General features: G+C 44.4%; 1 protein-coding gene across 5 annotated transcripts; it reads left to right on the top strand.

Moving 5' to 3' along the window:
- The first annotated feature begins 49,019 nt into the window (after positions 1 to 49,019).
- On the top strand, positions 49,020 to 139,395 carry SLC45A4 (solute carrier family 45 member 4). Of its 5 annotated transcripts, none has more exons than XM_049819758.1 (9): positions 71,227 to 71,452; positions 79,738 to 79,887; positions 99,800 to 100,416; positions 125,946 to 126,134; positions 129,194 to 129,373; positions 129,483 to 130,558; positions 130,657 to 130,756; positions 131,750 to 131,961; positions 132,807 to 139,395. In XM_049819758.1, exons 3-9 carry the CDS (start codon positions 100,173 to 100,175, stop codon positions 133,167 to 133,169), a joined length of 2,364 nt encoding a protein of 787 aa, XP_049675715.1. In that variant the 5' UTR covers positions 71,227 to 71,452; positions 79,738 to 79,887; positions 99,800 to 100,172; the 3' UTR covers positions 133,170 to 139,395. The 5 variants fall into 5 exon arrangements, with proteins under 5 accessions (XP_049675700.1, XP_049675715.1, XP_049675693.1 ...); XM_049819752.1 differs by lacking the exon at positions 71,227 to 71,452 and adding an exon at positions 79,146 to 79,355; XM_049819743.1 differs by lacking the exons at positions 71,227 to 71,452; positions 79,738 to 79,887 and adding an exon at positions 49,020 to 49,132.
- The last annotated feature ends 4,784 nt before the right edge of the window (positions 139,396 to 144,179 follow it).

The raw sequence follows: 144,179 nt of genomic DNA, 5'->3' as shown, positions 1-144,179 counted from the left end.
AAGAGGTTAAGGATATGTTCCCCCTTCATACAGATCACTAAATCTTCTAAAATGCAGATAAGCATACAAAAAAGCTGTGAAAATGAACATGCTTTCCAGCAAATTCTGCTGTTCTGCTCTCTATCCCTGAAGAACAGCCAAGATGAAAAGCAGAACCAGACTATGATGCTATACTACTCTTGTTTGATTTTTCTTCCTGGCATGTTGTAAAGTCAGGGCTTGTTGTCCTAACTCCCACTATCAGTCCATCCACTCAGTCACTTAAATGCTGGTGCTTCCAAGGACAGAAAAAGAATCTGTCATCTCAGGCATCTAGGTTGAAATTCACCCCAGTAAAAAGTCACTAGGATGATTTAAGAGCCATGTTTAAAAGGTATGTGAGGCTAAGGATGCCACAAAATTCTGTCCACAATGGTGGGTAAATGTCTTAGATTACATTGTAGCAATGTGAATACAAAAAAATTATCCCAGGAAAACAGCAAAACCTGCAGCATGAACAGCAATAACTGTTGTTATTGCTCCATGTCTCCTCACTCACACGCCTATTGCCCCTCCAGCTGAAAGGCTACTATGAATTTATTAAGTCTAGTGAACAGCTTTTCCTGGCAGTCCCTGGTGTTACCATTCAGAACAGCAGGCTTTATGGTTGGTCCAAGCTAGGGCATCCTAGAACACTGACCATGGGACAGCCACCTCCATTTCACAGGAACACAACATAACCAATGCTTCAGGCTGCCTCTTGCAACTAAGTTTGCAAGAGTTTGCCTCTTATGGTACATATATGTTTCTCCTAACCTGTTTTCCTGACCAATCCAATAATAATAAAAATAGAACAGTCAACATCGCTCAATACAGGGATCTATCCAAAGATGAGTATAGTTGTCCCTTGGAGCACTGGGTGTCCCAGTTTCTGTTCCAGGCAGTGGACTCCATGGAGAGTGATTCAGCTCATGGAAGCCGAGACTTCCCAGCTGAGTGACCCTGACCTCCATGTTGCCTAGATCTCGAGGGTTATAACAGGATCCCAGACACCACCTGCACATGGAGACACTTTAATGCATGCATCTTCATCTGGCACCAAAGTCCCCCAAGGGAAGGACTCAGTTGCCAGTAGACCAATGCCTAGTGCCCTCATAGGCAAGATGGGGTATCACCGCACCTCTATCTCCTACTGCACAAGGCTGTGGTTCTCCTGCAAGTCCTGCACTGTCCCAATGGCCCTATCTTCAGGTATCCCATAGCATTCATTGCTACTTGGGCAGCTGAGTCCTGTACCTGAAATAAAATTACGTATCTGAAATCTACAACTGGGCAGTGTTCAGTCGGCTAGTGCAGGGACCTGCAGGTCTCACCCAGAACATCAGCATGATACTGTCAGCTGCAGTTTATCCATTAATTCAGGCTCTTGATTGTCCTGGGGCACAGCAATTGCCATTGCCAGGTGTGCAACCTCTTTGAGGCATTCCCAAGCAATACAGCTGACTCAGTGCCCTTCTGCTGGGACCTCTATTCCTTTGAAGAGTATTTTCCTTTCAAAAGGCTGTGATGAGGGCCACCAACACTGTGGCACTATCCCATGGGATATAAGACTGTTGTCCTGGTCATTGTTTCCCATTCTAGACATGGCCATGAACATGGTGAGCCTTCCCAGGGCCCAGTTGTAATGTGTTTTCCTTCTGCCTCATCTATTCCTTCATTCATCCGTATATCACTGACATAGGCACCTAACAGCCGATGCCACCTTCTTGGCAACTCTCTGTTAAATGATGCATCAGCACACATGGATTAGGCTCTGACTTCTCGGCCAGGCTGGCTACTTCACATTTCTGCCACTCTTTTCTACCAACCCCTCATTTGGAGAGAGTATTTTATGCCTCAAAGGTCTGCATTTCCCTGCAAACCCCAAAAACTCATGCCCACCAACCCACAACACACTCTCAGACTTTTCCATGCCATCTAAGCTGTTTGTAATGAAAATGTGTGTCACATATACAGGGCTGTTAACAGTACTGTCTTTTGCCAAACTACTTCAGAGAAACAGGAGGAAAAGTGGAGGCTTAGTGCATAGCTTATTTTAGTTTCTTTGTTCCAGCAAGCTACACCTTCACACCTCCCTTTCTTTTACTATCAACAGTATTTTTGCCATATACAGAAATGTCTTAACATCTTTCTCAGTGTAGTTGCTCATTTGAGGTCAGTATAAAATCTCTAAGATTATTTGCTTAGATTATTAAGTTCCCAAACAGGGTCTCAGTTGAAGCTCTGTCTTTCTGCTGTAAACTGAACTTGTAGTAGTCTGAATTCACTTTACTGTCAGTGTATTATTCTGTCCCATTAAAAGCCACCTTAGACTAGATAATTCTCTTTATTTGGTAATGCCTATTGCCTTATCCAGAGTTTTCAGTGGTCCTTCTTCATTTTATATCAGGTCCAAAGCAGGGTCTGGTCCCTTATCAAGGACACAGTCTCCAAAAATTGGAAAGAGGCTAAATCATTCACAAACTAGCCTATTCTTTCAGTGACTTTTTGTGCTCTCTGTTTAATCCATATTGTTTACACATCTTGCTTTTCCTCAGGTTGCAGCACTTGCTAAACTTCTGTCCTATTTAAAGTCACGCATTTCTGCTCAGGGCACAAAGTTGAAAATCAGAGCTGAAAACTCGCTATCGTCAGAAGTACTCTCCCAAATGGCACAGTTTTGGTGGGCACCTTCCACCTGCCAGTTCGCATTGCCGCTGAAGCCTCCCTCCGTTCTCTGTGTTTCTGGAGATTGGGGCGAGGTCTCTTACTCCTTGATCTGCACCATCCCTCTGCTCAGGGTATCTTCTTGGGTTGCCTTTTAGTGATCACCAACAGGGATTGCAATAGTCCTGTTCCTACCCCAGCCTGCCCTTTCTCTGATGAGAACAGCCACACACGACACAGCAGGGAAGCCTCCAAGGACAATGTGAGTAACTCCATGCATCATTAAATACATGCAGAGACTGCTAAGGTAAAGTACATACAAGTCAGCTTTTGCAGGGCAGTCTTTTATGCAGAGTATTTAGATTTAGATGCCAAATTCCCAATGATTTCAAATGAAATCAAGCATTTAACAGCCTTTGATGATCTGGATCATACCCCAGAGGCTGAAATAGTAATAGGGAGGGATGGGCATTGCATATACTACTACCACCACCAAGTCTATGGTAGACAGACAACAGTGTTCCCTAAAGAGCTTAATAGCAATAAAGAGCTCTGCAAAAAGCCCCGACCTTTCAGGGGAATTACAGCATTCATTCCTTTTTGATGTGTTGTGGTTCTCTCATGCATCCAAAATCCTATAAAGCGAATTAGAAACATCCCCTTCTACCAGGTGCCCAGAGGCTAGCAAAAAAAGATCATGAAAAATCCCACATGTATTTCTTGGGGTCTCAGCCATTCCTGTGACAAAAGATCTCTGCTAACCATCAGCTCACCTGCCTGAGTCACAACACACAGATGTCTGTAGTCTTTTGGCATGCCAGAGGATGGGTTTCCAGGAATAAAGTTTAGCCTCTTTCTCTTCCTGCTGTGTGTTTCACCTGCGTTGCATCCAGCACAGCCCAAGTTTCAAAGTACTTTTCCTATTACAGCCTAGAAACTTGTGGCAAGGCAGAGGTGCAGAACAGCCAGCCCTCAGTCATACAGCAAACACATCTGGGCCCAGCAAAGATGCGAATCTCCAATTCTGCACCAGAAAAGGAGGCCCTGACTCCACACATGGGGTTATCTGCCAGACTAGTTTCCTCCTAGGCTCTGAGCAAGCTCTGCCCTCCCTCCACAACCGTCTTGATAACTGCAAAGATGAAACAGCACAGCTATGTGCAAAGGCAATTTCTTCCTTCCTTGTCCCTCTGGATTTTGCTGTCCCTCAGATGTGTGCACAAGAGTCTCATTAGTCAGCCTAATCAGCATTGATAAGCACTCTTAGCAGGTGCAGGCTCGACTTGCAGAAAGGCTGAGGAAAGTGGAATTGCCCATGTTAGGGCTATCAGCACAGGTCACCTGCATTAGCATTGAAGAAACACTGGCCTGCCACCCTGCGTATTCTGTACGTGTCAGCTGCCTCCTGCCAGGTGTAAGGGCAGGAGTGGCTCTGGGCAAGGATTTGGGAGAAGGCAGCAGGTCTGATCCCCACAGTTGCTCTGGGGCAGGGGAAGATAAGAAAGACATTGCAGAGGAATCAGAGCCCCAGACAAAGTAGTAACAGAGGAAGGAGAGGAGAGGGAAACAATGGGTTAAACAACAAGTGGAGATCCATGGAGGGGAGGGCTGGTGAGACCAAGGATAAGGAAGCTAATACAGGGGAAAGCAGCCAAGGAACACAGGGACCTGATATCCAGCAAAGGATGACACAGGAAAACAAGTGAGGGCTTGGCTTGCCTTTCCCCTTCTGGGCATCATTAGTCCCAAAACAGGAGCTCTGGGGAGGATTCCAGTGCTTGGATCAGAGCTGGAAGACTCCCATTTTAGGAAGAAAAAGACTAAAAGCAGAGCACTTTATCCCCTTCCCATGGTGAGGCCCAGGAAAGGGACAAGAGTGATTTCCCCACAGTTGTCTGAGCTTTTGTGGTATTGGGGTAGAAGACAAGAAAGTCTCCTGCATGCTGGGAAAGAGGAAGAGGGCCTTTGGCCAACCACCCTTGGGAAGAGGGTGCAGGGGGTACAGGAGAGGATCTGGTGCAGTGCGTGTGCTCATGGGCTAATAGCAGTATCCATTGTGTATGTTGGCTACGTGATGAGCAGGATTGTCATGGGAAGTGCTGGGTGATGCTTACGCTAGATGGTGCCACCTGAAATGTCACATCACAGCACACGTCCAATGCTCTGCAGGGCATCGCAAGCAGATGCAGACTGGGAGATTGCAGCATGTCCCCAAGCACAAGAAATGATTGATTATTTCACTGCAGTATTTGAGTGCTTTGTGGTGGGTACTGTTCAGCTATTAAGACCTAACAGGGATGCAAGGGGGAATACCCACTGCAATACTCACCTACTTCCCATCTCTCTGATCCCTTCTTTCCCACATGCAATTCATTTTCTTCATGTCCCCAGTCTGCTCTACTCCTGTTCCCTTTGCTTGCAAGAACCTGTCCCTGTATGTTCCCAGGTCTCCAGCCCTTATCTGAAGAGAAGTCCCAAGTCCTACCATCCTGGAGTTTTTGCCATCACAGGGTGTGTAGCCACAAGTCAGCTGCTCTCTGAGACATGCAGCCTGATGTCTTCCTCTCCTGACTGCTGGCTGTCCATATAATCATCTACACAACAGTGTAGATACCAAGCTGAGAAGAGGACATTAGACCAGCAGAGTGCTTTACCCTGGGCAAAGAACTAGTTTTGCTTAGACCTGGCTCCATCCCTCCTGTATACCCAGCAGACACTGCAAAAAGCACCAAAACTTCCCTGGCAGGGATGTGAGATTCTCTAAGTGTTTTTATAATCTGCCAGTGCTGGCAGTATATCAAGGTCTTAGTTCATGAAACTATCCTTCAGGATGCTTGACTGTAGCGTCAGAGATCAGATTAATTTAGGTATGGGTTTGAGTTCTAACACAAGCAATTTTGCTTTCCCCTCATTGCTGTATGTGAAGCTAAAAGCCCAACTCAGAACTGACGTTCTCCTTTCCAGCTGCCCATGCAACAAGAGCGAGCCTGGCAGATGAAATAAAGCTGAGTTTACATGTAGGAGAAAGTCCTTGTTCACCTCATGGCAATCTCAGTGAAAGCTCACAGGGAGGAGCTTCTGCCATCCCAATGAGAAGGTAAGTAGCCCTCTCCCAGCTCCATTCCCCTTCTCGTATTTACCTTAATAAACCCAAGTTTTCATATTGAGAAGGGAAGACTGCTGTCCATCACCCATCAACACCACGCCACAGAAAAGCAAAGGTAAATATTTATCATAGATGTTCATTTTAAGCTCCATTAATAGCAGGAAATTAAACAACTGGTAGCCCTTGCTGGTCTACTTTCTTCATTGACTTGACAATATAAGGCCATCTTGGCAACAGCCACCAAAACAATGAAACATGCTTAGGACCACAAGGAGAGATGAAACAAAGGGATAACATGAACGAGCATGTCCCTCATCACTCTTGATGTTATGTTCTTCTGACACAGTTTGAGCTGGACAAAGAAATCTCTTTACCTGCTTCCTTCCAGCCCTATCACCCACTCAGTCCAGTTCTCTCAGGTAACACATCTGACTTGCAGCTGCTGTAAAAGGGCTGAAGGGGACATGAAGAGTTGATTTTCCTCAAACGCTCTGTTCCTGACTACAAGATGTGATTGAGGAGGTGCGGTACAGTATGTAGGCTTCTTGTAAGGTGGGAAAGGGGTCACTTCAGGAGAGCTTTCTGAAGACCTGACTTGAAGCTGCTTATTGAAAGATAAATGTGGGTAGAGGTCAGAATGGGTTGCAGTGCCATGCATCAGTAGGCAAATGTTTGGTTCTCATATGGGTCATGGAGCGAAGTATATTCGAGCACCAACTGACTCTCAGACCACCATGTAGAGATGAACAATGCTCCATGAATGCATAGATCTGCCAGAATAGGTTTTTTATTTTGCCAAAATATCAATCAAGAGCTCTGATCCAAACATATCTCCTTCTCCAATCACGTCACCTTTGCTCTTCTCAGTAGGAACAGCCAAAGAACAAGCACTAGTCTGAGCTCCAGCCCCAGAAGAGGTATTCCGGGGAGTGCCCCGAAGGCCTTGCCTCTTTCCCTTGCATGATACCCCTTGGCTTCTTTTTTGTCCCTCAGTGGACCCTAACAGGACTTTCCTGACATGACCTTAAAGCAAGAAAACAAAATTCCCTCTATGTGGTTCAAGCACCCAGGAGCAAAATAACAGCCAAGGTTTTACTCAGAGCAGCTTTACTTCCATCATCTCCTCCAAAAGAGGCCTCTAAACAGGCCTAGAAGTGCTTGTTTGTCTCTACAGATGGACAAAAGTGAAGATTGCTGCAGGTCAGTTAAACAGATTCCCCCAAGACACTTGCCCAGGGGAAGTCCATATTGGGGTAGGGCACAGCATGAAAGCCTTGGGCCAGAGCCCAGCCATCGGCTCATCCTTCCTTTGATCTCACAGGCAGCACCTCTCCAGCTAGAGAAGAACCCCTATAAATTCATTCGTGAAGCTCATTAGACAGGAACCTAGACCAAAGCCCAGTATCCAACCCCTTGACATTTTGGATAGCTCAGAGACTGCCCAAATCCTGGCTTCCCAGGGCAGGCCTCCTCTTGATTGATATTATTTAGAGTTGGAAATGCCATCCTGCCAGCATCGCTTGGAAAACACGGCGGTGCTCAAGACGCCGGTTCAGACGGACTTCTCTGCACAGCTGCCCATTTGGAGTGCAAGTGGTGGGAATCTGTTGATAGGTTCTTGACAGAAGTTATGGCTTGTTTATGTGGTAGCTTTACTTTGTGCCTCCTACCCAACCCGGAAACCCTTCCTCTTCTAACCTCTTGGCCTGCTATTATATACAGACTAGTCTACATGATAATTTTGGTAACCATGCTTCATCTTATGACAAACACTGCATAAAGCAAACAGATTTGTATTGTCATAATTAGAGCAAACTATTGGATGGTTTATCTGTACAATCCTAACAGTTCTGCCACTGCTAATGCTTTACCTGGCCTGCAGAGGTTTAGCAAGCTGCTGTAGGGTATATTAACCCATGCAATATCAAACCAGGCACAATTACCCTGCTGCCTCCCAAGGCTGGAAGGAATTGGAAGCTGGCAGGACTTCTTTCTGAGGTTACTGCATGCCTAACAGAGATGAGAAAGCCTCACCCCATCATCCCAGCATCAACCCATTTAAACTGGAGCCCTTTTTTCATAAAAGCCTGCAGTTTTCCTCTAATGTCTCTCTGAGGTTTAGAGAAGATAAAGCACTTTCTTTGTCTTTGCAGTATTGCGTTCCAAGCCACAGATATTTGTTCTGTCTTTGTCTAACACATTACTACACGCTCCAATGCCAGATTTTTTTTCTCCCAGCAAAGGTATTTGTAAACAACTCTCCATTCTTGCACTTTGCAAAAATTAAATTGCTCTGTCTTTTCCTATGAGGCACATTTCCAGGGTCAGACTTTCTGATGGTTATTTGCTGAGCTTCTTCATATGTTTCAGCTGCCTTTTTCAGGTAGAGGCATCAGAGGAAGATGGGGATGAGGGACAGAGGGGTCTTAGTCCATTAATTGATTTAATGTAAGTTAAAGCCCTTCTTTACACTAGGGCAGATGGGGGGTGGTACAAATGGACTGAAGGACACAGCTGATGCTCAAAGGCCATGGGAGCATGCTGCTTCTCTACCCACCACCCAGAGCTCCAGGTCTGCCAGCAGCAATGTGTATCCTTAACATTTTTGGCATTCTTTCAGCCCCTACACTATCTGGCCAGACCTGCTTTGCAAAGCCCAGGTACTCTGCGTTTGGCAGCCGTGTGTGTAGCTCTTCCATGCCCACGAGGACTGGAGGCGGGAGCGGTGTTCTCTGCACATTGTCTCTACAGCTGCCATGTTTAATACCAGCAGCAGCAGCAGCTGCCAGTACAGGGGATGCGGATGTGCTATTTGCAACTTAACATTCACGATCAATAGAGCAGCTGTTTGTCCTGCAAGCTCCTGGGGGGAAAGAAAAATCAATTGCTTCTGCCAAGAGTATCATGGATGGTCATTTGTCAGCAATGACGAACAACGGAGCAGGAGAGTCCAAAGGGAAAGCCACACAGAACAGAGCAGGACACCTGCATAGAGTCATAGGCATAGTCAGAGCCACATGGAACAAGTATGGGTGGCAATGCAGACGGTGCGTTTGCAGTTATAACTGTGTGATGGAAAAACAGGGCAAGGAGCCTGGCAGAGACAGCTGCAGGCAGGGAAGTCCCCTCATCTGCGGCAGGCAGCAGGAGCCTGTGGGCTGTTTAATACACCAGCAAATTCCTGCTATGTGATGCAAATCTGAGATCAAATCCCAATCCAGCACACATTAGCAGCCAGGGAGGATTTCAGTGGAGGGTTTGGGGTCTGTTCTGGGCTATTCCTGGAAGTCCTTCTCACTTGCAGCTCCAGCGGTGTGGTGCAGTTCATGACTTTGCAAGAAAAAGCACACTTGATCCCCTGCCCTGGGGTCTGAGCAAGCTAAGCACCCAGCTGAATACCCAAGGACACAAACACCCTAAGAAGCAGTGAAAATAAATGCACCATAAATCCAAAAGGGACAAGTCTGTGCAATGATGTGTTCATGTGTGTGTGCGTGTGACGAGAGAAATGCACGCTTCATCGTGGCTGGGTAGATGACTTGCAGACCTCTACCACAAGGCTACAAACTGTGAAGAGACAGGGAGATGACAGAGAGGCCACAGGTACAGCAGGGAGGTGTGGGGTGAAAGCAAGAGGGAAACTGAGGTACAATGTCTGCATGCAGTCTCAAGTGGAAGATGTCAGAAGCTTATCTACACCACATCCAAGGGTCACCTTAAGGAGTCTGTGGAGTTTCCCCTTCCCATAAGTTGTGTTTGTGGTGGCAGCATGGGCACCACCAGACTACATAAGCAGATCAAAAAACACAAGACAGCTTTTTTAAGGGTTAGCTTTTTAATACCAGCTCAAAGGGGAAGGAGATCCCTTCATTCTCTCACCAGTCCCTTCAAGGACAAAATTTCTTTCCCACATATGGCAAGGTGCAATATTCCCCCCCCCCCCCCCCCCCATCAGCAAAAATCTTTCACAGATTAAATATGTTTTAATGGCTCTCCAGGGGGGCCTCTTTGCCCAGCTAGCAGTGCATAAAATCACAGGAAACAGCCTGCCTGAGGTCTTTCCAGGAACTGGAGAAAAGATAAAGCTGCTGGGATGCAGGCGTAAATATCCTACTGGCTCTTTTTAGAGTTGGGCCTCACCCTAGGAAGTGGGTCATCCCTTTTGCCTGCAGCAGGAACAGAGGATGCTCAGCACCAGGCAGGACTGGTGTTACACCTGTTCTGGGTGTTACACCAGAACAGGCCTCCCATTTGCCCTGGGCCCCTCCATCTTTCCAGGCTTTCACAGCTCTTCCCAGCTGGAACATATGTGACATATAACATATTAATTATAATAAACATATACAGTTAATTTTTCCTGAGCCATTCATCAACCGTGATCCCTCTCTCCAAAGACCGACTCTGAGAGCAGAAGTGCAGGAGCAAGGAATTGCTCAAACAGTTGCTGTTTTCCAGATCATCCCTGCAAGCCAAAGTGAGACCATCACTTGCGCCATCAGGACATATCCCCTCTGTGCCCTAAGAGTAGCCCTGTTGGGCTGTGCCTGGTCCCAGAGCAGTCAGCACTGAATGTGAAATAGGATTTTGACCCAAGTTTCACATTTTAAAAACCCATATATTTGTGGGGGGAAGGGCACAGGGCCATGGCAGGCACACAATGAGATTAAGGACCCAATCTGGGCAGGCAGGTCATGGCCAAGTGCTCGATTTTATTTTTGAACTTTACTCCCAGCCCTCCTAGTCTGCCCAATTCCTCACAAGATTTGCTCTGCTTTTACTCTTGTGTTACAATCATTCTCCCCTCTCCTCTCATCCACCCTTATTCACAGCCAGTATCAGTGAACTAGAATCCAGCACGTCCTGTACAGAGGTGGGATCCTAAAGCTGGGCTACTCCAGCAACCCCAAGGCTGCTCTGCACTGACAAGTTCAATGTCGGCTGTACAGAGCAACAGGCTGGGAATCCCCAGCCTTGGCCTCCTTCCCACAGCAGCATCTGGCATGCCACAGGGGGACCATCACAGGAGTTGTCCCCAAGCGTTCCCCTCCCAGGCTTTCTGGAACAGCTCAGAGCAGCCCCACGCCAATTTTGCTGTTTAAGTAACTTTCCCAAGGCCACCTAGGACTTACTGCTTGGTCCAGGTGGCTGGTCTCCTGGTGTTGCAGGAATTTTTCCACTTTCCCGCATCCCTTCCCTTCCCACGGGAACAGGATGCCCGGATGATGAGAGTCTGCATGGTATTCTTTGCTCACATGAGCAGTACTGGTTATATATACTGTTTAGGGAAATTTTATAAACACATACGCAGGTTTAAGTTTGGGGTTTTTTTTATTTCACTTAAACACTTGCGGATAACAAAATGCCAAACTTCTTGAAAACCAGCAGTAAATCAGCAGATTTAAACCAGGTCAAGGAATTATAATTTTTTTCCTTGGAAACTTGGTTTTGGTTTTGTAAACTGGTACAGGGTGGGATGAGGGAGCTTTGCTGAATTTCCCCAAGAGACTTCACTGACCCACCATTGCCTCTGCACTGCACTGATGCAAAGCAGGGAGCATCTGCTTGCACCATCCTTTTCTACAGCTTTTTCAGATACTCTGCAGCAGAATGATTTCAGCAAATAGCAAAGTCCGTGGCAGTGGTTTAAGAGGTCTGACACTGCCTGCCAAGCAGTGACCAAACCAACCACTGCCCTCTGCTGAACGCAGCCCGAAATCCCCACGGAGCTCCCAAGGGTCCAGAACACTATGGCTGAAATCCTATTTTGCTGGGCGGATGGGAAAACTCAAACTCCTCCCTATCTTAGATAATGAATCTTTCCTTCAGATCAGCTGCCAAAGTCCTGTATTTTGTGGCTTCCATGTTGCATCTCTGCAACACCATTGCATCTCTGAAGTACATTTAAGTATGCATTGCTGCACAAGGCCGCTATTTTGTGCTAACCATTAAGCACGCTTTGTGTTTACATCTGGCTAGTCCACCAACCACCTTGGTTAAGGATTTGGGCAAATGTGTAAGAAAGAGAGAACGGTTTCTGATGAGAATTATCACAGGAGTACATCTAAATAGGCAAAGACATGGGGAATGTATTACATTCGAAGGGGATCGCCCACAGAAATGGATTTCTAAGGGACCTTGTGGAGTCTCCATCACAAGAAAACAAGCCCGGGTGCCCTCCTCAAAGGCACACCAACGTGCAGGCACGGGCAGGAGGTGAAGTCTCTAGCCCCTGTTTGGGTGAAGGCCAGATCGCCTTCAACTTCTGAACATTAATTGCTTTCTTGACCAAGGCAGTTTGGGCTCAGTTTCCCTCACTGGGAAAGCCCAAGGAGCCCTGAGGGTTACCTCATGCACATCTTGGTGTACTGGACTGCACAGAAATCCCTGGTGGGGTCTCCTGGCCCTGAGCTCCAGCCCACTGCTAGAAACGGACAGCATAGCTTGTGCATGGCCCAGGACAGTAAGGATTTCTTGTCCCCCTCAGAGCCTGTTGCACATCTATCCCCAAATCCCTGAGGGTCAGGCACCAGTGCCCCCAGAGTAGCCCCTGCTTCAGGCCCTCTGGCCCTGGAGCTTCACCCCCACAAGATGGCTGGGTATGCTCCCCAGTGCTGCTTTTAGCTGAAGACGAGCAAAAAACTGTCTCACAGCTCACGACATAGCATCTTTAGGGCAGCACCTCGGGAGGGAATTGATGTTTGCCCTTGTCTGGGAGGAGGGTGGTGGCAGAGAGAGATGCATGTCCTCCCCTGGGGCTCCTCAGCACCCCTGTCAGAGCCGCAAACACGGGCTGGGCTCCTCTCTCCTCATTCCCCTCAGCCTTCGCCCGAGCTGCGAGCTCAGATCTGATTTCTGCCTCCACTGCCAGGCCTCACTGGGCCGAAGGGATAACGCAGACGGCCATCCTGTACCCGGCGGCCGCGAGAGAAGCTGAGAGGAGAAGGGAGAAGGGAGAAAGAAGGGAGAAGGGAGAAGGGAGAAGGGAGAAGGGAGAAGGGAGAAGGGAGAAGGGAGAAGGGAGAAGGGAGAAGGGAGCGTCGCCGCCGCCCGCCATGGCCGCCCCGCGCACCGCGGGCCGCCGCCAGATGGCGCTCCGGGAAAAGCCGAGGTCCCGGCCGGCTCAGCGTCCCCTCAGTGACAGGACCCCCGGCCCCTCGCCGGCGGGGCTCAGATCTCGTCCCCTCAGAGGCAGGACCCCCACTCTGTCCCTCGGTGGCGGGGCTCAGACCTCGTCCCCTCAGTGGCAGGACCCTCGGCCCCTCGGCGGCGGGGCTCCGACCTCGTCCCCTCAGAGGCAGGACACCCCCCCCCAGCTCCGTACCCTCCATGACAAGGGGCCAGGGTGTTGCAGCTTTTCGGACAAAGCTCCAGCTGCCTGCGGACGGGAGCGGGGCCCGGGCAGGGGATTGACCGCCGTGGACAAGGGAAAGACTTGCTGGGACCGTGGCTGTAGTAAAGGGCCCGGACTCGGCAATGGAGGGAGCCCAAAGATTGCTCCAGGCACCCCCTGCTTCCTTCAGTCTGTGAGATGAGGAAAGGGGACATGTCCTCTCTTTTGCCCACCCCAGCACATAACGTAGCTGAGGTTTGGCCCCATCCACTCAGCTGCTCTGGGCATTGAAGTGCCCAAAGGCTACCAAACCCAGCGGCAGCCAGGCATGGGACAAGGTCGTGGCTGGAAATTGTCTTTGGATGTCGGGGCAGCTCCTCTAGCTAAGCACGTGGAAGGGATGTCAGCTTGCTACAGACCCTGCTTGTCTTTGGGTGGTGCTGGCATCTTTACAAGAAGGGTTCCCCTGTTCTTGCCTTGGCAAACTGTTGCATAAATGACCCTGGGATAGCTCTGGGATAACCTTTCCCACTACGAGTCCTTCCTCTGTACTTGCTGTAGCCCTGGTTCATTCTAAATGACCCCTTTCATCCTGTAAATACTGATGGGGGGGTCATTGTCTGTGTCTTGACTTGTTTGCCAGGCTGTATTCAGTGTCCTAGACACACCTGGCTAGAGCTGTTGTAATGGTCTTCAACTCATCCACCCCAGGGACAACTGGTCCAAGCCCAGGTCTCCAAATGAACCAGTCAGTATCTGGCCTGGGTGCGCTGCTGGATCCAGGACTTGGAAATGCTCTGGGTCAGCCATATCACAGAGAGCATCTATGGGAATGCTTCAGCTTCAGTACAAACCTGCACAGTTACACACTTCACAAGACTCTAACAGTTTCCTGTCTGAAACTGTGTTTTATTTGTCATTTTCTCAGATTGCTTCTAAATCAGAGCAGGGGGAAAGCTATGACTTATCCCTTCCATTCTCAAACACAAAGTGCTCCTGGTTAGGCAATGCCCGCATAAGGAATTTCCTTTGGGTTACTAAGTCACTACAGAAGGAAAAGGTCCTGGTGGAAATAAGTCACTACACAACAATCCTGTGAACTACCCACTTTGGAGTGCAGAGCTCCAGACCAGACCACCATGGTCACCTTACGCATCTTCCCCAGGCATTAGCTGCGTGTCTGAAACAACCCCCAAGAGCCCCTGTTCAGAGTCTTGCTCGACCACTGCCCTCCATGTGCATCCCAAGCAGTTCACAGTCAAGGAGAGACTTGAAATACAAAGGATTTAAAAGCCTCCAATGACAATGTGCCATTGCAAAAAGGCAGGAGACAGCAAGTGTGTTGCCAAGGTCATGGGTCCATGTCAAATGATGTCACCCACCCTCTGCATTACAGAGAAGGAAGGACCCAGCCCAGTTCCTCTCTGACATTAGGTCTGACTCTGGGATAAATTTGGGTGGTGTGGATGAGACAGGTACTCAAAACATTTCTTTCTTCTTCTAAAAGAACAAGTGGAGTGCTTGCCCCTGCCCCAAGCCTATTTTTACTTAGGCCAGTCCAGTGCTAACTGGGAAAGGAGAGAAAAAAGCCCCCAGAACAAATCAAACCCAAAGCCAAGTTCTGCATCAAGGAGGAACTGTTTCTTTCCTCCTGGCAGAAACCCTGAAACATGGGAATAATTCAACACAGTCAAAATGGCATGTGACAAACTTCAAACAGCAATGCTCATCTCCTTCCAATGACCTCCTGAGGATATCAACAAATCCCACACCCTCATCCAGGCACTTTTCACCTCTGCCTACACGATGGCACCTCTCCAGTGCAATGCCTTCCTCAACTTTACCTGTTGCACACTGAAACAGTTTTGGTGCCTTTCTTTGGAAAGGCTTCCTAAAATGTCTCTGAGTCTCAGCAATATTACTCTCCTTCCCAAGCCAAAGATGCCCATGTCCAATTTATTCCCATTTGATCCTCCATGAGTACTATCTTTTAACATAAATACCTCTTTTGCCCCAACATACTTAACATAAATACTTCTTTTGCCTCCAAACTTCTTTTGCTTTGCTTACAAAGAGCATCTTTCAGACCTTGGCTAAGTGATCCATATGCTTTTCCCACAGAATACATTCCCCCTTTCCCTGATCATCCAAAGGATAATCTGAACTCCCTGAGATAGTGTGCAGCACGCTGGAGATTGGCTTGTAACGCCCAATGCTTGATTCCTCCTTGGTTTTACTTAGGCACAGAAACTTTAATGGCTCAAAATGCAGCAAGGGAGCCAATATTTCTATTCTCTCCCTTCTATCCCTGATTGCACATACCTCTTTCCATGACACATAGCCTGCTGCAAGGCCATGAGGCATCCATATGCTGGGAACATTTTTTGACGTTCCTTTCCTAATCCATTTGAACCCTAACAATTTGACAGGTCAGGCAGACCTAACAGGTTTTGCTACCAGCTGGTGAAGCAGAACAGAATAGCTCATCCCCCTTTAAGTAGGACCCAAAGGACTAGGACGCCATCGCAGCCTCCAGGCCTGTGAAATGCACAATTTGGTGGGCTGCTCAGGGAGACAATCACCAGTAATCCTGGAGCCTTCCCTCTAATTCACACTCACGCGGACAGGGCACAGGGCATGTAACCTGCTTGTGACTCATCTCATTCTTGGGCAAACTGCCACAAAGGAAGAACATTCAAAATGGCCCAGGATGACTCTCCATTCCTTCGCTTCAAATATAGAAGGAGCGGCAGCTGCAGAGCCTGTTTCAAAACACAGAGCCACGGTGAAACAGTGACGCAGCATTTCTCACAAGCCCAAAACAGAGCAAGGCTCTGACATAGGCAGCCTCTTTTACAACCCAACCTAGAGAGGCAGCGAGCTCACCTGGCTGGTGATTTGATCTGTTTCTGAGTGACAAGTCAATGCAGAAAAATGTAGTGATGCATCACAGTCAGAAACGGTTGTACGCAGCAGCCAGGCAACTCCAGAAACTGCCCTCTTTCCCCTTTTCCCTTTTAGCAAAGCAGTGTTGTATCCCAAGGGTTGCTGCTATATCAGAGGCAGGGGAGTCCCCAGCCTTGCAGATGAAATGTAGACTCCATGGAGGAAGCGCAGTGAGCGGCTACATCTGGCTAAATATCCAGATGGAGAAATGAAACTACCTTGGCACTGTTGTTCACCAGGGCCCTGGGGCCCTTTGTACCCTCTACCCTAAAATATTACCCTACCCATAGAGATCTTATGGTTTTCTGAGTTTACTGACACATTCTTGCTTAGACCACATTAAACCTCTGTGTTGACACTGCGAGAATTAAAGTGACTTTATTTCTACATAGCTTCATTCACTTTGACCTGATTTAATGAGCACACTTTAAATTCACTCCTTTGGGTAGTCCAGTTTAACTTGCAAAGATGCCTCTGCAGAGATAAGCTCCCTCCCCTATAACTGCTTCATGCTACTGCTACTTCTTTGTTATACATCACAGGCTTCCCTGCCCTTCAGTTTAGTCTGGGTTTGGAAGTGAAAGCTCTGAAAACCCCAGCAGGAAAGATTAACCTGGCTAGTATTTGTAGGGTGCTATCTACATCCTAGCTGGAGATGATTTCAACATAAGCATTGACTGTATCTACTCTTCCCTGCATTTGCTAACCTAGGATCCACCTAGTCCTCCTTCCAGTCATGCCCATCTGGTGAGCTGAGCCTAGCCCTTTAAATCTGAGTTGATACCAAAGCCACAGCATGGGAGACATGCAGAGCAGGGCAAATACAGCTACACTTATCCAGGGAGAGGAGCTGCCACAAGCTGGCAGGAGTAGAATGAAGGGGGCAAGGGTGTTAGGTAGGCAGGGTGTCCCCCTGAGGCTATGGGGGTTTTGGCAAGTCTCAGGCCATGGTGGCTGACAAGAGAAGAAGAGTACTAACAGCTCAGACAGCAGTAGCGTAGGACATCCTAGCTCAGACTTCATTCAAAACTCTTAGCCCATCATTTGTACACACAGAACTGGGGTGGTAGCAGGTCCTCCTTCACTCCCAGAGGAGGCAACAGACAAGTCAACCTCATCAGCAGAGGATGACCCCAGCCAAAGACAAGGAAGAGGAAAAGGCACTAGTGGCTTTTGTGAAGAGGCCCAGCTGCATCCTAAATAATCTTGCTTGCTGACGGTACAGGAGCCAGCAAAGCTTGGCTGCGTTGCATGTAGATCACTACCGAAACAGAGAACATGATGGATGTCTTCAGGAGAACTATCAAGGATGTGAAGGGAAGCTCACAGGAAGATGAAAGGACCTACTGAATTTTTTTAAGTGTAAATTATGCCTCTGCTTGTACATATAGATCAGATTTCCCATGGATTGGAAACTTTGCATTTTCAGGAACATCCAAGCTGATCTGTATCTCCATAAAAGCCTAGTCTTCATTAAACCAAGCAAGTGCTTCATCATTTGAAGGAAGCCTTTGTGCACTCAAGTCACTAACTCCTCTGAAATCCCCCCAGCTGGGACAATTTGCTTGGAGAGTTCACCCTTCTGCTGCAGTACAGGCAGCCACTGTGTTTCAGCTGACATTCTGGTTCTGAGAGAAGGTTTGCGTCTGCCCAAGGTTATAACCCACAAGTGTTTCTTTATATTTTCTCCTTCTCATCCCACCAGGGCGGGAGGAGGAGTGAGAGAGTGGCTTCGTGGTGCTTTGTTGCCAGCTGGGCTTAAACCACGACAAACCAATAAATGAAATTAGCAGTGGCTTCATCTCAGTTAACCTCAAATTTCCTATGTCTACACAGACGCGCCTTGAAGCAATTGAACTCAAGCTTTCCTTTGGCACTGGATCAAGCATGATGAATTTGCATTTGAGTTTTAGCTCACACTGCACATAAAGTGTATCCAGACAACAGGCATATATGAGCATTTATGATCAGCTTCCCTTCCTTCTTCCTATTTCCAAAGCAAATTGCAGAGGAGTGCTTCTGACAGCCTTTTAAAGCGTAAATGGTCAAAATATATAGGTACAGTATTTATAGAGTACTAAGGTTATAGGAATAAAAATAAGAGTCTGCTACATTGCTGCAAAGCTCAGATTCAATCTACATTAAATCATGCTGTTTGCAAGCTCCTCCATGCACAGCAAAAGGCCTTATCTGTGCATAGAGATTGTATTCATATGTGACACATGGTCACTAGAAGTGACGAGCTACAATACTTGCAAATTGTCCCCTTCACCCTCACCATTCCCAGCATTTTGAGGCACAGAGGTCACTGGGGTTGTGTTCCTGGATCTAGCTTCAGCCACTGAGTCCCACTGCCTTCCCCACTGGGAGAAACAGGTAGATGGAAAAATCGGTGGTGCTCTGGAGAACCTGGGAATTTGGCTCTTTGCAACCAGCTGCAGGGCAGGATACAAAACTTATACAAACTTTGCTCCCGGGATTGTCCCATGTTGCACCATGATGTTGAGGAGAGCTTGATGACCCATGTGTAATGCTATATCAGATCTCAAACACTGAAGTTTTCAAAGACCTTGAGTTTTATGCAGATCAACACAAGCCATTTTAAGGTAATTTTTGGTGCTCAAGAGTGAGTTGGGCGCTATGGGGAGCATAGCCATTGTATTAGCAGGTGCAAACCCCACTCTAAGTTGCATAGCTTGACCCAACAGCAGGTCCCTAGAGACAGCTAAGACTAGCCAAAGAACAGAATAACTTTTGCTCTATGCTGCAAAGAATGGAGGTCTGCTGAAGGCCACTAGATCACTGAAGTTTGCTCTGTAGAGCTTGCCTTCATTAAGCAAAAAGAGGTCTCCTCTAAGTGCCTGCTTCCACTACTGAAGACCATGAATTAAATCTTTGCCATTGTGGTCACTGTAGCTGTGAAGGAGCATCCTTTCTCAGGGTAAATTGAGAATGGAGTGAGAACCCATCCAGCAGGTCATCCATTCTTGTACTTATTTATTACTGGACTATGATGAGGCCTTTTACATTCCACAGGCCATGAACCATCCTGTTATCACGAGCCATAAAGCAGCGTGATCCAGTGACACAAACACTGGCCTGACAGTGCTTCTGTCATTGGATGCACTGGGGAGGGCAGATCATGCAAAGAAATGAATTAATGGTTAATGTTTGGGGGCGGGAAGGTGATGTAAATAGCAATGTCAACAACTCTTTATTCTTGCAAAATACAGCTATGGGTGTATCATGGCCACATCACTTCCACAGTGCTCTAAAACTGGCAGCAAAACTTTGCTGAGATGTGCACATGTAAGAAAATACTCACAGAGCCTTAAAGCAGCCAGACACGTGCCCTGTGCCTTCCCGTATCTCTAGGATGTCGTTCTACACAACACACTGTGCTCCACCCCGCAAAGCTCTGCAGAAGGACAGCCTTGCTATCACCAGTGATGTGTTACAAATCTTCAAAGAGTGACAAGGCTCCTTGGGATCTGGCTAGAGGAACTCAGACACAGGCCAAAAGTGGAAGGTTGTTTACATGGAGAACAAGTTCTGCTGAGAGATACTAGCCTTCATTCTCCTCTTTTGGGGATAACACCCACTGTGCAAATTTGAGTAGTCCATAAAAGTAATACAAACTGAACGATGGCTGGAGGAGGTGGCAGAAATCTGGCTCAGAGAAGAGCACAGGCTGAGCTGTAGCAGATGTCTGCTTAGACACCAGCCAGACAAAATCCTCTTTTGTCTCTCCCCTTACAAAACAGCAGTCAGATCCACCTCAAGATCTTGTGAAATACTGTGGGGTCTTGGCAAAAGACAGTGAGATGCCTGGGACTTGCTTACCTGGTCCATGCATCTGGTAGTTGAACTGCATTTCTCAGGTCAAAAGGAGAGGCAAGGGGTTTTTTCAAGTGCACAAGGCCTGAAATCCCCAGTTCACTTCATCATTTCTGTTTCTTTAGCACTTTGGAAAAAATCCTCCTCTGTGCTGATTCTCATTTCCATCTGAAAGTCTTCACTCCTGGGTCCAGGTGCTGTGATGTGAGTCAGATACTGTCAAAGAATAACAGTCTGTCCCGTTAAAATGACAATGGGTCCTTTGCTTTTAAAACAAGAGTCCTTGGTATTGATACATTTGACAATAACAATATTACTGCCTGCTGGTCCCATCCCCCTTCAATCTGTCCTCTTTCCCACTGTCCTTCTGGACACAGACACTTGCAGATTATACAGCTGTTTTCCCATCTTCTGATAAATCCTCCTGCAGACACTTAGTTACCCACATATATCATTGTAAGGTATGTTTTCTGCCTCTTTTTTTCCTTATAAACCATTACGTTCTGGAACAATTTCTACATCCATCACTGCTGCTAAATTTCAGACCATCTTCCTCAGCTGTCTCTAGAGACTGGAGACTGCCACCAGCCCAGGCCTGTTCCCTTAGCCTGCTGTATGGCCCCACAGCCAGTAGCAGTCCCTGTTGTTTCAAAGATGATTTCACAGCAGAGACAAAGCAGGAGGATGGAAGAAAAGGACACACTCATAGAAACTGTCAGAGAGTCCTTTCTCTAACACCTTCCCAGACCACAGTCCTTATAACCAGCGTAACAGTCAAGAAGAGGCATCTGGAAGACATCTGTATCTCCAAGCCCTTCAGAAGCCCTCTGCAACATCTCTGCCTGGCCGAGCTCTCCCATCACACCTTGAGCCACGAGGGATTGCGTTGGTGTACTGGTTCTCTATCAAACATAGAGCACATGTTCCTGAGCGCCAGATCTTTTCCCCTTGGCCTGTTTATAAGAAAGGATGTCAGTGTCAGGCAGTTCTCGCTCACTTGGCTGGGCTGCTCAGCACAGGGAAGACACCAGTATTGTGCCATTAGTCCTATAGGCTGCTTGTTTTTCCCCTGCAAAACCAACATAATCATATCAGCTTTAATAATACCTGTAGGGTTTAAACCCCTGGTGCTATACCTCATGGAAACTTTGGGCCAGACTCTGAGTTGGTATAAATGGGTATAGCACAACCAAAGTTATTTAAACTGCTGTAAATCAGGAAGGATCTGGATCCTTTGCCTCTGGTGCATCCTTGCATGTGTTGTGACTTTATAAGCAATAGCTAAGAATAACATTTAGTCTCCCAGCCTAAGTGCTGTGCAGAATATCAACGTATTTCACCAGGAGTGCAATAACATGACTTTCTCTGTCCTTCACAATCATAAAAATGTCTTCACCTCCCACATCCAGGGAAACAGTGAAGTCACTTATCCCCTAAATTATACTGAAGTCAACAGAAGCGGCAAAGTCCTTGTTTTACCTGATGTTCCACTTGAGAAGGAGCAACGCTAGAGCCTCTGTCATGGCAACTGCTCGTCCCCAGCAGACGAGCTGTCTCCAGGCCTCTCCGATTACATCTTTGTCGTTATAATTCACATCCTGCCCTTATTAGCGATAAGGTCAATGGGAGCAAATACAATGGGAACTGCTGAAAACTCTGTTGTTGCACATGCTCCCGACGACACTCACTGTGCTACAGAAACCAAAAATAACTTCCTGGTCTCCCAGAGTGGCATGGAAAATATTTCCCTGTATTTTCTAGGTTATGGATAACTTCCCTTCTTTAGGTTCGTGGTGGCTATTTGTCCAGGAGACCTGAACACAAATATCCCTTGGAGGCATGTGCCGTTTTCCCCTGTGCTCTGCAGAAGTGCTCTCACCCTGGAGATCTCCATGCCCTCCTTACAATGGCAGAAAATCACTCTCTCACTTCTCAGACTCCTACTTAGGCCTACACAGCTTTAATTCAATATTTCTCCCTTTCTTTCTTTTTTTCCAACTTCTTCAGCCTTATCTTCTTACTATAGAGCTCCTGATATTGTGTTAGAGAGTGAGCTCTCAGTGCATGCCCACAGGAGAGAGCAGTAATATTGCTTGTGTCCTCTGTTGTTCCTCTAAATGAAACATACACGCCCCCCAAAAGTCCCAGAGGCTCTTTCCTACCTGTTTTTAGGGCAAGAGAAGAAAGTGCTCCAGGACCTCCATTTCTTCCCTAAGAGCTATCACATCTGCAACTGCTAGACAGCATGACAGCAATGGACCAGGGAAATTACTTCTGCTCAAGCAATCTAGATTTTTTTGCTTCTTCCTACCACATTTCCCATTTCTTCCCATGCTGTCTGTCACTGCCTTCACCTGGCTTTGCCTCTGAGTGGCAAATGCAGAGACAGTCTTTCTGCACTGGCAGAAAAAGCGTAAAAGCTCATTAATTATCTTTGATGATCTGCAAACACTATTTGCTTTTGACATACAGTTGTAAACTCCAGAACTGCAGTGAGTGTCAGAGGAGATAGGAATGGGATATGAGAATCCAGTCGGGTTGAGAGTAAGCAAGAAGAGTATCCAGGTCAAATCCTGAAGATAAGCCACCCTATCTCATAAAAGCCATTAGCACAAATTGTCTTTCTAGTAAGAATCCCAGTCCCTTTCCCCTCACGTACTTGAAAATGCAACTCGCACACACAAGGGGTGAACCTAGAACCACTATTGCAGTGACACCTGGAGACCACAGAAACCAGCAAGGCCCTGTTGTGCTGTCATATGGAGACACATGGTAAGTCCCTGACCCCAAGTAGGATAAACAGGCAGGACAGAGAGGGAAGAGCAGGGACAGGCAAAGTGTTCCCTATTGGGCAGGGGAAGAAGGGATTCCAAGCCCCTGCACTGTAAATTTATTATTGCACTGGCTACAGAGAGGGATTCCTTTGCTGGTACTGATCAGTCTGGCTGACCCTAGACTCCCAAAAAAGCATATGAACTTCGGTGGTTTTAAGTATGCTAGTATGCTAAAGGCTTTGACTTTCCCTGATCCAGCTGCAAAAACCACCAGCTCTCTTGCCAGTTACAACTGTGGTAATGATTCATTGTCAGAGCAAACATCTGTGTCTCATCTAACATGTGGTGCAGCACAAAAAGGGACCAAGTTATTCTGTAAAGAAACCAACAAGAACCTGCTGGTCAGGCCAAGAAGAGGAAGGCTTCGAGCTGGTTTGCACTGCTCTGCAGTCTCTAGAGTCCTATTTAAATGTACAAGGATATGCAAGACCTGGAACAGGGATCACATACCCTTTTCAAACCTCGTATGCTGCATCCAGTTAAAGACACTGAGCACCACAACTTGTGAGCAGCCAGCCGTTTGGGAAGCAAGCCTGAATTCGGTAGGAAGGATTGAATCCTGCAGGGCAGGAGTATGATCTCTGAAAGGTAACGTTCCCAACAGTCACTGTGCCATGCCTGCAAGGAGTCCAGAAAGCTTTGCACACCTAATTCTGCCAGCAAGAATGTCTTCTACTTTTAACCTACCAGTAGAAATAGCAGCGACACTTGTTGGATGTGTGCAGAGTGGTGTGTTTGCTCTCTCAGTTGGAGAAAGCAGGATGAGCAGGCAGAGCTACCATAGCCCACTGAGATCCTGCTCCATGTCGTTAGAGCTAAGTGGTGCTGTGGGTCACACTGGGAAGGGCTGTCCTCAAAAAGCCACTGGTGGTAGTGGGGATTCCATCCACCCTCAGACACGATTTGAACAACTGCACTGTGGGGAGCCATTCAGAAGGAACCTGTACGCAATCCAGCGCTCTCATGCTGACCATGAACCCCCAGCCTCCAACATGGCTCCAGTCATGCCAGCTTTGGGGGTGAGCCTGGAAGCTGGACTCAGTTACGGCCCAGCTGACTGCAAAATGCCATGCTGGGGGACACTTGAGCCACTCTGGAGTCTGGGAGCCTGGACATCAGGCTAAACATGGTTATTTAGCCTTTGGGTACCTCTGGTCAGGGTCCTGGCTTTGCAGCAGGCAAGGAGGCGAGCTGGCTTCAGGTTACCAATGTCACCAGAGTCAATGACTGGCATCTGTTGGGAAAACTAAGCCCAGAAGTATCCTGCTGCATTGTCACCAGCATGTTACCTATGAGGTCATGTCTAGCCCAACTTCCTGCTCAAAGCAAGGTCCGCTATGGGAGTCAGACCAGGTTCTTCGGGGCTTTACTCAGCCTAGTCTTGAAAACCTCAAAGGACAGAGACCGCACAACCTTGCCCTGTCCTGTCCATCCAGGCAAAGAGCTGATCTGGGGGTCCCACTGAGCAAACCCCCACCTCCTTCCCCCCATCAGCCCAGGTAATGAAGCCATGGGTACACCTACTCTGTTGAACATGGAGCCTACACATCCACTTGATCTGAGCCTGTAACACCTCCAGGACCAAGGAAGGCTGACATATGCCTGTGGATGTGGGGAAAAGCCCTAGAGACAAACCATGTACAACGTTAAAAGTCCATTGTTGAACTTGCTAAAATAGTCCAGAGTTGTACTTGCTGCCTCTGCTCATTGCCAGCCTGTCCCCCTGCCTTTCCAAGAGCTCTAATACCCTGCTTGGTTCCCTGCTTTTACTAGCAGAAGATCTACTTGTTCTTTGAGTCAGCCACAGCCACAACACTGCAGATGAAATAAGAATTGCCATCCCAAAGGATGTCATCTCTTGGTGGCTTGGCCTCACTATCCAGGCCTTGAGGGAAGGATAATGCAGGAGCAGAAACTCCTGCTTCAAAAGGTGCCTCTGGCACACTGGCAGCAGAAGGATCTTGGTGGCAGTGAATTGCCTCAGCCTTCAAAGGCACCTGGGAAGCCATCTCAGATACTGCTGCTGGGAAAAGACAGCCTGGACTAAAGGGGAAACCACTTTCTGGTTGCAGTGTTGGAGTCTGTGTGGGGCTGGACACTTCTGCTTTCACACACCAGTGTCACGTGGTGGCTTGTGTCAATCACTTGCAGGTCAACATGGATACACACAGGCAAAACAGCCAAGGTTCTCCCTCGGGCAGTCTGATGGACACTGAGGGAGAAAGGAACATATTTCCAGTGACCCACGTGATGTTTGCTTCTCTAGCACTAGCAAGGCCCAGTTTATGCGGGGTGCTCCAAGTGAGAAAAGCAGAAAGCTCCCCAGACTGCTGGAGGTTGGGTTGGGTTTGGTATTGAGACTCATAAGAACCTAAGGACTTCCAAAAACCCAGCAGAGCATTTCAGCCTCAACTCCCAGCTGCTGCTGCTGAAAACCTCGCTTTGGAGTCTTCAGCCTGGGATGTCCAAACACCTGGCCACATGTATTAAAAGTGTATTCTTAAAGTGGGAAAATGACTCAAATATCTCAGATATCATTGCAAAATCCCTTGTTCAGTTTCAGATCCATTGAGGAGGGGAACAGTTCAGAAGAGTTATTCTTTCATCTAAAGTAAATTTGGGTGTTCGAATGCTCCCCTGACATTAAAACCAAGGTCAAAGAGCTTGAACAAAAATCAGAGACACGGAGAAATCTCCTTCCCTCCCTCCCAGCCAGCCACACAACCACTGCCCAAAGTCTCAGGCAGTCTTCTTGGACCTTGCACTGCTGTCTCTCCCAACACACACCCTCTTCCCTGCATCACTACAGACTTACACTCTTTGCGTCCTTAAGTCCAGCCCCACCTGTTGTCTGGACCAGACCCATATCAAGGCACATGGTCTATGGCCACTTCTCGCTCCCATGTGTTGCCCACCAATACTGAAATGCAGCTGACTTCACACCAAACTCCTGTGGTCTTGTCCTCCATCCCAAGCTAGATCTCCTCCAAGCCTATGGCCTCCTACCTTCTCCTTCCTGCTCACCTCATATGAAGACCCCAAGCCTTAGCCTCTTCTCTCCACCTCCTTTACCCTGGTCTCCCTGTTTCCCTGTCTTTCTCAAGAGGACCCTTCACTACATCCATTCCAAAAACAGCCTCCTTTTTCCCTTCACCAGCCTCCTTTTTCCCTTCCATGCCTTCTACATCCTCCATGACCCAAACCATGGGTGTTTTAGAGCCAGCCCTGCCCAGTGTAGGGAGCCATTTGGTTTACTCCTCCTCTCTTATGGGATCAGATGTGACAGCAATGAACACAGCAGAAAAGCTGTCACTACAGGCAATATACAGAGACTGGACTTCAGATCTAATGACTGGGAACCATTTCAAGTGTTAATCATTCTTCTTTGTTGTTCTTTATCCAAGTTGAAGCTAAATCTTAATCTCCTTAATCCCGCTATTTCCATGTGAAAGGTCTTTGGGCAATGTGGGAGATAAACTCATTTATTTCTCTTAGAAGTTATGTCAAGGAGCACTACGGGAAGATCCGCATAGGCAGAAATTTTTAGCTACAGTCCCCCAGGGTGCAAGAGCCGTGTTCTTTTTTCAAACCTGATTAATTCTGCATCAGTTGGGCACATTACAGACACCATTTTCCTGAAGTCTACAGTGTATTCCCTGGGCCACAGCTGCTGCTTCTGCCACTACTTGCTATTTGTGGAGTGATTGCATCTGACAAATAGCAATGGGAGAGATTTCAGGAATGACTCAGAGGCAAATGCAATTTCACATCTAATTTTATATCCAAGGACAGCTTTTCACTAGTTACAGAAATATGAACGAATGAGGCTTATTCCCGCCACAGCACCCTCTTGGGATCTTGTTGAATGTCATATCTTAAGCCATGGGCAGTCCATCGCCCTTCAGCTTTTCTCCGCTTCAGGCACAAAGGGCAATGACTACCAAGTCTTCAGCATATTTCTTGGGTTTCTCCCAGGTGGGTGACAGTGTGCTGGGTTTGGATGTACCCTTTTTTCCCCTGGAGGAGCTGCCAGTAATGCGTCTCTCCATCCTGTCCTACCTTTGCGAGTCAACAGGCTTTTGTCTCCCACCCTGGGTGTCCTGAGACAGTGCACGTAGATGTGCTGGCACCTTGCTGATTTGTTTATCTAGGGGCCATTTACAACTGCCATTTTTGCAACCCTTCTGCTGTTTGTTCCTTCTGGTGCTTCTACACCAATCTTCATCGAATCTTCATTCTTGCCAGTCTCAACGTTTCCATTATAACTCCCCAACACATGCAAAATCCCTTCTCCCACTGACAGCATAACATCTTCACAATGGGGAAAGATGTTGCCACACAGGAACCTGCACGCATAAACCGCAGCTGAACCAGCCTAGTCTGAACCTTGTCCCTTGTTCTTTCAGGCCCACAAAGAGCAAACCTGGGACCAATATACACTTCTGTGCCTCACACCAACCAACTAAAATATAGGAAAACACAGGGGAATGGCACTGCCTTGGAGCAGTGCTAGTCAGCTATCCGGACAGGCAAAGGTTTGCTGAGTGCTTGATGGTAGCTTAGAAAGACATGTCCATCTATACTCAGCAGCAAAGTACATCCGAGACATTTCAAACACAGTCCCAAGCTCCTGTGGGTAATATTGCAGGATCAGCAAATTCAGGCTATTGCTCTTCAAATCCATTCACTAGAAACAGCTGTAAAGTTTTAGCTACTATGGTGTAATCAGCCAAGAAACATACCCTGAGCCACAGTTGTCTGTTCACACCGACCTGTCCCTAGGGGATCATTTCTCTTTGCTGGTAGTGCATTGGTGTGAATTTATCTCAGGGAGGACTAAGACAACAGTAAGCCTCCCTTCCTCCCCTCCAGCACCATTCAGCAGAGCACAAGCTCTCTCTGCCCCATCCTGGGGAAGTCTGTAACATGCTGTCGCCTCCTGTCAGCCCTGCGGCCACATGCAGCCCTGGCATGGTACTCTCTCTCGCACTCCTAAAAAGCCCAACTAGCCCGTATTCCCTCTGGAAACAAGTTTCTGTGTTGCATCACCAGAGACAGATGTTGGCCTCCTGTGTGTCACCTCCGAGGATACAGCATGTCCACCACTTTTGTAGCACGTGGCACCGCTGGTGCGAACTGCCAAGGTCAGCATGTGCAGCAGGAGCAGGGTAAGAGCATCCTTAGGCTGTAGTGATGAATTAGCCACAGCGAGCACCCAGCCTGGCAATAACTAGTGCTCAAGCTCTATCAGGGTAATCAGAATTGAGACTGTTCACCTTCACATCTAGTCCTTCCCACAGCACTACCCAAAGCCCATTCAGAAAATAAAGCAGTAAGCGGCAGATGTCAGTAGAGTAGCTTGCAAGCTGCAACATTGCCGAGCATCTGATAGAATCCCAGAGCTGGCATAATTCCCAAACAATTGAAAATGGATCTTGAGGGCTCAGTTTCCAAAGCACCCAGGATATTAATTACTGGCGAGAGAACATCAAGCAGGGTGGTACATGGCCACAGTAGTGACTCCCCTGCACCTGCAGGACCCACCTGCTAATGGAGACCCAGAGAGCCCTTGTCCTCCACTGTGGGTAAAGCTGCCCCCGTTATCACATCCCTGCTAGCTCTCCACATAGAATCACAGAATTGTTTAGGTTGGAAAAGACCCTTAAGATCATTGACTCCAACCGTTAACCTAACACCGCCGAGTCCACCACTAATCCATGTCCCTAAGCACCACATCTACACATCTTTTAAATACCTCCTGGGATGGTCACTCAACCACTTCCCTGGGCAGCCTGTTCTAGTGCTTGACAACCCTTTCGGTGAAGAAATTTTTCTTAATATCCAATCTAAACCTCCCCTGCTGCAACTTGAGGCCATTTCCTCTTATCCTATTGGTTGTTACTCAGAAGAAGAGACTGACACCCACCCCACTACAACCTCCTTTCAGGTAGTTGTACAGAGCAATAAGGTCTCCGCTCAGACGCCTTTTCTCCAGACTAAACAACCACAGTTCCCTCAGCTGCTCCTCATAAGACTTCTTCTCTAGACCCTTCACCAGCTTCGTTGCACTTCTTTGGACATGCTCCAGCACCTCAATGCATTTTTTGTGGTGAGGGGCCCGAAACTGAACACAGCATTGGAGGTACAGCCTCACCAGTGCTGAGTATAGGGCGATGATCACCGCCCTGCTCCTGCTGGCCACGCTATTTCTGATACAGGCCAGGATGCTGTTGGCCTTCTTGGCCACCTGGGCACACTGCTGGCTCATATTCAGCCAACTGACAACCAGCACCCCCAGGTCCTTTTTTCCACCAGGCAGCTTTCCAGCCACTCTTCCCCAAGTCTGTAGTGTTGCATGGGGTTGTTGTGACCCAAGTGCAGGGCCCCACATCTGTCTCTGCTTCTGCAAATTAAGGAACATCATCCACACTGCATACCATGGGAACACAGAGACCTGGGCCAGACTGAGCCTGCCATCTCAGAAAACCATGTGGACAGGAGCTGCTGTTGCTCCCAGGTTTTAGTTTTCAGAATCTGGCTATGTTCAACATCAAAACAATATTCCAAATGTTTTTGGGGTTGGGGTTTTTTCCACAGAAGAAAATTACATGACAGGTGATATAGAGGAGGAGGGAAAGGGAATTTCTTTTTTTTCTAATTGGTGTTCAGTTTTGATGTGTTAACTTTGTGCTGTTGTTATTTCACAAGGTGGAAACAGTATTCTCAAAACACAGATTCAAAAAATATCTTTCAGAAGTACTAAACCTCAGCTTTTCTCTTATCATTAGAAAGTGGGGGAAATCCCCCCAACTCCAGGAACCCCCTACTTCGCAGTGGAGGCGCATTTGCTTCCCAGGAGAATATCATCCTACCTGTACATCTATTGCTGCATGATCAGGGTGATCTGTGGCTACAGGCAGTGATGCACACAAAGCTGTCATCCAAACACAGGGTTGGAAATTCAGGTGGGAAACCTTCAGAGTGAACAGGTCAAGTGCCACCCTTGAAGTTCTGAGCAGTGTCCTTCTGACGAACTGCCAGAAGCCAACCCCTGACCACCTCCTGTATATCACCAACTCCTCTGCACTCCAAATATTCCCTATACTCCTGCTATAATTCCCAACCCTGGATATTACACATTTGCACATCTCTTCCACTTCTAGAATTTGCCCATTCTGTGGGTGTTTTCTCCTCTCAGGAATAGCCTCGAGCACCTTCACAGACAGGTGTGCAGCAGGTCACTTCTACCTCTTTTTCTAGGGTCTGACCCAGGCTCAGCCTTTTCTTTGTGGTCTTTTGAAAGTAACATGTCTCACAATCTTGAATCACTGCCCTCCAATTTCAGGAGGACTAATAGGAGAGATGATAATTAATATGATGGAGGAGTAACAGTAAATACCAGTAGATATTAATGTCTGTTTTTACTGCCAGTTATTAATATTAATAATAGTAATTATTCCTCTGGCAATTAGAATAGTAATAATGTTATTGCTGTTATTATATGCTGTTGTAACCCTGAAGCACCTCAGAGTCATGGGTGAGGACACCCCTGTTCTAGGCTTTCTACAAGCTGAGCCAACCATGATGGCCTGAGCCTCAAAGCACAAGCCAAGAGGCAGCTTGGGGAGATGCTGAAATGGAGGTGAAGGAGGTGGGGACATGAGACATCAGTGTCAGCACCCTGGCATGAGTGAACGGGTGCTAGCGTGCCAGTCCAGGAGTCAGGAGATCCAGAGGTGTTCCCCATCTTCACCACAATCTTCCCGCATGACCTCCGAGCAGGCATTTGGAAAGCCATTGGGGACAGGAGGCAGCTGCAGGTTACAACGATTAATTGTGTATGTCTCCCTGGGGGTTAGGTGCCTGATCTCACACTACGACCACCAAGGAGCACGGTCAGTGGACACTAATAAACAATTTAACTGACTGAGTGTACAGCTAACACGCTTGCCTAAACATAAGCACCAGATGTTCTTTGAGATGCTCGGACATACCTCTGACTGAAACCCACTGAATCTCTCGATGACACAGTTCCCCATCAGTTCTACGGAGATGTTACAGCTCACTCCTCTATAACTGCGTGTTTTGACATGCCATGCTCCATGATAAGAGGAGTCTAGAGCTCTGCGCTTGATTGACAGACATCAATTATATCACTAACAACATAAGAGTTTTGTTTTGCAGTAAAGCCACAATGCTCAGCACCTGATTTAACTCACAGTGCTGGGCTCCTATATGAATCTCCTGTCTGGATGCAAGATCTCAAGATGAGCCAAACACTACATACATATTTTGCACATATTTGAACACTTCAACCCATTCTGGAAGCCTACAACATCTGTGGATGAGAAGACAGTCCAGCTCTATGTGCTGACCACATCTCTAAGAGTAATTCACCACCAACCAGTCAGGAACTTTGCAGAAACCAGTGTTGGTCCTGCAGGCCGCCCTCTGCTCTCCAGCAGTGACACAGGAGAAAAGGGACTCCTTGTCCTCCCCCCAGTTATGAAGCGGGTTTCACTAGAGACCTCCCAGTGTCCACTCCAACCTGAACTACGCTGCAGTTGTAGGCTCCTGCAACAAGGCATGGATGCCCTCATGTGAACATTCTGCCCACCAGCGTGGCCTCATGTCAGGAAGGCCAATTTAAGGGCCAGGTTTTTGTTGATTCCAGAATAACAGCATTGGTGCCATTTGTCCTTTGCTCACATCTCCTCTGTACCAGGAGGCCTGGGGGGGCTCTGCCCTGACAGCGAAGCCCAGGTTGGCCTGGGCAGACCTGGCCATGGAAAGCGTGCCAAGGCAGGGTAGCTGGGGCACAGCACCACCTCTGTCCAACTCTGGGCAACAGCGCAGCAGGGCCAGAGAGTTGTCTTTGGCCCCTCTCCAGCAGGTGACTGACCTTCCCGCTTCTGAACAGGGATTTTGCCAACAAAACACATGATCAGAATTTATTTGCAAGCCGGGCAGATAACAGCAGTTAACCCGCTGCTATTATAGTCACCTTTCCTTAGGTACTTCGCGAGGATGATGACTTTGAGCCCGGACTATGGCTACACAACCAGTCTGGCTCTCCACTCCAGGATGCTTTGACTTTTTCTGCATCCAGGTTCTCTGTTGACCTCATATCTCATAAGACAACCTCCTTCTGCCCAGCTAGTCTGCCCATACCACGGCCAGACCCAACTTTCCACAGGACCATGAGTGGTGTGTGAGAGGTAAGAGCTACAAGAAACAAAGCTCCTCCCTGTTAACATTAGTGATGCTTGTTAGACGGAGTTCATGATCTCCTCTTGGCCCAGGGCCATGAGAAGGACTCTTTGTTACTCAGCGCCCTGTTTAATCATTTACGCCAGCACAAAGTCAAGGTGGGATAGACACCGTGTTCCCATGACCTCAGTGCGTGGGGAGATGTCACACTGCCGGGACTCCCAGCCTGCCCATCCTGCTTCTGCAACCCCACACCAGGCTGACCTGGGGACTCACCCTTGCCACGGCAGAGTCCTTCTGGAAGGCTGGGTTATCTGGAGGGGGTTTCAAACCCCTGTTAAGTCCACATCTAGCCACAGATCTCCCAGGTAATGTCATTCCTGTGCTTCACACTATGTGCCTACTTGACCCACACCCAGTTCCTTGCCTTCCCCACCCAAAGAGAAATTAACTCCTTCCCACCCACGGCGAGACTCCCTGTCACACCCAGGGAGCTCCGGCCATTACCCAGTGACCTGCTAACAAATTCAATCTCCGTTCCACAATGCTGACACTCTCTCTGAGCCCTGAAAGGTGCCAGTGGCCATCCTGGTCCCTCCCCTGGGGTCAGGAGCACATCTCTGCCCACCCCATCCCCAGTGCCGAGCATTGAGGATATTCACATTTCTGGTGGGTGAGCCCCTGGCCCTGTGCTCTCAGGAGAGCTTTGCAGGAGGAGAGATAGCACCTGGTATTAATAAACAGTTAGCATGGTGCGCAGAGCTAACACCTCATGTGGCAGAGAGCTGATACAACATTAACCCATCAGTATTCTGTGCAGAAGCAAGAACCAGCAGCAGGGCTTGATCTAGGGATCTATTTGCAACGTGTACCGTTGACGCAGTTCAAGGAGTTCTGTGCCTGTCATTCACTGAATCAGTCTGCTCACAGCCCCAGAGCCCCAAGCACTGTAAACACTGTGGGAACAAGAGCATCGGTAAGACATAAACAGGAAGACTAAGAGAAATTTGTGTGTCACAGATGGGAGGGCCTTGTTTCCAAAGTAACTGGGCGGATCTTCAAACCACTTAGAGCAGGATTGGGAAGGACATGAAGAGGTGACCTCATCCTTCCCTCTGCCCCAAGGCAAGATCAAGCGTGCCTGAACCAGTCCTGAGAGCTCTCAGTTTAACCTGCCCTTGGAACTTCTAGGTCCACAACATTTGCCGCCAGCTCTGCCAAGTCCCTGCCTCAGTTTCCCTACCTGTACAAGGAGGAACGACCAGAACAAGTGGATCCATTACTGGGTTATTGGAGAGGAAGGAAAGGGGGGGAGGGGAGCCTTTGGCTGACGGTTGATGATTTGCAAACATCCGATGAAAAGCAAGAAATAAGCATGGAGTATTGTGTACATATGGGTGTTTACACCTGCTGATGTGAGTTTGATACAGCTACAAAGTGCTCTCAGTCTTACGCAAGATGTTCCAGGCGTGCACGCATGTGCATGTTAGGTTCTTCTTGTGCTCCTCCAAGCATAAGATGGACATTTGCCTTGCAGAGGAGTTCTTAGCGCAGGGACCGTGACCAGATTTCCAAGGGTTACCAGGTATCTCCTTTTAACTGTAGTTTGTAGCAAGTTTGCTTTTTTATTCCATTGGGCATGAAAAAGTATGGAAATCACAGGGCTGGACTTCCTAAAAAAGGCCAACATTTGGTAGATTGGGCCAGCATCCTACTTCAGCAAAGAGAGCAGCAAGAAGATTATTATTGTATACTGCATATATCTGATGCTCATGTAAGCACACGATTGCAAGTACACTTAAAAGGGTGTTTTAAAAAGGGCAGCATTTTTATGGCATTAACCGTGATACCCTCAAACTTTGAACTTTATTTCTTTGGATGACATCCTGAGCCTCCAAAGCTGGTTAATGTGGGTCCAGGTCTCTGGTCAAGACCAAATCAACCTTTTGCCTGAATCAATAACTCCCAATCCTGTGCAAAGTCATACTACCAGTTTGGGCTTGAATATTCATATGGCATCAAGGCAGGCTTCAGACAGGCTCTGTGTGCAGCAGACATTTCAGAGAGCCTCACAGATGTCTACCAGCCCTTCCTGATCACTGCATAGAGACATTGCGGGATCTGCCCAGGATCTACAGGTTCTCAGTGTGATTCTCCAGTGCCTTGTATTAAACATTATGGCTTATCCCCGTGCAAGCAAGCATTTACCTTGCTTCCCACACGTACCATTTCCTACCCAGCCATGTGAGAGACAGGGAAATGGACACTGATCTCTCCAGTAGGACCTGTCAGCTTGAACCAATGCCTCAAAGACTATGTTAGGTGTACCTAAAATCAAGAAAAGAGCCTCTCTGGAGACAGGAGTTGGTGAAGGCTACAAGACAGGCTGTGGTTCATAGAGTCCTTTGGGTGCTGGGGCTCATTCAGAGGCACAAGCTTATTTCAGCTGGCTGAAATCACTATCCAAAGGGCTGCACCTCCACTGGAAGACGTGGGGAGCCACAAACAAAGTGAGGCTGAAAACCAGGCTTTTAAGCCCAGATGCCCTCCTGCACTGTAACAAGCATTCAAACATACATCCCAGAAACCTCCAGTGACTCCAATTTGCCAAAGGAGCAGGGGAAAAAAAAAAGCAAAGACAAGTAGGATTTTTTTTCTCAAATTTCGACAATAGTTTTGGCACCTGCCAGAAGACCAGAGCAAACTTAGCTGAAGTTGGTTCTGTGTCTGATAACTTATTAAGTTAGTAATGTAGCTCTTATGTGACTGCTCCAGTCACTACTTAGAACACTAAACCTGTGTCATTAAATCATCTCACAGCCCTCCAAGGAACAGTTAAGACTCAGAATGGCCTCTTGGCATTGCTGTGCAATTTAGCTCCATTTAATTCCTGTTACCTGAGAAAGATGATGAAAATGTATCTAGGAGACCAGTGACTAGCCATACAGCTTCTATATTTGACAGAGGTACAAGCCCAACTTTCCATTGATAGTAATTGCTGAAAACTAGGACCTCGTGATTTATCCAAGGTTCTTAAGAGCTTGATATCTGCTGTTCTTCCGGCATGGAAATGCAAAGTTTAAACATAAAACCTGCCTTGAAAAGTTCTGTGCAATCCAATCAGCCAGTAAATTTCTTACAGATGATAGCACACTGATCCTGGCATAATCCAATGTTTCATAAATGTCTTAAAAGATTAAGGCATCATTTTCTGCCCAAATGACAGAGGAGATTCACATATCTGCAGAGTAAACACTGGCAACAGTCTTGCGTAAGAGCCAGCGATATTGCTAAAATTCTCCTCTGTGCTTCCTTACAAGGGCAATTACATAATCAGAAGCTTTCATCTATCAAAAGCAATCCTTTTCATTAAACAAGATGCTCTGGTGTAAGCACACAAGGGCACATCAAATGGGAAGGAAGGGAAGGTAGCTGGATTGCATCGCCTGACTAACCTGGAAAGAGGATTTTAACAGTTTAATGACTTATCCCTGACTGTGATTTTCTTTTGTTAATTTTTATCTCCAGTTCCAAGGATATGTTTGAAGGAGTGCACCAAGACTCTTTGACTCATGAATCATGGTCCCAAACATGCAAGGCACTGTGTTTACAGAGTCACACATGCCCCATCCTTCTTTATAAAAGACAAGGATTGTGCTTGCAGAGGAGAAGGGGTCAGAGCAAGACTCTGGCTGAAAGATCTGCAGGTGCAAAACTGCCAAAGAAACCTCACCTGATGCTTGCCAAAACTTTGAAGAACTACGACACCGTCCTGCTCAGCCAAGCTCCCTGAAGAACTATAGTAGTTCTGCTGCTCACTCTGCCAGAGGGTCCCTTAGTTCCTAGTTTATCCTAAACCGCAATGAGATCTGCAAATTAGGGCAATTACTGCCTGTATCTTAAGGTCACTGCAGACAGAAGCAGGTGTCTGCACGTGAGCTTGTCATGTAGATTCTGTAACGTCCATGGGGAGACATCACCTAGGATGAAATGTCCTAGTCATGCCCATTTCTCTCATGTGACTTCTCTTCAGTCACTATGAAGGGTGGATCTGCCACAATCTGCAACAGCCCAGCTACTTCTCTGCATCAGTTCTGTGAACAGATACAGCTACGGGCACCGTTGGCACCACCTCCTGATCAGCAGCTGTCTCGGGAAAAATGCCATCAAGAGCCATATACATGTCCCGAAGGACCATGTCCAGTTATAAATCCATCAAATATGCTAACTAACCTGTTACAAAAGATCTCTGCTGTGTTACTAACAAGAACCCCTGGGAGACCATGGGCTGTGACACAGTTTGGTGGCTCACAGGAAAGCCATGGGATCTCTTGCCCTCACTGGGGCTTCTCCTTGACACGGTGGCTCAGATTAGGACACATATATTGTCCTCAAGGGAGATAAGGCCAAATTACGCAGGGGCCCTGAGGACACCCATCTGGGTTTGGGATGGGCCTCACATGTCTGTTCTTCTTACTGCTTTTCATGGTGCATTTGCAAGGGGAAAATAGGGACGGAAAGGACCGGATTAACACACACGATGTCCTCTAAGGCAGCTGAGTGAGGGATGTAATTCACTGAAGTGCCTTCCCTCAGCAGGAGAGACCTTCCTGACTGCTGCTAATGAAATAGCAGGAAACAGTATTTTCCTGCTCAGACCTGGCAAGCAAACAGCACAGAGGGGGGATTTTTGGCAGAGTTCCTCTAAGAGAGCAGAAGGCAACGTGATAATTGGCTAAAGGCAATGGGAAGCAAAGAGAAGGAGGCCACGACAGCAAGGTCGCTAGGAAGGAGGTCAAAGTCTGCGAGACAGCTTGGGGCAGAGTTGTGAGGTGGAAAGGGAAGGGAAGGGAAGGGAAAACAAGAAGAGATGGAGCAAGGAAGAAATGGCACAGGGAAGGAAGGGCAGGAGGTGGGTATTCCCAGAGAGTTTCCACCAGGTGCAGAACTGGAAGAGTTCTGACATACAACACAGCTGTGACCTGCTAATGTGTCTGGGCCTCCTAAAGGGACATCTCCCCTATGGAGCAAAAATGTGAAACCAGGTGGATTTTGTTCAAATCTTTATTTCTGAAAAGACCCCACCTTATATTCAGGCTGATCCACTTGTGATCTAAAAGTCCCATGTTATCCTTCACTGCCATTTCTCTGGCTTCAATTCAGTCCCCTTAGGTTTCAAGGCTAAAACAACGCAATGTCCCCTACCACGACCCATCCAACTTCAATACTTTCCTCCAGCAAATAAATTCCTGCCTCTGAAGCTGCAGCTGGTCCTCATGAGTGGCAAAAGGAGTTGATAGAACCAGCACAGAGACACGTACCAAGGCTGGAGGATACTGCTGTGGTCCTCCGTCCTATCACCAAAAAGACCCGGGCCACAAAGCCATCCTCCTGCAATGGCACAGTTTCGGTGCTATATCAGCTCATCCAATCCAGTACTTAGAGTGGGGAACTACAAGCCCGAGAAGATACAGGAGAGGACCTACCAAACTTGAGGACATAGCAAACGCTTGCAAATCATCCACTGCAATGGACAAGCTGTCCTTGGAGAAGTGGAACAATGAAACCAGTTTTTTTAGAGATCAGAGGGGGGTTTAGAGAGATTTTGGAGATTTTTAGGTACTTCTGCTCTGGGATAATATGTAGTGTACTCATAGCATTGTATTTCCATTAGTGGAGGCACTGAAAGAGACTTTTCCTCTATCTAGCAGCCAGTATTTGCAAAAGTGGTAGGAATGTTGATATCTATGATCTTTGGCGCTACACCAGACTTGGCTGAAATGGGTAAAGGATTCAAAGGTATGGAAGAGTGAAGGGGGAAAAAACACATCAAGAGAAAGCAAAGCAGTATTAGATTTTTATCTCTAGTATATCAGAAATCAACATCCTTAGCTGTTGACTGTGATATGCATTACCTATTGCAGGATCTGGCCTTGAAAAGCTCTGAAAAGATGGCTCAGTCATTTCAGAGGTTCAAGATGATTTTGCCACTTCCAGTTAGTATTTTCAGGAAAAGTTGGCCACACACTGAGAGGAGAAGAGTAAACACAAGGCGATTGTCTGACTAATTTTTCACATACATCCACGTGGGCGGTTATGCAGTGAATAGACTCATTGAAAGTGTGTTTCAAAGCCAGGCACGAGATTGGTTGCAGAAAACAAAGTTTTTGTTGGAAAGCATTAGCACTGGAACTAAATACCTGTTGTGCTCTGCCCATGGGAAGGCTGCAGCTTATCTCCCCAGCAGCGAGAAAGCAACCCAACTCCGCCAGCAAAACAGCAGCGGCTTTAATCAATAGTGCTCAAAGAAGAGAAAGTGCAGGAACAAGATGTTAATACTGTCCTCAGAGGACAGACCTGCTCTAGGAAGCCACTTTCAAATACTCTAGGATGAGGCAAAAAAATGCTTTTGAGATCAATTAGTCTTTGCAAATGATCCCCTGCAATCGAGTTTCCATGGGTCCAGGGAAGGTAACACACAGGTTGTGGTGGGAACTGGGGGCACCTCTCCATCCTCAGCAGGGTAAACGTGATGCTGGGACAGCAGAAATATCACAGCCTGCACCAGGCAGAAGAAAAAATACAAGGAAAACTGCTGATGTTGCAGCCAAGGGGATTGAAAAGCTGAACTGACTTAAAGCAGGTCACTTCCACAGAACTTGCAAACTGCCTTCAAATTATCCAGTCAAATGAGTGTTAGATAAGCAGAGTCTTTTTGGGCCTTCGGGGGAATTCAGACAAAAGGGTTATTCAGCACCTGGGTGATGACTAAAATTTTCTGAGGCAGGTGAGGGATAAATCACTGCTGCAAACCGAAGACCCAGCTGGGGCTGTGGGGTAGGCTGGGAGCGTGTCTGAGGAAACCTGGGTGGCTGAGCTGGGGCAGGAGCAGGGCCTGTCCTACCCAGCTACCACATCCCCAAACTCCTTGAAGACGCTGATTTCAAGAAGCGGGTTTTTTGCTTAGGTTTGTTTTTCAGCCAGGTTTCCTAAGTGGCTAGGAAATCCCCTTATGCAATCACTGTGCATGTCTGTAACTCTCACCCTGCCCAACAATTTTTACCCCACTAACCCAAGGCTTTCGGAAGCCCAAAGAAAGGTTTTTCCTACACATGCTGTGAAAATAGATGGTCAAGGAGAGCGAGGTGTTTGGAATCAAAGGGTTGGAGCAAAGCATCATGGGGTCGTAGTCCCTCTGTCCCCTCCACAACACCAGGGGAGAAGACCAGTCTCTGTAGAAAAGCTGGAGGATGCCCACCCTCAAATACATATCAGATTGTGGAGACGGACAGGTGATGGAGAGCATTCCCATCTGGTGGGGACCATCTCTACCCACCTGCAGCCGGCACTGGACCTGCTCTGAGACCCTGGTGAACACACCGAGGCTGTGCACAGAGGAGGAACCTGGAGAGTACCACATCTGCGGTCTGGTACAGGACTACCATAGGAGATAGCTTGGCTGAAGACAAAGAGGGCTGGGAGACAGGAGTCTGGCTTCTGCCAGTGCATCACTGCAGAGCTGGGCAAGCTGCCCATTCTCTTATGACTCCAGTTCTGGCAAAAACTAGGATACAGATCTGTCTCCATGTTGTCCTCTGAAATCCTCTGAAGGAGGCAGTTAGCCATCACTATCCTTGTAACCCTTGAAAAGGGAAAGTGCACGGTTTCTCCTGCAGCCAGCAGTTAGCAGTGCCACGTAAATCAGCTGCTGATGATTCAAAGTATGTGAGTAAGGTTAATGAAGGACATTGAAGTCATCACTTCCCCCTTCTCTTTCCTTTCCTCTCCATGTCAAAACAAAGATCTTCTCCTTCCTGTGCTGAGAACCACAGAATAATTTAGGTCAGAAAGGACCTCTGGGCATCTCCAGTCCAATATTCTGCTCTAAGAAGGGTTATCTTCACAGTTTGATCCAGATGTTACCGTGGTGACTTCTGAGTATCTCCAGGTGCGGAGATAGCACAGCGTCCTTGTGCACCTGTCCCAGCACTTACCCATTATCAGAGCGAAAAACATTTCCTTTGCTGTTCAGGGCACCATAACAGAAATGTTCAGACTGATGTGAGTGGGGATGTTTTGTGTGGACATACTAGAAGGAACAAATGACAGGGGAAGGGTTACACAAACCATGCATGCTGAAGGCACTTAGAACAAGTCAGCAAGATCCCAGCACATCTCCACGCACCATCTCAGGACACCCGGGATAGGAGACAAAGGCCAGTGAGTAAATCCTGGTGACTCACAGACATCGGACAGGATGGAGACATTCAACAGGTGGCATCCCTTGTCCTCCATGGCTTTGCAGGCAACCCTGGACAGACAACTTGGACACAAAGGTTTTGGTGCCAAACTGGTGGGTACACGCTTATTGGTGCTTGTGGGCACGAAGGTCTGAACGTAATGAGTGACAAAGTTTGGGTTTTGGTTTAAAACATAGTCAACTCCTCCCCTGTAAGGTCTCACATCATGCATTACTACATTGTCCCCAGCGTCATATCCCACAGTCGCAACTTGTGTTTGTTGCCTCATCCTTTCACAGCGCACCTCGGAGAGGAGACTGTCTGTCTTCTCTATAACCTCATCTTAAGTAGCAGAAGACAGTAGTTACATTCCCCTGAGGATCTTCTTTCCCAGGCCAGTCAAAGCCAGCCTCCCTCAGCCTTTTCTCATGTCTTGTGCTCTCTGCTCGACCTGGTCCAATTTGTTGGTCCTTCCCTTGTACTGGGGGACCAAAAATTGAACACAGTGCTCCAATCAGAGGGGAATCATCACTTTCCTCAACTTGCTGACTATGCAAGAAACCTGCAAGGCACATACAGGAGGACACCAACTCCCACTAAATTCAGTGGCCGGTGAATCAAAGTCATCTCAGAAGAGCCTGATAGTCCTGCTCTCCCTCCCTGCACCACGTCTTCAGAAATCTCATCTGAGAATGACCCGACAGATACCTCTTGTTACTTGCCAAGTATCTGCATGAGGAGCAAGAACAAGCTCTTGCACATTTGGCGGCAAATCTTTAAGTTTTTGCTGATGTGAACTAACATTCCCCGCTCCACTTTGTGTGTCTGCTCCACTCTGCCTGATAAATTGGCTTCCCACAACTTCATGTCTGCTGAGCAAAAACTGATTAGGAGCAAACCTAAGAGAAATGAACAATAGAAGGTTCCTGCCAGTTTGGAGATGAAAGGGTGCTTTTAAATCATTAAGAAAATATGTTTGGGGTTTTTTTTCTTGTTCCAAAGCAGGAGCCCAGATCAGCTTTTAATTATTTCCTCACCCCTACAGCCTTCATTGGCAAGTTATTCTTCTGGCTGATTGACCTCATTGTGGTCCAGAAGTGAGAGTAGGAGGCTGCAAGACAGGATGTCTGGGTTCCCTTCTGAAGTCTGTCCCTGACCTCCTGTGGGAAACACAGCTCAGCCCTGCTCCTGATGGGCCACATTTGCAGATGTCAAGGCCAAGTCTGCCTGAGCAGTGGTTTTATGCAGCCTGCATCACTGCAGCTGTGGTTTCCACTGCGCTTACCGTTACGGCACTGTAATGCTTCTTTGTCTTATGGAAGTGTCAGGAAGATTAGTTGATGTTTGCTCAGCACTGGACAGATGTGAGGAGAGGGGAAAGATCTCCCTGCCAGCTCTTCCTTCTCACTGAGCAAATGCAATTCTCTCTCATGATGTTTTAAAGCCCTGCCAGGACCCCTGTGCTTGCCTTCACCTCCTCCCCTCTGGTGGCCCTTGCAGACCAAGGTCCCAGAGCACAGCCTCTCCCCCCAGCACAGCAGGAACCTTCTCAAGGGAAAAATCTTTCTCACACCTTGCTTTTGTGTCCCTGAGCTCCACTCTGGACGAGCTGAGAAACATCCTTGTCCCCGAAGCTGGGGGAATTAAAAGTGGTGACATATCACCACAGAGGTGACACACCACCACAGTGCTACCGCAACAGGGTGCAGTTCAGCCCGGCTGCTGCTCGCTCTGTGCACAGTCTGCAGTGCAGCAGCCTTTTTCTGTGGGTGGCCAGCCAAGAGCTACTCTAGTTCAAAAGCAGAAAGCCAAGCCAGGACCTGCCTCTGGCAGGGACATCCCATTTGTTTCAGCTATGGTCCCACCAGGTTTTTCGTTCTCCGTTCCGAGGACTGCCTGCATCCACTGAGCATCTCCTTATGCCTCAAAGTCCAGTCCAAGCTGCGAGGCAGTCTGCAGCTGGGCTGCTGTGTCCCTCGGGTCCCTTCTGCTGTCTGGGCACAGATCAGGGTATAACACATGCACAGCTTGGAGGAAGCACCAGACAGACCAAGTGTGGCCAAGCTGGTCGCTCCTGCAGCTCCATAAGGCTGGGTATGTCAGGAGCTCTGCTTTTGTGGCCATGTCCTATGCTAGGCAGACCATCACTTCTTCCCACCATGTCCTAATCTTCTCCCCAGCTAACATTCCTTCATGCTTCTCTTTGCTCTGACCCTTTCTCTAGCCACGGCCTAAAGAAAGCACATGCTGCTCTGCTCCACGCTGCCTCTCAAGAGCACTGTGGCCATTTTTCCAAGTCAACACTGCCACGGGGGCAAACACCACGGTTTTCATGAGCCCCATGGGCAATAGCCACCGTGAATGCAGAAAAGCAGCAGCCAAGCAGCATCACGGGTCTGCACAGCTGAACTACTATTTGAGGAATGAAGAAAGAAATCCCATTTTATGTGACTCTGCATTTGCTCTGCTCCACTCCCAAGAGGGGAGCGTAGGCGTTGCGATGGATTCATCCCCAGGAACAAGAGGCAGGTTAGCTCTGCTCTCTCACACAGCCTGGTGCCTGCAAAAATCCACATTACTACCAGCTGATCCTGAGTGCTGAGCCTGTCTCTGAGGTTTTTCTGGGTCACAGATCAACGTAGCTGTGTGGCAGAGGTGCCCCAAGAGCAGAGGGGGGACAGGGATACAAAACCAGCATCGTTGCTTTAGGAGAGCAACACACATCTGGCTGCAGCTGGGAAAAGGGGATGAATAAATGCACTTCGCTTCCAGCTAAAGGCTGACTTCAGTGAACAGCATTTGACTTGATGCCAACCCCAGAACCAGCAGATGTTGAGGGAAAAAAAAAGCAACCTAACAAAAAAAGCCCAAAGTGAAGCATTCCCATAGTCGCAGGGGGAAGTTTCATGAGGCCTCGACCCACAGGATTTTTTTAAACCTTGTCCTTTAACATAACCAAAAAGAGGACAGCCAAGAGATAGGAATCTCAGCAGTTGAGGAGACTTTCATCCGGCCAAGCTTTCAAACAGTCCTGAAACCTTTCCCATGAGGTATCTTCTGGGATGACCCAGCTGTGAGCAGCCTCTCTCTACCCTGGAGCTTCTGCTGAGGCAAGTCTCCTGCTGTTGCCAAACTTCCCAGCTTCAACAGAGGACAGCATGAGGCATCAAGGAGAATTTATGCAGAATGCATCCACCTCCCATGAACAGAGAGCTGCCCTCCAGCATCACGGCCCAAGCCCATCCACGAGGCACAGCAGTACACCCTGGTCGCACCACTGAGTCAAGCAGTAAATCGGGTTCCTGCTTTTAAGAGGAAAAGAGTTTCTGCAACGCACCGTGGTGCCTGGCCACAGCTTGCTAGTTAGCATGGGAGCGGTTGCCATGGCACTGCAAAGTAGGAAAATTTCTGGGCTGATTAGGATTAAGCATTGGCTTCCCAAAGACCAGGCTCCCCTCACCAAGCATCTCTCTGGCGTTTCTGCCGGGCCCTGCTCTGCTTTGCCTATGTGTATCCAAGTGACAAGGGAGCAGCTTGGGAAGGGGTCCAGGAAACACAGGGATGGGTTAAGCACAGGACCCCTGCAAGATATTCTTGCAGGAAAACAGGTGTGCTGCAGACTGAGAAATAGCACATCTACAGGTGTCCCTCCTTTCAAGCATCTCTTTTGCTCAGCAGTTTGTGGCCAGCTCAAAGTCAAGGCATAAGGATGGCTCCCTCATCTCTGTATCAAATTCTCCCCACAATTATTTGTATGGGATTTGTATTTGTATTTCTCAAGTGACTCTGGCTAAGAGGGACCGGAGGCCAGCTGCTGTTTCACAGAGTCATGAAGTTTAAGGTACATGGGGTATACAGTGCTAAGCAATCTGCCCTCTTGCAAAACCCAGCGCTAACGACCTCTGCCAAGCCCACAATTTCCCTTTGAGCAATAACTTTGCTGTGTTGATTTGGAGGTTTCCAGCAATGGAGAACCTGCTGTCCACCAGCTACACCAGGTGGCTGGTCACAGTGGTTCACCACTTCCACCAGTTAAAAACAGGAGGGCATGTTGAGAGTGAGTCTGAACATATGGGGCCTCTGCTCCAGATCATCGGACGTGGTTCAGTTTTCTCAGTTTGGCTGCGGTGTTGTTCACCCCTTGGGCACCTCTTTGCATCGACCTCGTCCAGGTCAGCTCTGTCGCTATTGCACTTCGCCATTGCTTTGGGCGCAGCTGTGTCTGGTCATCCCCAGTGGCTAAGAAGAGCTGTGCTCTGTTCCTTGCTCTGATCCCCTTGATTTCCCTCAAGGCCACATGTTACACAAGATCCTCTCAGATGTTCAAACAACAGAAGAGCCACCCCGGGGCTGGGAAAGGCCAAACCAGCATCCTGCCTCTGCCAGGCAGGTTTCTCTAAAAGAAATCAGAGTGGGGGTGCAGAACGGACACACAGGTCCTGTGGATGCTGATATGTGGGTGTATTTTTATTAGAACTCAGCATAGCGTGCTGTCAGAGTCTCCATTGACCCCCAGAACACACATTTTCAGTGATCCTGGTAGTGCCAGCAGCCTGCACCCTCAGTTCCAGCCATCCTGACTTCTTGCTGGCCCATGGGTAGAGGCAGGTAATCTGTCCCCAGAGCATCTCAACCTTCCAGCAACAGACTGCTTTCAGCCTGGAGACAGACATTTTCATTGCATTCAGGTCCACCGTGCAGCTTGTTCTCTCCAGGAGTGTCAGATCCCTGGGGACACTATGGGCATCTGCAACTCCCCATGTTGGAGGTGCGTGGCAGGGGGGAAAGCCTGGGTCTGTCTTGTTCTCGAGTCCAAACCCCAGGCAAGCGGGTTGTTGAATCCCTGTGATAACCCTGTCACAAGCGCTGATAAACCCAAATCCCATTAAGAGCCTTTTGCATGACCTCAGTGACCTACCAGCCGGAGACCTTACCCCCAGTTTCTGTCTCGCACTTCTCCTTGGCCATGTCATCTCTAGTCTGGTTATCTCACCAATGCTGTTTTCTGATTTATGTCGAACCTCCTCCCCAGTATTCAGTGCCGTCAGAGAAGGCACTTTGCCTTTCAGCTGCCGATTTTGTGGATGTCTTTGATATGCCAGCTCCTGCCAGGTGGGACACCGCGGGATCCCTGAGCAATGGAAGAGCCGCAGGGATGATCCACATAATGCCTGAGCTGCAGCCGGATCTCAAGAGGAGCAAGAGAGGGAAAGCTAGCGTGTGAGATCTGACAGGCTCATAACAAACCCAGCTGGCTGGCACACACACCAAGCCCAAAACACCCCAGGCCAGCCCCCTCCCACCTTGCTGATACCATCACACCCCTCCGCATTTAATTAAAAAAGGATTAAAGCAGGTTGTAAGGACGTGGGCGACAGCTGAGGTCAGGGGGTGCCTTGCAAACCTACGCCAAGCCCCACAGCTGGTGCTGGGACAGTGGGCTGTCTGCTGGTGATGCCAGCTTCTCCAAGACTAAGGCAGGTCTAATCTGAGACCCAGGCAACTTATCCGGGCTGATTGCCTCTTGTAGTGTTGCTCTGTAAGGAGAGCTCCAGGGCAAGGATGGGATGATGGTATAGGAGCCTGCAGGGAAGCGTTTATGCTGCTGGTAAGAGAGCAAGCAATGGTTATGGCATTCCTCCAAGGTCTCCGTGCTGTCCTACTGGCCCTTCCCGGGGCTTGTGTTTGCCTGTGTCCCCTTCCAGAGCTCACACCTTCAATCCCACACGAGCCACATGCAACCGTCCCAGCCCTGGCAGCTCTGTCACAACAGTGCAGGCCATTGCAGCCCACTCCCCATTTCCCAAAATATGAATGTTTCACCAGGGCAGAGCTCAGAAGCTTTTTCCAGCCAGACAGATGCCAGGCAGGTAGGTCCTTCTCAGATCCAGTCTCACAGAAAGCCCTGGGAACGTGTCTGTGGATGAGGCACAGTGCCAAAAAGTCCCCCGTCTTACCTGGCTGGAGGAGCCGTGGTCGTAGATGGCTGGAAGTCACCTCTACACAGGGTTTAACCCTGGGATTAAAGCCTCAGTATGAGTGAGTATCACTTTCAGGGGGGACACTTATTCACAAGAAGGTGGAGAAAACCGTAGGTGACCCTGAGGCCATTCCTCCGCTTGTGCAGAGGTCTCGGGGAGCAGAGTCAATGGCATATGCAGGTAGCTCTCACATGGAGAGAAGCAGAGGGCAAAGCTGAGCAGGAAGGCTAGGGGCAAATGGAGAGACTGCGAAAGCTGGAATCTAGTAACACAGAAACAAGGACATGGGTCCAGGCCTGAAACCCATCCCCGAGTGATGGGTCACGCTGTGTGGTGGCAGGAGAAGAGATGTCTCAGGCTGGTGGATGGACCGTACTGCACCAATGTTGCTGTTGGGAGCCCTTGGCCTCTCAGCTTGTATCGCTGCACGGAGAACTGACCTGCAGGGTGCAAGCTGGTCCCTTGTCAGCAGCTTCATGACCCACCCAAGCCTATAACATGGGGTCAGTTCCTGCAGGGAGGACAGGTGAGTCCAGGGCATGTAAGTACTCCCCATTTTACCCAAATCAGTCCCACATCCCCTAAAGCATTTCAGTTCAGTCCTAAACCCACCTCTTTCAGAGTGGCTTGGCCATAACAAGCCTGAAGAGCTCAGAGTTGTTCCTCATGGTCTTTTTAGCTCTTTCTGCTATGAATTCATTGCCTTCCCCTCCATCGCCTAAGAGAGCCCTGCTCCCCTCAGAGCAGGCTGCTCTGTGCAGGATCTGACCTCTCTTGTAGGTATTTCTAATGCTTCCAGTCCCAGCGACCTCAGTAATTGCTGCTGTCCCCTAACCAAGCCACTGTCCTGTCACCCAGCCTTGGAAAGTTTTCTCCCTCCTTACCTTGCACTTGCCAGATACTGGCTGATTCATGCACTGTCTGCCTCAGGCAACCCACGCAGCCACTGATGATTGAGTTACTTAACAATTAAGCGAAGCCTCACATCTTTGCAGCACTTAACATGTATTGACTAATTAATCCAAGCACCTATCTGAGGTAGGTTAGTTCAGTCTTGCATGTAGCTTCCAAACATGCCCATGGCTGCCTCGTGGGTCGAAGGCAGAGGCAGGTCTGCAGAAGCGATAGGAGATCCACCATCCCCATTGCCCACACCTCCAAGGGACCCATGCAGCACCATCCATCTGCCGTCGTAGGACCTGCTGCGACTTCAGAGGTCCCTGGGCCCAGGGGAGATGTCCCCAGCCCAGGACTCTTGCAAAGCTTGCCCTTGAATGGGGTTTTCTTCTCCATCTTCTCTGGCACTGCACGGTTGCTTCATTCCCTGGCTCTCCCACCACCAGCGGGGCACCCTGCACATCCAACAGCTGAAGTCAACTTGCTCGGACAAGCAACGAGCTGCCTGAGGCTCTCTGCCAGACCTCGAGCACAGGTGGGAAAAACCTTTCCCTGGGTCCCGCTGGCAGCCAGCCACAAGCCCTACCAATGCAGGAGAACAAACCTGGCCTTCAGGATGGTGACAGGAGAGCACAGCACGCTCCCCTCCTGGATCCTGCTTAAGTGCCAGCCAAAAGGAGCCAGGCTTTCCCCGCAGCCTGCCATATTAAGGCTATTCGCACAGGCTTTCTCAGCCATATCAAAACCCACGTCCCAGTCTCGGCTGTCAGCAGGGAACGAGGCCAGGCGTGGGAGGCAGGGAGCCCACTTCCCTGCGTGGAAAAGCTGTGCAGGAGCTGGGGAGATGCAGGGATGCACCCAAGGTTACACAGAGAGTCAGTGGCAGAAGTCAGTACCTAGGTGACTCCTAGCCCTGGGCTTCAGGAGAGCGAAAGGGAGGAGGTTTGCCATGGCTAAAGCTATGGGTAGAGACTCAGAGAGCTGAGCTGAGTTCCCAGCCACACAAGCCTTGGGGCCTGATCCTGTGCAAATAATCTAACCTCTCCCTTTTTCCTCTAACTTGGTCATTTTTCACCTAGCTGAGACTAAAGGAAACTGCCACATCCTTGTGCCACGCAGGTTCCCAACCATTAGCTAAGGCCAAGGCAGACATTAAAACTCCTGGCCATGCCACGGTCCCCTTGCAATAAAGAGTAGACGATCCCCCCAGCACAAGGACAGAGACCCCAGAGGTACGTGACTCTGTTTGACTCCCTGCTACCAAAAGGTTGCAGCCCATCTGAGTTCTCCAAGAAGCTCATGCCCCTTCCCTGCCTCCCTGTCACCCCAGAGTTTCAGCACAGCGACACCCCCCGTCCCCGACAGGCAGATGATGAGGCTTGAGAAACGCTTGATGCGAAGGACCTGGCAGCAGAAAGGCACTTTTTCGACCTGGGGAGTTGCAAAGCAGCCAGGCGGAAGAGAGCTTAATCTGAAAAACCTTGCTTAGAAGAGCCAGGACCTGCGGAGTCAGGATCTGCTTAAACCATGTGGAGTCTATAACAGCAAGGTACTGAGTCAAAAAGCATCAGCGTGCACATTATAAAGGCATCTCTGCTGCTCATAATGGTACCCTTCAATTGCCCTCCATCTCATGCTGCTGAGGACGGGGTTCCTGCCTACCCCGTGGATATACCATTTGCTTACTTTTTAACATGCATCTAACACCACCAAAGGTAGAAGAGAAACTTCCTCTCCCTGAGAAATTCACTCCAGAAAATCCTGAGTTGTAAAGCAGAGGAACTTGTAGACCAACGCTTTACCTCTGGGTCATAAACCATCACATATATTAGGAGGGGATTTTTATTTTTTCTTTTTTTCCTTGCCTGAATATGTGCTGATCTCATTCATCTTGGGAAAAGCACAGGGTGTTCTCATCCAGGCTATACCTGGCAAGCTGCATACACTGTGACAGAGGGAGCGAACTTCTGAGCAAGCTCTGCAGTGGCTGCTGCCGGGCTTCTTGTGGTTTATTTCTTGAGCGAGAGGCCGGCTTCTTCACCTGGCATTCTTGAGAGAGATGAAGGGTAAGTCAGCAAATCAGCTTCATGCACTGCAAATATCCTCTGCTTTCAGCCGTGGCAGAATTAGCTCAGGTCGGGATTTGCTGGTAGCTGGGCGAGAAACGTCTGCAGGGCTTTCTCCCCACCACCTCCCCTGGAGGGAGAAAGCAAGCAAATGTTTTTAATGATGTGCTGCATGGAGGCAGGTTGCAAGAGCTGTGGTACCCGGCATAGCTCAGCAAGCACTGCTGAGGAAATCAACAGGGAACGTTCCTGATGCTATTTTAAACATCGGCAGAAAACGCGAGCTAGCAACACTGAATTCGACGGGGCTGCACAAAGCCAAGAGCGGCGACGGAGGCATGAGCTGCCTGCCCGTGTAGCAGAGATCCCACACACCGCAGAGCGAGCTGTTTGCACCGATGTGTGGGCTGCTCGGTTGGTCGGTTGGTTTGTTGATATATTTGCTAACTACGACATTGCTTTGACATGTCAGCTGGCGAGCCGGCGTCTGGATGCCTCGGTGTCACGCAGGCACCTCCGTTTCAGCCCTGGGGAGAGCAGCTTAGATCCGCTGGCCGGGGTTAAAAATGAATCGCAGCTAAGCTGTTCAAAGGGATCCACGCTGCCGCCAACGTGAGTGCTCCACGCGTGCCAGTGCAGGTGGAAGTTGCATGCCTGTCTCCAAGGGGGGATGCAGCTCTTGCCGGGTGACTGCCGAAAAACACCCCTGCTCTGCCGGCTCTCTCTCTGGAGCCTCTTGCCTTGCTTGCCTGGGAGAGGATGGAAAGAGGGCATGTTGCGGGATTGCTGCAGCCAGTGGGTGCTGCTAAAGGCAGTATGTGAGATTAAAGGCGGTATCTGAGAATAAAGATACCGCAGCAACCCCTAGCTTAAGAATAATGAATATTGCAGGTCTGGCTACTGCAGGAAATGTCCCCTTTGTAAATCGTGTTGTTTGGAGCAAGAAGAGCAATTATGCGGATTCTGCTGCAGCTCGTTTTGGTCAGGTTAATTGGGGAAGAGGATGTTTGCTGGCAGCTAAAGGAGGCAGCCTGGGAGACTGGGTAAGATGCAGAATTACCAGACCAGGCTGGTGTTTCGAAATGATACAATAATCTCAAGCCAAGGGAACATGGTGCAGTATGATTTACCTTCTGACATAGTCAGGAGGGGAGAGACCTTAGCTTAGATTTTCAAAAAATTTTCAAAAGATTTTTCAACATTTTTTTCAAAAGATTTTCAAAGACAGAGCCTGTTTTGCAAAGCCCAGACGCCACGATGATGGGCATTGCTGCAGCCAGCTGTCTTGCCTGCCGTCTGAATGCCAGGCCTTTCCAGAAATGCTGTTTGTGCAAGCAAAACGGCTCAATCGCAGGGGAGTTTTTTAACGCCCCAGTTTTGTGGGTGGGTGCATATGTGTGTCTGTGTTTGGGGTGAGGAGGCTTGAACTGTTTGTTATACCCCGAGTCTGACTTTGCATTCATCGTATTACTGTAGTTGCGATGACAGGTATTACGCAGGGCTGTGCTTTTAAAAAGACAGCCCCAGCTGGGTTTAACATGATGATCATTCCTGATGCTTTCAGTGCTCACGGTCTTGGGCATCTCATAGCTAAAACTGGTGCCTGTTTCTCAAAAGCTGGTGTCAAATGCCCAGTGCTACCAGGGGACTTTCTGTGTGGTTGCAGCAAGGACGTGAGGTCCGAGTTGATAAGCAACTCCAGCTGGAGTGACGTGGTGAAAATGCCAAGGAGGGAGACTTGGCGGTGTTGATTTGGACAGGATGGAGATCGGAAAGGAGGGCAAATAGCAGCGAATCCTCCTGGAGAGGAGGCGACCAGGGATCAAAGGGGAAAGATGGCATTTGTGTGTGCTGGGACAGTTCCTGGGGTGTGGAGGGGGTGAAGGTATGTAAGTACATACGCGTGTGATGGCAGGGACTGCTGCCTACACTAACTCATCACTGTCTGTGCTCGCCAGCGAATGCACAAAGCCACAAATGAGAGATTTTGTGTGCTTGCGAGAAAAGGGACCTTTGCTCCTTCCCCATTTCTCTATCAAACTTCACACTGCAAACTCTGCTCGAGCTCTCCTTCCAGAGGGAAAAGAGCAGTTGCTATGAAGGCTGATTTTTTAAAAGCAGTAGCACAAGGAACCTAAAGCACAACCTTCCTCCTACATAACTTTACTCTGTTCTAATTCCCAGTGGCTGTTTCAGGACTGATCATAACCAAACTATTCAGCAGTGTGAGGGCACTTCCTCTGCAGAAGCAGCAGTCTGCTATGGATCGCTACTTCATTTTCTTTCACTACAGTTTTTGCACTAAATTTATAGTCTGTATTATTTTCTTTAATGCTGTTGAGGACAAAAGGCCCTCTGTACCGAGCAACCATATTAAAACATGCCTATTAAACCTCACCCCGTGAAACCACAGGGGCTGACTGCTGCAGACTTTGGTGGGAGTTGTGTGTTTCTAGTCTTGAAGATTACAAGAACTGAGCATAGAACAACCTCGCTATTGTCAGAAAGGCTGGAAGTCTGGTGGTAGGAGAGCAAGAACAGTCCATGAGGGAAGGCTTACAGCTCTCTGGCTTGCAGAAGACCTTCCAGATGTCTTCTACCTTCACCTAAGGTGGAAAAGGAGATGGAGTGAGGGCTGTGCCTTCACAGCTTGTTGACAGTTTGCCAAGCGGGGGTTGGAAGGAGGCTCCAGCTAACAACTGGGCATTCCTGTCATTTATTTCCTCCAGCACCTAATGCTGATTCACGATCTGGATCTCCAGGAAGTTCTTCGTCCACCTCTGAAGCATGGTCACTGCTTTGATCGGAAATGAAGTTATAATCTGCGTTTGAACTGGGTATAGCATGTTAGCCCTCCCACCTTCCCACCACGAAGGGACCAAGCATCACTAGCAAACTGATCCTGGCTGAGCTGTTCTCCTGGACTGACATCCACAGGGTGCCTCCCTCTGCCATGAAGTCGTGTATCAGTGCAACCTGCTCTGAGAAGACGGATCCAGACCCAAAACTAGGTGAGGGCAAAGACCTCCAACACCCCAGAGCAAGTCCGATTAGATCACACGCAAAGCAAACACCTTGCCAGCGGCTGCACACGTATGTTGAAGCAACCACGTAGCCTGCAGCTCCAATACAAAAACACTGACCTGAACAGCAGCCAGATATTTTTTTATGAGAATGCACCATTCTTGAGCAATTTTTCCAGCACATCCCACGCAAACAGGTTTTCCTTGAACACCACATGGCAGCATTTACCATCTCATGCCAGCTTTTTTTTTTTTTTCCTAATTGTAAGGGGTGGGACGGCTCTCACGTATCACTTAGTGTCTCTATGCTGGTGAGCACGGAGTCTGAGCGGTGTATCCTCACAGACACAAAATCCAGCACTAAACCATTTCATGTGACCAGTTCTGCTGAAGTCAGACAAGACTCCACCTTTCCGCCGAAATCTGAAGCCATCAACCTGGCACATATATACCAGTCTAATAACACGTACTTCGTCTTCTCATCACTGCAACAGCCTTCCCATGAAGGGCACATTGACTCTTCCCAGTTTGCATGCAGCGGGTTGTACTGCAGGAGCGGCGTTGATCCTTCAACACTGGCACTAGCTATTGGTGTCCGTGATACTTTGCTAAATTAGCTGAATTCTTGGTGGTAAAAAAGGGACATGGATGGAAAAGCGATAGTGTCTGTAAAGTCAAGGGTGACATCCCACACAATTCTGGCCCACCGCAGCCTGTGCCCACCCTGACCTGGAGTTTGTGCTACTATGAAAACAGGAAGTTTTTAAGGCATTATTTGATGCAATTCATCAACTTTCACTGCGTAACAGTACCTTGGGGCAGCCAGGATGTATCACCAGACAGATTAAGTGTACTTATTGGTTAGTGGTGAGTGATGGACGTGTGCTCTTTGTTCCTAACTAAGAGAATGAAATGGCCAGTGTCTCTCCCTTCCCACATGGGAGAGCTGGAGGGATGTTTCTAGGGGAGCAGCTCTGCTCTTTGGCATCCCCTCCTTTTTGATCCAAGCTTGCAATCTCATTAAGTCCCTCATTTCTGTATGCAGGAGGCAGAAGAAAGCAAAAGCAGCACTGCCTCTCCCGCTAGTCTGCCTCTTGGTACCCTGTACATTGGCCTGATTTGAAAAGCAGGTTAAAAAAGGTATTTATCCAAGATGATCTAACGAAAATTTCCCCTGTGTTGTCTCATTCAGTCGAAGACTGATATTCTAGTTCTTCCTTGATCTTGATCACCTTGAGAAGTCCATTAATTTTAACCTGCCAAAAAAGGATGGGGGGGGTATAAAACTTGAGCTCCAAACAAAAATTTGACGAGAAATTAAGCATTTTCCTTTATTTGTAATGTGATGCACTAAATAATGCTCAGAAGTGGCAAATGCCTAGGGAAAATTGTTTCATCATACAGTTTTACAAGGGAGAGAAGCAGCAGTTCCTATTATCATGCAAAGGTGGATTGAGCCCGTCCCTGTGAAATGCTGGAGGGAGAGTGAATAACCTTCCAGGTCTCCTGTACTTGTCCTGTCAGACCTATTTCAGGGTGTTTGAGATAATTCTTAGCTAATTATCTGGCACAAGAGCAGCTTCTGGCTGGGATCAGGACTGTGTCATTAGCTGGGGACTCCTGTGTTTGATTCCTGTGTTCATGAGCATCACGCAAATACCTGTTAGGAGAGGGAGAAGATGAGCCAGGTTCTTCTCAGTTTGTGGTCTGTGGGCCACTCGCCGCTGCCAGAGGATTCATTGTGCTTTGGAAGGGAGGAAAGGGAGTTTCAGATAACAATTCTCACATGCACAAGCCAACAGAGAAAACAATGATAAACACACAAAGGAAAACACAGCTTAACTTTGCTTGAGTGACCTATGAAAACCACAACAGCGGTGCAGCACAAGCAGGGCTTGGCATGCTTATGTCCAAAAATTAAGTGGCCCCAAGACTGAAAAAACATTGACAACTGCTAATTTATTATGCAGGTCTCATCTGAACATCCTAAGCATCTGAATTTCCCCCTTAGTGAGCTGCATTAGGCTGCAGAGCAGCCTGCTATCAAGAAGCTTTGGCATTAATGGCAGAGAGGCTGGATGCTCTTGGCATCCATTTTGACAAGTCTATTGTGCAGACGGGTTCACAGAGCTGCGCTGGGTACCACGGAGAACAGTAGCCTCTTCTGCGACTGGGCAAGAGCTGTGGCTCTCCACACGTTGTATGGTATCCGCTTCAGCCTCCGGCACAAAGCCCTGCGAGCAACGGAGCCGGGACCACGTTGCCTCTTTGTATGAAGTCTGGGCAGACACATCCAGGTCACTCGCTCCAGACAGCATTCATGACCTGCATTTTTGCCATCTTTCAGTTGCCCGGAGGGGAGCTCGGTGCCTTGGCAGTAGCCCTGCCACTGTCCCCAGAGTCCCTGGACTGTGCTGCCTGCTGGAGCATGGCCGGAGCGTGTGGCGGCTCAGGCACTTGGGAAGAGGCCACCACGTCTTGCTTGGATGTGATGTGCCTCACACCACGGTGCCTTTTGGGTTCATTTAGGCACACAGCTCATGCTTCACTGGCTGAAGGGAGATCCAAGAACAGGATTTAGCTGTAGCTTACCCTCCCCTTCCTTCTCCTCCGAGTTACTCTAGGAGGAATAAATGCAAAAGAGAATGAAGGTCATCCATGGCCAACAGAAGTCCATACTAATCTTTCTCTGGAGCCTTGGTGGAGTCCAGCATTCAAGCTCTGGGAAGTATTGGGAAATGGATAATTGAGCAAGAAAGGCCAGATTTTGGGAGCTGTGAAAAGGAGAGGCGCACTTTACCCATGCATAGAGAGAAAGGTGAGCATTTCCCCAGGCTTTGGACACCAGGGTACGTGGGTCAGCAGACTGGAAGAGGAAAGACTGTGCTGCTCTTCTAGTCAGGCTAACAGGGAGGGACTGTGCTGGAGAAAACACAATGGCTCAAGGATGACTCTCACATTCATGGGGCAGCTCACTTCTGTGCATAACCCTCCCATGTCTGCTCCCGTGGCATTTTTAGTAGATGTGCTTGTATGCATTTGAGAAGGAAAGAAAATCTGTCTGATAGTACATTTTTCTAGCAGATCTTCCGTTTTGTTTCTGAGGCCAGCTGGGCATCTCAAAAAATACTTTTCTCTGCCACCCTGGAGAGAGAACCGAAAGTGCAGGATCAGCTGGAAGAGACGAACTTGCTGTAAGCAAACCCGACACCCTCTACAACATTCAAGAGACCAGAAACTTCATTTGCTTTGTTTCTACACAACTGATCAATTGAAACCAATCAATGAAACACTGCGGGTTAGCATGTTCCTGCCTCCACCTCGTGGGCTCGTGGTGCCACCTGATCTGAACAGGAGATAAGAGTTAGCGCACATGCTAACACATGCATAAGCACACTCTCCTCCAGTGAGATCCCAAGTCCTCCTGCAGGCTTGTTTTGGCTCTCAGTACAGAAAGGCCAGTTCAAAGCAATCATCCCGGGTGACAAGACATCTCATGGATGTCTAATTATTATCTAAAGCTCAGCCTGGATAAAACAGAGTTTTTGACATCCCTTTCCTCCGAAGCATTCTCCCTAGATCTTCCAAAAACACAGTGGGCAACACGATGTGTTATCTGCCATGCAGACACAGCTTCTGAATGCCACCTCATACCTCTCTTTCAAGGTCCATGAATTTAGGTTGCAGTTAAACCTTGTGGATTTTTTCAAGCCCAGCTTCTCCAGCCCTGCAGGTAAATCTCTTGCATACCTCTTCCTTCCTCTATTACTGAAGTACCTTCCATGCGCCCTGATCATGCTTCGCTCTTACCCATTCAGGGTGCTTCCATAGAGATTTTTCTTCTAACCTCTCCCTTTTGTCTTGCTTCCCAGTCTGTATCCCTCTACTGGCTCGTCCCTTCCTATAACATCAAACTCAGGTCTTCACTCCCAAAGCCCTGTGACTTCTCTGACCACCACCATTCCCACCAACAACCAATCCACGATGGCAACCTCTGTGGCCAACCTCCTTGTACCTTCTACCACGTCTTTGGAAGGACTACTTGGAAACATCCAAAAATCAACCCCATGACAGCCCTACCCCTCCAGTCCCTGGTAGAAACCCATCTTTGCCCCCAGTATCTGCACAGTGGTCAGGTTGCCACACAACATACTGGCAAACCTTCCCCATGTTCCTGTTTGTCTGAGCCCACCCATTTTCCTATGTCTCAATCTTGGAATAGCAAACGTAAGGGTTTGTTGTGTAGCACAGCTTAGCCCAGCTGCAGCTTCTCGTCCTATGGCAACAGAAACCAGGAATAATAATAGCAAGGTGGTGACTCATTAAAACCAATAACCTCAATAATTAGGCTTACTTAACTTTTCCAATTGTATAAACAACTGGAAAGAAAAAAAAAAAGATCTTAAGCTTTTCCAATATTTTTTACTTTTCCAGTTTCTCACACAGAAATTGTCAGTATTGGGCACCCATCTCAGTCAAATTTCCTCTCTACACAACAGTAAATTCATAGAATGAGGTGAAATGTTTGCTTTGCCCGTATTCTGTTAGTGCTAAAGACTCTCCAGCACCTCTTTGCTTCTGAGCAAGGAGGAGCCCAGCTGCAGCCCTGCCTTGGTGCTGACACTGTTCCAGCTGCCGTTGCTATAGGGAATAAAACCAAAGGCAGAACTGTCCAAGTTATGAGTTCCTGAAAAATGTGTTTAAATCAGCAGGGATAGAGTCTGGATGCAAACTTCTCTCTAGATCTGATGCTCAGTGGGTGCATCTCTGCCATCCACCACTGCATTCAGCTGCTGCTGGTTGAAGTTGTACCCTGGGTACAGCCTCTTCTCTGCTACCCATGCTACCTGCCCCTCTCAAAATAACCCTTATTTGCCCATTGCCTCTTGTCAGAGGCAGAGAAGAAGGCAAGGACCAAGACAAGAGCTGCCCATGGGATTAAGGGAGGGTGTTTGTGGGACAAGGAGACATCAGAAGTAGGAAAGCACTTGGGAGAAGGCACCTCAGGGACAGATGGGCAGGTAGCCTGGAGGCAGCGGGGCAAAGAGACTGGGCCAAGGTGGCTGGTGAGGTAAGGAGCAGTCCTGATGGCAGAGGGTGGAAGAGAGGAGACAAGGAGCCAGGGAGGAAAGATATGAGAGGACTGGGCTGAAAAGGGGATGAAGGCACCAAACTGGGAAGAGAGGTGGGCATCTTTCTCAGTCCTCCCTGCATTTTGGGCACACCAGGACCTTGTCGTCAACTTTGTCTTTTTTTAATTACAAAAGATCTCAGTACTCTGCAGTTCCCAGGCAGACTGGCAGCAGGAGTGGCTACTGAACCAGTGCTGCCCTGGAAATGGCTGCTTAGACTCCAGCAGGGCAACTGCCCTGATGCCAGAATTGGGGAAGCCTTAGTGTAGAAAAGATCTCAAGAACTTGACCTCCAGGCAGTCAAACCTGCCCTATAGCCCTCACCCCCCCCCTCCAAAAAAACCCCAATGAGTACAATAATATGGTGTTAAAATGGAAAGTGCTTATGGAGAGAGATCAGCTTGCTTTGTTACGCAGTTGTATGTCTTGGAGTTCCTTTTGATGTAAATGTGTGAAATTACACATTTATTGCAAGATTCAAATGTAGCCATGGCAACGTGATTATCAAACAGTTGCATATGGAAGTGTAAATCCATACAGGTTTCTGGCTGGCGAGATTAAACTGCCCAGGGACAGGGCTCAATGTATGCCAAGCCCTCCATGTCCAAAAGGAATCAGCTCTGGCTCCTGTGCCTGGGAAAAATTCATTTCCTTGCATGCAAATTGTCTCCATTCCACTGGGCTGACCACCAAGCAGATGCAGAAGGGCAGCTAAAAGAAGCCCATCCCCTCAGCAGAGATGCAGCATCATGTACCTCCCTGCACACTGCTACATGGGACAATGCTGTCTTCAAGGCTGGTTTAAACAAACTTCTTTGCTCAGCATCGCAAGGAACAAGAAGGGTACAGCCAGGAGCTGTGTCTCTGAAGAGTGGGTTTAAGTTACACCTCAAGCAATTGTCAGGCTGTATTCATAGATTTACCATGCAAGAAAACAGGCTGGGCAGCCAATGGCACTGTGCTCAGAGCAGCCAGGGCATTCCCCCACCCACAGTGTGCTCGTATAACAGCGATCTGGTGACAACCGAAGAAGGGACAAGCAAAGTTGGCATGTGTACTTGCCTGCAAGTAGGAAAAGGCTCTGCCCTTACAGCCTCAAAACCGTGACCTTGCTGGCTATGCCTCGGAAACAGGGCCCATCAATTCATTTTCCACAGCCACCAGTTACAGGCCGAGCCATAGTATCGCAGCCAAGGAAAAGTCTGTCACAGTCTTCTGCCTTCTCCCCTAGACGTGAGGCAGGCTCCAAAACCTCACGTAGCAATGTTTGCACATAGGCTGTGCTCAGCTCAGAGTCCTGTTGTATCCGGAGTGATGAGTATATCATCAGGTGGACTGTGAAACAACTGCAAAACCGTTATTAAAAGAAGAAAAAAAAAAAGGGAACACGCACCCCAGCACGGAAACAGGCCAGTGGGGAGGAAATAGAAGTTTTAAATAGACACTCAAAGTTTGGCAGAATTTGGCTGTAAATGAAAACAGAGTAGTGGAAGTGCACAAATTCGTCCTTGTTTTGCTTTTTTCCAGAGACTTGAGGTGGCTCTTTCACTGAGGAACACAAAAGTAGGGCACAGTCCTCCAGCAGGCACCCAGGACATGTTCACAGCCCTGGCTCAGGTTTGGGTAACTGAGGCAGGAGCCCTGGCATCCCTCTGTAACAAGCAGAAAAGCAGGTTATCTCCACGACAACGTGGCAAACAGCTTAGTTGGACACCTAAAACATCTCATGGTAATGCCCCCGAGCTGTCATATAGGAATTCACAGGATGGCTTCCTCGGTAGGATGTTCCTATAGTTAATTAACCTCTGATCTTTATTTCCAGCGGGAACATCTCTTGTTTCTGTCTCTAGCAAATAGCTGTTGTAGCGCTTTGCCTAAATAGATTAGCAGCCTGCTCAAAGCTGGCACCTTCTTCTGCTGCAGGTATTTCTGGGGACTGATCAAATCCCTTTTAACCTTCCCTTCTACAAGGCAAACACACTGGAGCTCCACCACACTCTTGTTTCCAAACCTTCCAAGTATGTGAAGTCCCAGATCAACCATCCTCCTCAGTTTCTTTCTCTGCATCGTGAGGTTTTATAGCAGAACCTCTTTACTTTTTCTCAGAGACTCTTTTAAATAGTACTGTTTCACAGGAAATTTTTGGCTTGAATAAAATATAGGTTCTCATCACTAAGGACAACACTTTATTAGTAAACATGAGGCTTTTGATTTTAAAAGTGACAAATGTTGGGGTTTTAGTTTAAAAAAAAAAATTAATTTCCCCAAGCCATTTTAGAAAATTAATAAAAACTTTTGCTGTACTAATTGCTATTACCCAAACAATTTTCACATCAGCTCCTGCCTGTGGCCACACAGATATGGGTTGTTCTGCATATGGACTTGCCATTCCAGGCTACAGCAGATTAAGTATCTGATTTTTGGTTAGCCGTGAACTATTGCTAAAATAAAGGCACCACAGCCCTGCCATTAACACTGTCTGATGCAATGCCCAGACTCCCATGACGAAGGAGTGCCAGTGTGTGGCTGAAGTGTCCAAGCCATGCTGCCACAGCATCTGCTCCCCAAATTTGGTCTCTGCTGCTTGAGAAAATGGACCAAACCCCTCTAAGAGAGAAGGCAAAGCTGTTGGTCTGCATCTTCTCGTTCCCCTCACTGCACTGCCCTTTGTAGTCCTTTGATCTCCATAACCGGAGAATACTAATGGGAGCACTAGAGTCTGAAGTGGCTTAAAGTGACTTTTTTTATTGCTAGATTAGTGCTGGGAGGGTATGAATTCTGCCGGAGCTCGGCTCAAAGCAAGTCAAGAGCTTTCTGCCTCTTGCAGACATGAGTATGCTAAGCGTACCGGCCTGCCTCACTACAGCACAGCTAACTGCTTTTATGAATGGAGTTAAAAACAACAGATGCTGTGAAGCTGTTGCTAAGAAGCTTTTTTTTTCTGGTGTCCTGACTGCTCTGGCCAATATAAGCCACAGCGCTCCTGAGCACTGCACAGCCCTGAAATCAAGGAAGTGGGCAGGAAAAGAAAAGCACAGGTTCCCTATCTGTTCTCTGCCTGCATTTAGTTGAGCAATTACATGATTCCAGATCTGTGATTATTCCTGGCAAAGTTTATTCATCTCATGGGAGACTTCTGCAATAACACAGTGCTTTTGTAGGGAGTGTCAACCACCAGGCGAACGTGCCTTCCAGATCTGATTCTTTTTTTTTTTTTTTTTTTAAATATGTAAGTAATTGTTTCTTTACTGTTTGGTCTTTGCCTTTTAATGACTCATATTTCTACCTTGTCAGCTTTCAACACAGGCCCTGCCCTCCCTCCCAGTACTACAATCCTCCCAGATCTCACCCACTGTGCCAGGTCACCCAGGGTGAAATCGTGAAAGATGAGAATCCATTTTGTTGGTGCCCTGTCCAGATGTTCTGCTTATGGGGGCTGTGTTTAGGGGGCTGCAGAAACTACGGGCGCGGCAGTCAGAAGACATAAAAAATGAGGTGCAAGCCTGCCTCTAATACATTCAAATAGATGTTTGTCTGCAGTTTATTATTTGGACAAATCCAAATGCATTTTCACAGAGACGGCAACAGACTGATCCCCAGCACTGCTTCTGTGCCAAGTGTCTCATTCCTGTTCCAGCCTCCTGCGGTGCACAAGCGCTCTTCAAAATAAAGAGGGAGAAAGCTTAAACATTCATAAAATTAATTATTTAGCTTTAATCTCAGTGAAATATGACTGGACCTTTTTAAGAGAGGTTTTTTTGTGCAACTTTTCCCCCTTCTCTCCAAAAAATGTATTCAACTTGAGGCAGGGAGCAATTATGGAAAATTTCAGGCTGAATGGTCAAAGCATGGCCAACTTGTAAAGTAATTGGAAACATAAAAAGGAAAGAGTTTGGCAACATGGGATAAAAGGTGCTATGTAAGTGGAGGATTCTTTTTTATTGCAAGCTCTCCTCTTTCTGATATGTTACTTGTGTTTTGCCTGATCCCTTGACAGTTCATTAATTTTTTGTCCAATTGCAGGCTGTTGAATGCAAGATAAATTTCAGGCTATTATGGGAACACCCAGAAGTTTGTATAGAAAGGAAACTCTCTGTTTCCTGTATCATCCTTGTGGGGATCTTGAAAGAGTTCACAAAAGCCACTTAAGCAAACTTTCTTTGCTGGATAACGGAAGGAAAGGAAACTGTGAACAAGCAAACAACACTCAATTCCAGAGACAAGAGATACTCATAGGTCATTAGAGAGAAAGTAAAGTCAATGAATGGAAAAAACATACACACACATACCCCACACACCCCCTATCTTGTACTCTGAAAATAATGGGAATTTCTGCACCTGCACACTATTTCTGATCTATAAAAAGGTAAATCATGCAAACTGCCAGTGAGATGGGTGGTGGAATATCCATCCCTGCAATGCATGAAATCTTTTGGAAGCTTTTTGCAGTTCAAATACTATATCGCAGGCTGAGTTGGAAATGGTCATGGATCAGCTGAACAGCTTCACTTTCTTCCTGTCATTAAGAGCATGGTTGCCAGAGGTCTGCTACAACCAACTCTGTATTTTTTGTCACGTACAGATTGAAAGCAAAGGTCTGAGCAGCTGTAAGTTTTCCAGGGGCTGGCTTCAAGTGCAGAATGCAGATGGAGCTCAGAAGGCTGGGGCAAAACACAGCGCCAGGTGTGCAAATGCAGGCTCTGCCTCAAAGCTGTGGAAATACTGGGGACTCCAATTTATAGGCTTGTCCCCGTCTCTGAATTTTATGCCAGTTTTCTAAGGATGTGAGGTTGGGCCAACAGTATGCCCCCTTTCCTGACAACTTTTAAACATCTTGGCTTCAGCTGCATTTCAAAGGGAGACCAAAATCACAGAGTGGATGAAATGCTTCAAGTTTGTTAAAATAAGTGCTTAGAGGAGGATATTTGCAAGTGGCTCATCTGGAATATGGATTTTGTGGTATTTGGTATGAGTAAATCCACTTTGTGGAGAGACCTTGTATCTGCTTAAACCACAAGAAAACTTCTGGTTGAAGTCATTAGCAAGGCACAGACCTGTAGGAAGAAAAAGTTTGGGGGAATACTTCATTAGCAGTAAGCAGAGTAGGGTGGGGGGAATGGAGTGAAAGAGAAGCAGTGCAGCAGCATCTCTCATTTCTGGGAAGTGAAGTTCAAAACAAGCCAGAAGGGATGACATAAAGCTGATATCCCCTGCAAAACACAGTTGCCCCTCTCAAAAGAGTTTCTGCAGCAGGGTGATTGAAGATCAATACGAAAGGACCAGGCCATCTGACAGGTGATTTCCAGGACTTTCTTTTAGGAGGAAACAAAATAAATTTCAGCTCAGTTCAATGTCCCACAGTCCTCAAATACTCTTCTGAATTTCTCCAGCCACACTCCAACCACAGCCTCACCAGACTACACTGAGAGGTCGTGGAGAACACTGTTGCTCTTCAAGGGTCAAAAAATAAACCTCTAAAGGCAACATCATGGCCTTGTTGGGCATCTCAGAAGGGAGGTGAAAAACAGAGTGAACTACAGAGCCAACACCAGCAGGTCTCCAGTTCAGGTCTGATAGATGATAAGAAAAATGGGATGTGGCTGATGTCTGCTCTGTACCTGTTGTATTGTTGAAGAGAGGATTTCTGTCTCCAAGGGCACTGACTGGCAATTTTTGAAAGGCATTTAAGAAAATATCAATTGTGAAAATGTTTTTTCTGGCAGATTCTGCAACATATGCTTCTGGTCTGACCAAAACCACTAACAGGGGAAAAAAAAGAGTGAGGAAAATACATGAAACTTTTGCCAGCTGGAAAAAAAATATTTCATTCAAATTTGGAGCAATCCATTCAGGCCAGTTCTTGTTTAATTGGGACTGGGGTGGGCCTTTTTTTGGCAGAAATACAACTGATTACTTGACAGGAAAAATCCAAACTCCCCAAAACATTTCTTCTGGTCTCTTCTCAAAGTTCTCTGCAGCAACAGTGCTTCCCTGGGGAGCTTGTTAAACCTCCCAAATAACCTCATTGCTAGGAACTTTCTCTCCTCTCAGTTTTATTAAGTTCTTTATCTTAAGCCATAACCTCTTGAGTCTCTTCTCAAGGGTGTAAATAATGTCCAAATAGTCACCTTCTGAGCTTCTGTTGTCCTTCTGTGCTCCAGCCCAGGTCAGTGCTAAGACATCCTTACGCAGAGCATCCATCTGCACCCAGCATAAATGCACTGCCAGTCCAGAAAAATGGGCTGAGACCCATTCAAGGAGAAAGGATATCTTCCTATTCTGGCATATTCAGAAAATATTCCCTGCTGCATTTTATTCACTAATAATAGGAGAAAAAAAAAACTTTAATACAGAACTTCTGGTCCTACCAAAGCAGCCCTGGGTCTTTGAGGTACTTAGGAGCTTAGTCGCCAGGCTCCCTTTATAAGTAAGGAAAGAAGCTGCTGAACCGATAGGATTGTCCAAGTGAGAAAAGCAGCAGGAAAGCACGTCTCTATTATGTTCCAGGTTTCTTTGCTGTTGGCACAGTGTTCACACACATGGCTCTACAAAAGAGCAGTGCCACCACTGGGTCCCCCTCCAGCAGGCTGAGTTGTAGCCCTGGGAAGATCTGGGAAGTGTTTGAGGAAGATTATGAAATTGCTTGAGAAGGAACTGGAAAGTGCAGCTGGTTTTATAGAAGTCAGAAGTGAGAACTGGAGGGTGACTTACCCTTGAGTACTGCATCCAGCTCTGGAGTCCTCAGCGCAGGAAAGACATGGTCCTGTTGGAGCAGATGCAGAGGAGGCCACAAAAATGATCAGAGGGCTGGAGCACCTCTCCTGTGAAGAAAGGCTGAGAGCGTTGGGATTGTTCAGCCTGGAGAAGAGAAGGGAGAGAAGGGGAGACCTTATTGCAGCCTTAAAGGGGGTTTACAAGAAAGATGGGGACAAACTTTTTAGTAGGGTCTGTTGGACAAGGGGTAATGGATTTAAACTAAAAGAGGCCAGATCTAGACTAGATCTAAGGAAGAAATTTTTTATGGTGAGGGTGGTGAAACACTGGAACAGGTTGCCCAGAGAGGTGGTTGCCACGGTTTTCCCTGGAAACATTCAAGGTCAGGTTGGACGGGGCTCTGAGCAACCTGATCTAGTTGAAGGTGTCCCTGCTCATGGCAGGGGGGTTGGACTAGATGACCTTTAAAGGTCCCTTCCAACCCAAACCATTCTACGATTCTATGATTCTATGATACCCTGGGAGAGACAATATTATGTGAAAGGGCCTGACCATTATCTGCCAGCCTCTGCAAGCTGAAACAAGGTTTAGGACTGTCACATGAGTCAATGTGGTTTATCCAGCAGAAAACTACTCCGTTTTTTTATGTAGGGTTTCCCACCAAATCAGATAGATGAACTGACTCATCCTGAGCATATACAATCGGGAGATGAAAAAGGAAAAGTTTCTCCTTTGGGGAGAAACTAGCTTTTAAATCATTTTAGCTGTGAAGTGAAACTAGACCCCAAGAACAGCAGTGTGCAGTATCCACATTGTGCTTCAGGTAGAGGGAATTCCCCAAATCAAACACTGCATGAAAACTGATGACTGGGCTGATAATTCAGTTCTAGGAAAAGGGAAAATTTGTTGAACACAACTGTTCTAAGTTAATTCCAAAACCTGAATTTGTCAGTTTTCATCCAAATCTTATTGGGGGGAGCAATTAAAAGAACCCTAAAAAAATCTCAGTATTTTGCTGGAGATTTTTATTTCCACCCCAATCAACTTTGGACTTTGTAAATGCATTTTATTTTTTCCTCAAAGTTTAAAATTACTTTCATACAAAACACTTTGGGGTCTGCAGTTGTTTGGTTGTGTTTGGAAATTCAAGCAATTAGAATAAAAAGTATTTGCCCAATTAATTTCAGTTTCTCGGTCACAACTACAACAACAGTCTGCTCGTGGTTATTCTTGAAACTTGGGTTGCTTAAGTCATTTAAATAGATTTCTATTTCAGAAACAAAATGAGAGCCAACAATTTCACAATTAAAAGCTCGAGGGCTATAAAACTTGGCTTTACCTAAGACTTAACATTGTTTTTCTTATCTTAATCATTAGGTTCTTTACATACTAATTTTCCATCCCATTGCCAACCAGTGCCAATCCAACTCACTTTTCCATCACCCAGGTGAGTGTTACTCATGTTTTCAAGGGAATGTAAAAAAAACCCTGAAAATAGTCAGCACAACAGTGTCTATTTTTGTGACTGCTCATGGACCTCTGCTAACACTGAGTCATAGCTGCAGAAGTCACTAGCTTAGGTGTAGCTCCTTCTGAGTTGTTTCCTAGAATTTTCCAAAAATACAGGGAACGCTGCTGGTTTTGCAGATGCAGTTTTGATGACACAGGGCTAAACAATTTGAAATCCTGTCTATGCTGGGACCCAGAATATTGCAAACATTGATTAGGTATGTGACCGATTAGGCAAGGGGAGAGATGAGATAAATCACAACACGTAGTTGTAACAGGCCTTAGCAGAGCAAAGAGTAAATCAAGTCCTCCAGCAAGGCTATAGAGGCTTCAGGTCCCGCCTGGGTGATCAAAACAGACGTGCCCAGTAACACCTGCATAGTTTGAATCCAGCTGTAGCTAAAAGGCTGCAAAACAAGAAGGCAGTGTGAATAGGGATAAATGCGCAGTTAACTAGAAGTCATGTTTCAGTGTCGAGAGCTATAGACTAAACATTTGTGTTGGGACCAGATAAAATACGATATTTTATTCTGCACTGGACTAGCCCAACTGGTTATCATCTATGAATTAATCCATGAAATGTTGTGTTGTTATGAGAAAGCATTAAGGAACCAAGATCTCTCCAGTGAAACTTCAGTAAAGTCGGCTTTCCGACGGCTGCAGGAGCCTGTACAGCCAGAAAACTAACTGGTCTTTTTTCTGTATTCACCAGTCTAAATTGGCAATAATACTGGCCAGCTTTCACCAGGGTAAGGCTAAAGTGAATGAAGTCACTTGAAAATCATCTCAGACTTAAACAGCCTCCTGTACTTCAGGCTTTGGTTCAGGATTTTGGTTCTTTGCAAACCCAATACGATGAATATGTATCCATTTTTCAATTTGACTTTGAGTAAAAACAGAGAGACCAAAGTACAAATATCCCTGTGCAGCAATGGAAACCTCATAAACATCATAGTCATGGTTTAGGATGAGGCAGCTCAGAAGAAAAAGTGACTAATCTCAACTCATTGGCCAAGCGGAGAGAAACAGAAAGAGTAAATAGCATAAAAAAAAAGAGGTTCTGGTCTCTCTATTGCAAGGGAAGAAGTGACTGAAATGAACAAGCCCTGCTGTTCTCAAATGCTGTCTACCAGCATTTTAACTGCTTTTGGCACTTTAAGTGTGGACTGAAAGCCACAGTTCTTGAAGGCCTGTCAAGTCATCCCTTGTCAACTATAAACTGCGCTGGAGCTTAATTCCTCACAGTTTTATTGTGAGGATAATTATAGACCACATAAATTCAAGAGGCGGGATAATTTTTGCAGCTGTTAATACCACTTTTTAGCTGTGCAAACCAGGAAAATAATGATAGGGAACTGTCATTCTTCAAGGCATTAACTCATGATGAGACCTCACAAGTGGCAGCAGCAGCAAACGCATCTTACAGTCTGTATTAGCATCTTGCAAACATAACCACTGTCAGCTTGAGTCTCCACCATGAGCTATTTCTTTTCCATATGGGGATGGTGTGGGAAGGTATAGCTACTGCTTTTACTCCAGGTTTCAGCCCAGGGGAAAGGCAAAGAGACCCTACACCTGCACCAACCCTGTTTGCTTAGGACTGTTGACATTGCTCTAGGGTGACACAAGCCAACTGGCTGCAGAGAGGTAAACTTTGGGCACGAGACAAGGCAAAAGGCTGTCACACTCCATATCTGCAGGTCCTGCCTGAAGCCATTTGGCTCTCAGAATTCAAAGTCAATTTTGGCTACCACAGGCAACCTAAATTGACCAGCAGATCTGCCTGTCTGGGTCCCAGTCACAAACTCACACACAGTATCCTGCTGTCCATAAGGCCTTCTTAAGACTTGTCTGTGTCCAGACAAAATATCTTTGGTTGGCTTGCAGCAAGTCTACAGCTCTCATCTGGCAGGCAGAAACCAGAAGCATCCCAATGTTTTGGGGTTTTTTTTGGGGGGGGGAGGGGGGGGGCAGACGGGAAGCATCAAGGGACATTGGCCATTTTACACAGCCATTAAAGTTCCAGCTTAATGACAGCATATACTGGGGGAAGATGGGAAGAAGGATAGACAGCAGTTTCAAGCCCAGAGCATAGGTTTCCCATCAGATATCTCACCCTTTGTGAGAGATACCCTGGGGATAAGTTACAGGCGAAATGTGCAAAAGTTGAGACTCATTTTTCATGTCCTGTTTACAAATGTCCTGGTTGGGAGACCTCACCTGGGCTTATGGGTTCTCAGATTTGCTTCAAGTCTAGCCTCAGGCTTCCCAAACCCATGGCCACTCCCCATTAGGAGACACCTCTAAGAGTTGGCTGTGTCAAACATCATTAAGTCTGAAAGCAAGTCAAAACAATCCCATGGGCTTTTGTCCATCCCGATGAAGAACTACCTTTTTTTTAAAGTCACAGTTTCAAGGGTTTAGGAACAGCAACAGTCTCATGAGGTTTGGATAATCTAGGAATCCCTGCGTTTCATATAAAGCAATTCACACTACATCTGAACACTGGCAAACAGTCAGCTAAATCCATTATCGCATGATAATGCTCAAACATTTCATTAATTCCTAACCAGCTGTCCTCTGCTCCCTTACCCCTTTCATCATACAAACATTTCTTTAACTGTCTGAGGGAGGGGAGAGGGAGGATCAGACGCAGCCTTGTAAAATTCCTTCACCCGCTTTGCCTGCGGCAAGTTATTTCTTTTGACACGCATGTAAAATAACATTGGGGGTGTTGTTTGTTTGGCTTGGCTGGATGGTAAATTTTCATAACAATTTTGTAAGCCAAGTACCTGTGAAATGGAGTAGGGAGAACTCAGGCAGCTTGTTGATGATCCTGCCGTCTGGTTAATTAACATATCTCATTAAATAGGGAAGACCCCTTGCTCTGATTTCTATGCCAAGACAAAGGGCAAGGCCTTTAGAGCAGGATATTGCTCTCCAGTGTTCAGAGGTCCCGTAGATTTATTTTTTTTTTAAAGTCCTTGGTACTGCATGCCAAACAAACCAGTGGAAGCAAGGATAAGTGAGGGATCAGTACCTTGGGGGTTTCTCCAACTACGTGACTCACAAAATGGAAACATGCATAATAAGAGTCACAGAGAGATTTTAAGGCGACTTCTGAATGCTTTCGTTAGGGAAAGCTCTCGCTACACGTTGCCTAGGGACGCACCAAGGAACAGGACTGACAAACACCACCCTGCCAAGGGGAGACCTGCTAAAGGTTGACCCTCACGAAAGCTAGGAATCAAAGCGTGTCTCCAACCTCACTCCCAACCACAGTTTAGGGGCTTTTCTCCCAGTCCCACAAACATCAGTCCCTCTCCCAGGCAAACACAGCACACGTCTGGACAGCACATTAGTCTCTTGACTGACACTCATTTCTCCCCTGCCAAGACTTGAGGATGCGTTTATTTATTATGGGTTAAATATTTGGAGTTGAGTAAGAACCTCAGAGGGAAAAGGTGGATCTGTTTCCTTGGATTTATGTTTTCCACCCCCTCACTCTCATTATAAAAAATTGGATTTTTTAAACTAAAATGTTTGGTTTATGGAAAATTACCCTTTCTGACTCTAGGCTCAGCTAAGGGCCGACAGTTAACAACTATCAAGCTAAAATCACATGAAGAAATACAATGGAGAAATATCTGGACAAGTCTGGACACGTCTGGACACGTCTGGACATTGCCAGAACAGGTCTAAAATGTCACGGTGAGGTAAGGACCATGCTTCACCACAACAGCAGGCAACAAAAGGACAAAAAAATAGTAATCTTTTTCAGTTACTTTAAAGTGAGGTGTCAAAACATCAGGTAGCCCAGGCTGCCACAAATCTACGGATAACAAGAAGCACATTTTGGAAGTTGTAACTACACCCACATCCTGAGATCTCTTCTCAGTGATTTCAGTTGTGTTTCAGTTGTGATTTCAGAGTCTCATATAATTTCCACTAAAATCTTTTCTGTTACCACAAGTCATTAGACTTTTCTACTACTATAAATATAGGTATATTTTGTTTCTTCTGTGGAACAAACTTTAATGTTTTATTAAGCTATACTACATACATTCAGTTGTGATACAATGGATGTTGTTTTACTGTCAAGAGTAGGTGTTACACTGGGCTATTGTCGGTATGGTAACTCTATCTTTACCATTTGGATAATTAAGAGAATTATTTTGCCACTTTTTTTTTTTTTTTTTTTCCAAAAAGCTAGCAATATCATTACAATATTTGTAAACATCAGTAGTATGTAAAAAAACCCCATCATTCTTTGAATAGACTTTGGGAATCCTCATCAGAGGATGGTTAATTTAGTGAGTTGTACATGACTGTGGTCATGCACCCTTTTCAGTCCTTGGTCTGAATTAGCCTAAAAATAAATGCATATTGATAATAGCATTCTAGAATAAAAGACTAATGCCTTTTTTTGTTTGTTTCTTTAGGGCTTGCAATTGTAGTATTTTTGTTAGACTCAAGATTCATATTGCTTTTTAATAGTGCATAGACGTCTACAGTTCTTCCATTTTGCCTTCTGTGGTTTTCCTTTTTCTTAAGTCTGGTATGCTTCGTGGTTTATTTATTCATGAGCTGCAGAGAAAGAAGTTCACAATAATAAAAAATTGTTTTGGAATATACAGTTAACGGCGTGTCAAGAAACAGAAAACAATTACACTTAAGTAACGTAATGTGCATTTTTACATGCCACTCACAGACTACTTTATGCATCCCCAGTTTATGTAAGTAATGAAAATTAAATATTACGCTACCCTGCCCAACGCTGTCAGCACAATTAAGGCTAGGAGACGTAAGTAATTGGGAATAAAACCCCACACGTCTGAGCTAAAAAAAATGCAGTCTTTCATGGCAAGTTTGCAGGGGGTGCTTACAATGCAGCAGGACCGTGGCTGCAGTCAGGACCGAAGCGTTGTAATTTCCTGGAGGTCGCTGCACGTTGTATACCGAGCGTTGTCCATTGTAGACGCGATGAACGCGATGGTTGCCTGGCACGGCACACCCCGTTGAAGCGCTGGGCTGGATGTGCGGAGAGTCGGCTCGCGGCCTCAGCAGAGGCGAGGTGGGGAGGCAGGGTGGGACCTCGCGTGTGGCCAAACCTGAGGAAAAGGTGTTTTTTTTCCTCAAGACGAAGGAAAATTTTGGTAATTTCGGGCCAACGCGTTTGGGGTATCTCAGGTAGGGAAAAGCGTCCATTCCTGCACTTTCCGAGTTGTTAGTTTGGAGCTGTACTTGACACAACTTTTTCGGACGGGGAGAGGGGGCTCAGCGCCACGTCGCCGCCGAGTTTCTGTGGAAAACGTGCGCAAAGTCGGTGGGGACAGATCAGGTGGCTGCCTCCAACCGCCCTCCGGAGCGGAAAGGGGCTCCCTTTCCGCCCAGGAGCTCCCCTTCGGCCCCGAGAGAGGTGCCGGCGGGCTCGTCCTTCCCCCCCACACACACCCCGGACAGCGGGAACGGCCGCTACACCTGACCGGCCCCCGGCAGCCGCCCGCTGCCCTCCCCGCCTCGCCTCGCCTCCCCTCAGGTGGCAGCGCCCTGGGGGGATGCCCGGTCGCCCCCGTAGCCCGCCCGCCCGTCGCCCTAGCAACGCCCCCCCCGCCCGCCACCGCCCCTAACCCCCCTCCCCTCCAGACCACGCCCCCCTCATTGCATATTCATGACCCCCGGCGCGGGGAGGGGGGGCGGAAGCGGAAGCGAGAGACGGTTTCCGAGGAGCCCGGTATAAAGCGGCCGCCGGTGCCCGGTGTCGCCCGCCGCGCTCGTGCCGCCGTGAGTGACCTCACCCCTCCCTCCTCCTCTTCCTCCTCCTTCTCCTTCCCCCTCCCCCCCCCCACCCTCCCCGCCGGCCGCCGCGGCAACCTCCCGGCACCGCCGCCTCCCCCGCCGCACGGAGCAGGTCCCGGGTGCAGGGGGAGACCCGGGGGCAGGTAAGGGGGCCGGTGGGCGAGGGGCTTCGGGGGAGGGGGAGGGGGGGGCGGCTGAGGTGTAGAGAGGTGGAGGGGGGCGTGAAGGTAAGGAGCGGTTGGCGAGGTTTGGGGTGAGGGGCTGGGGAAGGCGAGGAAGGGTTTGGGGTGAGGGGCTGGGGGAGGCGAGGAAGGGTTTGGGGTGAGGGGCTGGGGGAGGCGAGGAAGGGTTTGGGGTGAGGGGCTGGGGGAGGCGAGGAAGGGTTTGGGCTGAGGGGCTGGGGGAGGCGAGGAAGGGTTTGGGGTGAGGGGCTGGGGGAGGCGAGGAAGGGTTTGGGGTGAGGGCATGGGGGAGGCGAGGAAGGGTTTGGGGTGAGGGCATGGGGGAGGCGAGGAAGGGTTTGGGGTGAGGGCATGGGGGAGGCGAGGAAGGGTTTGGGGTGAGGGCATGGGGGAGGCGAGGAAGGGTTTGGGGTGAGGGGCTGGGGGAGGCGAGGAAGGGTTTGGGGTGAGGGGCTGGGGGAGGCGAGGAAGGGTTTGGGGTGAGGGCATGGGGGAGGCGAGGAAGGGTTTGGGCTGAGGGCATGGGGGAGGCGAGGAAGGGTTTGGGGTGAGGGCATGGGGGAGGCGAGGAAGGGTTTGGGGTGAGGGCATGGGGGAGGCGAGGAAGGGTTTGGGGTGAGGGCATGGGGGAGGCGAGGAAGGGTTTGGGGTGAGGGCATGGGGGAGGCGAGGAAGGGTTTGGGGTGAGGGGCTGGGGGAGGCGAGGAAGGGTTTGGGGTGAGGGGCTGGGGGAGGCGAGGAAGGGTTTGGGGTGAGGGCATGGGGGAGGCGAGGAAGGGTTTGGGCTGAGGGCATGGGGGAGGCGAGGAAGGGTTTGGGGTGAGGGCATGGGGGAGGCGAGGAAGGGTTTGGGGTGAGGGCATGGGGGAGGCGAGGAAGGGTTTGGGCTGAGGGCATGGGGGAGGCGAGGAAGGGTTTGGGGTGAGGGCATGGGGGAGGCGAGGAAGGGTTTGGGCTGAGGGCATGGGGGAGGCATAGGGCTGCAGAGGTGGAAACTGGAAAGGATTGAGCTCTATGGTGAGGGATTGGGCCAGAGGAGTTGTGGGGCTGCAGAGGTTGGGAAGGGATGAGGAAGGAATAGTTTGAGTAAGGTGAGGTTAGAGAGGCTTGATTGTGGTGTCTCTGATAGTGTGTCCTAATGAGGTGAAGATGGGATGAGAAAGGTGGCTGAGTGCCCCTTTAGGATTAAGTTGGGTGGTGATTATGCTGGAAGAGGACTTGACAGAGGGGTCAAATATGGAAATTTGTGTAGCTTTTTAGGCTTAAACTTCATTAGTCTACAATGTGAATAATTCCACACTTAATCTGTAACTTGATCTTGGTGTTTTACCATAAAACATTTGAGTCTCACCCTCACCTAGTCTGATATGATGGTGGGAGAGTACTTGGGGAAGAAATTACTTAGCACTTAAATCTCCCATGAAAGCTGCAGTTTTCCTAAAGATGATGTTATCAGTGATTTGCATCTCTAAGATGCCCTAATTTAGCACCCTCAGCAGGTGCGGAGACTCTGTTTGACCTTGAAAAATACTCTTTCCCTGTGGGGCAGTTTTCTATTGTAGTGATTGGCCTCCAGTATCCTCTATGTATAGAGGAAAAAAGGAGGGGAGGAAAAGATCTAGCCAAGGCTCTGACTTGGCACTGCGTGCAGTGAGTGAATCAATGTTGCTAGAACTTGGCTAATGCACTGAATTACAAATGGGAAAGGATAGGGAAGATATTGCAGGATGTTGAATTTTGGACAGAAGAGGTGATTTCTCCTTCAGAAAAGGAGAGACGTTGCAAGAAGTGGACCTACAGGGATAGGCAGCACTGTGAGTGCAGAGCACAGACAGATAACTGCAATGTTAGGATTTAGGAGAAGAAATTGTGCTGTTACAGCATATATTCTTACTGCTCTGTAAAAACTGTTCCAGTGTTATCTGTGTCATGTTCCACTGCCTTGATCAGATAGTACTACTAAAATATTTAATGAAATATGGCTTGAGCAGGTGTTTGAGCTCAAAGAGTGAGCAGGTGAATACTTTGTTTTCCTCTAGAAGTCAGGCTTTTTCATAAATATCTGGCAGAAGTGGTTGCTGATGTGATTGCCCTGACATAGCTTGTGTGCCGCCTTCCCCCACAGCAGTATTGCAAAAGATAAGGTCTTCCTTGCTTGGTTTGTTTAATGATCATACTGGACTGTTGAAATGTTCAACTGGCCTAATTTTTCCCTTCCTAAATAAAGGAATTTCAGACAAGAGATTAAGATATTTAGTTGATACTTTGGCTGTAAATGCTTCCAGAAGTACTTTTTACTGTAAGTTTGGAAAGCTGACACTACCTTAAGCTCTTAAAAGTGCATCCAGTAGTCTCTGAGGCATCCAAAAACATCTGTGAGCTCCTGTGTCTGTCAGGTAGTGGCAGCTGCTGTCTTGGAAATGAGAGCTTCATTCCCGTATTAATGAGATTAAATTGGGTATTTAAGGGAGTTTTCATGACAAAATAACAATTTCCATGATGTAATGGATGGGATCAGTGGAACAACTTCTATTTTAGTTTGCTATTTGTAATGTCAGGCCAATTTACATGGGTTGGCTCATGCCTCTCTGAGCAAGCAAATGATAGCAGTTCTTGCACTCAATTATGTACAACTGAGGCACCTTCAGTAAAACTGAAAATGTATGGTTCTATAGATAACCCTCTTGCGTAAGGTCTGTTAACTCCTGCTGGAACCTGCTGTTCTCTGGGAGTTTGTCACTGAAAGGAATGAGCGGTATCTGCTGACATGATCATGTTTGGATGCTATGGGGACTGCTTGCAAATGAAAGCAATCCTCTCCCTCAAAGCTGAAATGTGACTTAGCAATTCAGCCTATTCTAAATACACTTGTATTGTACTGCCTTAAGTTGACAAGGGAGGATGTCTTCTGCTGGAGGTGTACTTGATTAGTGGTGAGAAGGTGGTGAGAAAACTGACATAGCTGGTGAACTTGCTACTCCTTCTGTGTCATGTTACAACAAAATTCATGAAGTGCAACTTTGTCCATGTGCCTTTTCAGTGGGGCAACACAAGTGAAATATTTACCTGGCTTCCAATGAAGCAATACACATGCTTGTATGTCTGAGTACACGTGACAATTTTTCACACTGAAGCAAGTGTGGCCTATCTGAGGGCCTTTCTGAACCAGTAGGCTTTATTCTGCCATGTGGAAATACAGGCTCTGAGGGGCTTAGAGAAAGCAGGCTGAATTTGGACACATCTTACAAGACTGTGACATCAGAGGTTAATTACCTTTAAACTCACTCCAGTCCTGGATTCACCGACAGCTAGGAAGTTGGGTCTTGGTAATTTAATATTGCTCTGCTTGTGTGCTGAGGCTGGAATGTGTGGACTCTGCCTCTATCCTTGTATAAACTTGTTTTAAATGGATCACTTCTAAAAGCTGTGAGAATATTAACATTGGGATGGTACTTGCAGTGTATTTTACCAGTGAGACTGTATCTTGCATTCAAAAAACCTTCTTGAAGTAAAAATGTGCTGCCAACTGAGTAGCATAGAAAAGATGCTTAAGCTTTGAGAGGCATATTAAATGCCTAGGTGGGAAGCTGGTGGCTGAAATGACTTGCTAGCTGCTAGATAATCCTTGCAGTTGTGAATACAGTTGCATGTACCACTAATGTACTTTCAGCAGACACTGATTTTAAGCAATAAACATTTCCTTTACATGGTAGAATGCGATCTTGTCTCACTTAATCTGTAAAATCTGCCTGTGATGTACTTCTGTTGTTCTTAGTTGAACACCTCATGACTTCAAGCTTCAACTCCTAGAGTAGGTAGCCAGTTTCACTCGCAGTATGTGGGCACCTCTACTTGCATGTTAGGCAAAAACAATGAAATGCTTTCACATTGCCTGTCAAGCTCTTTTTGAGTTTAACTAGCAGTCTGTACCTCTAGTGTTACTCCTACCAGTAAAAGCCACACTAAAATACTTGCATCAAATGATCAAGCAGTGTGTGGTGAGCAACTGAGCACATGTGGTGGTGTCATGACTGAGATAAAAACAAGCTTCACTTGCACTTCAGACTGACTTTAATGTGATGGTTAGTGTAAAAGCCTGCTGAACAAAGGTAAAGCTACTTGAGTTGAAATGGGGCTTTCCAGTCGATCTGGCGGGAGAGCTGCTGTGGAAGCGATGAGGCTGTCACGTGATGGAGGGGGAAGCTTTAGCAGTTTGCAGAGTTAACTGGTAACATGAAGAACTTTGTGCTGCATTTTAGTTTTGCAAGGGTTGGTCCCATGACCTTTACCTGTGATACTTGCAAGATCCCAGCCTGTGACCTGTTCCAGCTATAGCCATAAGATTCATCAAAACTGTGCTGACAATGGCATAGCCTTGTGTGCAGTTGTTGCCACTAGAGAAGGCTTAACCGATCTGATATCTATTCTGTTAGAGCTCCTGGTCTTTCAATTTGTGGCACACTGTCAGCCTTACTAAACAGCTTCCATTCAACAGTGTGGCTAATTCGGGGAATACAGAGTGCAATGATTGTTACTTGGCTTAATATACCAGTGCTAAAACGATATGAGTGTTTGAAATAATACTTCCCTAAGTAGAGCGTTACTGCTGCTAGTTAACAAGTCCAATAAACTTTAGAGCAGAGCTGTGTGTGTATGTTGCCATACAGAAGCTGAAAATACAAATGATTCTGGCAAATCCAGTTGCCAGAAAGTTGAAGCAGAATGCCTGCTGTCAGGATGAGTGACACCATTTGTTAGCTTGACAGATAGCTGGTGTTTCAGTTTGAGAGTTTCCTTCCAGGCAGGAGATTCTGGACAGTCCAGAAACCAGGCCTGGAAGCAGGCAGTGTTAAACTGTAGAGCTCTGTGCTGTGAACTAAAGACTTTACATGTTTTTGGTAAACTGCTGCTGGTCAGGTGACTGTTTTATGGTCAGCAGCTTATCAGTTACCCACACATCTTGCACTTGGGTTACAGCCCTACTTGGAGTAACCACCCAGAACTTATACTGGTAGAGGATATTATGTCCTCCAGCTGGGACTGTGAGGGTCTCTTGAATCCAAGCACTGAATAATTATTGGTATCCTGAATAAACTGGTTATTCTGTTATGCTTCTGTATCACAGTTCACTCCTTCAAGTCAAATAAGATACTCTGCATGAAAAAGATCTGAGTTCATACTATTAAATCTAGACCTCCGATAGAGTTGCTGGAGACTGAATTTGCCTCAAGTTAAAAGCTGAACTTCAGGCATCTCAGCAATGGCTTCGGAGCACTGCACAGGCTGAGTCAGTGGTTTGTGTGCTGTGAACTGCCATCTTAGGGAGACTGGCTCACAGTAGCTTGACTAAAGCCCCTTAGTGCTGGTTATTTCCAACAAGTACTGTAAAGTCATTTAGGCTGCAACTGGCATACTGCATTATAACAACTCAGGAGAAGCAGCCAGGTTTTCTCATCAAACTTGCTTCTGGCAAGCATCAGGACACAAGGCTTTCACTGGGTAATGATTTGGTTTGGCAGAGGAGCTGCTTCTGACCTTGGTTTGGTTCTTACTGGCACATGACTCTCAACATATAGGTGATGGGAAGTTGGTCTCCACAATGTGGACAACTAATAAAACTCTTAAAACCCACTCAGAGGACTTGCTTTCCAGGACTCCCATCTGTGAAGGATATAGGCTATTAAACTATTCTCTTGAGCTTTAGGGCACCTGGCTGCCTTGACACTTTAGGCTTGACTGGCAGGCTCTTGCAGTGTTACATGAAGACTGATTAATCTGGGGGTCTGAGGTGCTCTGGGAGTGGACTGAGAACTGCTCTCCTTGTAAGACTGAAATTGTCAGTCAACAGCTGCTATTCATGTAGCAAGGCATAAAAGGGTAGGAGGAGGTGAACAAAACTTAGCCCAAAGGAATAGACTGAAGATGCTTTTTAAAATCTTGGTGTGTAAACAGCAGCAGGAAAGCATTACCCCTCAATTGTTTTGTTAAACTATATCTGAGGTGGATTTTATCAATGTTCTGGGAGAGCAAGACTGGTGCTCTTAGCAGAGCAGAGAGAGAACCTAGCTTCCTCATCTTGTTTTAAATGAGAGCGCTAATGTTTTTGTAACTGAAATTGAAACCAGTGTTATGCTGACCCTGCATATTTTCTGTCCTCTGCTGGCTGGCCTGGACTACTTCTGCATGCAGTATAGTTCATTTATTTTGGAGACTTGAAAACAAGCCATTATCACCCTTTGGTGCTAGATAAATAAATGATCTAACTGGTGGCTGAACCCAAAGTGCTCTTTTCCAAAAGTACAACTGCATGTCACACTTATCATCTTCATTCTGTCCTTGAATGTATGATCAGTCTTCCTGGACCACATCCAGAAACCAGTGGCTTAACCCAACAAGCAATGACTACAGAACAGTCAGATTTCTGTGCCACTTAATTTCCTATCATCACTTATACACAGCAAATTGTCTTTCAGAATACACTTAATCTTGAGCGCTGTTTAACCTACAACTTGCTTATCAATCATATAGGCATACAAATAGGAGGAACAGGAATCAACTATTCAAATAGTCTTGATGCTGGATCTTTGCTTCCAGGTGACAAAAGAGCTTCAGGCTTTGTGGTTTGGGTTTTATTTGTAGGGAGGGAGAAAGCATGCATACAGGGTAAAAATACTCCTCTCCTTTACGAGGGGAATATCTGAGCAAGTATACTGGCCTGTTCAGTCTGGCTCTGGGTACTCCCAGAGGAGTGATTTGAGACTCTGAACTATTGCTCCTTAGAGTAGTGTGGCTGGCCGGCTAACTCCCAAGAGTTTAAAAAATAACCCAAAACAAATGTACAACTTGCTTTAACACTAACACATCTAGTGCACATGTCCTGTTTGCTGTCTAAAAATGTATCTGGGGGAATCAGCTTGTGATGTAGGTTTGTTCTTGTTCTTTTTCTTGGCTCTTGTTCTGCTCCTAACTTTGGTGTAGAGAGGGAAAGGGCTTATACTTCTCAGTGCAGGAATTATCCTGTTTCCAACATCGTAGCTCTTCTGTGGCTCCGGCTGCCATTCACATTGCTTGTTACAGCCTTAAAGTCAAAATACTTGGCTACTTACATGGGCTGAAAAGGGGAGTGATCTGACAGTTATCTGTACCGTTTGTGCTCCTACAATTATTGCTGGCCTTACAGTTGGAGCTTTTTTCCTGCTGCTTTGCTTTCAAATCACCTTTCCAATTTGTCATCTTCCAGGTATGGTCTGTTCAAAACTCTCAATATGCAGTTGCACAGTAGCAGATCTCTCAGTCCAGTGGAGAAATGGCATTGAACCAGATAACATGTGTCCTCTTCCAGATGGTCACTCTGGGATAGTTTGTGTGACAATTCAGGATGCCATTTGAAAATAAGCCTTTTGACCCTGTAGTACTAGTGGGATCTCTAATCTTCTTTGTATGCATATGAGCTGGGCTGGAGTGCTAGATAAAAGTATATCTATCATGGCCTTTCAACAGTGTAGTAGTCCTGAGCTAAGCTGTATATAAAAGGGGTTTGAGTTCCCATCCAGTGAATCTTACGCTAGCATCTTCCATAGATGCCTATTCATCTAGTGGGTGTGATATTAAATTGTTAGCAATTCTTTTACTTGTTAGGAACAATAGGATATACTTGTGGGCAAGTAATAGTGTTTGGTGTGATGACTTGAGATAGTCTTACTGCTTTGTTTCGGGGTATTCTTAGCCTGTTCATGGCTAGATCAAATTAATACCACTGTCTACATAAAGCCTAATGTCTCAGGGATGTTCAGTATAAACTTGACTCTGTACTCCTTGAACAGATTTCTTTGCATCTTCCCGCCTCTGCACAAGTCACTTCATGGTAAGCTACACTTATACAAAAACCCCAGTGCTCAGTAACTGCAAAATGCTAAACATACATGTTTATCAGACTACAAACTTCCAGCTCACTCCAGCAGCCCAATATGGCATGGCATTTCCCTAAACTGCACTTAGTAGCTTTCTCTTCCTCATTAACTACACTCCTAAATTAACACTCTTTCCATCAGATCAGTTCCAGTTCTTGTTAAGGCTGGTTACTGAATAACTGGTTGTAATTAATGCCTAAATTTATCACTGGTACAATAATAGCTACACTGTTCCCTTAACTTCAGCCCCTTTCAGAAGCTTCTGGTCAACAGACTCGCTGTCTGTGTGGTGCTCTAAGGAGTCTGTGTAGGTAGTTCTAAATATCTCACTTGCAGGATCCTTCACTGAACTTGACAACAAGTTGCCTTGATTGTGGATCACAACTTCATTCTGCCTACTTGGAATTTAGCAATTGATGTGCCCCTGATGGCCTTCACCAATTGTTGAAGTTTTAGGGGCTTTCCCACTGACAAAGCCACAGGCTGGTAAGTAGCCCATGGTCAAACATCGCTACTAGAGAAAGCTTTAAGTCTGTACATAGCAATTACTGTATTAAGACTGAATGTATACACCATAGCTTACAAAAGACAAATTCTTTTAATTAGGGAATAAGATTTCAGCATTACATGCAGAAATTGGTGCATTCCAAATGATCTGGAGATCTTTCCTCTAGGAAATGGGTTAAGAAAGCTGCTGCAGTTCTGAGCTTTAAACATTCTCAGTAAAATTGCTTTGTACTTTAAAAAAATAGTCTGAACTAGAGAGGTGTTCTAGAGGAGATGTTGGTAATAGTTCTTGAAGCTTTAATATTAAGGGTATATTGTCTAATAAGAGCAGAGTCTAATGCTAATGTCTTTAAACACTTCAGCTCTGTATTTATAACATCTCCACCATGTGATATACTGTCTGTCTTGCATCTAAATTAGTGTGGTTGGGGTGGAAGCACTGTGCAAATGAAAGCAATGCTTTATCTCCAGTAACAGCATTCAGTACATTAATATTGCATCTACCTGTAACTTGGAAAATGAGTGGAAGCCTGCCAGTGACTAATATTAAAAATGGGTGCCTTATTTTTGCTTCAATGACTGTCCAGCATAATTTCTAATTCTTACCTGGTGTGGTTATACTAGTGCCATTATAATGCTTCATTTTCTTGTTCACTGTTGATGTAGGGATTAAGTAACTTTTTAATTGAGTAATAGTGATATCTCTTCAAATGAAAATAAGAATACTGGCTAATTCTTGGCTTTCACTGAAGAAATTTTTAAAATACTGGACAAGACTGAGAGCAAACCAGGAAGCCAAGGCTGGAAACTTCTAGGCTCCATTGTATCTGATAAAGCAAGCAAGAACCCAGAACTTTTCCTTCATTGATTTGTTAGCCTCACTGGACAAACTGTAGCTCTAAGTTGTTTGATGTGAGCAGCTAAGACTAAAGCTACACAAGTGTGTCTTTTTGCATGGGTTTAGGTTTCTAATAATGCTATTGCCTTTGCAACCTTGCAGGAAAGAATGAAAATATAGAATGCTTACATGACCAATGAATACATCTCAAATTGTTTATATCTGAGCTGGTAGTTGCATGTTAGATCTGCATTCCCCAGACTTCTAAGTAGAAGGTTAGGCACAGACTTAAACTGCAGATTGTGCAGGGAAAGCCTGAAAGTCTGGATAGCTTTTCTCATCAGTTAGGTGTGCAGTTTCACTCATGGCATATGTGGGGAGGATGTATCCAGAGTGACAGACAAGTGTCACTGTTCGTGATCTAGTGGGATTCAGACTATGGCTTTAGTGTGTAACTGCCAACACTTCTGAAATCAGCTTAATCATAGCCAATGGTAGTCACACCTGCTCCTCATGGTAGCAAGTGTTTAACAGAAAGCACATATGTGTTCAGTTTATTTTTGTATAGCGAAGAAATCTGGGATCAGGTCACTCAAGCTCCTACTGGCGTGGCTGGGTATGTTATCCCATGTCTGTCCTAAAGTAAACTGGAGTCTGTTTGGATTGCACTAGTTTCTTCAGTAGGAATTAACATTTCATACTGAACCTGGGAAACTTGTCTATGCTAATTTCAGTTCCATGTTCTGAAGGCTGATAACACGTTATTTCATAGAATTATAGAGTTGTTTAGGTTGGAAAAGACCTTTAAGATCATTGAGTCCAACTGTCAACCCAACACCACTATGCCCACTAAACCATGTCCTGTAGTGCCACATCTATGCTTTTTTTTAACACCTCCAGAGATGGTGACTCCACCACTTTCCTGGGCAGCCTGTTCCAATGCCTAAAAACCCTTTCAGTAAAGAAACTTTTCTAATACCCAATCTAAACCTCCCCTAGCGCAACTTGAGGCCATTTCCTCTTGTCCTATATGCAGAGTTTTGCACTTCATGTGAGTGAAGGTTTAAGCCTGGTTGAAGCTTATTTTTACAGGACAAATATTCTTTCATCGGGAAAATACAGGATAGAGTTGCACATTCTGTATTCATCTTGTTTCTCCAGATTTCATGTATGATGAGTGGGGAGCAAGGGCATAGTAAGTTCTTGAAGGTGTGCTGAGAAAGTTTTCCTAGCCAAAACTTTTTGGCAATCTGCAGTCAGTGCAAACTGCAGTGTGTATAAGTGAGAAGAACTTTACAGACACTACATTAATTATTTTACTGCAGGGTTTATTTTTTTGCTAGTAAATAATTTGTTGTCCCCTAACTGTCTACCCCAATTAAGTTATCTTAAATTTACTGACACTTGATTGAAAACCAGAATGCAAGTTAGAGAGCAATGTGTTACATCACAGCTGTTTTAATGTGGAATTGCAACCTAGAAATTTAAGTGTCTTTTGGCTTAAAAATAAAGGTTTAAAACAAAATGGGAGTGACCTTTTGAACTATGTCTGTTTTACTCCATGGTGATCTGTACTTCTCCAAAGAAGTTCATGGGTCAAAAGTCTGCCTTTTTTTTCTTTTAGAAATTTGTATAGAGGAAATATGTTCACATTAGACATTTGCTACTGGAAGAACAGAAACTTAAAGCTCTTAAAGCATAATAAATGCATCTTGCTGAAATGAGATAACAGGGTTGTGGTGCCCCTGTTTTGTCTATTAAATTTTGGCTGCTACACAAAGCAATATTAAGAAACTTCAAGTCTATTTAGGCTCTTAAAGCCTAAAACATTTAAGTATATATTATGCTTCACTGCACATTGCTTTAATCAAATCTTATTCCTCCCAAAAATCTGGCAAGTGATTGTTCAAACAGTAAACACATTAGTTTATTGCATAAGCTGGTACTGTAATTGGAAAAGTAAAATGACTAAGCAGTGTTCTTAAAGCTGTCAAAATAAAATACAGCCTAGAAGGGCAATCTATGCTTTTCATTAAAATAAGCTTTAACAACCATGAAATTTCTCACCCTAAGGGCTTCCTCACTCTGACAAGTGACTAAAATGTAAAATGTCAAATACCTTCATGTGCTGACCAGTAACTTGCACCAACTTTAAGATCTGTTAGTCAAATACTAAATGTACTTACTTTTTAACAAGTTACAAGAACAAAATAGTTTCCTCCCTCAGCTGCTTGTGTTATCACTGAAGGTGCACAACTACACATGCAGCACATGTAAATGTCTGTGCCTTTGTGGAACCTGGTAGCTAGGCAGTTGTGTGTGTGTGCTCACAGCTGAAGATGCAAGAGTTGCAAGGAGGAACCTCAGCTTGTAACCATGAGAAAGTTATAAATGAGTTTGGCAAGGAGGGAGTGAACCTGCTTTTTGTCTGTCTTATGTTGCATAGTGACACTTCTGTTACTGATAGCACGTAGAGAATATGCTATAATCCTGGTTACAACTTGGGTCTTCTGGCTCTTGTCCTTTCTATTATTTCCTCCCCCCCTTTTTCTAGTTGGCTCAATCTGTTTATGTACAGCATGCTTTGCTCACTGAAGTGTTCTGATTGAATGTTGTCATGTTTGAGGAATCATTACTTGTGTGAGGTGATCCTCACCTCTAGCGTAATACTAGGACAAAAGTAAGAATATCTGCTTTCAACAGGAAACTGACTTTGGTTCTGCTTCTCTGCTATAATCTACAGGTCTTCCTGAAAAATATGTAAACCCTTCTCTAGTAACCTGCTAGCAGAAGCAGTATTTGAATAAATACTTGCTGGGGGTTTTGTTTTTATTTCAGACTATTTCAGACTGTCCTTTGCAGTCCTTGCATGTCTCTGTTCAGTAAGCCTGCTCTCAGTGCATGAGCTGGTGATACTTCTGGGCCAACACTAGAAAGCTCCTGAAACCCTACTTAGAAATACTATTTTTGGAGTCAGCTACTCTTCATAGCAAAAGTTGCAGAAGCTGTTATAATGTTCTCTAATTCCATCTGAGTGTCCTACCCACTTCTGTGGTGTTTTCATCCAAGGTTGCCAGAGCCTTAATATAGGGGTGCATGGCACATACTCCTGCTTATTAATTAGACCTCTGAAATCCTATATAACTGCTAATTTATTAAAACCTTCATGTGTTTCAGAGTAGGATTTTTTCTGGAAGACTTCCTGAGTGACCAAATTCAGGCAATTCTAGTTGTCTTGAATTGATTCTAAAAGTATCTAACTGAAACCAGAGAAGGCCTATAACAAGCCATCCAACATGCCTAAGTGCTTTCAACAGGCTTTTTAGAAATTCTAGGCAAAATTAATGTCACCGCAGTCTGACCTGGATAACTCCGACAGTTGCTCTAAGCCTCATTCACTTAATATTTTTGGTTTGTCTGCTCTTAACAGCCATATACTTTAAGCAGGTATAACACTTCAAATAATTATGATTAATAATGTACTTCACTATATCAAGGTAACAACTTTGTCTGCTCTTCAGGGACTTGGTTAAGGACATGGTAAAATTGTTCCTTAACCTGAATGACAAGTCTGTTAATCCCAACAAACTGTTGCCTATAAACACCTTGCAAACAGTGAGGGAACCAGCCCAAGCAGTGAAATAATTAAGGGGCAAATGTGCTATCCCTTATCAACTCCATGTGTGATAAATGGATTTAGCTAGTTCTGATGTTGGAGAAAGGAATCCTGTAAGTGTTAACTATCTTCATGAGAACTGGGTTGGAAGCCAGGCCGCTATTTTGTAGCAGAATAAACTGATAAGAGAAAGTATTCAGTTAAAAGTAGAGCAGTTCTTTAAAGAAATAAACTGAAGACCTAAAGGTCTTTTGGAAAGATGATATTAGGTAATATTATGCAGTATTCATTCAAGTACTTGACTTTGGTTTTGCAACTTCAACTCAGCCCTTTGAAGGAATTACGACTGTCCTCCTGTTCCCCCCCCCCCCCCCCCCCCAGATGTAAGCCTGTGATTTCCTCTGCACCACAGAAATAAAGCATCCCTTTCTGAAATTCATCTAGTCAAAAACACCTAGCAGCATCAATCAGGTGTGTGTACACATCATACTTTATCTGACCTCTGTATGTGATTAGTGATGCTCCTTGTTTGGATTGCTGATGTGGGCAGTTGTCATCTCCTGGAAGATGAACATCAAATCAGTTTTGAAAATGGAGAAATTGGTATATTATAGCAAGTAGAAGCCACCAAGAGTTGATCAGGAGTGACAGATCAGGGAGCTGGAAATGTAACATCTAGAGTACTGTAAGGTCAGGCTCAACTTTCCAGAGGAGCAGTGAGAAGACTGCATCTGTTACTTTTAGGATCAGAGAACTGAAAGCAATGAAAGTTCAAAGCAAAGAGCTGAATGCCTTAGCTTGTGCTATGCTTGTTCTCAACAGCTTCTGCTGAACCACAGAGATTATTAAACCAGAGCAAAGAGTAGAGGCTAAAAATCTTGTACCAGTATTTCTTCTACCATACGAGGAGAACGGCAGAGGTGAAACCAGACTGAACACGAGTGGAGAAAGATGAGGAGAAGTCAGTGGTGTAATCACAAACTTTAAGAAGCATAAATGTGTGTGGATGGACAAGATGGAGAGCTATTTAACTATCTTCATGAAAGCCATGCTACGTGTTATTACTCAGGAATGGACTAATAGTGTAGAGAAGGCTCCTGTCAAACTGTTGAGATGTGTAAGCAGATAGCTTCAGTGCATTAAAGGCAGCATTCATTGATTAGCTCTCAGTTTGGTCAGTTCTTCCTCTGATATGTTCTGTGAATAGCCATACAGCCCCTGAGATAAGAGGTCACTTAAAGTTAGGTAGAAGTTAGACTAATCTCAGACTTCTCTGAGCAAGATGCTGCTGTTCCTGTTTATCCTTCAAATCACTGCTCAACAAATTTCACTTGCTACTCTCCAAGCTGTAGTTCGTATGCATTTTAAAAAATGTAAAGGAGATACTCAAGTCTTCATCTATATTCACTTCACCAATTCTGGGGTCCTGAATTTAAGTTGTAGCTGTTATTTACATTGAAAGTAAACTCATATGGACTACAGAGTCCCTTTCATTTTACTTCCTTGAAGATGGCTTATGCTAACTGCATTTGTATTTTGGTGTCTCTTTAAACAATAAAGGCATAAAACCAAACCTATTCTATCAGGTGTTCAGATTGCTACTTCTTTCCCTATCTCCCAGCTGAATTTCCTACTTGGCTTGAGACTTCAGGATCTATCCAGGGTAATAGAATGAGAAAAATTATTGCTTGTTCTTTAACTCTAGTGATTGCACTTCTGAGTAGAGGATCTGATGCCTTTCTGAGGATATTAGATGTCTAGTAGGATAACCCGCTAACTCAGTTGTAGTTCAGTATCATGCTATTCTGTATGTTGACATTCTGGCATATCCCTCACTGTCTTGCTCTTCTCATAGGCTGCTCTCAGTGCCTGCAAGTATTTAAGCAGCTCTACCTACCTACAGAAATACCTGTGATACTATCTGACCACAAATTCATTCTGCCTCTCAGAATGATCTCAAAAGGTACTCTAGCTGGTATGCAATTAGCTGTGCAAAAACAACCAACCACTAGATTAGCTTTGTTTTCTAAACAATCAGTCATGCTTGTATAGGCTGAACTTCTCACTGCTATGTTCTTTATGCCAGCAATGCTGTATCTAGAAAATGACTCAAGTGCAATCATTTTAAATCTTACAACTAAATGTTAGCTATGATTTGTTGACTTTAAGTACCCTTCTTATGTAAAGAAATTATCTTATTAGAAGAAGCCTGCCTAGTCCAGTAGAAACTATTGCAACACTATTTTGTCCTTATGGACATCCAAGAAAAGCTGCTTTAGTGTGCATAAGACTGATTTACAGAGGATGTTTTAAGTTATCTAAAACTGCATATCTGACAGTAACCTCCAACAGAAAATGCTTGTGAGAGACTAGATGCTTTTCAAAGAGCATTTGCTGGTGGCTTTGATTTTTATTTTTTGGGGGGAGGGAGGGGTATAGTTTGTAAGGCCAACCAACATTCAAGCTAGTTAAATGTAGGTTAGCATCTCTACTGCCTGCATGGCCTGCTTGTGGTAGCACCAGCTGGCTTGTAACAAATGGTTATAGTGCAGCTGACAAAACCATTATGCTGATTCCTCTTAACCACTCTGCCCCTGGAAAATGTCTCTGTGGGAATTTAAAGGGGCACAAGATCTATGCTGTAGATCATATGATAATGCTTACAGTTGCATGGATGAGATCTGCCCCAACTCACAGTGCAGCTTTGGCCCTAAAGGATTCCTTGGGTCATATGTAAAACTTCCCTTGAAGGATGGCAGCTGTATATTTTTGCAGCAAACATACAGGAAAAGTTGAACTGTCAGAGCATGATCAAATTGTCTGAATGCAACAGGACTAAGCCCAGACTGTGAGATATGTTTACTTTCATTTTCACCTGCTGAAGGTGACTGTCAGCTGTAAGAACTGCTGTAGTGATTGCACTGATGTGACAGCAGATGATAAAAGCACTTCAGCTTTGGTACAGAACTGCTGCAAGTCTCATCCTGTCGTGGTCCAGATGTATGCTGTTAAAGTGGCATGGGTGCTGGAACTTGTGCATCCTGTAAGAGGAGGGTGGCTGACAGTCACTCCCAAATCAGGTAAAAATGCCAAATTCTGACAAGCCTTTGCCAAATGTTTCATAGATCCACAAAGTCACAAATGGAAGAGGTCTATGTCCTCTAAATATTTCCCTGCTAGCCGGTCTTTATGTATCGAGTCTAACTGCCAAGCACTTGTAGCCTCTTATTATTTTACCATGTGTGTCAGTAAATATCTTATCCTGCCAGTTCTAACAGGGTTACAGCTTGGCAAAACACATTACTAAAATAGCATTTGTTCATATTCCAAAATCAAGCTGCTCTTAAATGTGGCCACCAGCTTTCTACAGAGCTGTTTATAAACCAGCTGTCTAAATCGTATTACTTGTGCTAAAATTTTCTAAAATGGATGGTTTGTAAATACACAGTGTTGGCCAAAGTGTTGTCTGTTCATTACCTGTATTTCTTTCTTCTAGAAGGTGTAACTCTTAAATGCTACATTTCACATACTTTGCTTAAAGTACTGTTTGCAGAAGTTCCTAAATGCTGTAGATACAGTCTGAAATCAGTGTGGTGATGCAACCCTTCTAAGCAGTGATTTATCCTTATTATTGGCCAAACAGTATTTATCTGATGTTCTTAAGATTTATTGATTTTATTAATTATTGGTGTTAAGAAGGGATTCTTAATTTTCGTTCTTTATCTTACACCTTACTTAAAATATATGGGCTATGCATCACTGCTAGGTCAGTTCAAATGTTTATTTGAATAATTGAGAAAGTAGATAGCTATACTTCATGGCAATGAATGTAAACATGTCTGTTGTGCTGCTATTTGGGACAGTCTGAAAAACTGGAGCAGGGATCTGCTCAAGTGCTCTAGCTATACTTTTTATGGAGTGTGCTTTTTCAACACTTGTTTGTAAAAACTTGTACTTCAGAAGGGAGGTTCTGAAGATGTTTACCAAAGGGTTCTGCACCATAAAACTGCTGCTCTAACCTATAGCTGTTTCCTTTATTAGCACTACCTAATGCATCACAGGCTTGGGGTCATATGGCTGAGAAGCAGCTATTTTACCACACCCTTTGCAGCGCATTAGGAGGCAGCAGGCCTCCTTGGATGCCAAGGAGGAAGAAATAAAAAATTATCTCTAAACACCTTTATTCCTTTCTTTCAATACTGTAGTGGTCAGCTCCATTTAACACGTCATCAGGGGATGTTAGAATATTTTACTTGGCCCAGATGGAGGGAAGCTATGCAAAGCTGGGGTGGGGAAGAGGTGGAAGGGAAAAGATCTCTCTCCTTTACGCTAACAAGACAGTTTTCAGCAATTGTGCTGAATCAGTGTGGGCTCAAACTGCAGGTTAGACTGTGAATGGCTGCTTATTAGCCAGCTATCATAGTGATGATGTACCGGTTTGATCTGTGAGTCCACTCCAAGAAGGCAAAATGTGAATATTTAGTGCAAGATGATATAACCAGTTATATATAGTTGTTTACAAACCCTTCGGAGAATCTGAAATGTGAGAAATGCTCTTCTGCGTTGTTTTGGTTTTTCTCTGAGGGAGTAATTATTTCCTCAGAGTTAGTAAAATCCGGCCAAAACCTAACTTGTCCATCTTTGTTGCAGGGTGAACAAAATTCTATGGATGCTTTCAAAAGCTTACTTTAACAGAGTTTTCTGAGATTGAATGATGGTAATGTGTTTAGGGACTGGTAATTGGAGATAATTCTAATGAATTAGACTTTGCAGATGTTAATGATATGCTAGAGGAAGTCAGTTTAAGAAGATCTATGCTGTGCTCTTTCTTGTCTTGATCTATTGAATAGCTTCTGTAATTGTCTAATACATATTCTGGCAGTATTTGGGTTTCTTAAGCGTTTGCAGCCTGAAGAAACCAGCCTGCAAATTTTCAGAGCAGTGAATATAATTAGTTCAAATGCCAGTATGTGAAAATAAAGTATTGCACTCTTCATCATAGGTACAGTAACATCAGCAAGGAGTATCTAACTCCACATATACAGACTAAGTAATAGGTCCTGGCTCAACTGTTTTTTTTAATGGATGAATATTTATGCAAAACACTAGTCTCAACTTAGTATAGAAAGTATTGCTTATTCTGAAGAGTAATTTGCTAATGGTTGTGCTAGTATACTTCACTTCCCACAGTGTGCAATCAGGAGGACAGCCTTGGTGAAAGAACTTGCAAAAAAAAAAAAAAAATGCTAGTGGCAATGATGTACTGATAGTTAGGATTATTCTTGCACCACCAGCCCCACTGGGTTAGACATAGGCCTTCCTTCTGCAGGAAAGTAAGATTGTTCCAGTTAATCCACATGGTAATGTATTAAGATGTTCCGTGATGATAACCTTAATTTTGTTTTTCTCTGTTGTCCTACCTTGAGACAGAGGGAATGAATCAGTTTAATTCTGATGGGATATCTCTCATGTTCAACATGGTTTAAAAACATGAGGATCCTTTAGTAGGCTGGGCCATACTTAGCTCATTTCAGACTGAAGTTTGACTGCGACTATCTGACCAAATCAGTGGATTTTCTTAGTAAAAGTTTTTTGCATCAGTGTCAGACCAAAACAGCCTATTTACACAGTGGCCTGAGGGATCTCCATCCCCATAAGTTTGAGTTCTTTGTACTTATGTGGTGACTAGGTGGTTGTTTTTTGTTTTTGAAAGTACTTAGCTGTTAGTGCTTGCTATCTTGCTCTTAACCTTTATCTAGCTTTGGGGTTAGAACCTGCTACTTGGAGATCCAGCTGTCAGGAATAAGGCATGCCTGTGTCTTTGGTGTAGTGTGAAACTACTTCTTAGTGCCTGTTTTACCAGCATCACTGATACTACTTGTTACGTTTTCTGCTAGCTGGGAAGGCTTCTCTATTGCTATTTATGCCCCTACCACCTTAGCTGTTTACTTGTTTAATGTACCTGTATTAATAAACCTGAGGGTAATGAGAGCATATATGAAGCTTTTTTGCCTAGCAGTAAAACAAAAAATAAGTTTAATCAGATAATGCTACCCTCCCCAGTTTAAGAAAATGAAGTATTTCCTACTAAAAACAGCAGCAGCAGTGATTTAACAATGTAATCTGATCTAACATTAGTAACAGCCTGTGCCTTTAGGGAGCAGTATAATATCCAATCCACTGAATAAAGTCTGTCTTGCATTAAATTCTGGTTCCCTTTTAAAAAGATGGCTTCCCAGAATTGTTTCAGTAATTTCATAAAGTCCCATGGTTTCCTACATCTTTTTCCCAGTAATATGATGAGGCTGGGGAAATGACATTGGCCCCCAAAATATAAAGGTGGAAATTGGGCTGTCTTACAAAGATGTTCTCCCTGATGTCATGAGGACCTTCATCTCTCCACCTTATGTCTTAAGCTTTCCATTCCTCCCTGTGTGTCTGGGCAAGAAAAAGCCCATCAGGGGAGTTTGTCATGCACAGATTGCCACCTGTGACTGCATCACCACATCTTCCAGCATGAGCCAAAATCTTACTCTTGGTCACTTTCCAAGTAAACTGGAAGGGGGCGGAAAGAGGGTCCCAAGAAAGCAAGGGGGCTTCTAGTCAAGGCCATGCTTTATGGAAAGAAGTAGGCAGGAAACCCTATGAAAGACTTAATACTGGCAGGGCTGGAGTTGGAAGCCTGTTTATGTCAGGTTTTAATAATTTCTGGAATGTTGTATACATACTGAGGAAAGGGTGCAACAAGTCTTCATTAACCCTTTCAAAATGAAGCGGCACACACCCTTGTGTATTTTGGGGAGGATTGTTGTTTGGATATCGTTACGGTTTTGTTGGGGGAGTTGAGAATGTCAGATGTTCAGCCTTAATGGTAGGAGAGCTGCCAGAACCGTTTGCTTCTCTTAGATAAGTATATTTTTCAAAAGTTATACCCCAGCTTGTACAACCTCTGCCTTTCTGTTGTTTAACTGGATTATAGTGTGTGAAGAGTCCTGAGGGCAGGCAAAAGTTTGCATTGCAAGAAGTGGAAAAAATGCTGCTTCTCCATGTGAGGTGGATTGCTCCATATCATCTTCATTCGCAATGTGCTGCAGAATTACTTCCCCCCTCCCAGACCTTGCTTCAGTGGCCGAAGTTGTGTGGTAGCCTCAAAAGTAGGTCATGATGCAAAAGCACTGTGCTGGTTCCAGTGGCTGCTTTTTTTCTTCAATCTCAGGTTTCAAGATGTTGTTAAAAGTCTCATCTAAGCCTTCATTTGGTATCAGTCTTAGGGTTGCTTATGCATGGTATCCTTGTAGAACAAGCTGTTGTGTTTCAATGCCTTTGATCACCTGAATGATGAATTAAATGTTAGGACATGTCAAATGTGGTTCTTTATTGCACCCAGTTAGCCTTAACCTTTTTCCTTTGGCAGGCTTTTAGTGATTCAAAACAGGTTAGTCCAGTTTAATGTAAGACTATTTTAAAATTAGAGGTTGACTTTCCTCTCAGGATCTGGAGTAACGTTGCTCACATACAGATGGGACTGTTTAGTAGTATGTAGTATAATTGCCTTTAACTATTCCTTAACAAGTATAGTCTTCCCCTTCTCATAGGGTTAATGTAGTTCTGGTTTTAGAAAGCAGTAGCTAAAAATCTCTCTTACCTTTGCATTTAACTATGTGAGAAGTCTTAATGGGAATTTAAACAACTACCTGCCTGTAATTGCTGCCTTTTTGAACCAAAGGCATGACTCACTTATATGATGGTGCTTCTAGAAAGTCACAGGATTTTTTGAGTCTAAGTTTTTATGAAGGAACTTAATCAGACCATGGAAGGATGCAGTGCCTTTGCTGAACCTCAAGTAGATTAGTTGAGCACATTTATGCAGCTGGGCCAAAAACTCCAGGTATGTTTTCTAGATGCTTTTCTTCCTACTGCAGTGGCTGAACACTTGAGTCTTGACATGGGCCAAAGAAACTTCCCCTGTGGCCAGTTCTGTTACTATAAACAGCTGCTTTAATAATTAGCAACAGAGCCGCAAAACAACCGGGGAGAAAATAGCTGCCTGTTGGCTAAGCAAGTGGTATTCTGCCTCGTATCTGGCAAGTACTAGGAGGCAGAATACATGATAGTGCTCACAGCATGACTGAAGATACTTCTTCTGCCTTCTGAATAGGAGGCATCTTGAGCTGGGCAGGTGAGTCTGCTTTTTGACCTTGTAGCTGCAGGGACTGACAACTTTCCTCTGTGAGCTGCAATTTTACACTTGCTCTGAGTATTGCTACCCAAAGTAATACTTGTAGCTGCCCCTATTCCTCCTTTCCCCTGTTATGTTGGTATGGATCCATGCAGCTATGCAATCAGATAAAACCAACCCGACTTTATAAAGGATTTTTCCAGCTTCTTGGACGTGTTTTTGTCAGAGTAGTTTTCCAACTTAGATCAGTTACACTGTCTGGTTCACCACCATATGATGATGTGTGGCTGTGCAGGAAGGGGTGGGAGTAAGGAACCTGGGGCAAAGAAAAGGAAGAACAGACTGCTGCTTTTAGAGGAAGTACTTGTTTATGCCAGCTTAAAGTGATTGAGAAACCTATAGTGTAAGCAGTATAATAATCTGGTAATGTATTTTATGTGGTATTCTTGTACAAGCAGCTGACTGTAAAACAAAACTACCCTTGCTAGCAAAACAGGCTGTCCTAGCAAAAGTATAGTTTGCTGCTACAACTCGAAGCTGCAATCAGGTTTGTACTGCAAGGAGTATCTCTCTGGTTTCAGCTGCTATTATCTCTGTAGTGGAAGCTACTATCCCTATTGCAGATTTGTAGAACAACATTAATTGTGAGGGAGTCATCTGTACAAAATCTGTTGGATTGGCATCTTGAGGAATAATTTTTAATGTTTCTCGAGAACCAACAAATTTTTGTAAGATGGTGTAGCCATGCTTGGAGAGGGATTAAGATCAGCCTTGCCTTTAAATGCTGCTCTTTCACAGCAACATGCTATTTGTCTATTGGTGTGGTGGAGCACCAGAGGATTTGAACTCAAAATGTTAGTAATTATCCTTGGGCAAATGCCATTTTACTCTTGAAGATGCACACGTCCCAAATGATGTATTGTTTTGCAAGCCAGTCAGATGCTGAAGCAGAACCCACTATCCTTTTTGCATTTAATCGTGGAAGGAATAATAAGTCTGCAACACACGGATAGAAGTGTTCAGCCAAACATTTATTTAGTCTGAAGAAAAGCCAGATAAACTCAGAATGCCTTTCTTTCCAGTGCTAATATTAAAAGTATACTTAAATCAGTCTAGATAATTTTCCAAGAGATGGCCAGATTACTTGATAACCTTAGCATAAACTAACTTGGCAGAAAAGTTAAATATTTGAGAAATAAATGGAATGTCTGGGCAATTATAGGCTTGCCAGCTTAATGTGATTCACAGGTGAAATAGTATGGTTACTAATGTGTATGTCTGTGGGATGTACTCACTGAAGAATTGAAGGAGCGTAAGGTGTAAGGCTCTGGGAGGGAAAAAAAATCTTGTCCTGTTAGACTGGCAGCTTCTGGATTCTTACACTTTTTTGTCTCCAGTCAAACATTTGAATATTTCAGGAAGTAGAAGTATACCTACCTTGGGTTTTTGTTTATGGCTTTCTCCCTGTGTTGTGCAGAATGTCACATTAGGATCTGTTAGTGAACCAATGACAACTGTGACAAGAATCATTAAAACCTTGTTAAATTCTGTGAGAATTGGTTCTTAGCTGTTTTCCCTTATGAAGTTAGTGGTAAACAACGAAAAGACATTTGTATGCAATGATGGCTCAAGGTGTATCTTCCTTTCAGTGTCAAGAAGGTAGAAATCTTTTAAACTGTAGAATTGTTGTTTGAGCTAGAGTATTTCCTACACCACTAGAAAACAATTCCTGTGAAGCAAAACTGAATGCAGCTCTTCCATGACTTGAGAAGACTTTGATCAGTCTGTGTACTGGCATGTAAAAGAAAGCAGTGATAATGTGAGAGGCAGATCTTGAAGATAAGAGATGGCTAGATAAGTGATTGGAAGTTAATGCAATAAACTTTGAAGACCAGGATGAGAGAAGGGGCTACTTTGCCTCTGCTCAATCTGGCCCTTGTTCCCTTACATATTCAATAAATAGTGTTTGGACAGAACCATTTCCATCCTTTTCAGTTTGCTCATTCCTGGTTTTCTTACGCTGTGCTTATTTTTCCCTTCAGGACTTAGGATTTTGTAACTAGTACACACCTACCGTGTTGAAATGAATTGTTCCTTACACCAATAAATGCCTTAAGGATTGCCTAATGGCTTCAGAGGAAGAAAGCCCTCCTAAAGATTTGAAGTTTTCTCATGGTATCCAGTTGGGGCCATTTAACTGTTATCTACTTGCCAAGTTTTATACTGCTTAATAAAGTACATGTGTGATTACCTGTAACTTGCTGCATACTCCATAGCTTAATTAAAGTCATATGCTTTGGCACTGGTTCAGAAAATCTAGTTGCTTGTTGAACAGTACATTCCTATTCCTTGTTAGCAAGAGATATCTGGAAACATGCATTAAAAATAGTTCAGTCTTAAAGGATTTGGCCAGGATCACTGTTAACCCCATTTATTTTGGTATTGATGGGTGTACTACCAATTTTCTGACCTCCAGATGATGGTATCACAAATGCAAAAAACACTGCTTGTCAATGTCTAAGTCCTAAACTTACAAAACATGCCGAGAAGCGAGATAGAAGTCATTTGCCAGAGGCACTGTGTTGTATAATTGTCTAGTGTGAGCTTTTGTGCATCTCTAGCATCTTAGTGCTTGCTAGGGAAAAGAAAACCACTGAATTTTGTGGGCCACAAATATGACCTTATATAGCTCTTCCTCTTTGGAAACACTAAAGAAAGGCAGTAATTTTCCTCTGGTTCTTGAATGGTTCACGTGCTTTGTGAATGCTACCTATTTGAGGCACAGGATTATTGTGATATAGCCTTGCCCAGCCTGTAACATGTTTTGTGCTTCATATAGTCATGTTATGACTTATGCCTAGATCGTAGATAGATAGTAAAAGTATAATGGATAAGATTACAAGCAATTTGAGCAGCTTTTCTAAAATTTTACTTACAGATTAGTTTTCAGAATGTATTACATGCCTGTTTTGTTAAAATATTAACTACCGCTTTATAGGTTTTGTCACTGTTGCAATGTGGCCAAAGGTAAAAGTAAAATGTGCAATTAGGTTGAAGAGTGAGTGTAATCAGTCCCCTCCTCCCATAAACACTTTTCAAGATAGGAATGTTTCTGTGTCTAAACTTCTCTTCATACCCAACCTCTGTACAATGCCAAACATGAACCTCTTTCCATGGCTGAAATTCAACATTCTACTTCCTTACTCTTTGTCAGTCATGAAAATGCTTTTTAAAACTTTATGGAAAGTACAGTGAGAGTGCATGGCAGAATGGGGGGTATGGTCTCAGATTCCTGAGAAATGCTGTCTCGTGCCAGTTTACATTTTCAAATTACTTTGTCTATCTGCTACATGGCTGGGTGGTCAGAAAGGTGCATATGTGTCCTGGTTTTGGCTGGGATAGAGTTAATATTCGTTCTAGTAGCTGGTATAGTGTTATGTTTTGGATTTAGGAGGAGAATGCTGATAACATGCTGATGTTTTCAGTTGTTGCTAAGTAGTGTTTATACCAGGAGTTCAGCTTCTCATGCCCAGCCAGCAAGAAGGCTGGAGGGGCACAAGAAGTTGGGAGGGGACACAGCTGGGACAGCTGACCCAAAGTGGCCAAAGGGGTATTCCAGACCATGTGATATCATGCCCAGTATATAAACTGGGGGGAGTTGGCCTGGGAAGGGATTGCTGCTTAGGAGCTAACTGGGCATCAGTTGGTGAGTAGTAATTGCATTGTGCATCACTTGTTTTGTATATTCCAATTCTTTTATTATTGTTGTTGTTTTATTGTTGTTATTATCATTAATATTTTCTTCCTTTCTGCCCTATTAAACTGTTCTTAACCCATGAGTTTTACTTTTTTTTCCCCAATCCTCTCCCCCATCCCACTGGGTGAGGGGGAAGTGAGTGAGTAGCTGCATGGTGCTTAGTTGCTGGCTGGGGTTAAACAACAAGATGATGTAAGGGAAGCTGTCTTTCTGAAATCTTTTGCCACCATGTCTCTTAATGTCTGTTTGAGGAAGGGATGGCAGCTCTCTTAGTACCTAGTCTGCTTGAATGACAGATAAAATGTCAGCCTAATGCATCACTTCTTAAAAAATGATAGTAATAAAGCTGCCCTATTTCTTAGGTGGACTCCATGTAATAAAGTCTTTGAACTGCATGAGTAAAGGGACTGTATTGGAAATTACAATGGATATTCAATGCTACAATTAAAAAAACATATTGTCAATTTTAAGGTTTGGTTTTACTAGCCAACGAACATGGAAAAAAAAAAATTGTGTAAGATGCAGACATGGGAACATGCCCTCTCTGGTATTTTAATCCAGCTCATCTTTAGATATCATTTACTTTGGAGTTCTTTGCTACATAAAATTCTCTGTAATGTTTACTTCTAGCAGGTAAATGAATTTGTCTCCCTTTTCAGTAAGGAAGAATGCCACTATTCAAACTTGCCAAATTCAAAATGAACTTGGAAAAAGCAGCAGCAGAATCTGGATTGGTCTAAAATGAGTATGAACACAACCTAGCAGGACTTACAAAAGAACTGGAAGACCTGTCTGAGAGGCTCTTGTTAATCTCTGGCTCTTGTATTAGACATGCACTTGGAGTCAGATGAAAGTGCTGTAGGAAGACTAGTGTTATGCTTACCGCAAAATTGGCATAATGGAACAGTAATTCTCTGTTCCTTTAGATAAAACCTGTCCATTGTGTGTCTTGATATTGCACTTGAATACTGTAACTGCTTTTTCTGGCATGTTTAAAATATACTGTTGTTCTTATCTGTGTCAATTACAGCTTCAAAGTCTACCTCTATCTATCATCCATTATGCCTGTCTCTTAAATTATCTGATCACTCCCCATCATCTTCCACTTTAAGAATAACTTTTTCAGTCATCCCTTAAGGGTCTTGCTCAAATGGCCTAAATCTCAGATAGCCTCTTTTGTCCTGCCTCTTTATCCTTTCCAGTAACAAATGCTCCCAGCCTGGTGTCATCCTGCTTGCGTATGCTGGCTGCCCCAATGCATCATAAAACATTCTGGTGTGATGAACTGCCTTCCTCTCCCTGCCTCATTCTGCTACTCTGTAACTGCGTATTAAACGAGGTGTTTAGGGAAATTGAGTTAAATCCTTCACAGACAGTGACAGGAGGGGAAATTACGCATAAGAAAATGCTAGAGACTTTAAAGCCGTCTTGTACAGGAGTGTTATCTATGACCTTTAGTCTGTAATACAACACACGTTCTGAGTGATTTCTGAATAATAAGAGCTGATATGTAAACTTTTAAATTCTACTGAATGTAATTTTGCCTGAGTCTGCCAGCAATTAAACATTTTATGACTAGTCTGTAATTAAAATAATTGCTGCTACTCTGGAACCTGTATTTTGTAGTTTTTACTCACCCAGAACCTGTTATGAAAAGTGGATGTGTGTTTTTTAATACATACAGTACTTAACTTCATATTTGATAAACTAATAGCCCTTGAAGGATTGAGTTGAAACCTCAGACACTAAAGCAAGGTTAAGAGAATCACATTCTTTCGCCTCCTGATGTGAGTTCAGTACTGCACTAGCTACTGGAATGAGGTAAATGAACTCTGCTGCATGCAGGAGCTTAGCAAATCCAAACCCTGTCTGGTGGAAAGAAAAACCTCTGTAAAAGCAATGTGCTTATGAAGAACTTGAATAAGTACCTCTGTGTGTGCCATAATTCAATAATGCCAGGCAGTGCATCTCAATTCTTCCTGTTACTCTGAGAGGGTGGAGTAATGCTTTTTCAAGTCCTTTCTGTTCTGAGCTATTTAATGCTTGTAGATTAAAACTTTGAACTTAAGCCTCAGTTTATAGCACTTGAGTTCAGGAAGTTATTTTAACTTATCTCATGACTTAAAGGTTTGACTAGCTCAAAAGCGAATTATATTATTAAGTTGTTATTGAGGTGATCAAATCAGAAAACTCCAGTAATCTTGGGGAGCCTGGGAGGAGAAAAAACCCAGACCCAAAAAGATTCTTTTGAATGGAAGAACAAAATATACGCAATAAACCCACTGGGGGTACAGCTCGAAGGAAGGTATCAGCTGGAGGGAGTTCTCAAGGTGATGTTCCTGTGCTGCACTTCCAGAGCAGCGTGTGGGCTCATGCTGAAACAATGTTGTTGTTGTGATGTGCTTTAAACCCCAAATATGTCATCTTTTTCTTAAGGCTCATTTTTGGGTTCACCGCTTAATGATCTGGTTTATGCTCTAGCCCACAAAGTTTTTGTTGCCACAACTGAAGGGGCAGGGAAATGCAGTGTGGGGACTTCTTAGGCCAGCTTTGCTGCCAAAGCCAGCATGTTGTGGAACCGTACCCCGAGGGGTTTTGTCCCGGGATACAAGTTCAGTCACACTTCTAGTACAAACATTATGTAATCTGACTTTTTATAAAATGCTTTCTTTTTTTCTCCTAAGTGCTTAAACACATTTTGATTGACGTGGTACAGTATGTACGTCTGCTTAGACTTTCTGTGGCACAAAGGAGGGGGAAATACAGAAGAAGCTTGTCTTACCTGGTTGGAATATATTTTAGTAATTTTAAAGTTTGTTGGAAGATACTGTACCCATTCTATTTTTGTGGACTTCAGAAGCGTCATAGGATGTGGGAGTAAGATGCTCTGGTCTTGTGTACAGAAAGTGAAGATGGGTGCATATGCTGTATATATCTTCATTAGAAGTTTAAATGTTTAAATATCAATCCTTAAAGTTATATTCCTAATGGCTTATTTTTGCTCATGCTTGCTTGAGGAATATCTTCATTATAAGATGGTGTGATGGTTACTGCAAAGTAACTGGCAAGTTCCAAAAGTTTAAACGGAGATGTCTGTGTGGCCAGTGAGTAAATGGTAATCGATGAATCATCTTCCTGGCATAGTACTGGAATATCCTACGCTGTTTCTGAAATGGAACCTGCATTAAATTTCCCAGAATTTGTTAGTCTTGTTCTCAGTGTTCTGAGGATCTTGGACAAATACACTGATATATTCTTCTGTGGCTTCATGTAAGACCACAAACTGGAGGAATTTGGGAGTAAGGCATCATTTAAATATGAGGAGTAACTGCATTTCAATGGAAAGTCTTAGAGGTAGGAGGGAATGTGCAATAAAAGACCCTACACTAGGCAAGGACAATGGAAAGCATTAAGCAGGAAATGGGGTATATGGTTAAGGGGGGTGGCACAATATCCTGGAAAATGCTATTGAAATTTTTAAATGCTTGCTTTTTGTTGCAGATTAATCAGCCACTCGATGGGGATTAACAGTGGAGCACCTCTTTGTGTCGCCTTTCCACCTCTCTGTAGCAAGAATAACAACTTCAGCACTTCTTCAATAATAATTATGAAACTGGTATTAACTGAATGGCAGTTATGGATTTTTAACTCTAACTCACAGTAAACCAGCAAGCCATATGTTGAAATTCCTACCAAATAGCTTTTCGTTCTTAATGTCTCGTATATATACAAGAAGTTGCAAGATACCTGTTTGTACAAGAGGAATATAAGCATTACTTGCCTGAGGAACAGAAGCTGAAAGAGAAGACACCCTAACTTGTTCGTGGAGTTATGGTAGTATTATTTATATAGATATAACAAATATATATTTTTTATGGTAATGAAAATGGCTCCCCAGAATGCTGACTCGGAATCTATGCAAGTTCAAGATCTACCTGTGGCACAGCTTCAGAAACCAGAGAACAAGGAGAATGAAAGTAGGGAGGAGACCATTAGTGAAGGATCCATAGACCGGATACCAATACGCCTGTGGGTGATGCATGGTGCAGTAATGTTTGGCAGGGAATTTTGTTATGCCATGGAGACAGCTTTGGTAACACCTGTATTGTTACAAATTGGTAAGTGATTCTCATTTCTGTTAATCGAAACTTTCTGTATCTTTGCATTGATTGAAGTCAGAGGAAGAGGGAAGTGGAAGATTTTGTGCCAACTAAAAATACACAAGGTAAAAAGGATTTGGGGGTTTTTGTTATTGGCTGTGCCACAGGTTCAATTGTATGACCATGTTTAAGTGGGAAGGATTTCTATATGCATTCATCTTCTAATATTGCTTCCCTCTGTAAAAATGTTAACCTGATTTAAGTCTAAACTACTAAAAGCTAAGTGTCCTAGAAACAACATTAGGATTGCAACAAAGCTTTTTTTATGGAGAAATGCTTCGGGTTACAGTACTTTAGAATATACAGTTAAATTGGCTTTTCCAACTAGTAGTGAAATACTGCATTTATTTCAAACCACTAGTGAGTCTCATTTTATGTGATTAATCTGTCTAGCTTATAACACATGAATAGATATGAATAAACCATGATACCGGTAGCTTTAGATAATGGTGGGGTAGTGAGGTTTAGAATAGGAATAGACAGTGTTAAAATTCATGGTGAGTACTGTAATTAGGTTTCCAATAAACTGTTTACTGTATTAACAGTATCTGGTATTACCTTTATCAAATCCAGAAAATCATGTTCTCTATCAGGTCTCAGAAAATATTACATGAAACTGAATGGAAGTACCAGACTGAGTGTGCTTTCATGAATGAATAAATCAACTATGTGTGTGCACTGTATAAGTGTATATATAATATATGCATATTATATGTTTGCTAATGTTTGCTTTGGCTCATACATCCAGTTGTGCCTTACAACATGCTCAGTTGTGGCCAAACAGAAGCACTCAAAAACAACTCTAAAATAATGTTCATTGAATACTATTTACAACATTGTTGAAAAATTTCAAGGTTAGCATCTCAAATGAAACATCTGTATTTTTATATTTGATATGACAAAAGGGCATAAGAGATTGAACTTGTATGCATATAATGTACAAATTCTTCCACGCAGTCTTCCTATAGTTAAAAATGTGTTTTCATGGTAAGTTACTAGTTGGTTTATTTTGAATCAACAGAGGGGTCAATCAGTGCAGTTAGTGCCATGAGAGATGCTGATGAGTTATGCCTCCAAGTTTTCCTGAAAATTTTCATTTTCAGAGCTCATCAAATGTCCTTTTTGGATCTATTGGTGGCATATTTAAAATAGGTAAGTGTTTCCCAAATAGGAGCTTTCTGATCAAACTGCCCTGCTTAGTAAAACACATGCAACTTCATCTAGAAATGTTTATAATGTCCATAACTCATTTTGAGGTTTTGTCTTTTGGGTAATTTGAGATTTAGACATGCAAGTTAATTTGTATTGGTGGCGTTGGTTCAATTACTGCCTACCATGAATGCAAAAACTTGCACCCTGCTTTGTATGGGGAAGACCCCAGTTTTGTAAGTGACCTGTCCTTTTTTGTTGACTTGTTTGTGCTGGCACTTGGATATTTAAAATGTAGAGCTGGCTAAGCTGACTTTACCTTACCATAGAGTAAGGTCAGACAGTGTAAATAAACTGTCCTCTTAATTACTGACCAGTCTACTAGTTTACATTTCTTTTGTGATCTCTTCTAGCAGATCTGTTTCCTCCAGATAATTGAGAAATATCTCTTCCCTTCCTTCCCTAACCCCAGTGACCAAAATAACATTGGGATTTGGGGGAAGGAAAGAAAAGAGCTCTCACTTGTAGAAAAGCTGGCAAATCAATGAAGTGATACAAAAGGCTGTCAGGTTGCAATGATGATGATCCATGCCATAGAGATAAGAAATGGAGGTAGCTGGTTATGAATGTTAGTGCTTTGGGAACTAATTGAAATCTTTTGTGCTCTGGCTCATGTTCCTTCTGCAGGGGAATAAACGATGTTGGATTCACTGAAGGGTTAACTTATTCATGGGTGACTTACCTAGCCTCTTTGGTAATTACCTCTTACATGGTTCTGTTTACCTTTATCAACCTCAACATCTGTCTGCCTCAACATGAGCTATATTTATTCCTCACTGGAAGGGGTTGCATATAGCTGTCAAATTGCTGTACTATTCCCTTTGCTGCTTGTTTTGGTAAAAGCAATGTTCAGTTGTTTTCTGTGAGATTAAATTGGCTTGAGAAACTATTTTTGAGAAGTGGCACATGGGGAAGTGTGATGACTCAACCAACTAACTTTGCTTGTAATAAATGGAAGAACCTGAAGCCTTTTGGGTATGCAAAAAAGACTTCCTTTACAGATCTATGTTGAATATTAACAACTAGGCTTTGTGGTGTGTGCTTGTGTTCTTTATCTTGGAGAAAACTTTGGTCACTGAAATCATCCAAGAGTCTTATCAGAGACCACCATTAAAACCGTAGGCATGTTGATGTTACACACTTTCTGCTTGCAGGTATTTGGCTTTCCTAGCTGTTTGTGTACCCTGGATCAGAGGTGTAGTTATGACATGGCAGATGAACGACCTGTCCTACTCGTTCCGTAAGCCACAAGATTTCAGCAACTGGAAGAGATAGTCCTTTGGATAGTCCTTTTCCAATTCAGCAGTGGTTGTATTCTTGATGTGTTTAAATTTCCCGAAGTTTTAAATCCTTAAGAACTACAGGCAGCAGTGAGAGCTGCTTGGATCGATGCATACTGGGAATTGGAATGGTCTGGAAGTGCCTGGGTTGCTATGCCCCTACCGAAAAAAGTTCTGATTTGTGACTTTTAATCTTTGTCTTTATTGCTATGCTGAGATTTATGTTGCATTGCGTTGTCAGAAATGCAGCTACAAATCTGTAACGGCCTTGTAGTCATAACTGTGCTTTAGTAGCTTAGCAACAAGAACAAGCCAAATACATATTACATGTGGGTTTTTAATTCTAACTTGATCTTTGATTTCGTGCTATCTGCAGCTTAAGAATTCAAAATGAAGCAGCTAACTTGTTTAGAAGAATTTGTAGGATATAAAAATATGGCAAATACAAGAAGTGGCAGGCTGACTCCAGACTAAATTATATTAGTTGGCACTTTCACAAGTTTTGGTATCTAGAAATCTTCATTAACCTTTTTTAGAGACCCGTTCAATCAGCAGTTCCTCCCAGACAGCATTAAAACTTTACTAGAAAATGAACCGTCAGTGCCTTCAGCACTCTAGGTTTACTTGTTCATCAGTCCACGGTTTTTGAGAAGCTAAGTGATTTCGTGTTAGTCTTGAGTATGTTCTGTGTATTAACACTACTGTTTGCTTCCCCTGTCACATTTCAGCCATGTGTTGTAAACTCCATAGGAGCAGGATGAGGCCTTTGTCTTCTGAAATATCTGGTACTTAATGCTGCTTATCTGTGAGAGGGAATTAAAGTCCCTGCTATTGTTTATAAATGACAGTGTATTTTCTTCCATCATTAAACTTGGCTTCTAAGGATTAAATATCTCAAACTATTTCCAGTTCATAACTGTTTGTGGAAAATTTGGATACATTTTAAACTTGCAAGGGATTTTGAGTGAAAAAAGTGAGGAGAAACTGATGACTGGTATAGTGTAAACTTAGAGAAACTGATAGCTTTTTGAAGAAACTTGTCCAATGAAATTAGAATACATGGCTTCTGTTAACACTTTAAACAATTAATAACATAATTTGGTAATTTTAGATTATTGCAGTTGTAATGCAAGCACAATCTGGGTTGTAACACAACCAGTAAATCCGTTTTAGTTCTTCTGAAAAGTGGGATCCATGTGCCTGTTTCATTAGGACTATGGAAGAAAAAAATATGTACTCTTGTGACTTGGGGTGGTTGCTGCTTTCAGCATGAAAAACTTGCTGTCTGACTAATGAGTAGTGGTAGCTGTAAACATGAAGTTTCATGTTTTATATTTAATATGATAAAAGCTTTGCCAAGCCTTTACTGTTGCTTCAAAGGCTCTTTCCAGTGCTATTGAGTGTTTTATGAATAGTTAATAGGCACAGAAGTGACTGTCAGCACCGGAACTGTTCCTCATTCTCCTGCATAAATTAAATATATTACACTAGTGCTTTTAAAAAGAAACTATGTACACTTAAATAAGGAAAAACATGAACAGTTTACATGTGTGCTGCCTACCTTTATAATGTCACTTAAATTTGCGGATGTTTCTCTGGTACAGTACAGGAATAGCCTTGACTCTTACGCATTTCATATCTGAGTGCCTGTCTGTGATGGCATTACGCTGTTTTGCTGTGAGAGCTAATGGGCTCTTGTAGTAAACATTAGCTAGTCTAGCATTAAATATTGAAGTTGGTCATTTTAAGCTTAACCCTGAGCATGGTGTTCTTTTTAGGCAATAACACCAAGGAATAGCATTTCTGGAAACTGTGTATTTCAGTGCTAATTAATAGATTTTAATAAAGAGAAAGGCTGAGCTAAGCAGAGCAGAACACCATACGTTATTTTTATTTGGAAAAGAAATTACTTCTCTCATATGCTTTCCAATCAGCAAGATACTGCGGTTGCTCATGTCTCACATGAGACACGTTTCCTATGTGTCTCATACACGTAGAAAAGCTGTTCGGCAGTTTGGGCTGTCATTTCTCAGTCAAAGCATTTAGACATAATATCTCAGGAAAAAAAATTTATCTAACATTCAAAATTCTTCCAGCCTAAAGCTTAGCCGCCCATGCTTAAAGGGTCTTGAAATCTAGTTCATGTAAAATTGCCAGTATGGAAAAAATGTGTTAAGCAGTAATTCAAACTGCTGATTCTGAGAAATCTCAAAGTGGTAGCTGAGAAGTCATTATGCTGAAGAGATTTAATATTATAGAGTGAACTTTTAGTATGAAGTAGTGAATCTCCCCATTGAAATTTAGTGTTGATACCTGTCGGAGAAGAATGCATGTAGGTAAAGAGGAGATTATGGAGATGTATTTAGAAACCAAGCATGAAATGTTATAGATAAGTTAGCTTCTAGGTATGTTTCTTCAAAGGAATTAAGGTATCAATTGCTGACTCAATACAGTGTGGAAGGGGATAGCCTTCCTAAGGCTAAGCCCCAGATCAAAGGAAATCTAAAAACCTTAAAGATGTGGTGGGGGAGAATGGAACAAAGGGATTGGATGAGCTTTTGGAGGCTGCCTGTAATTCGAGTGAAAAAAAGGCTGACTGGCTGAAAAAACTGTCACAGGCAAGGAAGCTCTTCAACATAAAGCAGCACTGACTTTATTTCAGCTCAGCTCAAGCAGTCAAGTTTATTCCTCATCTCTGCCAGAGGTTACATTTATGTGAAGGCTATATGTATTTATAATTGTCTTTCTACAAAACTGCATCTTACCATTTGAGTTGTGCCTTACTTTACCTTGTCTAACCAGGAAGAAACTGACTCTTAAAGTTAAATTCCTGTACAATCCAGCTGCATCTGGGCTCCCAGGCGTAGCTGCATTTGATGCTGAGAGTGAATTGCAGGATCTGAATTCCCCCTTGGAAGAATGAATGGCTTGAGAGCTGACCTGTCCCAAGAGGGGACTGTAATGTGGCTAACCTAAGGACAAGAACTGAATTTACGGTGGATCCAGAAAACCTAGAAGAACAAAACACTTAAATACATTTTTCAGCCTTGTTAGCTTTGAAGTTAGTCTTTAAGATCATGTAAAGTTTGTATTCACATCTCCAGTGGTGGAATGTATCAAACTGCAAATATTGTGCCTAAGGCACATGTTAATTGCCCTATAAAACCTCCCCACCCATCCTTTTTATTTATTGACTAGTTTTATGCCCACTACAGGGTTGTGTAAGACTAATTTTACTGTTCTTTTTTTTAACCAACAAGCAGGTTAGGCTTTCATATTATGTATCTCTCTTCTCTTACATAAAATATCTTTTGACCTCAAATCACTTAGCACCACATTTTTTGAACACATGTAGTCCTTAGTGGAAGGTTTGGTTAAGGATATGTTTAAGGCACCTTTAAAAGAAAGATGCTATGCAACTATTAAGATTTTTCTAATCCTGGGGGCAGTAGGAGCACATGCTTTATTTTCATATCAAGGCAAATGCCACGTGGTCTGGCAGTTGTGCAGTAACTGTTACTTACAGGGCTTTTTTTATATCAATGTTCTGTTTTTGTTTAAGTAACACTGACTCTGGCCTTCAGAGGCACAACTGATAACACATGGCAGATTTTCAGCTGGGGTAACATGAGGATTCATGCTGGCTTTGGGATTATACAGACTGTGTGACTTTGGATAAATAGCCTTACTAGGAAAGGGAAGTTGAGTGCGAAGGAATTCAGAGGCTTCTCCCATGGCATAAAACGTGTTTCCTATTACTTAGCAGGAGGTAACTTTTTGTTCCCTTTTTTTTTTGGCTGAGTAAGATCTGCTGAAGCTACTTCTAAAATAAGTCTCATACTTGCTCTGGTGCTGTTTTCTCCCATTCAAAATCTTTAACAAAAGTACTTGATCTTTTCATTGTTTACTATGGGAATGTTAATACCTTTTTTCCCCTAGCATAAAGAGTGTTCGCAGTAAAAACTGTGTGTGAAAACACTACTATGAATCCTCAGAAGTTTTCCTTTTGAGAGCTTGTGTGATCTGAGGTTAGTGCGAGTGACCATATATGACATGCAAGTAACGCTAGCAGGTCTGAGAACTGTGGATCAATAGAAAAGGCATGCAGCAAGACAAAGCAAAGCGTATAAAAATGCAGACTGTCAGCTCTTATATAAGGATGGAGGTTTAAAAGCATTTTTTTATTTCATTGTCATCTCTGCTTAAATCCTTCTTTTTCGTTTTCTGCAGCAATAGACATTTTAGTCTGTGATTTGTGGAAAGAGCTTGAGGCCTCCAAAAATAATCACTTCCTAAGAAGGAAATGGACATCTTTACCCTTACGTAGATGCTTCTTTCTACCAGTAAATCTTTGCTGTCCAGCATGCTGTCTCCTTTTTATCTTGAGTAGCCAAGGTTTAAGAGAGACTAACCATTTTGGTATGACTTAGGAGTACTTTGACATCTGTGTTCCCCTTCTTTCCCAAATCTCTTGTTTTCTAGTGCCCCAAGGAGATCTAGTAAAGCAGTAGAAATAAGGACCAGTTAATAATGCTGCTACAGGCTAATAGTGGTGAACTGGTTATGGGACTATATTAAATCATAGAATCATTTAGGTTGGAAAAGACCTTCAAGATCATTAAGTCCAACCATCAAACATGCCCACTAAATCATAAGAAGGGTTTTTTGTTTCTAACTTGCATATCAGCCAGTAGCTTTTACATTTTCTTTCAGTCTACTATAAATGTGCTTTTTACTTCTCTTTTAACATTGGGTCGCTGAACTGTCTTGCAGTTCTTCCCTCTCACACATATTGGACCCACTTTGCTGTAGCCACAACAAGCCTATACGTTTTCTCCTGCTTTGAAGGGCAGCTCTGGAGTAGAAAGGGGCAGGTACAGGACTGAAGGAACTACAGGATCCCTGTAATTTTAGTGCTTCTTTACTAAGATTTCCTGTGGGTAGTGGGGAAAGGATGGGAGAAGTAGGAACAGACTTTAGCCTTCTGAAAATATGCTAAAATTGAGTGGTTTTAAATATGCACCTTTACACAACCTCTTTCCTAGCCAAAACCCTTCCTCTTAATCTGCTTTCCACCCACATACTCTCAGCCAAATTTACACAGCCCACATCTTTTTATACTTCTGTCTAAATACCCTCTAGGAGAGCAAGATGTCAGGTGAACCTGTGAGTGTATGTGCATGCACAACAGCTGCATTTCAGTTTTCTGCTCAGAATTTGAGTTTGACACTCAATTCTGACTGAAAGGTAACTTTGACATAGTGATAACAGGTGAAACACGATAGTGCTTCCATGCTCTTGATTACGAAGTAATTGTCACCAGGGCAATTTTCCAGCAGGCAATTGCCTCTTTACTGTAAAAAGAAACCTTTCAGCTCTTTGGATGGGGTTCTGGTGGTGGAGACTTGCAGATGCAGAACCAAGATTTGGGCACCCAGCTTTTGAAACTTGCAATGCCAAGACTCAAATAAATGGTTTTCTGTTGAACGTGGATTGTGAAACAGGTTATGAAAAGGGAATGGCTGAGAACTCCTTAGTGAACAGGAGTCTTACTTTTCAAGGAAATAAAATTAAGGCCACTTTTGAAATGAAAAGAATGTCAACAGGCTGTTGCCAAATCACGTAATGCTTTAATAAAGCTTGCTTCAAGAGGATTGTCAAAGCTGCAGCCCCTTAAGCTCTATTCTCATCAGTCTCCTGTGTGCTTGTTGCAACAGTATTTCTGTTGTGATGCACCCTCTGGGACTCCATTTTAATCATCCTCTTTGAACCAAACAACAGTTTAGAAGGTTTCAGATATGCTTCCTGCAGGCTATTTTGCAAGAAAATATTGAAAAAGTTTTGAGCTGCTGATTCAGTTTGACAATAAAATTTAATACAAGTCTATTTAAACAGGGAAAAACAGGTCATAGATTTTTATTTACATTGGTTTGGATAAATCTGTAATAGCTATGTCACTCAAACATATTCTTCTCTCAAGTCTTGAGTAATGGTGGGCACAAAACAGCACAGATGCAGATTTTTCCATGAGTAGATAAACCCACCAATGTACTGTATTAACACTTGGTGGTCTTCAGTTGGGGACCCTCATGGTGGATTTTTTGCAGTGTAGTAGATGCAGAGCATGTAAATTGAATACAACTTGTTTTTCTACAGAAATAAATAGGATTTAAAAGGCTTTCATCAGACAAGCAAGCATAACTTGCCCACAGTCAGAATGACCTGAAAGCCTAAACTCTGCAAAGAATAGGGTGAGTAGGTAGCAAAGGAGAGGGGAAAGACTTTTAGCTGGGGCGGTGATGGGTAGGAAGTAGCTGGCAAGAGCACTGAGGTACTTAAGTGCTGCTGGACCTGGTAGGTGATTCCACTTGTGCTTTGAAATGGAGAAGAGATTAGAGTCCTTTATCGTCACCCCTCATTTGGGGAAAAATGTGTAATCCACATTCCCACTGCTGGGGAGGATGTCTAGCAAACGAGGTTTCCCCCTTCCAGTTGCTGTCATTGGAAACTGTTCCACTTTGTGTAAAATAGTGTACAAGCTCATGAAAGTAGGTCTTCTAAATAACCGTGCTGTCGCTGTAGCATCCGTCTCAGCTGTCCCTATTTATATTGAATCCCTTTGTAAAGTAGATGCTTTATAAAGTTGTTTCAACCTTGAAATGTCCTGTGTCCATGTGGTGTTCTGAAAAGTAAAGATCTGGATGCAAATACCTTCTTGGGATTGGGTAAACAGAAGGATTTGAGACTAAGTCTGTTGTATCTAGGGAATGGTGACTGCTGCACTACACTGCTCTACAGCAAAGTCAGGTGCCGTCCCGCTGGGCTGTGAGAAGTGCTCCGTGAGAGGACAGAGCTGGTGTTTTGTGAAGACACAGGTCCTGGGCAGCTGGAACTGCTCAGGCACTCCTGCATGTGACCCTGCAAACATTTTGCATAGTAGCTGGAGGGAGACTTTGGAGAAAAGTCAGATGAGCTTAAACTTCGGAGGTACAGCCATTCAATGCCAGAATTGCAACTTCGTCATCTACCTCCAGATTACGAAGTAAAAAGCATTTTAGTGAAGCAAACATTTTGCAAACGGAGACTGAATCACCTGGAAGCCAGAACTGTGGCAATAAAGTAATGCTGAAACGTAGATGTTACTGTGGCAGGCAGTCTTCAGAAACAGCTTCCACAGCCAGCTCAAGAAGCCTTACCACACTTCCAGAGCAAGACTACTTTTCCCCATGGAAGTGCTGATATGGAGAGTGATGAATAGAAAGGATCAGTCCGTACAGTGGCCTGGTTCTGTCCTCAGTATCAATTTCGTCTTTGGCAAGTGTCCCACCATGAGGCAGTGCAATCTCTTCTAATATGCCGATAAATTTTGTATAGCTTCTGCTCAGATCGTCTTAACCTTGAATTTCTATCCTCCTCTGGATCCTGATTTATGTTCTTTCTGGCTCAAGTGATAAACTGAGCTGAATCATTTTCTATGTGTTCTCATGTATAGACTGCTTAAAAACATGAATTTCCTCCTTTTATCAGTTGTGCTGCTCTGTAAACAATAGTCTTGCAATAATTCAGTCTATCAGAATTGAGGCTCCCCAGGATAATCTGCAAATTCCCAAAATATTCTGCTGACTTTAAATGAGCTCTTGATCTGGAGGTGTTTTAATACCTCTTAGAAATGTTATTTCTGGACACTTCTGGAAATTAAAGTATTTCTTTGGAGAATGGAGATCAATTTCACACACTTCAGAGATCATGTAGGTGGCAGGAAAATTAATATTAAATTACATATTCTAAAATTAGTATTAAACTTTGTCACTTTAGGAGAAATCTTCACACATCTAAACCCAACAAAATGCCTTGGGTATTCAGATAAATGATTGTTTACCAGGGTTAATTAGTTGTAGTGAATAGAGTTGCAGCATACACTGTGTTTTCCTTGCCTCATTTGGAAAGTCGGGCATAATGTCTTACCAAGCCAGACATTTTCTGGCAAGGAAGAGTCATTACAGGCATACCTGCTGTCTTACATGGACTATATCAGGTGACTTAAATGATTGTTTATCATACTCAGATGCAAATTAAACAATTTATGTAGTGATGGGATGCTGCTGCAACCTTGGAAGCATCTGATCTGGTGTTTTGTTCCAAGCTACAACAGAAATGAAGAACAGATGCGCTGTGTTCTGCTCCTTTTTCCCCTTGAATCATTATTCCAAAAACTTGACAAAAATAGGTTTCTGGTTGCTAGACTTTGGTGTCAGTTTATCACTTCCGTAGTGGTTCTGCACTATATCTGCCTCTCTAGAAAAAGTGCTTATTTGAAGGGTTTGGGTTTTTTCACTAAGGGATATATTCCTAATATTAATGCTTTTGCAACATAAATCGAATGATGCTTACTTTATATGACTTTAAATAAGAGCAGAAGGAAACTGTCATCTGTCTGAATTGAAAACTGAGTTTAAAATTTTTTTCTTTCCTTTTTTTGTTTCAACAAATAACAGTAGGCAAGAAACACAGTTTTCAAATCTGAACTGGCTAGCATCTCGGAGGTTATTGCTAGTGACCTGTGGTGAGCAGTGGTCTTGACATCCCTTCCCTACTGATCTGCTGGTTCTCTCCAGATACAGACATGCTGTATAACAGTGGAGAAGCTCAAGAAGTGCATGGGGAACATTTCAGGATATTTGGGGACAGAATGAGAAACTAAGATTATCTAATCAGTTAAAAAGCTGAGGGTGCCTCTTTCTCTGCAATTTAATTAAGGAGTAGCCCAGCAAGTGCTTCCCCCTTCTCTGAAGTAGTCAAAGTCATGGGTCATAAATCTTCTGCCAGGGACTCCATTGGTTTGGATAGCAGTCACCATCTGTGAGAGGTTATTCAGATAAATGAAGGGGAAGGTTATTTTTTCTGCACTATAGATTCCTACCTTGTTGACATGGCAAATGTGTTTAAAATAAGTTTTCAAATGTTTTTAAGCTGTAACCTTCAGGAGAGGGGTTTGGTACAACTTCCTTGCCATCAGATATGAAAGGATTGCCAAATGCAATCTTGAAAATTATTTCGGTTTCAATCTTAAAAACTATTTAGGTTTCTTTTGTTGGATGACTGAATAATGCTGTATTGCTGACTAGACCTGCGACTCATATGTAACTCGTTCCATTCTCTTATAAATTCAAATGACAAGAAAAAGGTTACAAGCAGAGTGATGTAAAACTGCTTTTCACAATATGATAAAAATACTTGTCTGGTGGTCTGGAGAAGAGTTCTGTTCTACTTTGTCCCCATGAGGGCCTAATTCTCATAATTTGCACATTTGGAAAGGAAATGTTTGCTGACTTATTTGCTGGTGTGCTCTGCTTGTTTAACTTCAGATTTTATTGGTAAATTTATCTTTCCGTGCATAGCCTCACTGATTGTGAAACGTAGCATGTGCAAGTAAGGATTGTATATAAAAGTCTGCAGTAAGAAGTCTTTTTCATCTTGTGTGATTACATTTTCTTCTAAACTATCAATTCCAGTTATTTGGTGCAAAGTGACTCCATGGATCTCATTATCCATCATGTAGAAATGGAAGTTGTATAATTTTTAAACAGCTCAGTAAGGGTGGGGGAGCCACTCCTCTGGGACACAGTGTGTTATTTGGAGTGCTGCCTGAGACTTGGGGGTTAAGTTCTGCTCTAGTTACCAAAATTTCCTGTGTCTGCAAATTCGTAGTGTGATCCTGCAAGCTCAAAATACTATGATCAAAATTTTTATATAGCTAAAGCATAGAAGACTTCAATATGAGAACAGCTCTGCTTTTAAATCTCTCTGGTACACGTGTAGAATGTGTTTCATGTAACTTAATGTTCAAGCCAAAACATACAAGTTTACAGGAGAAGGCGTGTAGGAAAGTTTGAGGCAGGCTACATAAACACCATCTTTTTAATCAGCCCCCATCATTTCAACTGAGAGAATGGTTTTCTGTAATGCTTTACTTACAAGGCAGGCAGTTGGTAGCACAAATAGCTATAGAGGAGGACCATTTTGGGGGGGGGGGGGGAGGGGGTGTCGGGGGAACCCTCAGTTGATTAAAATTCTCTGCATGATAGTCCTGTTACCAGCATTTGTATGTCTATAGATTGTTGAAACAACTGGTGAACTGCAGAGTTTTTCCTGGAGCAATGGTCTACATGGAAAACCATGCCTGCAAACTACAACCTGCAGTTGATTTGTTGAAGCAAATAGGAAAAGCGCTAATAGGATTTATGTTTCTCTTGATATAGCCACATGAGGAATTAACCTCAATAAAGGCAACTGCGTAGAGGCATGCAGTTTCTCTTTAGGAGCTTAGTATGGGTTATTTTCAAAATTCCTCTTTTTTAAAGTAAACAATGAATAATGAGTTAGAAGAATCAGTGTGTTTATGTATAATCCAGCAACACTTTGAAAATAGCATAGAATTTAAAAGTGAATGCAGTGTTACTATTTGCTGATGTTTAGCTGGTAGGGCTTCCCAGTAGCACAGTTGTGACAAAAATGATTGCAGACAGAGTGTTTATACCTATCATAAACAAACCTATAGTCCTAAAGACTTTAGAAAGGCCAGAAGGTTGATTTTGCACTGTAGTAACAATTAACAATAAACTTCTGCTAAGCCTGTTATGGGAATGGTGGCTTTTTGAGAGGCTTTGAGTATTGAGAAGGGGAGTAAAGCACTTTGAGACTGCATGACTTGAATGGCCTAAGGAGTGTAGGTAGGATCAATTCAGCTTTTTTCCCCTTTGACCAGTTTGAGCATTTCTAGCTGGAAAAAATGGCTTTTAGAATATGAAGTTTGAGGTACCTGTAATGTTTATTAGCTATTATATTTTTTTGCATTAGGTCAGCTTAGGGTAATTATAGAAGCAGATGCCTGCACCATTTACTGACCCTTAAAAGGCCTATGCAAATGTGATCCCGGCTGAAATTTAAAGATCAACTGTCTGGTCAGTAATCCCTGGGAAGGTGAAGGATCTCAGATGGTAGCTGCAAGGGTACAGAGGCCAGAAAACACCTTCTTGAGTCACTGTTTTCACATGGCTTCCACGTGTGTAGTTAAGCCTAAAAATTGGGGAAGAAGATGTTGATTTTTCTCAATGTGCAAAGACCAACTCTTTGCATTTTACTCTGCTGTGTACTTACTGTATTTTCTAATATATGCAACTTGAGGCTGGAAATGAACTGTTTTCTTTGCTGCTTGCAATTCAAGGGTGCGAATGTTGTGCTGACCATACTCTGCCTGGCTGCCTGCTCAACAAAAAAATACTTTTTTTGGCTACTTTCAAGTCTGTTTGCCTTCCTTTTCAAGTTCTGTTCCTGGATACACTGACCAGATGCCATGCTGGGCTACATATATGCCAGTCATTTGTTTGGCAGTGTGAACCAGATTCTTTATGGTTTCCTAGGGCTTGGGGGTTGGTGATGTAGAACGGACGCATCAGGAATAAACTTCTGCTGGAGTGAATGGGGGTTTAGGTGATGCCTTCTAGCCCATTGTTTGCTAGAATGGTATTTCAAAAGTCTTAACCTTGAGCGGGTCTCAAAATTTGGGATGTCCTAGCCCTGCTCTTCGTCTTGCCCTTGCTTAGTTACATTAATCATGCTTCTCCCTCTCCTCGAGGGCTGGTTAGAGCGGTTCGGAAGGGTAGTCCGAGTTTCTCTGAGACACAAAATCCTTGCACTGCAGAGGAGCACAGGACCAGAGCACCCAAGCAAGGGCTCAGGCTGCACCTACTGCTGCCTTGTGATGCTCCTGGGCAGCCCCCTCCCAGCTGGGTGCAGCCCCATATTGAATAGGTCCCCATTAAGCAAGTATGATTTTAATTGAAAACTTCCTAAGCAGAACAGAAAAGTTGTTCGTTAACCAGATTTTTTTAGGGAGTGGGAAGGGGTCAGTTCAGTCTGGGTTGAACACCCAGAGTTAACAGTTCAGGTTTGGCTGTACTTGGACGTAAAAATAGGTGTTAACACCAGGTTTTGGTTAGGATTTGATTCAGCTGTATAAGTAGATAGTCATATTCTGGGGTATTAATGTGTTAATCAGTGCAACAAAAGCTCCACTGTTGATTAACAGTAACAGGCTGGCGAGTTGGTGCTGAAAGATTTTCTATTGTATATGTAAGAGTCTCTTGAGTACGGGGATTTTAAAGTGCATTTGAGCTGAAGTGCCTTTGTTTATAAATTTGCCAATATTCTAGAAGTGGTGACGAAAAACCCTATTGAGCTTTGGATAAACTGGGATGCTGCATATCTTCAGGCGACACATGTCACTGTAATTGATGTCTAATCTCGCAGCGAGACCGAGCGGTGAAGTGCTGCAGTGTTACGTAATGCGCACGGAGTCGAAGTGGGGCATCATGTACAGCTGATGCATTTTAATTACATCCTGTAAAGGCAAGGGAAGGATTAGTGTGGCAAAACAATGTATTGATTGCTGCATTCATATATGTCCGCATACATTTAGACACTTGTGAGTGATGGGAAATGGACGCTAGTGTGGTTGCGTGTGACCTTTGAGTCCTTCTGTATCTGCAGCTTGCTTAACTGGCCAGCAACAGGAGACAGCGTTTACAGCCTGGGAATAAATACACTGACGTTGTAAAGTTAGCCTTGGGTGGTTATACTGATACATATGTATAGTTGAATATAAGTTGTGTTTTTCTGGGACCGTGAGGAAAGTTCACGGCTTTTTATTTGGTGTAAACACCTTTCTTATATCCCTAAACCTGCTCTTTGGTGGAGGTTAAAAGGAAATTCTTTTATTACTGCTGGTTCAGCACACTGGAAGTTGCATCAGATTTAATTTATATTCAGTTTCGGCTCGTTAAGCACTGTGATGCAAATTTCTTATTAGTGTCAAAGTGATATATTTCTAAATATTGGTTAATAAGCGAGAGAGGAAGAAAAGTTAAAAACAAGTTTCCCAAGAGCCAAAAAGGACAGCACAGATAACCCAGAAAACTCCAGTGAATCAGTTTCAGCAGTTGATAGGAGCTCTTGGCAATGTTCTGTTCCCTTGCTCTCTCTGGAGTGAGCTTACCTTCGGCAGCATGGAGAAAGCTTGTTTGGCACTGTCAGTGTTTGAGTATAAAAGGTTCGGCTTCTGGCTTAAGTAAACTTGGCACTTTTCACTGGTCTGAATAATGTATGTACCCTGGCAAAAATAAATACCGTGGTTTGGTAAGGATATGATTCTGTGCAACCTATAGGAATTGCTAAGCATTTTTACTATAGTAAAAAATCTACAACAGCAATTGATTCTTTGGTCTTTCCTTGAGCAGGGTATGTCATATGTGTTGCCTTTGATTCCTCCTCTTCAGCAGCAGCAGCAGGAGTAGCTAATGTTGGCATATAAGTCTATTAGCAACTGCTTGATATGTTGGACAAGGAAGTGGAAAACTGGATTGCTATAAGGGCAGTAAGCTAGAAATAATCTACCTGAATTACTACAGGTTACTCCTATGGAGGTAGGTTAGTAGGAGGGTTAGAAATCTTAAATAATTAAAGCTTTAAAAGCTTTACTTGACAGCATTTGTGATCACACTAAAAGGAAAATCATATTTGCCTGCTTGCAGATCAGGGCATGTGTTCTTTCTCTGATGCCTCAGACCTCAGCTGTTCTCAGGCTTTTGCTCCCACTCTCCCCCTTCCACACTTACCTTTGGCTCGCTTCTGTTAACATATGCTTCTCTTTCCTGACACAGCAGCATAGAACTGGGTTATAAACTAGAAATTGTCAGGGAAGCCACATAAACCTTTCTGCAACTTTGGCAGAATGGCAGTATAGCGGCAGAGCTTAATGAAACACTGATGACTCCCATGGTTGCCAAATATGAGAAGGGGAGGACAGTCGTAGGAGTTTGAGAAGCAGTAATTGAGCAGAGACAGAAAATGGGAAAACTGGATGATGAAATCCTTTAAGAGGCCTGTCACTTATTTCCTTAATTCCATTTTTCAGAAGTGTTATTTAACCCAACGTGGTTGCTGCCGGCATTCTATTGCTTGGGTAATTTCAAAAGCTATTGCTCTACTGAAAGGCAGAATGGCTTTGCCAGAAGGGGATATTACTCTTCTACAGCTTAAAAACACCTCCAGAACTCTGTACGTGAAACACTGCACTAACATTTCTGTACTGAAGCTGTTGAAGAGCAAGAGCATTGTTTTATTACCAGTTTAGTTGTTCTTTCAAAATGGGTGGCTCTGGTTGTAGGCATGGTGTGTAACAGCTGTAATGGTTTCCAAATTTTTGGAAGTTTTTTCTGCTGTGAAAGTGTGACTTGTTTGCATCCAACTACTAAGGAAATTTAAAATTTGAAATACAAGTTTTAAGGAAATGTGGAACAGTTTTTCCAGCATCTCTAAGCTAATTTCATCCTTTTAATATGCCTATTAATTATTTGTTCATGTATCTTGAATCTAGATCCAGCTTTCATCTATAATCTTGTCCTTAAGATAGGGAATGACTAAAGCAGAAATGTAGGCACTTTTTAAAGACATGATTCTGCTGTAAAAGTTTTGGATGTCACAGCAATGCAGGTAGCGGATCCGTGTCCTGGAAGAAGAATACAGACAGTGCTCTAGTGTTCTCCCCTGCAAAGTGTCTCTTTGGTCCTGTGGATTTTTCCTGATGCATTCAGGTTGGGCTGCAGCTGACTTTTGCTGGTAGCTTTGGAAAGAATATTCTGCATTTTGCCCTTGGATGTCAGTTCTTCGAAGTACCATACTTTTTATGTCCTTGTAATATTCCTGTTAATTTGTTCTCTTGATTATCACTCCCCTCAGTGCTAATAACCCCATCCAAATGGAGGACTCGTGCTTTATCCCTCCACTCTCGCGTCCCAGAGCTGATTCCTCGTTTGCACCAAGGAGGCAGTCCTATCCTTGCTTCATCCCATCTGGAGCAGTAACAGAGCAGCTGAGTGAGGCAGAGCCCAGCGCTCCCAGCCGTTGTGCAGACATCCCTGCTGACAAGAGCGAAACAGGAGAGGGAAGGAGAAGATAGACTTCTTGCAAGTGGGTGATAGTTTGTGCTCCAGAAAAGTATGTTCAGATTGTAGAGCGCGCATATTTCTGCCTGTAAGGTGTATATAAAGTGCTGACAGCTTGTGAATGTTGCAGGCTAAGCAGAAGAGCTCTTATTTGACAGGCACAGGAAGAATTTTCAGGATGTGAATTCTACCAGTGGGAAGATTGAAGCCACAGTTTTGATGCTGCTCTTATTTTATGTGGTGTTTATTGCAATAGGTCATTTCTAAGATATTGAGTGAATAAAGATACCTGACAACTTGATAGGCTATCATTTTCTTTAGAAAGCTAGCAGCAATTAAAAACCTCACAGTACTGATTTTGTTCTGCGTCTTTCCACCTGCGCTCCTGCAACTAAATTGAGTCTTGTGATCACACATATTAGTCAGTACAATTTTTCTCCAGTGTTGTTGTGCTCTTTGCTGCTTGTTCAGAGTGGCTTCTGAACTAGTGCTTGGCTTGAGCAGGTGTTGTCTTGTCATACAGGCTGGGCAGGTGTAACTTAATGAAGAGCAAAATTTTCGCATAAAAATTAAGTCCAGTATAAGGCTTCATTTCTTCTCACACCAGCAGCTGTAAGATACTGTAGCATTACAGGTGTAAATTAGGGGTGCTTTCATCTCATGTGATATCAGACTTTGTTTTCAAGTAGTACTTAAAATTATTTCCTCCTTAAAAGCTTGTAGTCCCACATTTGGAAGCTGCTCAAATAAGTGGTAATGGGCACCAGGAGAAATTACTGTGCTTTTTCATATCCCTTCCCTGTTGGTCAGAGTTCCTATTTCAATCCAGAAGGTAGAAGGTGGTTTCTCATGGGTGCAATAAACTCAATGTACAAGTGCTGACTGTACTGCAATAGTACTCGGACCACCAGTCAAGCCTATTCCAGTGCGTTGGTTCAACATACATTGGCTCAGGTATGGGGTTTTTGGCAGCTCAGAGTCCCACATGAGCTCTAAGCCATTGGAAGCCTTAAAATCTGAGGGGGAGATAGCTAGAAGCAAAAGGATTTGTGGTTCAAGTTTTGTGGTGATACAGTTGTCAAAATAGGCATGCAGTCTGTAGTTTCTCTGTGGGACCCAAATGTGTGGCAACTCGGTATTTTTATTTTAAATATAAGGAGTGGATATCAGGGTGCATTTATGAAATGATTGCAGCTGCATTCTGAAATCCCTATTCCTTATATAGACACTCCAAAGTTAAAATGGTTGAGTCTGCAGTGGTTTCTACGATTCTGTTGTAACAAAATGAAGAGCAGATACTGGGGGTTCTAACTTTTTCACAGCTTTTTGACAAGTATTGGTTTTGCTTGCTACACTCTTTAAAAAGATAGTCTAAACAAAGCAGCTTGTATAAGCAGTGCATTTTTCAACAGATCAATGTGAAATATTTTTAGCAACATGCAGTACTTTATACAGCAATGAAATTGTGGAATACAAAGTATTTGCAGGGCATGACAGCTTATGTTAGTTCAGAAATTTGTATGGTGTTTACTTTAAGTGTATAAACAAGTCTGTAGGTGATGATTTCTGACAAATGAAAATCGGAGCTTAGCATCCTATTCCCATATCAGATCTTATTGTTAAGCTTATAAAGAACTATTTTTCCCCCAATAGAACTTATCAAAAAGAGGTTTTGAATAGAAACTGCTGCATGTGACTTAATCTTTCTTCCATGTAACTCGTGACCTCACACAGCCCTTAGACTGATGGTGACACAGTGAGCATTTCCTGTGAACCGTGAGCAGTGCTGGTCCCACTATTGTTGGGCACTTTTTTTGTCTGGGAAAAAACAAACCCTTATTTACTAGAAGCCAGTGTCCTGTTTGTTTGTAGCTGGCTGGGAAATGCCATATTACAAGGGTCTCAGTGGCAGTTGTCGCTGCTAACAGAAGCTGTTGTTCTGTTTTGCTTTTTTTCTCACTGATTTGTATGAGACTTCTGAGTCTGCCTTGTGACCTGCTCCAGATTCAGTTCACAGCACAAATACTAACCTTGTTTATCCAATATGTTTTTTTCCTCTTTGGTGTTTCCTCAGATTAGCTGTCCGTTAAAGGCTAAATAATAATCCTCCAGTTGTTATTCCTCCCCCAAGAGGCCACCAGGTTACTTTTCCAAGCTGGTGGATGGCAGTTTGCTGTTAGAGCTGCTACCTGGCAAGGCAGGCATGGTGGTGGAAAACTGCAGACAAAATAAAGGAACAGCATTAAACTGGTAATGGGACGCAGCTGCTTTGGCCTTATAGAGTCTGCATGTGAGTCTCAGCAGCCTTTGGTAAAGGCATATGCTGTGTGATACTTCTCTTGGCCATACAAAATCAGTCCCAGCCTAGTTATAGCCTGTTCCAGGTGGGTACAGCAGCTCTCAGCGGTTGGGACATTTTACATTTGGCTGTAAGAGGTTGTGGCAAGGCAGTCATATGGATGACAAGCTTGCTGTGCGGTACTGCCTTGAAATCTAGTCAAAACCAGCATCCGTACATCTGTTCTGCACATCAAAGACTGGATGCTGCAGGGCTGGTAGCTAGGCACATCACCGTAGCCAAGTTTATTTAAAATACATGCTGCATCTGAGTCCTTGCCACTAGATGGGAGTATCAGAAGGAACTTCTTGGTGTCAAAATGTTCCCTTTATCTCTTCATTTCTGTCCTGGCTTCGATGCCTTCTTAACTGTCTTCCCATTTTAAAATATTGTCTAAAATGGTGAAGTTCTGTAGAAATAGCAGCATATGTATATACAGACAAAGGAGTCATTAGGATATATAATTACCTTCCTCAATGGCCTAGTGCCCTTCACAGATATAACTTCTATAAAGTTTCATTATTGGAGTTTATTCTTGTGAGGCAGCAAGCTCTGGAAGACTTGGGGGGTTGTGGGGGGTGGGTGTGTGTGTGTGTGTGTATATACACACACACAAAATCTCTTTAAGTATTTGTTTTCAGTCGTCTTATTTTGCTTCTACTGCCAAATCATACATGCCAACCTACATATGCATATTATGTATGCAGACATTCAAGATACTAAAACCAGAACAGCATCTTTTAAGGGGAAAAAAAGTATTTTGCGGTTGGAGTTCTCCTTGTCTGTCTAGAACTTTCTCATTTATATGAAAATACCTAGCGCTACAGAAAACCTGCTGTTGAAATGTTCAAGGTCCTGTAGACTTTCTGAGTATGAAGCATGAATTTTATGAAGAACATCTGCAAGGTATGTTTTGAAGTCTTGCTTCCTGGGACAGTAGAGGTAGTGCTCAGTGTCTCGGAAAGCTCTTTCCTGGAAGACCCATGGTAGAACGTGGCTGTGAGTTTTACAAAATCGGACTTTCCAGCAACAGTGCTGAGTGCAGCCATCAGAGGTGACAACTAAATCTATACAGAGAGAAGAGGCTCTTCTAGGCACCAGAACTGTTGTCTCGCAGAGTTCTGGTTGACTGGGTAGGCTGCAGCTTATCAATAACACATCTCAACTTTCAGATATAGAAAGCAAATGCAAAAGGAAGCTTTGGGTAACTAACTCTACTACCCATTGCTAAAATGATTGCTTTGCTTGCGTGCCTGTACATTGTTCAGGTGAGGAGTCTGCTGTCTGTCAGACAGGTTCAGAAGGGATTTCTCCAGCCAGCAAATAAATTTTTCGTATGCTGTTGTATTTTAGCTTGCATGTGCACCAGCTTCCCGCCAGGAATCTTCTCTAACCCCACTCAGTAGTTTTCCACTTGAGTAACCAACTAAATTCTAATGTAATGATATCACAGTTTACATACTTAAAGTCATACACTTCACTTAATAAATTATAACTATTTTGAATTCTGCATAACTACATAAAACATACATGATGATTTTACAAACTGCTAGGTTACACTTGGAATGCAATTTATAAAAGCCCTGCCACTTAGGTTGCAGAAGTAGTCCTATAGCATGATTTCTCCAGCAAGGGCAAAAGCAGGTTGTGCTCATCTTGATGGCTCCTACCATTACACAATCTGTGGGAATTGCTCGTGTTTCTCTTGAAAGTTATCCCTTTTCTGTTCACTTGGAGGAGCACTGTAAGCTTTTTAGAAATTCTTCCATTTTTCTTGGTGTGAGGCTATTAATTCTTGTATAGATTTTTATCATGGCCTCTTTTTCTAAAGATAGATATTTTGGCTGCTAAAGAGTAGTTCAATAAAAAAATATCAAAGTGGTTTGTCTCGAGAAGGATCTCCAAACATAACGTTCTTGGGTTTTTTAAGTGTCCTTCCATAAAACCTACATCCCTAGCTCTGTTCTGAAATCATTGAGATTCATGTCTTTTGCAAAGTAAGCCATTTTCAATGTAAATATTTGGATTTAGGCTTTTATTTATAATACTTACATGTTAGGAATATCACCCTTTTCAATCAGTGAAAATAAAGCCTTCTCAAGAAAGCATTTCAATTTCTCCTCTAACTCATACATGGAAAGATAAGACTCCGTAATTGTAGGTGTGTAACAGAGGTTGGGTAAAAACCCTTTCTTCCTTTCTTTTACTGGCCTGTAAAATCAAACCAGAATGCAGACCTTAATCTGATTTTGAGTCATTACATGCAAAGTTGATCTTGAAAGTACTGAAGTCAAAGTAACGCTGGCAGTAAAAATCACTGTGTTTTTTAAATAACCTTAGGACATTTTTATGACAGTTGGTTAACTGTGTCTATAAAGCATAAAAAATAACTATCTTTCCAATTTAGAAGTGTGCAGTTTTTACAGTTGGAGGAAAAATGTTTGTAAACAGGTTTTAATTCTCTGCAGAAGTCATTCTGAGTCATCATTTTGAATGGTTAAGTGTTTCCAGAGCTTTTTTTGTTAAAATTTGTATACACCACAGAAGTGCCATTGTAGACTGGAGACAGAAAAAGTGGTGGCCACAAGGACAGAGGGACAGTGAGCTGTGCAAGCCCCTGGTGTCACTGGATATACACCCCTATTGCTTGTCCCTCCTGTGCTAGCATTTTCTTGTTGTTTCTGCTCATAGTCTCCATTAAAACAAGTTCGTTGTCTCATGAATATTGGAAAATTAAAAGAGAGTCTCTTAATTGTGTCCATTTTACTTACATCTCTCTCTTTAAGGTTCTTTATTCATATAAGATAGGATGATGCTTGTAATGCTAGTAACGGAGCTCTTGCTAGCCTTCATCCCCTGCGTTTATTTAAAGCAACTGTATGATTTACTGCATAACCTTCCCAATGTCTCTCAAGTGTTTCCTGATGGATGAGCTCGATTGAGCTGTTCCAGCTCATAATTCACAAGTCACAACATAATTCAGAAAAGAAACTTCTGTTCTCAACATACAGCCCTCTTGCAATGATATGACATCAGATTATTTCAGATGTTGGTGAACGCTACGATGAAGATCAGTGATGTTGGTTAAGCTGTAGCTTCTAACTTTAAAACAGACTCGCTGCACTGACTTGACATCACGCAATAACAACCTGTGATGCATAACTGCTGCTCAACAAGATGGCTCTGGAGGCAAAATGGGATGACTATTTGCATGTTGCCATTTCTTCGGTGTCCTGCAGAAAAATCATTCACCCTAAATGAATCATAACCTCCCTTTCATTTAGTTTTGTTGCCTTGAACTAAATGTTTCCTCTTTCCCATCGTTAATGGGGTTTTTTAAGTGGACACCTCCCCTCCCACCCCATCTATATGCCAGCTCAGGCACTGATAAGCATTAGTGTCCTGGAGCAGGAGAGGTGCCAGTTAAAGCACACAGTGCCTGAACCTGCTTGTGTGCTTGGGAAGGCCGTGGAACTTGGTGAAGTTAAAGAGAGTGTTAAAACCCCTGGGAGATGGAGGTTTTCTCTGCACTCTTATTTGGCTTACTGACTTGCTGACTTGCACCTATGATTAGGATAGAACTCATTAAGAGAAGCTGGGTGATGCAAATAAATGTCACAGTCCGGAGGAACGGTGCTACCAACCATGGCTTCTTGAACAAGAGCTTTAAACCTAATATGCCCCCCCACTAAGTATGTCTCAGCTAAAACTTTCGTGTCAGCCAAGACATCACCAAATAGTTGGAAAATTTAAGCAAGAGGTAATGGTTTGAACCATGATGTGAACGGGGTGGCATCTGTACAGACACAGCCCTTTCCTGGAGATCTAAAACCTGCTGTGAAAGGAGTCAATAGTTCTATGGTAAGTGCTGATGTAGGGTATTGGCCTCCAGTCTAGGCCTTCAGCTGCCTGTAACAAGGAAAGATAGCTAAACCATGATGCTCGCCCACCCATCCCCCGTGGGCAGGGTGTTCACGGGTATATTTTGTCCAAAACCACAGCTCAGGTGAGTTCAGAAGAGGCAAGTCTCTTCCAATAACTCTGTCCTTGTCAAGGCGGCTGTGGCCGTTAGCTTGTTCGTTAGCCAAAGGTGAGTCAAATCACATAGACCTTGGCTTCAGACCTGGATTTTGAATCTTGATGATGAAACTGGTTATTTATGGCAAAAAAAATAGCTTATTTTCCTGTAATATAATCTCTGTATCACCGCAGAGCGTGCAACAGTCTCAGGAAAATCTGATTTATCTCATGGAAGAAGTCAGCATTCTTAGTCAAGATTTGATGGTACTTTAAACAGCAGGAGATTAGACTTCCAAATTTGCAACATAAGCTATTTTGGGCAGGGATTGGTATAATCCTGCTGGGTAATGGATGCCTCAGCATGCTGAACAGGGAGCACAAGGTACAGGTTGATCTCACCAGCAAATGTCGAATACTACTCACGCTTACAATATATGGTTTTGAATAATAAATGGTTTTCCTTCCTAGGGTAAAGACACTGAGTTTTTCAGTCTTGGCATCAGCTGGACTGCAAGAAATTGATTGTTTTGTTTTAAATGCTTTGCTAAGAAACATGTCAAAGTGGTTACCTGATCTGTGCTGATAAACCCAGAGAGAGGCAGATCTCCAAGGACCCGAGTGTAGCGGCTCTTCTGAGCCAGTCTGCCATCTGCAGGCCAATGCTCTCCATGCTGGAGAGGTGTGAAGCAGGGATTTGGGGGTTTCTTTCCTTCTCCAGAAATTATTATTCTTAACAAGGGGTTTTTTTTCCTAGGTAAATATTACATAAAAAAGCCAATTTGTTTCTATCTGATCCTATGAATAGTCACCTTAGTTCTCAAAAAAAAAGGATAGTAGAAATAAGCAAGCCTCCTTAGATTTCTCTAGAGGTTAACGAATAATTGCTTTTCTTCTTTTATTGTCCATTGTTCAATTTTATAAGTAAACATATTTGTGCTTGGAAATGGGACACTTCATATGACAGTCAAATTCTGTCCATCACTCAGTCCATTAAATCTTTAATAACTCTTTACGGTGGTGATCTTAAATGAACAGTACCACTATAATGTTCAACTGGTGTTGAATGTTAAAAGTTTTGTTGAGAAGGGGATATGTGTCTGTGACAACCAGGTAGCTTTCCAAGAATCCCAAAGATGTTCGTTTTTATAGTCCACAAATGGATAGAGGATGCAACAAAGCTATTTGGCTTTTACGCAGCAGACCTCAGCTGCTACTTCTTCATGGAGGCCATTCCCACCAACTCCTGCGAAAAAGAATTCTGCACACTTCAGCAAATTTCAGCAAAAGTGTTTTTTTTTTTTTTTTTTTTTTTTTGGACAGTAGTAACTAATCTAGACTAGTGATTCCATTGTTAGATATATATTTTTTAAAAACTTGTATTTTAGTAGCTTTAATATAGCTATTGTTACCTTCTCATTGACTGGGTATTTGAAAGATAAATGATCTGTGCTTTCCTTAGCTGTTTTTTTTAACCTTTTATAAGAAATCTTAACTAAGTTGTTAATTTGGGAGAGAATTTACCATAGATAAATTACTGATCAATTTAGAGTTTTCAAAGGTATAAGAAAATTTCGTGTATAAAGTGAAATGTTTGGTGTGTACCACATAACCTTTAAATAATTTTTGTCTTTGTTTTAGGTCTTCCCGAACAATACTACAGCCTCACTTGGTTCCTTAGCCCTATCCTGGGTTTGATCTTCACTCCGCTTATAGGTTCGGCTAGTGACCGCTGCACACTGAGCTGGGGCCGCCGGCGGCCTTTTATTCTTGCTCTCTGCATTGGTGTCCTCTTTGGAGTTGCACTTTTCCTTAATGGTTCTGTTATAGGTAAATAATGAGGAAATCACCTGCGTATATCTCCTGCTAACATATCTGCTTTAAGACTTTTATGTAGGCAGTAAAGATAATGATATGCAGTTGATTTAACTTAGTTTTAGCCTTAAAATCATTAGAAATCTCTGCAACGCTGCATTTGAGCTATCCATCTTGCATGTTTTTATTCAAAAGTTACGGTGCTGTGCTAAGTATTGTGCAATCATAGCTGTAACTCGTAATTCAGTGTTATTAATACAATGGTTGCCAGCATAATGTTTGCAGTCACTGAGATGAATTTGGTCGATCCTTGACATGGGAAAATTGTAGCAACCTGTTCACAGGGAAATGTTTCCTGTTGTGATCCATTTTCCCTTTAATGCATATCTGGCAACACATCCTGTTTCCAGCATTATTTCAAAAATTATCTTTTCACTTTTTCTTGTGCTTTTCTTAGACCTGGTATTGAAAAAGTCCAGAACACAGTTAATATTTGTTTATCAAAAACTATGTGGGAAAATAATTTTTCCTGAGCCCCCATCAAAGCTGGTAAAAATAGTTTCCCTTGAACATAGTTTACTACAGAACTTAATCTACAATCTACAATCTCTTTGTAAATTTAGTGTAGGAGAGGTGACAGCAAGTACATTTGGGGAAATGTTTACATCATGGTTGGACTGATGCAAATGAAAGGAACTTAGCACCTAATAATATCCTCTTGGCTCTCTTTTTTTTTTGGTTAGATGCAGCTCTATTGTGAAAAAGTTTTACTAATTGAGGGAAATGAGTGGAACATTATCTTGGCTCAGCATGTTAGCTTTTTAAAGCCAGATTGGGATGCCATATGATGGTTTTCAGTTTTCTGCAAACTGCAGTGGACAAACTGTTCAGTTGAATGACATTTAGCTTATGCTTTTTTAATTTACCCAAGCAATAAATATTAATTATTTGAATTGCCATCATATGGTATCAATTCTACTTTGTTGTTGTGCCTCCAAGACTTATCCCTCCTCCTCCAGATGTATGCAAGATGTTAGGCTGCAGCCTTCTTACAAGATTTTCATTAATAGGAAGCTCTTACTTCCACACAGTAGTTTAGGTCAGTAACCATTGTTACTGGCAAGCAAACCTCGTATGCAGTCTAATAACAGGGTTATTTTGAAGTATCTCGCCTTCTAATAAATCAGCACAAAATATTGGTTTTGATTTTTCTCTAATTCTTTGTTGCACAGTAATACAGTCTGTTGCATAGCTTTCTGGAAAACCTGTGCTTTCCAGATACTCCAGTGGTGCTTTTTGTGCAATGAAACTTCTTTGAAACACAGACGTTGTTGCAACGCACTGCAAAAGTGAGCTCTGTGCTTTACGCATCTGTTCCTGGGATGTGGTTGTGGTAGATTTTGAATGAAAACCCGCTTCTGAAAAGCACTTTAAACATTGCTGCGCCTCTCCCAAGGGGGCCTGGAGTGAACTGAACTGAAGTGAGATCTGTTCCATGCTCTTCTCTAGACCTGTTCCATGCTAGAAGATAGAGATTTGCCACTAACATTCAATTTATATCAGCATAAGATAGCACTTGACATCAGCGTAAGACAGCGCTTGAGCCACTATTTAGAGCAGATGCACAATATGATAAAGCAATATTAGTCTCGCTTTAATTGATGTTTTTGAAATGGTGGCTTGTGTCACTTTTCAGAGAGAAATGGCATTGCTTACCAGTCTCTCGCAAAAGGGGGTGTCCAGTGGTTTGCAGGAAAAGGCCTCATTTGTAACCAGATTTTCTTCTAGATGGACCCTGTATGCTTTCATTGTCTTGTCTTCTTCCCATTTTATGTTCACACTTTCCTATCCTTACTTTCCAGTTACTTGCAATCCTAATTTCACTTTGGGGCTATAGGAGATGCTACAAAAACTGAGGTGGTCATTGTATCATACCCTTTTTCATAACCTGGCCTCTGGCAATAGCAGTCTTAGGGAGGGCGACAAGGAGCACAAGAGCACGCTAAAAAAGAGGTTTGCTAATCCTAATTGTAATACAACGGTGTCCTGGGAGAACAGCTGTATATAGATCTTACTCAACTCTTGTTCTCTTCACTGTATGCACTGTTCAGGTTTCCAACAAATCTAAAGTGCTGACATTGTTGGTGTTTTCTGCTGTAAGATTCAGCCGAGCGTGGAATATGTATAAATTTCTTTAGCATTCAGAGGACTTGGTATAAGTGAGGATTGGATATGCAGGAATCATAGCACTGGAGATTTAGATGATTTTTGGTGGCCTAGCCAGTTCATCTCTTTCCACCGTCATTTTCATCAGTTATGCTAATGGTTTTATCAGTCTTGCATGTGTAACTTCTAAATCTCTCTGATTCAAGTAATTCATGCTTTTGTCAATGGTTCGTTTCATGAAAAATTCTCCAGCTATATACTAATGCTGCCTTTCTACTCTGTAGACAAAAAGCATTTCATCCTGTGCTATCAACAGAAGCTGACTCATGCTTTTTGCAATGCAAAATACCTTCATGTTACTTCATCCTTAAAAGATTTGCTTATAAAAGTGATTTAGAAAATATGAATGTTTAAGAAAATCAAGGAGAAAAGTGAAGGGGTTAAATTTCACTTTATCCTGGTGTACTGTGACCATTGTATGTTAGGCACCATGTCAGGAATGCTGTCAGCAGTGCAGTTCCCTGTGTTTGTAACTGACAGATGAAGTTTGTAATTTTGTTTTTGGAGGCTCTCCTCTCTCACCATGGCTGTCTTTTATAAAAACAGCCTTCAGCATTTGAAGGAAAACGCATGTGAGAAACATGAAATAATATCAAATGGTCTCAAAGGTTTAAGAGATACTTTAAAAAAAAAAAAAAACAACAACAAAAAAAAACAAATGTAAAAACAAAATCTTTGTCCCAGACCACATATGAAGTTGTGCCAGAGTTGAAATTGGCACTTTATTCTGTAAAGGAATGTTTCTAGTAAGTGTGTTGACCACCTTTCTCTTAAGGAGCTTAACCTTGCTCTTAGTAGTTTTCCCTTTTTGACTGACATGCTCAGATTCCTCTTCTGTTTTTCCTCAGGTCTGGCTATTGGTGATGTCCCAGACAAGCAGCCCATTGGTATAGTTCTCACGGTGCTTGGTGTTGTGTTGTTGGACTTTTGCGCTGATGCAACAGAAGGACCAATTCGGGCCTACCTGTTGGATGTGGTGGACAGTGAAGAGCAAGACATGGCCCTTAACATCCATGCATTTTCAGCTGGTATGGAGTTAGTGGATATGTTTTTCACAGCTGTCAGGTCTTCCTGATGACCAAGTTGTGACTGAATGGATGTTTCCTGAACTCACTTCTCATTTTTTCTCTTCCACAGGTCTCGGAGGAGCAATTGGTTATATGTTAGGAGGGCTGGACTGGACACAGACCTTCTTGGGTGGTATTTTTAAATCTCAAGAGCAAGTCCTTTTCTTCTTTGCAGCCATTATTTTCTCTGTTTCAGTTGCTCTCCACCTTTTTAGCATTGAAGAAGAGCAATATAACCCTCAGCAGGACAGGATTGATGATGAAGGAGACACACTTTCCAGTGTCAAATTCAGTGGTAGTCTCCCCCCTCTGAATCGACTGAATGTAATTAGTGAGGAAGAGCCGTATGGAGCCTCTATGTTCCATGACGAGGTTCAGTCAGAGCATGATCTCAATATGGAGTTCCTTGAGGTGAACATTGTAAGAAGTAAGAGTGACTCGGTTCTGCACATGCCCGATGCTACGTTGGAAATTGAATCGGAGCTGCTTTTTCTGCATGACATCGAACCCTCCATTTTTCAGGATGCTTCATATCCAAACACTCCCCACAATACAAGCCAAGAGATCATGAAGTCCAAACTCAACCACCTGTCTGCTTTCCTCAGGGACAATGAGAAAGAGGAAGAAATGTTGCTTGATAATCACTTAAATGAAGATAAAGTCCCAAACGCGAATGGCTCCCTACCAAAAGAGTTTCTCAATGGACATGCTAGAATAGGCATGAAGCAATCTAGTACTTCAAACTCCATGCGAAGGCGGAGGCACATGTTCTACCGTCAGCCATCTTACACCTTCTCATACTATGGAAAAATTGGCTCTCACCGCTATCGCTTTCGTCGGGCCAATGCCATCGTCTTGATAAAGTCCTCACGCAGTATGAATGATATCTACGACATGCAGAAGCGGCAGCGACAGAGGTACAGACACAGGAATCAGAGTGGCACAACAAATTCAAGTGGAGACACAGAGAGCGAAGAGGGGGAAACTGAAACTACTGTCAGACTCTTGTGGTTGTCAATGCTAAAGATGCCAAAGGAGCTGCTGAGACTGTGCGTCTGCCACCTCTTAACTTGGTTTTCGATCATTGCTGAAGCTGTGTTCTATACAGATTTCATGGGACAGGTCATCTTCCAGGGCGATCCAAAGGTACGAGAACAGTTACCCTTGGCAGACCTGCTTATAGTTACTCGTTTCTGAGATGTGCTCATTAGAAGAAAATGGCTTTGCGTTTGTGTTTGTTGCAGGCCCCTTCTAATTCAACTGAGTTACATGCCTATAATGCTGGAGTTCAGATGGGATGCTGGGGACTGGTAATCTATGCTGCTACTGCTGCCGTTTGTTCAGGTGAGAGATTCTGCACAATTAGACGGTGGAATGCACCTCATATATGTATTTGCAAGGTAAAAATAGTTTTGCTTCAGTTAGCATCTGCCTCCTTGTTTGGAGTGAAGGGTATTTTGGAAAAGCATTTCATGTGGTCATAAGGGGAGGGGCTTCTTTAAGAATCAGTATTTAAAAATTCCTCCAAATGTGGATGTGGGAGTACAAACAGATTGGTTAAGTGGCGTAAAGCACAAAATGATATCAAAGGATATTGAATGGCATTTAGCTAGTCATCAGGAAACTAAAAATATGCTTGTTAGAAGATTCAAGCATATGTAAGAGGGTTTTTGCAAAAACTGCTTTTAAAATCAAAATTATAAATCTAAATTTCTGAAAGTCTTATGCTCTCTAATAACGGATAAACCAACTGCAGACGATTTAGGCTAGGAATACAGACTCTGAAATAGAGAGCTTTTGCCAAACCTAAATTCTGCCTTGCGCAGCACGTGTGCAGGCGTGTCTGCACAGATCAGTATCATGGGGACAGCCTCTTTGTTGAGACATGTCAAACTGAAGTTCAGGTGGGCAGCTTGTTTCTGAACACAAACTGAAACGTGGCTATAAACATCAATTATCTGATCACATTGTTTAGCGAATGTGCTTAGAAACAGAATCTCTGCTGTGCTCAGAGTGTACCTGCATTGATAAAGTTAATAAATAGGTAGAATTAATGGATGGACTGAGTGGACCATGATATGTTTGAGTTTGAAAGTATTTTATTCTGCCCTAGACTTGTAGTGTGGTTTAGGCAAGTCTCTGAGCTCATTTGTTCCCTGGTTTCTGGAGTAGCAACGCATCCTTTTCCCGATAAGGCCCGAGCTATGCTGCTAAGTCAAATATGCAGTGAGCATCCAAGTCCTAAATGGCGTATTGAGCTGTCTGTCATGGCTGCATCAATACCATAAAACTTCACCAAGTAAACTGATACTTATGTTTTATTCTTCACCTGTGCAGCCTTGTTGCAGAAATACTTGGACAACTATGACCTTAGCATAAAAGTGATCTACATCCTGGGCACGCTGGGTTTTTCTCTGGGGACTGCAGTGATGGCTATGTTCCCCAACGTGTATGTCACCATGATAATGATCAGCACTATGGGAATAGTCTCTATGAGCATCTCCTACTGCCCCTATGCGCTTTTGGGACAATACCACGATATTAAACAGGTACGTGGAATATTTTGAGTATTTTAATCAAGGCAGAGCGGTCACATTTCTCTGAAGATCACAGTGGCAAAGTATATTTATTAAATCCCATTATTTGAGATACCTGCTTTGTTACCAAAGCACAAATTCGTCCTTGATAGTAAATAACAAGAGCTGCTACTTAAATCAGGTGGTATTAGCATCAAGTTGGCTCAGTGAGGTCATGATTACTTTACCCCGTGCTGAGGAGGTATAAAAGGATTTGTGTGTGCATATGGTAGATGAAGAGAGATGAAATAATTGTTAGAGTTTTTATTATATACCTAGTTGTTACTACTGTTTCTGATGTGTTATGTTAGCATTACTCAGGTTCTTCACAGTCTTACATATTGAGGTGGGTCTGGAAGTGCAGCTCTAAGTCCGGGGAGATGTAAGGCAAACTGATTCTGCTGGAAACAAGGACAGATTTATTTTCCACTTTTTGGGACTGTTCTATTTGGATTACAAATTACAGTGGGATCATTTATTTTAACACATCTCTGCATTGGGATTGGGAGGGGGATTCCTTTTTGTAATCATAAAAATAATTTCCACTGTTTCATGTAAATTTTTTTTACAAAACCGTATCTTGGAGCTAATTCACGCTAGGAGTGCCCCAGTAAATATCTGCCTCTTGGTGTAAGACGAGGAGGCCACTGATAAGTAGATAAGGAGGCTGTTGCTCTGGACTTTATATAGCCTGTGTGATGCACAAGGATGGTGTAAAGTTGCCCATGTGGCTGAGAAATTTGAGGAAGATATTAGTGTTTAATTATTTGATTTCATCCATCGTTTTACCTCCTAACACGCTGCTTGTCTTTTTCCAGTACATTCACCATAGCCCCGGGAACTCAAAGCGAGGATTTGGCATAGACTGCGCTATTCTGTCGTGTCAGGTTTACATCTCCCAGATCCTCGTGGCCTCTGCACTTGGTGGCGTGGTGGATGCGGTTGGCACAGTCAAAGTCATTCCCATGGTGGCTTCAGTGGGATCCTTCCTGGGTTTTTTGACAGCTACCTTCTTGGTGATTTACCCCGAAGTCAACGAAGAGCCAAAGGAAGAACAGAAAGGACTAGGTCCTCCAGAGACAACCGAGGGCAACGGCACAAGTGCAGAGAAGCCAACTGTGCTGAAGCTCACACGCAAAGGAGCTGCCGTGTCGGAGCTGGAGAGTGAGTCAGCCGTGTGAGGCTGTTGCTGGTTGTTCACCCACATTCCAGGGAGTGCAGGTGCAGGATCAAGAACTTGTTTTTTTTTTTCCAGGAAAACAAATTAGGATCTTCACTACTCGTAGCTAAAATTGCAGAAGAAAAGGCAGTTTTGTGCAGAAGTGTAAATGAAATTCTGTAGTCCTTAATATAGGTTTGAACAGGTAGCTATGATGCTAATTGCTTTCTCTACAACTTAGAAACGTCATTTCTGAACACTTTTTTATTAAGAATACATTTAGATTTCGAATAAGTTTTATTAATCTGCATGAGACTCACAGTGTATACAATTAGCAGTTAGAAAAATTACGTTTTCGGCTGTTTTTAAACTAACTGAAAATGGAAGCTATCTTGACTTATAGTCTCTTGCTTTTTTTTGTCTGATCATTTCAGATTTCACTAGTGTAACAGCTGAATCAAACGCTTAGACATCTTGATCGATTTTTTTCATAAGCATGATATTATTGGTCTGACAGCTACAGTTCTTTAACATTAATTTTAGACTTCATGTTTTTGTTAGTGCAATTACTACAGAATAGTTTTATTTGCAATCATTTTCAAGGAAAACAAAAGCAATTGCTGCGGTTTCTAAGAAACTGCTGTGAAACCTTTCAGTCATACTGTTCAACAACTACTCCCAAGCCTGCTGCTTGTCAAGAGAGGGTGACATTGGGTGCATGACGTGAACTGTAGATGGAAAGAGCAGCAATTGGGAGAGGTGACCAGCACTCACAGGTTTTTATCACAAGTGCTGCATTTTATGAATGTCATTGGAATATGCTGTGACAATTTTTAGCTGAGAGTTTTGCGTGCTGGTGAACTTGGGGGTTTTCTTGGCATTTAAACCTGATCATCTCTGGATGAAGCTGCCATGGAGAAAGGGCATCTCTGGGGTCAGCTTCGTGGGAGGGGGCGTGTGGATTCTCTTTCATAGGGAAAGGAAGTCGTTGATTAATTGCACTTTTTATGATCGTTTAACCTCCTGGCTGGGAACACAGCAGCCAAGGTAAAGGCACGGTGTCAGTACAAAGTAAACCGAAGGCCTACCTCCGTCACTTTATGGCACAGTCTGGGTATATCAAAATCTGCATCAGAAACAGTTTTTAGACCTTCAAATTCAATCCACTAGCATGTGTTGCTGTTCCAGTCCCTGCGTTGGAGGAATTGTAGGCTGGAGCTCTTCTGAGCTGCTGTACCAATGTCATCAGCGCAACCTCCGTGCCCCCTTCCTTGATTCAGGACATAGCTGCAGCGCAAAGACATTTTTTTTTGGTGAAGAGCTTAAAAGAGTTCCGCTAATCTGATTTGGAACAGGGTTTGGATCACTAGCAGTGTGCCCCAAACCATGGGCAGCTCAGAGATCCAGCAGCCACTTAAAGCAACTTTAGAAACCGAACTTCCATATGTCGTCTTATAAGAAGTGTTTGTGATGCTATTTACTCATTTTCGCATGGGCCTGTGGGCTGCAGTCAATCTGTGTGCTTAAACAGACAAACCACAGCTCTTTGTAAGATTTCTGCTGCCTCAAACTTCTCATACTACAGTACTTTAAAATGCATGTGTAAATCATGCTGCAATATAGTCATTCAAAAGAAGAATATATATTTCAAAATGAAAAGCAGTTTTTTTAATAAATTACTTGAACTGTCAATATATTTAAGAAATGTATGTTTTGGTATATTTGAAGTTAATGCGCAGTCTTGGCCAGCATCATTGACGAATTCCTGGTGGCATATGTGGGTTTCTTAGCTGAAGGCTTTCAGTCGGTGCTGATGTCCTATGCTATCAAGGGTGACAATGTTTTTAGGCTGGTGAAATCACCAAGCACTAAAGTACATGTACTCACACAGGATTTAGGGTTTGGTTTTGTTGTTTGGGTTTTTTTAAGTGTCTTGAGAAAGTATTTTCTTTTTTTCTTTTTTTCTTTTTTTTTTTTTTTCCTTTAAGGTGATTTTTTTTTATTTAGAACACATACTGTGAACTGTGTTCAGACAGGGGAATAATACTACTGAAGAATATGAGACCTTATTGAAGAAATCAGTTGGGAGAAATACTTTAACTGAACTTCTGCCATGAATTTTATCATCTCAATTATATTTAATATATTCTGGTGATGTTCATATATAACAGAGATGAGTTGTATTTCACCCTATAACTGGCATTCATGTAAAATACACACTGAATTAGACATTTTAAAGTGGCTTTAATATTTTATCTTTAAAGCTCCTTGAAGAGTCTGCTTTTGGTTAAACGAATGCTGTCAAGTACTCCTTATTTTAATCTCTATTTCTGGAAAGGTTCCTCTATGGCTTAAAAATCTGCATCTTCTGGCTGGTGCCAGCCATAATTACCCACTTCCCCATGAATTTTATGGATCAGTGTGGTTTCAAATCACCATTATTCCACACAGCACCTTCTTTGTAAGCCAAGATTTCTTACAGAGCACCATCAAGCTGACCAAAGTCTAGCTGCAAAGAGGGAGGAGAAGTTGAAGTTCCTTCTCACTTCACGCCCAGCAGAGGGAATCTGAAACGGTTTGGGGGGATGAGCTCAAACACTTATTCAGCTTTCTCAGTCAGGGGGACGGTGAGGAAGGGGAAGGACGTTTTGAACGCGGAGAGTTTCAATCAGAGGCGGGGCAGGTCCCATTTTGTCCCAGCCAGCGTTTGGCGTAGCCTCATTTCTAAGAACTGGATGTTAAAATCTGTATTTGGAATTGTTTATAGGGCTGTTTAATTACCATTTGTAATGCATGAATATGCACACTGCCTTGTAGCAGGAAGCTCTATTTCACTCCCCTGTAAAGCTGAAGGAAATAATTATCCATTGTAAACGCGCTCAAGTATTTGTAGTATTGCCAGAAGAATTAACTTGGGGGAGCCCCAGCCAAAGTATCTCCTCTGTACCTTGGCCAGCCTGTAAAACCACTGTGCTGGCTTCCAGTGCTTGCCAGTGAGGGCTCACGAGATCTGTCATAGTAATGCTTCTTCTTGAATTTGAGGGAGTTTTCTTTCTAGCCCTGGCACTTCTCAGGGTAGAGTGGGCACTGATTTATTTCTTTGTGTCCCTTACCTTATCTTTTGATATAGAAATATTTTTTTTGTCATGACTAAAAGGTAAAGGAGTAAGATTTTATGTGTTTATTGCAGAAGTTGTGGCAAGAGAGAGTCGAAGGGGCTTTATTCCTAGTGACAATAAGCATAATACTTTGTTTGTCGATATTACTGTATAGTCAAAATCATCCTGCGTGCTTCATCTCTTTGGACCTTTACTGCAGTAGGCTGAAGGTTTAGTGGTTTCATTCTGTGTTGCTCTATACTGTAAACAATTTTAACACACTCTGCTGCAGTCGTCCTGGTGACGTGTAACGCCTCAGACATGAGACACCATTAGTGCTCAGATTCTCGAGTGCTGTAGGCAGTAAGCTGCACATCTAGTAATATTTTACATGAGAGCAGAGAGGCTCAAACTTTAACCGCTCGGAAAAGCATAGCGTGGATTTGGCACCATTGGGTTATTGCAAGAGTCCAGTCGGATCTGTGCTGCTCATGGATGGCAATTTGAGACTCCAGAAGCAATAATTTCTTAGGAATGTTTCTCTTCCTGCTGGTTAGATGACTTTCATAGAGATTTATTACCTAAATAGCCTTTTAATAACATGAATCTGGTCGTTTGCTAGTGCTGGCAGTAAGCAGTTATGGAAAGATGTGGGTTGTTCATCATCAGGAGGGAGGAAGCCAGTAAATCCAACGGAGGTTAGTGCTCCTTGAAACACACAATGTCCTTTTCCCCTTTCACTTGGAGCCTTTTTTCTAGACTATGAAATATTCCCAGCACAGCGGGCTGAAAAGGAGGCAGCTGCAAATTTAGCCTCCTGGTTTTCTTGCCAGTGCTGATGCTGGCATGCTGACTCTGTGAAGAAACAGGCTTGCGTGAGGTTTTCCACGGAGGCATGGAAGTGAGGGCTGACCCTTTCTCATTCCTCTCCCGTCTGATCAGAATCCCCCCGCGCTTGGAATGACAGTGACAACAGCAGTGATTATTGCCTGGTACCTCATTAAAACCCCAGTTTCATCGTTAGAAACGCATCTGCCCACCCTTGGTTTGTGGCGAGCTTGGCCTTCCTCTGACGTCCACTACTAACGGCAGGATTTTCATAGCTGCCAGCGTGGTCTTGCAGCCGTGTGGGTTGAGGTCGCATTTACAAAAAAAGGTGGAAAAAGTCACAGTTTGTTCCTGGGAGAGTTCCTTCCGCATCCAGGCAGGAGGAGAGTTCAGGGGGGCTTCCTTCCCAGAGGCGTGTCACAGGGGTCAGCGTTTGGTTTTGGTGGTTGTTCACGTTTTCAGCAGTTTTGCCCAGACACGTAGCCAGGTTGTGCAACACTCTGTTGTTCGGTCCCTGCGGCGAACTGTGGTTCAGTCACCGAGAGTTGGGGGTTTTTAAGTGTGTGCGTATGTGTGTGTATATGTATCTGTGTGTATGTACATTTATATACACACTGCTCGGGCCAAAATATCTTTGGTGGTTGTGTGCTCGTCGTCACTGTACTCAACAATGTTTTCAACTGAGTTCTTCCAGGTTTCCCTCATCTTAGTCCGATGTGAGACGAGCTCAGCTATAAATATGTATCCTATTTAAATGAATAAGTAAACTCCTGCATGATATTCCAAGCACATGTAGCAGCTTCGGCATCTGAAGTATCTATTGTGAAAGAGAAGTTGGTTTTATTTGCAGCTGTTTTGTCCTTGTTTCCTTTTAATAGGCCAAATAAATGTAACGAACACCAAATGTTGCACAGAAATGTTATTAATGACTGTGTAGAAGAAATACCAAATTTTATTTTTCTTTGCAGAAACTTTATGGTTACAGAGAGTCCTCTAGCTGTTATTCTTCCTTAAACGACAAAGCTGAACGTTTGTAAAGTGCATCGAAAATGGTCATTTTTAAAAAGTGGAGCTACCCAAAGTTTTCTGTTTCTCATGTTGCATCCAGAACAAGCCATTGGCAGTGGCAAGCTGCAGAAGCTCAAATATCAACTGGCCTTTTGGTTTCGAGGCTCAGCAGCCCGGACAGTTAGGAAATGATGTTAGGTAATAACAAAAAGGCTTAATTGCCTTTTCATAATGTGGCGCTGACATCTGCCAAGCTCATTCATCAGCTCATTAAGATGTTCCAGTTTTTCCTGTAATTTAAATTAAGATCACCTCCTGGAAAACTGATTTTTGTTTGGTTCCTCAACCCAAGCAGCCCTGCGGCTCACCCGTCTTTCAACCTCACCTTCCCTCACCCCAGGGAGCACAGGGGACTGCAAAGGGTGCCCAGGAGGGACAAATACCTTACACCCCCAGAAGAGATAATCTGCTAACATTAAAAGGCTTTCGATGCCCTTGTGACCTGCTAAAACTTTAGTGAAAACCCAGGACGTGGTTCAATTTGACATGCTCTGACACATTTTTTTCTTAAATTTGAAGTTGCAGGTGAAGCTCTAGGCGTGTTTAGCCAAACTAGGCATCACCTTATTTAGCCTGCACCTATTCAATCCTTAGTGATAGCCAAATTGTAGTAAATAGCTCCCAAAACCAGAATGACTTTCCTCTCAACAAATTGGCAGTTCCCAATATTAATTTTTCTTTCTGATGTAACATGAACACTAAGCCCTTTTGGTAGCTAAATGACCAGCTTATTTTAAATGCCTCATTATTAATAGAAAGCTGCATATAGGCATCTCATAGCGGAAAAAAAAAAGAGAGAATATTTAGTTCCTTTGTGAACTGGCCATATGACAACTACTTTTTTATCAACTTATTAAGTTGGGGCACTATAATAGCTCTTGCTGAGTTTAGCAATGTTTATAAGCATGTGTTAAACACATAATGTTGTTTTTTGAGGAAAAAGGGATAAAGAAAAGTAATGTCACAGATGAATGTTTGAGTGTATAGACGGCATAATGTATGTATGATTTTTATTTCTACACTGTTGAGCTTATTTTCTGTTTTAAGGTTTAAAAAAAAGATTTGTTGCATGAGAACTGTTTTATTGTGTTCTGCACTTTCTGTTCTTTTTGTATAATCTTGATTTTTTTTCATTTATGCATAGAAAAGAAAAAATCAATTTAGAAACATTCTACTCCACAAAACATTGTGTTCCGATCCGTTGTTCTGAAGTTCGATCTTAATAAACATTTCAGTAAGAGTTGGTGGCTCGCTTTCCTGTGTTGTTTGTAGGGAACGCGAGCAGAGGCACGCGTCCTTTCTGTGATGCACCCGTGGGGCTGGCAGCGATGCAGGCTCCCTGCTACAGGCTGAACGCTGCTGCCGCTTCTCCTTGTCCCCAAGACAAATAATATTCACCTGCTTCCCAAAGCTTAATCAATATTTCTAAAACTGCTACCACCAAACTTTAGCTGATGAAGAAAACCCGAAGTGTTAAGAGTTTGCAAACGCTTGATCAACTCACTGGACACTCGCAGGGTTCAGGTGTAACAAAGGAGGGAGCGCAGATGGAAGCGCAAACTGGTGATGTGTGGGAGAGGTGTATGTCCCTGACCGCAGACTCTGCTCTTGCGCTGGTTGCTCTGACCCATTCCCAGGAGGACACAAGGGGTGGTGGCTGCCAAAATCCATCATCTCTCATGCCATCAACGAGAGCGCTACCCAGTAAGCATAACCATAAGCACCTTCCGAAGAAATCGGTTCACATCCAAACCAATTAACTGCTTGGGCCGTTGTGAGTGACAAGAGAGGGGAAAGCTGGAGGGACCTCTGTCAGATTACAAAGGCCAGCTGACAGGGTTAAACTTGCCGTGTGAAGAACTTGGTTGTCCTGCGTTGATTTCTAGCAGTTTACTTGATGGATTTGGTCTGTGACTTCTGAAGGCATTTCAGAATTGGTAGCAGCAGCTCAGAGAAGTTGTTTCTGACTAACCACAGCTCAGCTGTGCTCTTTTCTCACTGGATCGGAGGTTAAGGAAGTGAAAACATAAAATGCAATAAATGTGACTTTCAGCCTGGGCTATGAACTTGGTTTTTTCACCAGCACCAAGGGGAGAGCGTGGACCCTGCCTCACCAGGGAAGGAGCCACTCCAAATACCTACAGATGACCCAGAAAAGGGTTGTGCTGGTTTTGGCTGGGATGGAGTTAATTTTCTTCATGGTAGCTAGTAGAGGGCTACTGTAAAGTCTGAGGGAGCGAGCAAGTGGCTGTGTGGTGCTGGGGTTAAACCATGAAAAGGGCAAAAGACTCCTCCTCTTACCCCACTTCACTCAGCAGAACCCTGGCTGCTTGTCCTCACCCTGCGAGACTCCAACCACCTGGCAGAGCCCGAAATGAAGTGGGGATTAAGTGGCAGGGACTCCCCTACATCCCTGTCCTCTCCTGGCACAATTAAAAGCAAAGAGGCCAGAGGGCTGTGAAAGCAGCAAAGAAATAAACCTGAACCTCCCTGGGGCTGGGTCTTGCAAGGCGTGACACTGAGCCCCGTTCTGCCCACGCATCTCCTGACTATCTGCGTATCAGCCCCATCCCCTGTGCCAAGAGAGGAGGAGGACGGGGCAGCCCTCTTCATCCTTTCCAGTGTCGTGGCAGGATGCGGCCGGGGTTGAGCAGTGGGAAACAGAAACCTCCCTGGTGCTGTTGTTCCTGCGGGGTGGTCCCCAGCGAGGAGGAGAGGTGAGAAAACACATTGCCCAGCTCAGATGTGACTCATCCCCCGGACGCTGTGATCCCTGGCCAGAGGCACCGGGTCCCTCCTCGGGATTGGGAGCAGGGTGCCAGGTCTGGGCTGGCTGGAGCATTGTGTGGAAGGGCTGAGGACAGAGGAGGTGCGTCACTTAAAAAAATAGCTCACAGTGGCATTGGAGCAGCTGGGAATAGCTTGGAGAGGAGCCCCCCCTCCAGAGCTGCCCCTGCTTTCCAGTGTGGACAGAGGATGGGACAACCCGCAAACCAGTATCTCCCCCCCCCCCCCGCCCCAATCTGCCCCAGTGGGGTCAGTCCCTGCATCCCTCGGGCTTTGCAGCAGCTGGGGTATCATCTCTCCCATACTGGGGTGGGGGGGTGGCAGGCATCAGGCAGAGCTGAGACTTCGTGTGCTCCCAGACCCACTGCCGCCCACTCCCCAGCAGTTCCAGCCTTGCTGCATGACACACTCGCGAGCACAGAGCTCGCTGGGGACGTGGGACGTGCCCGTAGGGTGTCACCATCTTCCAGGTAGTGATACAGGGCACACACCCTCGAGTTGGGGTCCCGTGTGCACCCCAAAAAGGGGCAGCCACCTAGCAGGGAACTGGACAGCAGCCCAAATCTTGGGGTCGAGGGTGGTGGGCAGCTGCCAATCCAGCTCCTAGCCCTGAGCAGGCAGCATTTGCCTCTGTTTCTGGGCCTGGGAGGCTGTACTTGGTACCAAGTGGCATTTGAGCAGCATTCTCCCCGTCCTGGCACCAGGGGTGGCACCAAGGCCACCCACCCGGTGCCGAGAGCAGGGGGGGCCTGTACCGAGGCACTGGGGTAAAGCACCGTGGAGGGGCAAGCCAGACACCGGGGGGAATCCTGCAGGTTACGTCCTACCTCATCCTCAGCCCCCAAACAGCAGCTAGGACACACGTCCACGTCACACGGGAAACCGCAGCCCCCACCGTCAGGTGTGATGCACCCCTGGGCAGTCGTGGCAAGAGGGCTGGGAACGGCAGCAGCTGAAATGGATGCAGAAAGAGCAACAGAAGGAATTAATTGATGGCAGAAGGGGTGACACTGGCTTTTTGCTTCATTCACTCTAAAAGGCTGACAGCAAAAGGCAGGATTCAATCGGTACTGGTGGAAAAGGGGCCTAGTCCTATGAATAGACCCAAAGTAACTCATGAACAGAGGCTGGAAGGCAGAGGAAGGGTTGTTTCCTACCTCACTGCAGGAGCCCATCAGGGAGATCACAGCCTGAATTTCCAAGCAGCTTCCATTTCCGCAGCTGGGTTATTTCTAGAAGTAAACACTGCCATCCCTTGGTTTGAATCATAGAATCAACAGAATCTCTCAAGTTGGAAGGGGCACATAAGGATCACCGAGCCCAACTCCCTGCTCCTCACAGGACTACCTAAAACTAAACCACATGACTAAAAGCACCATCCAAATGCTCCTTGAACTCTTGAGAGGCTTGGTGCTGTGACCACTTCCCTGGGGAGCCTGTTCCAGTGACTGAGCACCCTCCCAGTGAAGAATCTTTTCCTAATGTCCAGTCTGAACTTTCCCTGATGCCACTTTATTCCATTTCCTCATGTCCTGTCACTGGTCACCAGAGAGACATCAGCACCCACCCTTCCGCTGCTCCCCTTGAGGAAGTTGTAGACTGCGATGAGGTCACCCCTCAGTCTTCTCTTCTCCAAGCTGAACAAATCAAGTGACCTCAGCCACTCCTCCTAAGTCTTGCCCTCGAGGCCTTTCACCATCTTGGTCGCCCTCCTCTGGACACACAGTAATAGTTTGATGTCCTTCTTATATTGAGGCACCCAAAACTACACAAAGTTATTGAGGTAGGACCAATGCCATGGAGAGTGGGGCAATCACCTCCCTGATCCGGCAGACTATGCTGGGCTCGATGCACCCCAGGGCACGGTTGGCCTTTTGGCTGCCCGGGCACACTGTTGACTCACATTCAACTTGCCATCAATCCAAACCCCCAGATCTCTTCCTGTGGGGCTGCTCTCTGGAGTTCTCCCATATTGCCTGTCCTTGCTTCCAATGTCTGTACACTTTCCTTTTCCACCTAAGTTCTAGAAGAAGAGCACTGCTCAGCTAAGCCAGCCTTCTGCCCCACTTGCTTGGCTTCCAACACTTTGGAATTGTCTGCTCCTGGCTCTTAAGACAGGGCTCTTAAAAACTGACCAACATTCATGGATCCCCAGATTCCCAATGACCCGCCCTTTTTTTCTTTATGGAAGCAGTTTTGACACAGGGCATAGGCCAACTTAACCTTGGTGACACCTCCAACCTGGATGAACCATCATTCTCATCGTTGTTCAGTTCCACTTGCAGAGCCTCGTACCTATAAAGCAAGGGCATCTGGGAAGGTGGGGGAGTCATGGAGGAGATGTGCCTGCTGCACCAGGCAGGACCTTGTCACCATTGCCCCCTATCCCTCCAGTCACCGCCTTCCGTCGGGTGGGGAGAGGATAGGGAATCCTCCGCACCTTGCGTCCTGTCTGCCCGACAGGTCTGTCCCAGGGAAGGCAGGGTGCAGTTCCTGTAGTCCGTCTCCCTCCCAGACTCCCTGACACTCCTGGACCTACTCCCCCCCTCCCCGAGCTCTGTCACTCAGCGGAGGAGTTCCTCTCCCTGGGCACACCCCCCGCAGGTGTGCTCACTGCTGCCGTCCTGTACTGGTGTAAGAGCAGGGCACGGCCGGCAGACGGACACCCGGATGGCAGCATCTTCCACCGGAGCACAGCCTGGGAAGCTGTGCCAGTCGAGGAGGGTGCAGAGTTTAGAGAGGACATGGCCTTCTGCTAGGTGGATACCATTGCTCCCTGGTTAAACCAGCAGAATTAGAGCATCCTCCCCACACGCCGAGCGCCGTTTGCCTGCTCCTGGCTGCTAGAGCTCCCCAGGGGCTTCTTTTATAGGTGTGGGGGGCTTGGCTGCTGTTGCTCCTGGCCCCACCACCCCGGTCTCCTCAGCCGCTGTGGTGTGAGCTGCCGGCTCCTGGCAGGTCTCTCTGCTCCCCTCAGGTGGTCCGGCTTGAGGAGACAGGGGAAAAATCAACAGCAAAAAGGAGTTGAACAAACATTAGCCTTGAACTTCAGCTGGCTTCCAAGAAATGGGCAACACTTCACAGAGGCAGAGGAGATGGGGATGATGGCCCAAGCTGGACTCAGGGAGGATCTGGCTGGAGGCTCACATGGAGGCTGACTGACCCCAACAGCAGCTCAGTGTTAGGATGAAAGGGATGGAGTGTGCTCAGACCCATCACTTACTTACTTATACTGTCTCTCTTCTCTGCAA

The sequence above is a fragment of the Accipiter gentilis genome, chromosome 2 (genome assembly GCF_929443795.1).
Source record: "Accipiter gentilis chromosome 2, bAccGen1.1, whole genome shotgun sequence".
Lineage (NCBI taxonomy): Eukaryota > Metazoa > Chordata > Aves > Accipitriformes > Accipitridae > Astur > Astur gentilis.
Note: the sequence above shows the minus strand (reverse complement) of the source record. Positions and strands in the feature narration are given on the sequence as shown.

Bases quoted from the DNA above. Each gene is read 5' to 3' on its own strand.
- SLC45A4 (XM_049819743.1), top strand. From the start codon at position 100,173: ATGGTAATGAAAATGGCTCCCCAGAATGCTGACTCGGAATCTATGCAA. The intron at 100,417-125,945 runs GTAAGTGATTCT...TCTTTGTTTTAG, and splicing joins ACCTGTATTGTTACAAATTG to GTCTTCCCGAACAATACTAC. The intron at 130,757-131,749 runs GTGAGAGATTCT...TCACCTGTGCAG, and splicing joins TACTGCTGCCGTTTGTTCAG to CCTTGTTGCAGAAATACTTG.